The sequence below is a fragment of the Haliotis cracherodii genome, unplaced genomic scaffold (genome assembly GCF_022045235.1).
Source record: "Haliotis cracherodii isolate W230 unplaced genomic scaffold, xgHalCrac1.p SCAF_4, whole genome shotgun sequence".
Taxonomy (NCBI): Eukaryota; Metazoa; Mollusca; class Gastropoda; order Lepetellida; family Haliotidae; genus Haliotis; species Haliotis cracherodii.
This window is the reverse complement of record NW_027266297.1, coordinates 62888855-63033033: the sequence shown is the minus strand read 5'-3', so window position 1 is coordinate 63033033 and position 144179 is coordinate 62888855. Positions and strand designations below refer to the sequence as shown.

The following is a 144179-nucleotide window of genomic DNA, read 5'->3' as shown; positions in this document are numbered from 1 at the left end:
CGTCCACGCATTATTCACACAATACATGCAAACATTAACTTAACAATACATACACTCAGCGCGCAGTACATCCACGCATTATTCACACAATACATGCAAACATAAACTTAACAATACATACACTCAGCGCGCAGTACATCCACGCATTATTCATACAATACATGCAAACATTAACTTAACAATACATACACTCAGCGCGCAGTACATCCACGCATTATTCACACAATACATGCAAACAATAACTTAACAATACATACACTCAGAGCGCAGTACATCCACGCATTATTCACACAATACATGCAAACATTAACTTAACAATACATACACTCAGCGCACAGTACATCCACGCATTTTTCACATAATACATGCAAACAATAACTTAACAAAACATACACTCAGCGCGCAGTACGTCCTCGCATTATTCACACAATACATGCAAACATTAACTTAACAATACATGCACTCAGCGCGCAGTACATCCACGCATTATTCACACAATACATGCAAACATAAACTTAACAATACATGCACTCAGCGCGCAGTACATCCTCGCATTATTCATACAATACATGCAAACATTAACTTAACAATACATACACTCAGCGCGCAGTACATCCACGCATTATTCACACAATACATGCAAACAATAACTTAACAATACATACGCTCAGCGCGCAGTACATCCACACATTATTCACACAATACATGCAAACATTAACTCAACAATACATCCACGCACATACCACGCAATGTACCCACGCGTTCAACACAGCACATCCACTTACTGATAACACTGGCCCTCGCCGCACTCACAACACAATACGTCCATACTCTGACCACACAATATAACCACGCACCGTCCGCACAATTCACGCAAACACTGACACTTCAATCGTTGTTCACGATGATAGTGATTTTTAATATTCGTGGTTCACTTTGACTGTAAACACTTCAATCGTTGTTCATTGTGACAAAGGACACTTCAGCCGTCGTTTTGCGTCTGTGGACACTTGCGCCGTTGTCCACTGTGACAGTAAATGCTGTATTCAAGGTTCACTTTGAAGGCAAACACTTTAATCAGTGTTCATTGCTTCAGTGGACACTTCAATCGTTGTTCACTGAAACATTAAAATTATTACTTCAATCATTGTTCATCCTGGTAGTGGACACTTCAATCGTTGTTCACTGTGTCAGTGGACACTTCAATCGTTGTTCACTGAAACAGTAAATACTTCAATCATTGTTCATCCTGGTAGTGGACACTTCAATCGTTGTTCACTGAAACAGTAAATACTTCAATCATTGTTCATCCTGGTAGTGGACACTTCAATCGTTGTTCACTGAAACAGTACATACTTCAATCATTGTTCATCCTGGTAGTTGACACTTCAATCGTTGTTCACTGTGTCAGTGGACACGTCAGTCGTTGTTCACTGAGACAGTAAACACTTCAAACGTCGTTCATTGTGACGTCAGTCATTGTTCACTGGGAGAGCAAACATTTTAATTGTTTATTACTGCGATAATTCGCTTTTCAATCGATGTTCACTTTGACAGTAAATGCTTCAATCGTTGTTCACTGAGACAGTAAAATGCTTTAATCGTTGTTCACTGTGATAATGGACACGTCAGTCATTGTTCACTGAGAGAGCAAACATTTTGATCGTGTATCACTGCAATAATTGCATTTAAATGGTTGTTCGCTTTGACAGTAAATGCTTCAATCGTTGTTCACTGAGACAGTAAACTCTTCAGTCGTTGTTCACCGTTATTTTAAATCGTTTCAATCGACTTCATTGTGATAGTAGACACTTGACTTGTTGTTCGCTGTGACATTAAACACATTTTTCGTTGTTCACTGCCATAATTGACATTTCAATCGTTAGTCACGGTGGTAGTAAACACTTGAATTGTTCACTGTGACAGTGAACACTTTAATCGTTGTTCACTGTTATAGTGGACACTTGAGCCGTGGTTTACTGTGACAGTAAAAACTTCAATCGTAGTTCATTGCGCCAATTTACATTTCCATCTTTGTTCACTGTGATAGCAGACACTAGATATGTATTTACTATGGGGTAAATACGGTAACGAATGAAATTTGAAGATGAAACCTGTTCACGTGAAAGTGGTGGCGCCACGTGCTCAAGGTAGCAGCGGTAGGCATTACCCATGAGTGGAGTATGTTGCCATAGTAATTGTTTTATGTTCGTTTGAACATAGTGAATTAGAACATATTCCTAGTATACTGCGTCAGAGGACACGTCTGTCTTTTGAGTCTATGGAAGACGACGATGGCGTAAAATGGCAATTCATAACGCAATGAAAGCATTAACTAATATTTCTCAACTAAGTGAACACGTCAACGTTAACGTTGAGTCGAATCTGAAATTTCTTAACGCAATGAGGGGGCACGGGGGGCCCGGTCGTCTTAGGCGCCGCGATTCGCTGTGCAGAGTTGGGCACGCCAGAAACCTATGATTGTGGGTTCGAATCCCGGTTCGCTCTGATTATGTTTCTAGGTTTGTCTGCACCATACCCGTGCTCGTGGGTTTCACCGAAGTGGTAATCGTCTGAAACCTGCATCACTTCGGGCTTTCCTCCCACATTAAGCTGACACGCCGTGATGTAACTGGAATACTGTTAAAAGCGGCGTTAAACCCAACTCACTCACTCACTCACTCACTCACTTAACGCAATGAAAATGTCAAACAAAGCCTCGATACAATGAAAACGTCACCTAGTGTGCCGTTACACAAGGAACATATCATCTGATGCTTATTAACACAGTGAACGTCGTCTGTTGTTTCGTAACGAAGCGAACAAGTCGGCCGTTGTTCTTCAGCAGTGCAACCAGACCGCACCAACAGTAGGTCCGTCAGACTGTTACTCAACTCGCGTTGCGAAACATCAGCTGTTGAAATTAATTTTGCTCTCGACATGTCTCGTTTTTTAGTGTCGATAAGTCTCATATTTTCCTAATTATCTTGTGGACCTAAGTTATCAAATTTCATTCCAGCGTATCACCTGACCTCCGACCCAGGTTGAGGTTGAAATCTCAGTTCTTGAGTATAGATGGTAAATCGATGACGGCTAATAACGACTTGATTTTCTGGCCCAGTGAAGGAGGAGCGGACGCCGAATTGGATGTTTTCCTTTGGGAGAGACACGGGATGTATTTGGTGGGTTTGATGGGATTCTATGGCAGATGGGCTTGAATGATGGGGCCCATTATGCTTCTGTCTGCTGACCCGGGTGAAGGAGAGGCACAGCCAGGTTGACGGCAATGACGTGAAGATAGTTGGGGGGAGGTAGGAAGGGAGTGGATAAGGGTGGGAGGAGGGGTAAGGGTGACGGAATGCGAGTCGTGGTGCTTTGGGGAGAGTGCTGAGTAGAAGTGAGCAAGTGGGTAGGGGAAATCAGTGAGATGAGAATGAAAGGGTATGCTATGTATGGTTGGCATGGAATATGAAGGGACACGAGAATGGTATAGTTGGGTACAGGGAGGAACATGTGGTTTCGATTAATAGGAACTGGGGACTAAGGCGAAGGTTGGGATGGGGGTGGGGTTGCTGATGGGGTAGAGGGCGAAGGTTGGGATGGGGATGGGGTTGTTGATGGGGAGGAAGGCGAAGGTTGGGATGGGGGTGGGGTTGCTGATGGGGAGGAAGGCGAAGCTTGGGACGGGGGTGTGGTTGCTGATGGGTAGGAAGGCGAAGGTTGGGATGGGGGTGTGGTTGCAGATGGGGAGGAAGGCGAAGGTTGGGATGGGGTTGGGGTTGCTGATGGGGAGGAAGGCGAAGGTTGGGATGGGGTTGGGGTTGCTGATGGGGAGGAAGGCGAAGGTTGGGATGGGGTTGGGGTTGCTGATGGGGAGGAAGGCGAATGTTGGGATGGGGGTGGGGTTGCTGATGGGGAGGAAGGCGAAGGTTGGGATGGGGGTGGGGTTGCTGATGGGGAGGAAGGCGAATGTTGGAATGGGGATGGGGTTGCTGATGGGGAGGTGTGGGGTACATGTATGATGCAGTACACAGGTCAGTGAGCGGTGTGGGTGTAGAGGGGAGGTATTTCGTTGTGTGGGAGGGACGGGGGCCGTGGGAGGGTGACTGTCTGGAAAGTCTGGAGTTGTAACTGATGGAAATGCTGTGGAGGCAATGCAGTGATTCGAACCGTAAAGAACATGGAACAGTGAATCACTCGCGGATAGCGATGCAGATGAAAGTGCGATGAATGGGAGATAGATGGAGAGTGGATTGGGGGCTGCTAGATTGCCGGCAATGAGTGATATATGCATTCAACCTTTGTACTGGGACAGCAACCAATCGTCAGATGTGTTAAGAAGCTATTATCCGTCCTATCCATGTTAACAATGATTATTTTTGAAGACTTTGAAAAATTTGAAATCTGCCAAAAAAATAAATTGTGTCTTTTGCCCCGGGTTGGCATCTTCATTCCGAGGTAATCATTTTTCCGATCTGCTCGTCTCCATGGAGACGCGGCTCGCGGCCCTGTGTCACAGCCCATCAATAACACGTCCTGAAGAATGGGCGAGCTTCCCACTGGCCACAGTTGCAAATGAATGAGAACTTGGCGAACTTGTCTCACAGGCAAAATTCTACTGAAAAAAGATTGTTACAGCTTTTTTCCATCTACTCTCTGCTTCTCTGTGGAACTCTTCACAGAGGCCAACAATATGGTGTGGAGACAAGTGATGCTGATGAGGAGGAGCATCAGCTAGGCGTCTACATCTTTGTACCAAGTTTGTTTTACCTCAGGTTTTGTAGATTTACAAGACACGAGAAGAGTAGGTTGGGTATTGTGTGGCGAGAGGGCGGTCGAGATACCATGCATGCATTGCGCGGGAGGCTTGATTAACTACAAATAACTCGCAATATACACTCCCAAATACATGAAACCATTTCTACTTAGTGTTTCTATTACAGGTCCTCTCGCTTCCCCTATTCCTAGCCTCCAGCAAAGGTCACAAGAGGCTGAGTGTCGTCGCCTAGCGGCGGTCTTTACAAACTGTCGGAAGATGACGCGAAGGCACTACTCCAGATACAAATATGTCGCTTAATTCATCGCCGAGGGTAAATCGATCAGATTTTGAGATTGGCCCAAATAGCGCTGGACATTGTCATATTCGGTGTAATTGTTCTGCGAATATTTTCCAATTTACTTTTGGCGCTATTTTATTCCGGCGAGTCTGGACAAAATATAGCCGAGAATTGTCTAGCTAGTCGTACGTGGTCCGTGTTTCTAATTACTAAAGTGGACAGAACTCCGGCGGTGCGCCTGTCTGTACCGTCCCCAGGAGCGTCCGGGCACAGATCAATACGCCAAGCTTGCTTCAGTCGTACAGCATGACGACGTAGTCGCCCTCGAGGCGTTGAAACTCCGCCGTCAGTTCAGGCACATCCATAGCTGTGACCTTGAGGTGACTAACCCTGAGATGACCTGCCCTTTGACCTTTGGAGAAGTCATTTCATTGCTTGATTGAGAGAGCTGGCCTGTAAAGGTTAGATACACGGCCGTGCTGTTAAAGAAAGTCAGACTTAATTATCTGGCGACCTGGAGATAACAGCGACTTGGAATCGCGGTACGGCTGATGATGGATCCCATCTGCCGCGTACGTCCCCATCCTCTCTACAAACACTGATCCTCGCCGGTGCTCGTCTCTTACATCATTTTTTTTTGTTAAAAAAGCGTATGCTCCGGATGTTGAAACCAGGTACATAATCCACATGGGAGTGTAATAAGACTTTAAAAAATGGAATGATCTCGAACTTTGACTAAATAACCATCTTTTACAAAAAAATTAAAATGACAAAATATATTTGTTTTTTTTCTAACTACTATAACACTTTAATCAATCATATAATTTTATTGGGAAAAGCCACATTCATGTATGTGGAATCAAAGGAATGAAACCGAAAATAGATCTACTTTTAAAACTACTTAAGACAATATATTCAATCGATTAAATATATTGCTATAAAAAAGGATGAAGAAAATAGCTTTAACTTTAATTTGAGTCTTGCCGCTTGTTGATATATGGTATGTTTCAGACTGATTATATGTTGCAGGCTTTTCAGTTTAACATTTGAATTTGTTTGTTTCAAAACCTATAAATTTAAACAAGCGCATTGTGTCATAATATGCAATCCGAAATATATCTTGACGGAATACTGTTTTACTCTATAACTCTTGGAACAATGCAGATTTTATATAAAAAGGTCTGTATCCACTGTCTTGATTTGACAGCGTGTAGTGTTGATAGAGAAACCTTTGCCCCCATTGCCTGAGGTAATCGCTAGAGGGAAAGTCAATTGTATCGTTGATTGGCAGCAAGCAGTTGTCGGATAAAAACTGAATAGTGTGTTAACTGAACAGATATAATTGTCAGATGGAATCTATATCGCATCTTGGTTGGACAAAATGGAAATGTCAAATAAAGATTATTAAATTTCTTAACGTAACAGCGGGTAATTGTCAGAAGCACTTTGCAGTGCCTTGGATGATCAGATGTAATTGTGGGATAAACATCTCATCTCACTTTGACTTATCATGTAAAAAAGTAGATATTATTTGGCTGAACATAATGCAGTTGTCAAATAAACGTCATAGAGCATTCGGGTTTTTTGTTTGTTGTTTAACGCCGAACTCAGCAATATTCCAGCTATAGGACGGCAGTGTGTAAATAATCGAGACTGGACCAGACCATCCAGTGATCGACATCATGAGCATCGATCCACGCAATTGGGATCGATGGCATGAATCAACCAAGTCAGCGAGCCTGACCACCCGATCCCGTTAGTCCCCTCTCACGACAAGCATAGACTATATTTACTGATTAGCGGGTGCAGGTTGGTTGGTTGATTGGTTTGTTGTTTAACGCCGCACTCAGCAATATTCCAGCTATATGACGGCGGTCTGTAAATAATCGAGTCTGGACCAGACAATCCAGTGATTGATATCATGAGCATCTATCCACGCAATTGGGATCGATGGCATGAATCAACCAAGTCAGCGAACCGACCACCCGATCCCGTTAGTCGCCTCTTACGACAAGCATAGTCACCTTTTATGGCAATCATGGGTTGCTGAAGACCTTTTCTACCCCGGAATCTTCACGGGGGGTCAGTGGGTTCAGGCGTGTGGAGTCTGGGGCCCTGCAGCCCATGCTTGTCGTATGGGTGTCGTACACGGATCGAGTGGACAGGCTTCGTAACTTGGATGATTGCGTGTCACTGTATCCCATTTTCGTGGGTCGATACTCATGACGTCAACCACTGACAATCCAGAGATTGACATCATGAGCATCGATACACGCAATTGGGATACGATGACAAGCATCAACCAAGTCGTCAAGCCTGACCTCCCGATCCCGTTAGTCGCCTTTTACGGCGGGCATGGGTTGCTGACGACCTATTCTACCCCAGGTCTTCACGGGTCTGTCCCTTTATAAGGTGAAAGGTGAAAGAAGTAGCCCTGAAACATTATCCATACACGCTTCATTTGTTCATTAATAAAATGATTTATAATTTCAGGTTGTTCGTAGTTCTGCCTAGAAACAAATCGCGCCTAATCCCTGCTCACCCACTTTGAAAGTCACTGTGAACATTCTTGTCACTAATGATTCCTTATCTGAGAACATTATAAGTGATATGCACTCAGTAAACCAATAGACTCGCATGAAATGATTTGTTGTCAACAACCATTGACAACTACTTTACATCATCTCAAATACATCAGAAACTGTCAATAGGAATAGCCATGTCTATCAGTTAGACGTTAGGCTATCATTCAGACACTAACGTTGACGCCAATGGCCGTCTCCGCGTTCCCGACGGTGCCATTCCCAAAGACGTTTTCTCCCCGCTGGTGACAGGTCACTAACACTCAAATCATTAACTCAACTCTGGTTAAAAGCATGGACATATATATCTTGATGAGCCAGTGTTTATGCATACACGTGTCTAATATGCACAGAAGCACTTACCTGTTACATTTCAATTTTAATGTCATTGTCCCGTACGTGCATCAGTCCTATAACATCAATAACTTTAAACCGCTTATTCATTTCAATGTTGGCTGGGTCTTTGAATATATTTTTGTTGTTGTTTTTACGCCGCACTCAGCACTATTCCAGCTATATGGCGGATGTCTGTAAATAATCGAGTCTGGACCAGTCAATCCAGTGACTGATATCATGAGCATCGATCCATGCAATGGGCTATGATAACATGCATCAACCAAGTCAGCGATCCTAACCACCTGATCCCGTTAGTCGCCTCTTACGACAAGCATAGTCGCCTTTTACGGTAAGCATGGGATGTTGAAGACCTATTCTACTCCGGATCTTCATGGGTCAACAAAGCATGGTACAGTGTTGGTCCATTTGTATTTACACAGGCTTCCCGAAATTTGTCGTCCGAGGTTCTAAATTATCGGCATTTCATTAAATATAATATGATAAGTCATTGAATGAAAGGCTATTGATCCCAAAAGGTGATTGTAATGAAAAATGAACAGCTAAGAAATAATGTTGCTCTCCGTATTGATGAAATTAATGAAATGACAAATGGCAGCAGAGTATTGGAAATTTAAGAATTGGATCAACCACACATCGTCTTGTCAATGTGAGAATAACATTAGTGTTGTTGAGGATCATTTGTCTTGTTGAGACCTACTTCTGTGGTGTGGACATTCACTATTGATATGTCCCATCTGTCCATATAACCAGGACTGGCTGCGGCTTCGATGGCGTTTCCTGTTCGGATATATTAACTTATCAACAACATTAGCCGTCTGGGCTTAACCTGACTTACACTGTATAGCTTTTTGTCCAGCTCCATGACATCCAATACCGCTGTTTGGTCGATTGCGATCAATTTCCACCCTCGTTACGGAAGATAGTTGTCTGGAGGATGCGGTGACGTATATTTACCAGACGGATGGAAACGTCTTGTTTATTAAGCATGACGTGATATATAAATGTATAATATATTATGACGTTTAGACTAATGTGAGAAATGATTCATTCTTCTACTTGAAGGGTTTTGTTTGTTTGTTTGTTGTTTAACGCTGCACTCAGCATTATTCCAGCTATATGACGGCGGTCGGTAAATAATCGAGTCTGGACCAGACAGTCCAGTGACTGATATCATGAGCATCGATCCACACAATTCGGATACGATGACATCCATCAACCAAGTCAGCGAGCCTGACCAACCGATCCTGTTAGTCGCCTCTTACGACAAGCATAGTCGCCTTTTAGGGCAAGCATGGGTTGCTGAAGACCTATTCTCTACCCGGATCTTCACGGGTTTAGTTGATCTTAACACTTTATTGATTGCTAATGCTGATTGTACAAAAACTACCAATTCAGATATCTTTAAATCAGTACATTCATACACACCTCATTCCAAAAGGTGACGTGAGACTGTAAATCCCGCATATATATTAATCTTCTCACTACACCAAACAGCGGGGGCACAAGTGGCGTCAGTCATCTAAGGCGCCGCGATTCGCTGTGCAGAGTTGCGTCCCTTGAACTCTCCAGAAGCCTCTGATTGTGGGTTCGAATCCCGGTTCGCCCCGATTATGTTTCTAGGTTTGTCAGCACCATACCCGTGTTCGTTGGTTTCGCCGAAGTGGTAAACGTCTGAGACCTGCATCACTTCGGGCTTTCCTCCCACATTAAGCTGACACGCCGTGATAAAAGCGGTGTTAAACCCAACTCACTCACTCACTCACCAAACTGCTGTCCGTGACCACTTGCTTTTGATCACGTACTTAGTTTATCATATATTCTTTTGAGTAACGCCTTCATGAATATAACACACTTATGATACACGTCTCAAATACATCCCCATCGAATAATAATTTCTTGTTCATATTTAGCAACCATCAACATGGATGTATACCTTTTTTTGTCCGACAGTGTATCTTTCCACAAACCACCAGGAAATGGTATTCGTCTTGATTAAACAATTGAAGAAAAGTTGACTTCTATCTCACAATATTCAGACGATTCTTGATGCATCTCACTTGCGTCAGGCATGCCCTGGTTTGATGTTCACTATGCCCTGGAACACGTGCAGGTCATGTGTGGACGTGTTGCTAAAAGCAACGTACTAAACGTTGGTTGGTTGGTTGGTTGGTTGTTTTACGCCGCACTCAGCAATATTCAAGCTATATGACGGCGGTCTGTAAATAATCGAGTCTGGACCAGACAATCCAGTGATTAATATCATGAGCATCGATCCACCCAATTGGGAGCGATGACATGCATCAACCAAGTCAGCGAGCCTGACCACCCGATCCCGTTAGTCGCCTTTTACGACAAGCATGGGTTGCTGAAAAGTACTAAAAGTTGTGTCAATAGCCGGGTGCAGGGGATAATACGAGTTGACTTATCAGATAGACAAAGCCGATGAACGCCGAGCTCGCACAATCCTGTACACCTCGCTCCTGACACAAATGTGACGAACTGATCATTACAAGATTACAAGATTACTGTTAAATGTTTGTGTATGACAAGTATATGTATCGCGTTACCGCAGTCGTTCTCTCAATATAACTCAGGATGAAAACAAGGTCCATTGTGACGTCATAAGCATGTGACATCAGATCAAACTGTTCGTCGTGATATCCGCACGGGTTTGCCATTCGACTTGTAAGAAGATAACTAGATTATTTAACGAGTATTGAAAAATCATGTTGTCCCTTTGATGGACATGGTATGTGTCAGGATGTATTGACCTGCTGATGTATGATACTGATTGATACGGGTGGGCTAGTGACACCCCAAAAGAGTATGTGTGAGGATGTATTGACATGCTGATGTATGCCACTGATTGATACGGGTGGGCTAGTGACACCCCCAATGATCATGTGTGAGGATGTATTGACATGCTGATGTATGCCACTGATTGATACGGATAGGGCAAGTGACACCCCCAATGAGTATGTGTGAGGATGTATTGACATGCTGATGTATGATACTGATTGATACGGGTGAGCTAGTGACACCCCCATGAGTATGTGTGAGGATGTATTGACATGCTGATGTAAGCCACTGATTGATACGGGTGGGGCTAGTGAGACCCCCATGAGTATGTGTGAGGATGTATTGACATGCTGATGTAAGCCACTGATTGATACGCATAGGGCCAGTGAAACCCCCAATGAGTATGTGTGAGGATGTATTGACATGCTGATGTAAGCCACTGATTGATACGGATAGGGCCAGTGACACCCCCAATGAGTATGTGTGAGGATGTATTGACATGCTGATGTATGCCACTGATTAATACGGATAGGGCTAGTGACACCCCCAATGAGTATGTGTGAGGATGTATTGACATGCTGATGTATGCCACTGATTAATACGGGTGGGCTAGTGACACCCCCAATGAGGATGTGTGAGGATGTATTGACATGCTGATGTATGCCACTGATTAATACGGGTGGGCTAGTGACACCCCCAATGAGTATGTGTGAGGATGTATTGACATGCTGATGTATGCCACTGATTAATACGGGTGGGCTAGTGACACCCCCAATGAGGATGTGTGAGGATGTATTGACATGCTGACGTATGCCACTGATTAATACGGGTGGGGCTAAAATGTTTAGTGACACCCCCAATGAGTATGTGTGAGGCTGATTTGTTTGTTTGTTGTTTAACGCCGCACAATATTCAAGCTATATGAGGGCGGTCTGGACCAGACAACCCAATGATTGATATCATGAGCATCAATCCATGCAATTGGGATACGATGACATGCTTCAAACAAGTCAGCGAACCTGACTACCCGATCCCGTTAGTCTCCTCTTACGACAAGCATAGTCACCCTTTACGGCAAGCATGGGTTGCTGAAGACCTGTTCTACCCCGGTCTGTGAGGATGTATGTATTGCGCGAGGGTGTATTGCCATACCGATTTTTTTCACTGGTTGATACGAGTAGGCCAAGTGACACCTCCAGTCAGTAATTGCGATGATGTATTGCCGAACAGAAGTATGATGCTGGTTGATACGAGTTGGAACTATTAACATGCCCAGTGAATTTGTGTGAGGGTGCATTGCCGTATTGATGCATGTCGCTGGTAGATACGGGTGAGACTAGCGACACGCCCAGTGACGATGTGTGAGGATGTATTGACGTACTGATGTATGCTACTGATTCATGCGGGAAGGCCCAGTGATACGCCCAATCACCATTTGGGATGATGTATTGCCGTACTGATGCATGTCGCTGGTAGATACGGGTGGGACTAGCGACACGCCCAGTGACGATGTGTGAGGATGTATTGACGTACTGGTGTATGCTACTGATTCATGCGGGAAGGCCCAGTGATACGCCCAATCACGATTTGGGATGATGTATTGCCGTACTGATGCATGTCGCTGGTAGATACGGGTGGGACTAGCGACACGCCCAGTGACGATGTGTGACGATGTATTGACGTACTGATGTATGCCACTGATTCATGCGGGTAGGCCCAGTGATACGCCCAATCACGATTTGGGATGATGTATTGCCGTATTGATGTGTGCCGTTGGTTGATACTGTTGGGACTAGCGACACGCCAAGTGACGATGTGTGAGGATGTATTGACGTAATCATGTATGCCACTGATTCACACGAGTGTGGGGCGGTCGGGTTGTGTGGTTAAAGCGTTCGCTCGTCACACAGAAGACCCGGGTTCGATTTCCGACATTGGTACAATGTGTGAAGCCCATTTCTGGTGTCCCTCGTCGTGATATTGCTGAAATATTGCTAAAAGCGGCGTAAAACCATACTCACTTACTCACTCACACGTGTGGGGCCTGTGATACGCCCAGATGAGTAAGGATTTATTATCAAACTGATCTATAGACCGGCTCACTAAGAAAGTAGCCGCACTCTTTAATATTTATTTCAGAAATGTTCCAGTGGTAAATATTGATTATGAAAGTACGTACCTCTTTCCTAATGTACATAGATCTCCCTGTGGCACAATGAACGCTCACCCTGTATCTGCGAGAACATTATGTTATATCACACTGTCCTGGTTGAAGACTGAATTGTCAACTTGAATTACAATAACATTAGTTACACCTTCCTTGTCACCTAGGACATGGTATTATAACCTGGTCCTGGAGCCACCATATACCCACAATATAACTGACGTACATGACGTCATCCTAAAGATATATTGTATGCACATACAGTTATGGGTGACGTGTATTGAGGCGTCCGTATTCAGAAGACAAATACAGCCATGTTTTATCACCTACTAACACATAAACATACCAAAGGCGTACATGTGTTTTAGTATGCAGTTCCCCAGTATAGGATTTATGCAGTAGCATAGGATAAGATATGTGCAGAGCTTCATTGCAGGACGTTTGCAGTTCTTCATTTTTTAAAATATGCAGTTTGTCGGTGTGAGAAATATGCAGTTCTCCGGAACAAGATCTATGGACTTTGTCGAAAGTATATGCAGTACTCTAGGACAGCAATATGCATACACTTCTTTAGCCATCTGCAGTTCTCCCTCACAAACATCTGCGCTTTCAGTTTCTCTACTTTAACATAACTGCATTTTTTCACAACCTCCCACTGCAACATATCTGAACCTCTTTAGCGATCTGCAGTTGAGAATCTCAGAACTGTTCAATTACATGACACTTTCGACATTCTGTGGAATGTCTTCATACATTAAGCCAGTTCGGGTTTGATGGACACGAGTGTGGTCAGTTTTGTCACATCATGTGAGAAGTGTGCTCCTGTGTGTGAGACCGTACTCCTCTTCAGCCATGTCGGGTTTTTCTGTGAGAACTGTGCACCCTGAAAATGTATGCACCTTCCTGCTCTGCCCACCCTTACGACAATCGTGCTTTCTACTTGCTAGATGTGTACACCATTAAACTAGAGGGCTCCTGCCTGTGGGTCGTTGATGTGGCATCGTTGAGAAAACAGTCCTGTCACATTAAAGAAGCAAGGTTTAGAACGAGGAGAGAAAAAACATAAAAATAGCCGAGAGAAAATTAACGGTCGCTCTTTCAAGTTGTAAAGCCCTTCATCTGGGCGAGTAATAAAACGCTGCTAGTGTTATGAGGGCCTATTAGGACAAAAGCAATCGAGCTAAGGAAATCACTTTTGTCTTGACAAGCCGATTTACTACATTAAGTTGACGTCTGATTTTTGCATGCCGAAACTTCTGCTGAGAAGCGGGATGCTTGAGCTGGGAGGTAGGCCGTTCTAGGGGGAACCTTCGCGCGCAGGCTGACAGTTCACCGCCAGGATGAGGGCTGCTTTTATCTGGTGAAATGCGAAAACCACTTAGACAAGGCAGCAGAAAGATTCGCGACAGTAAATCGATCTGAGAAAATTAATCCGCGACCTCCCCAAGATGTGACCGGCATCTAATCGAGTTTGGGTTCTCGTAATTTCTTTTGATAGAAGATTTGAACGTGTTCACGACTTAGATAATTGTATGAAGCGCCTTTCTGGCCGTCAGCAGAGTGGCTTTAATGCCATCTCATCCACTGGGATGACAGAGGCCTACAATATAAGAAGTCTTCCCATCTATATGTCCCCTCGCGTATTCCGTGTATAGAGACGTAGAGTTCCATCTGTATGCCCCCTCATTTGCAGCATGTCTAGACACAAAGTGTTCCATCTGTATGTCGCCTCGTTAACATGGTTTATAGAGACGTGGTGATCCATCTGTATTTACCCTCTTTTACAGAGTGTTTAGAAAGGAAGTGTTCCATCTGTATGTCCCCCAATACACAGGGTGTATAGAGACGTGGTGTTCCAGCTGTATGTCCCCCCAATTACAGGATCTGTAGAGACGCGGTGTTCCGTCTGTAGGTCCCCTCATTCACAGGGTGAGTAGAGACGTGGCGATCCATCTGCAGGTCCCTCCAATTACAGATTCTGTAGAGACGCGGTGTTCCATCTGTATGTCCCCCTATTACAGATTGTATAGAGACGTGGAGTTCCATCTGTATGTCCCCCATTTACAGGGTGTTTCGAGACGCGGTGTTCCATCTGTATGTCCCCCATTTACAGAGTAAGTAGAGACGTGGAGTTCCATCTGTATGTCCCCCACTTACAGGGTATGTAGAGACGTGGAGCTCCATCTGTACGTTCCCCATTTACAGGGTGTGTAGAGACGCGGTGTTCCATCTGTATGCAGCGTTAGAAATTGGCACTAGTCCTATAGTCCTTACCAAACTGCCCAATGGTAAAGGTATCCTAAGGACTAGTAGAAATTGGCCCATTTTAAGGGTTTTGCTATATGTTATCATTATAAGGACTAGTGGACAAAAACTGTTAGTTTCTAACCCTGTGTATGTCCCCCATTTACATGATCTGTAGAGACGTGGAGTACCATCTGTATGTACCCCATTTACAGGGTGTGTAGAGACGTGGAGTTCCATCTGTATGTCCCCCACTTACAGGGTATGTAGAGACGTGGAGTTCCATCTGTACGTTCCCCATTTACATGGTGTATAGAGACATGGTGTTCCATCTGCATGTCCCCCACTTACAGGGTATGTAGAGGCGTGGAGTTCCATCTGTATGTCCCCCATTTACAGGGTGTTTCAAGAGGTGTTCCATCTGTATGTCCCCCATTTACAGAGTAAGTAGAGACGTGGAGTTCCATCTGTATGTCCCCCAGTTACATGGTATATAGAGACGCGTTGTTCCATCTGTATGTCCCCCATTTACAGGGTGTGTAGAGACGTGGAGTTCCATCTGTATGTCCCCCAGTTACATGGTATATATAGACGCAGTGTTCCATCTGTATGTCCCCCATTTACAGGGTGTATAGAGACGCAGTGTTCCATCTGTATGTCCCCAATTTACAAGGTATATAGAGACGTGCTGTCCCATCTGCATGTCCCCCATTTACAGGGTGTATATAGACGCAGTGTTCTATATGTATTTCACCTCATGTACAGGGTGTATAGAGACGCTGTGTTCCATCTGTATGTCCCGCCATTTACTGGGTGTATAAAGACGTGATATTCCATGCATATGTGCCCTCGTTTACAGGGTGTATAGAGACGCGGTGTTCCATCTGTATGTACCCTCATTTTTCAGAGTGTCTAGAAAGGTGTTCCATCTGTTTGTCCCCCAATTCACAGAGTGTATAAAGACGTGATATTCCATGTATATGTGCCCTCATTTACAGGGTGTATAGAGACGCGGTGTTCCATCTGTAGGACCCCTCATATAGATGGTATGTAGAGACGAGGTTTCCCATGTGTATGTACCCTCATTTACAGAGTGTCTAGAAAGAAAGTGTTCCATCTGTATGTCCCCCAATTCATAGAGTATATAAAGACGTGATATTCCATGTATATGTGCCCTCATTTACAGGTTGTATAGAGACGCGGTGTTCCATCTGTAGGACCCCTCATATAGATGGTATGTAGAGACGCGGTGTTCCATTTGCATGTACCCTTATTTACAGAGTGTCTAGAAAAAAAGTTTTCCATCTGTATGTCCCCCAATTCACAGGGTGTATAAAGACGTGATATTCTATGTATATGTGCCCTCATTTACAGGGTGTGTAGAGACGCGGTGTTCCATATGTATTTTCCCCAATTCACAGGGTCTTTAGAGACGCAGTGTTCCATCTGTATGTCCCGCCGTTCACAGGGTGTGTAGAGACGCGGTGTTCCATCCGTCGGACTCCTCATATAGATGGTATGTAGAGACGAGATTTTCCATTTGTATGTACCCTCATTTACAGGGTGTCTAGAAAGAAAGTGTTCCATCTGCATGTCCCCCAATTCAGAGGGTGTATAAAGACGTGATATTCCATGCATAACTGCCCCCACTTACAGGGTGTATATGAGCGTGGTGTTATATCTATATGAACCATCTTTTAAATCCTCATACAGTCAGTTATATGTTAAACTACAAGACTGTCAGAAGAATGTTCGAAGAGACAGTTACCATCCTTTGGCCAGACGAGGGGACGATGTTGCCCATCGCACTGTTGCCAATTACAATTTATGTACACCAAACTCTCAAAGAAAACTACTCCGGTTTTTAATAACGTCTACTTTCTGGTGTACGTAGGCTCCCAGTTCGACAATTTCAACTATTGATGTTCACTACGGTTGCCATGGCAACTTTGTGAGAATCCCCCACGGCTTGTGTGTAGCGATGTAGCGACTGAAGGAGTCTGCTGCCGCCGAAGCCGTCCCACACATTATCTCCATCACATTCCCACATCCTCGTCAACCTACATGCGGGCCTCAGCCCACTGATTCACAGCCTCCACATAGAGCAATCGCTGCTTCTTCACATACATGCTATATATAGTGATTATCTATGGTCCACATATAACGGACCATATAAATTTGGAGCAGAAGCTCGCCAGGAAATATCGCCCTTGTGGGTCTGTTGCCATCTTTATGTATTCAGTCTTGGTTTGTCCTAAGTGACCTTGAAAGGTCTATAATATTCATGGAACGCCAAAGACTGAGAGAACGCCGTTTTATTGTCAAACTGACACTTCCTGAGAACGCCGGAGAAGAAGTGTGTAAAATACAATTTTGGGGAAAAATGCTGCCCGTTTGCATGAGAATTATCAGTATTGTGTTCCTTGTGTCTTTGAGCATGACCTTCTCAAGGATTGAAGTGTGTTGGAAACAACATGCAATGTAATGGCGTAAATTAGGACAGCAAATGAAGGTTACTCATTTGTATGAGTGTCTGTGTTAGTATCTACAAACATGTTTACATAGGGTAGTCAGACATCAGACAGTGTTTGACTTGGGGGTAGAGCTAGTCAGTCAGTGTTAGGACGTGGGATAGAACATGTCTGTCATCAGACACAGTGGCGGGACGTTGGGTAGAGTTTGTCTGTCATCAGACACAGTGGCGGGACTTTGGGTAGAGCCTGTCTATCATCAGACACAGTGTTAGGACGCGGGGTAGAGCTTGTCTGTCATCAGACACAGTGGCGGGACTTTGGGTAGAGCCTGTCTATCATCAGACACAGTGTTAGGACGCGGGGTAGAGCTTGTCTGTCATCAGACACAGTGGCGGGACGTGGGGTAGAGCTGGTCTGTCATCAGACACAGTAGCAGGACGTTGGGTAGAGCCTGTCTATCACCAGACACAGTGTTAGGACGCGGGGTAGAGCTTGTCTGTCAATCAGACACAGTGGTGGGACGTTGGGTTGAGCTTGTCTATCATCAGCCACAGTGTTAGGACGCGGGGTAGAGCTTGTCTGTCATCAGACACAGTGGCGGGACGTTGGGTAGAGCCTGTCTATCATCAGCCACAGTGTTAGGACGCGGGGTAGAGCTTGTCTGTCATCAGACACAGTGGCGGGACGTGGGGTAGAGCTGGCCTGTCATCAGACACAGTAGCGGGACGTTGGGTAGAGCCTGTCTATCATCAGCCACAGTGTTAGGACGCGGGGTAGAGCTTGTCTGTCAATCAGACACAGTGGTGGGACGTTGGGTTGAGCTTGTGTATCATCAGCCACAGTGTTAGGAAGCGGGGTAGAGCTTGTCTGTCATCAGACACAGTGTTAGGGCGCGGGGTAGAGCTTGTCTATCATCAGACACAGTGTTAGGACGCGGGGTAGAGCTTGTCTGTCATCAGGCACGGTGGCGGGACGTTGGGTAGAGCCTGTCTATCATCAGACACAGTGTTAGGACGCGGGGTAGAGCTTGTCTGTCATCAGGCACGGTGGCGGGACGTTGGGTAGAGCCTGTCTATCATCAGACACAGTGTTAGGACGCGGGGTGGAGCTTGTCATCATCAGACACAGTGTTAGGGCGCGTGATACAGCTTTCTGTCATCAGACACAATGATAGAACGAAGGGTAGAGGCTGTCTGTCATCAGACACAGTGATGGAACGAAGGGTAGAGCTTCTGTCCTCGGACAGTGTTGGGAGGTGGGGTAGAGCCTGTCTGTCATCAGTCGCAGTGATGGAACGAAGGGAAAAGCTTGTCTGTCATCAGACACAGTGATGGAACGAAGTATAGGGCTTGTCTGTCATCAGACACAGTGATGGAACGAAGGGTAGAGCTTGTCTGTTATATGGTACAGTGTTTGGACGTGGGTTAGAGATTGTCTGTCATCAGACAGTGATGGAACGAAGGGTAGAGCTTGTCTGTCGTTAGACACAGTGTAATAACGTGGGACAGAGCTTGCCTGTCGCGTCAGACAAAGTGTTATAGCTTGGGGTAGAGCTTATCTGTCTTTAAGACACAGAGTAAGAACGTGGGATAGAACTTGTCTATCATCCGACATAGAGACGGGACGTAGGGTAGAGCTTGTCTGTCGTCGGACACAGTGTTGGAACTTGGGTCAGTATTTGTCAGACATAGACCAAACAAGTATTTTTGTTCTTTCGGTTGTTTTTGGCAATATGAGATAAGAGCATATTTTAATAAACCACAAAATTGTACGTTTAGAATACTAAAATGTCTTGTTTTTATAAACGTCTCTTACAAAACCTTAGCTACTGACTGTATGTACAACTGAACGTACATTAAGATATATTTTGTATTTGGTGATATGGGTTTTTTTCAATCAGAATGCTTTAAACATGCTGTAACATATGTAGTTAATTCAGTATTTTCATCTGTATCTTGTCCTTATAGCCAAACCCCAGCCATTTGTTGGGAACTTATCTAATCAGGAAGTGATGGAATTGTTCATTCTCCATCAAAATCTGGTTACGTTGACGTTGTTTTGACTTAAGCCAATGCAATTATGACACAGGTTGACTACTACGTTACATAGGAACTACACATGCCCTGTGTAATTATTAAATTCATGTTTAAACATGGTGCCTTTGTCATCACGAATTTACAAAGAATTAACATGCTCAACTATGGACATTACCATCAAGTAAGGAGAGATTTTACGACTCTTCAAAATGAATCCGCAGTTGTTTCAGTTTTTAAAATGCTCTCGCAAAGAAACCGCTGGTACAAGGGAGACAACTACATGAGGGTCTTAAAGAGTGCTCCTCTGTTCTGTCAAGTACTTAGTCTAGCATTTTACGGCGTTTTAGAGAAAAGTGTGGGATTAGCGATTGCCTTAATTTCTTAAACAACCTACATACCCCTGAAATAGTATCATGTTAATTTCAGGTCGATGCATCAATCGAATTTAGAATAAATAGTTCCGTACAACAGTGAGGCGATGGATATACATTCTTTTCCATTCTAAATTTCAAATATCGCCAAAGAAAATTTGTACTGGTAACCGACATATGACTCACCGCCGCGAATAGCTGGCAGAATGCTGATGCAATAATCACTCACCACAATGTACATGTATAGGTTCATTACGTACCAGTTGTAAGGACTATAGCAGAGTGGGTCACAGGGACTTGTAAATAGCAGCTACAATATATATATGGTCAAATACTAAGTATAGTTTACTGACACTAGGTATGACCATATATCTTGTAGGTCAGTGTTAGAAATTGGCACTAGTCCTATAGTCCTTGCCAAACTGCCCAATAGTTAAGGTATCATAAGGACTAGTAGAAATTTGCCATTTTACAGGTTTTGCTACATGTTATCGTTATAAGGACTAGTGGAGTAAAACTGTTAGTTTCTACCGCTGTAGGTGCTATTTGTGCGTTACAAGCCCCTGTGGAGTCGGCGACACAGCTGAATTTATATCCCATCCATAACAAGACGGGACCAAACTGTACGTTTATTAAAGGCTGTCAACACGCGGACAGAAAAAGTGAAAGGTAAATACCACAGATTAAGTATAAAACAATCTTTTGATCTCAACTGCAACATCGACACAACCAAATTTCAAGTATGTGACTCATACATAAATTAACTAAACCTATATCTACCAGATAACTAAAACACTGCCGGTAGCGCGGCAAAAACAGTCCCTTAAAATCAACTGTTTGACAACGGACATCACCGTTGGGTTTCAAAACGTTAATACTTTACCTTGTCCAAAACATGATATTTCATTGTCACCTGGTCAATCAGGTGCATACTTCGACATTACCATACTTATCCATATTCTTCGGCTAGGTTCTATGGAGACGAAATTATATAATTTCTTAAATTGAAACCAATTGTTTGCGTAGATGAGACTATTTTATTGTTTTTATTTAGGCAAAAACTGATATTGATAGGATATCGATGAGTAATCTGGGGGCACTGCGCGCACTTGGTCATATAACTTGTTAATATTTAAGGATATGTTTCTAGGTTTGTCAGCACCATACCCGTGCTCGTGGGTTTCACCGAAGTTGTAAACGTCTGAGACCTGCATCACTTCGGGCTTTCCTCCCACATTAAGCTGACACGCCGTGATGTAACTGGAATACTGTTAAAAGCGGCGTTACTCCAACTCACTCACTCACTAATATTTAAGGATCTTTCTAGACTTGACGACCGTTCTATTCGTACATGTGCAGATGAAGACAATACGTATAGTGTATGTAGCAAAACATAATCCATTTGGTATTCTATATTAAATAAGGGACCTATAATATTTAGGCCCGTGGTCAAACCGAGTACATTCTGCAACAACAATGTTCATGGCTTGATTCATGAATTCATTTGAGGGTCATGCATAGGTGAATACAGTTTGTGTTTGGACGGATGTCGTGTACTCCCTTGCAGCAATGAGGCAACTGATTTCACAGTCTCACACCAAACTCAAACCGTACACCGTACTGTTCTCAGGACAACTGTTACTTCGGTTTCCCGGTTGGTTGTTTGGTTGGTTGTTTAACGTCGCACTCAGCAATATCTCAGCTATGTGACGGCGGTCTGTAAATATTTCAGTTTGGACCAGACAATCCGCTGATGGTCATCATGAGCATAGATCCACACAATTGCGATACGATGACATGCATCAACCAAGTCACCGAGTCTGACCACCCGATCCCGTTAGTCGCCTCTTACAAGCATAGTCGCCTTTTAGGGCAAGCATGGGTTGCGCGTGATCAACTTGCGTCATATAACTTGAATATTGCCGAGAGCTTCATATATATATATATATATATATATAATGGGGTATCGCTGTGGTGAGCTTGTGCCTGCTGTGGGTGTTGGTCATGTGATAATAAAGTACCGATCAACACAGGGACAAGAAGGTAGATATGGCCTGGGTGTTATGTTATGCTCTTGCGTTTTGATGTTTTTTTATTGTCCATGAAAAGATGACGAAGACATTCTCGGGAGTCATTCAAGACCATTTACTAGCAGTTTCTTATTTAATTGTCATACTGGCAAAGGCAAGGCATACAAAAGTACGGATCGGGTGCATATAATTGTTGAGCCGGCAACGAAATTGCAGACAAACTAATTACACCCCATGACACGTACACAGAACCGGCAATGTGCGAATAGTCTTATTACTGAGGGCATTCATTCAATTACTATTCGACAGTCCAGGTATCGAAACATGTGTCATGATGTCGCGATACATGTTTACAAAGACAACGTAAGTAGTAAGGCAAATATGCTGCGGTTTGCGTCAGCAATATATAAACAGGAGGCTCAGCGTGTATGCTGTGCATAGTACGTTGTTCACTTCTCATACAAGTTAGATAAGTTTCATTTTTACAAGTGAATATTAAAATTATTTCGATTTGAAAGGACAACAGTGACGATTATGAAATCAACATGGAAGGAAACAGTCATCATTCGTCCAGTTATATAGTTTGAAAGGATTTATAAAGAATATGAAGATGTAATTACTGAACGTTGCAAGTAGTAAGTACAAATTGTGACACCAAAACATCTGTTTGTATTCAAGACTGTAGCTGTACAGAGCTAACGTTTAACGAACGATTTTACGTGTCCTTCGCCCGAAAGTTGTTGATTTTATCGAAATGATCCATGTGAGTATGGTGTGACCGCTTTTATCGATATTCCAGAAATAATCACGACGAGGGACACTAGAAATGGGCTTCACACATTGTACCCATTTGGGGAATCGAACCCGGCCTCTGGCGTGACGAGCGAACGCATTTGCCATGAGACTAACCCTACGCCCCTAAAAAGATCCAAATGATTAACATACTATACTGGTTAATGTAGTCCCAGGGGATCTTGTGAACGTGAGATTTTGAAAGAAAATGTCCTTCCAACGACCCTACCCTCTGTCCAAGCTCGTGGCGATGATCGGGTCTTCGAGCTATTAAACCAGGCCTTCCTATCTGTCGCAGTTGAAGGAAGAAAACATTAACTTTAATATCGTTTGAGAATTTCGCTGTGCGAAGTTCAAACGAAAACAAAAAGCCTTATTTCCTGCAAACAAAGCCATTTGTATTGAACGCGCGTACCTCTTCTCGCGAAAGCGAAAGCACCTGCAACACCTAATTAGTTTGTTTCCGTTAAAAAGCGCTTACAGTGGTGAACTATCACTTTTTCTTGAACGTAAAGCGAGCGAGAAAGTAGTGGACAGGCAAGATTTCAAATGCGTCATCAATAGAGTAACGAAATTTCGACTGACAGCTACAGTATTACATACTTTTCTTCACGGAAATGTTAACTTTGATGAATGTCATAAATGTTCATTGGCGTGCTTCTGTACACGGTATAGGTCTTGTGGCGAATTAACCGGGAGCCGCGATGGGTCCGGCAGTCAAAACACGTCTTGACTGTCGGATTACATCGTCATCTTCACTAGACAAGGGTATTAACTGACTATAGAAGTCCAGTTTCCATCATTGCCGAACTAGGCTAGAATTATGGAGCCATATTTTGATATTTTGGCTGGACTACCCAGTCTGTGTATAGCCCAAAAGAAATCCCTTAACGAACTCGATATTCGGTTCATAAACAACACGGCGCCGGTCGTGCATGTTTCGGTCAATTGCAGGATTTGCAAAGCATGTGTACCGTCAAATGGGCGTGGACAGATATTTTCTAAATCTTTTCATGATTTTTGTCACGGCGCTCAAGTGATGATTTCTTGCACTTCGCGCGGAAAGATCTTGAATATCGATCAGATCGCATTTTTAAACAAATGCAAGTGATATGAGAGGTGGAATCTGATTAGTCAATAGGAGGGACATAACTCGTTTGTATGTTTGTTTGTTGTTTAACGCCGCATAATATTCCAGTTATGAGACGGCAGTTTGTAAATAATCGATTCTGGGTAAGACAATCCAGTGATTGACATCATGAGCATCTAGATCTACTTATGCTATGTATCAGCCAAGTCATCGAGCCTGTCCACCTGATCCCGTTAGTCGCCTCTTGCAAGCTTGTTTGATTGTTATTTAACTCCGCACAATATTCCAGCTACGGCAGTCTGTAAATAATCGAGTCTGGACCAGACGATCCAGTGACTGATAACATGAGCATCGATCCACACAAATGGGATACGATGACATGCATCAACCAAGTCAGCGAGCCTGACCACCCGATCCCGTTAGTCGCCTCCTCTCACGACAAGCATAGCCGCCTTTTACAGCAAACATGGGTTGCTGAAGAACTATTCTACCCCGGATCTTCACGGGTCCTCTTGCAAGCATTGTCACCTGTTAGGACAAGCATGGGTTTCTTGACCTATGTCATAGGCTATGACCATCCGTTTTTGGCGAACCTGGCATGGGTGGCATATCCATGCCTTTCGCGCTTTCCACTCTGTCGGTGACCCTGGCGACTTCAAATCGTCCATAATTTCCACAATCCGTGCACCCGATCAACTTCTTTTACTTCTTTCCAACATTATTTTGCGGATAGCTGGCCTTCCTGTACGAGTCTGCACTAGGGACACTCAAAACTTTAAAATGCCGTAACTCGTCGTCTGCTCGCAATGCTTGAGTAGGAGGAAGTAGGTGGCGCTGGGGCAAGGGAAGTTACTCTTGGTTAAAACTGTTTTTTATGCAATTCATCTAAGGTGTAATACGATCGTGGTGGCGTAGATCAGTTGTTGTATTTCACATAGCGAGGAAAGCTGTGACGATCGTGTTTTAATGACCATAGCTCATCACAACTGGAAGAACTGCTGAATGGTCCGGCGAGTACACAGTGTCACTTACCTTGCCAAATCAGGAACAAGGGTGTTGAGGTGCATCTCGAAATTTGTTTCAAAGACAACTTGTAAAATTATTGGCGCCAGTACCAGACATTTCCGTAATTCTAACCTCTTATATAAGGTAAGTTTAGGTATATTATTTCTTATTTTTATGGCGTATTTAGATCTAGGGTCGAGACGATTTTTTTTTGATTTTTTTAATTTTTATTTTTACTTATAATCTCAGAATCTACAAATATTTTCTCATCATGACAGGCTGCACTGGTTTAAGTGGTTAGTGGGTTATGTAGTCGCTATATAAACAGAGGACGTCCGACTAGCTTCCCGTGTGCCAGATACGCTAAAGTCTTAGGCCCTATTATCAGCTGATTATTACACGCGGAAAGCGCACGTTAGATCTCCGATAAACGAACGAACGAATAGCTATATAGTCAATTAAGCGGGATACCAGTAGAATAGGACCAGCCGATTTCGCCACCACGGCAAATTTCTCACCCTCCGATCAAAACGGACCAGTGAAATGTAAGATTTATAAACTAGAAAAACAAGTTTCTTAGTTTATACTATCATCCTTGAGTTTTTATCACGTTGTTACAATCGAACTGAGGATGTATATCACTGGCAAAATAGATATTTATTGAAAAGCATACTTTGCATTTTTTTGTCATCACTGTAACTTTTTCTTTTTGTAAGAAATATTATTTTACAACAGCTTGACTTGTTTTCACTTAAAAGTATAAGCTCACATGTAGCTATCTTCATTACATTCCAGGCGGTCGGGTAGCCTAGTGGTTAAAGCATTAGCTCGTCACGCTGAAGACCCGACATGGGTACAATGTGTGAAGCCCATTTCTGTTGTCCCCCGTCGTGATGTTGCCGGAATATTGCTTATAGCGGCGTAAAACCATACTCACTCACTCATTACTTTCCGTTAGGCCTAATCATGGTAATCTTGTGATTCTATTTGCATGATTCCGATGGCGAGGGCTATAATTATGACAACCCATGCAATATGTTTGGGAGGTTCCCATTAGATTTTCAATGTAGCTGCTGCAGTAATGAGACATGAGAAAATGCTCTGCAGCCCTTACTCGACCACAATTGTTTAAAAAGTCATGAGACCCGTGAAGTTTACGGGGTGGAATAGGTCTTCAGCATCCCATGCTTGCCGTAAAAGGTGACTATGCTTGTCGTGAAAGGCGACTAACGAGATCGGGTGGTCAGGCTCGCTGACTTGGTTGATACGTGTCATCGATCCAAATTGTGCGGATCGATGCTCATGATGTCAATCACTAGTTGTCTGGTCCAGACTCGATTATTTACAGACTGCCGTCATATAGATTAAATATTGCTGAGTGTGGCGTTAAACAACAAACAAACAAAACAAAAAGATTGTTTGACAAAGATTAAACCATGCTGTCTATTCTCTTGAAATGCATCCCAGGCTTTTTAAGTGACTGACCATTTGATATCCTAGTGGCGGGGCTAGGATTTTGTATCAACAGTGATCAAGATAAGATATGTTTCAGCTACAGCTATAATACCCGATATTTTATTATCTAAAACTACAAACCTGATTTAAAAAAAACCCACCTTGCAACATGTGCCACAATGTATTTTTTGTGGCAGGCAGTTTCTTTCTTCTCTCAACAGCATAACTAATTTATTTTTTATGTAAATTCCCAAACCCCTCCTGAATATAACATGGTCGGCCCCTAACCCTCATCTCGTCAGAAACCACTTGCTGATGAAGATTAAACTTCAGCCATCACATATACATGTCTTCCACTTTTCCCCAAATAATTTGATTTATTACTATTCTCCAAAGTTCTCTCAAATGAATTCCATCATGTTAGAAATATCTTCCTCAGAAAGCACTGGACCATGTTTCAATTGTTCCCACTAATAAACATGATAAACACACCTATTAATATTTTTTATCATCCCAAACTGGCTCCTACAGGAGATATTGCTGCAATGAAATTACATCACAATGCTTTGCAGACGATTGTGACATCACTGGTTACCATGACGTCACAATCAAATGACATCACTAATGGCTCTGCTACTGAAGCTGTTAGCAGTACTTTTTACATTGAAGACACTGCTAATTACTGTCTACAAATTGAAAAAGTTGGAAGAATGATGTTGGATGATAAATAAAATCTCACCCTCGTGTCCTTTGATACCAAATATATCAACACTTGTCATAAAAGTGGCAAATATCCTCGGCAAGTCTCGTAATTTTTCCTCTTTTATCAACTCGTGTTGATATATTTGATATAAAAGACACTCGGGTGAGATTCTCTATTTAAGAAGTTTGAATCTGCTTTTCATGTGGCTGCTGTGGGCCTCTTAAAGTATAACAAGACCTATCATGTGTGTACTTAACACTCAACATGATGGGCAGTCGGGTAGCCTGGTAGTTAAAGTGTAAGTTCGCCGCGCCGAAGACCCGGGTTCGATTCCCGACATGGGTATAATGTGTTAAGTCCATTTCTGGTGTCCTCCGCCAAGATATTGCTAGAATATTGCTAAATTCGGCATAAAACCAAACTCACTCACTCAACATGATTGTGTGTTCTGGTTTTTTTTCACTTTTTAAGTTTTGACCTTGATAAGGCCTTTGTGGGTTTTTTCTGGGGATTAGGCCTTTGTGTTTTGTCCAAATACAATACATCATAACAGTATGAGTATTTCCTTTTTAATTATTTTATTACAATGTTTATGTATTATCTATACTGTATTTGTTCAATTTTCAATAACAATCGTTGACGCTACTTACTTTCGTTTGTCCAACAAACTCGTTAATCCGACATTAATCATTTATCATACCTCAATAAATGGTCAAACCATGATCAATTAATTTATTTTATTGTTTCACTGAATATAATAAATAATACATCAACTGCTTACTTGTTGTATTCGTGAATATATATTCGTATTCGTTACCCATTATTCGTGATATGTATCGTAATTGCCTCATATTGTATTCGTTGCAGCCCTAGTATGTGTATAAATTAACATTGATTCTGAGGTTTCTGCAGGTGCGTCTCATTATGGGTAGGGTCACATAGATGGTGATATGTAGTAAATGTGGTTGACCTATAAGGGGCGGCCGGGTAGCCTAGTGGTTAAAGCGTTCGCTCGTCACGCTGAAGACCCGGGTTCGATTCCCGACATGGGTACAATGTGTGAAGCCCATTTCTGGTGTCCCCCGCCGTGATATTGCTGGAATATTGCTAAAAGCGGCGTAAAACCATACTCACTCACTCACTATATCACTATAACTTTTTAAGCTGTCACATTGTGTTGGGAGTTTGACTTGTATTGCAGATGGCTGACACTTCACCTAACCCAGAGGGGACAGAGTCTTCCCACTACACTGTGCTGGATGTCAACGACTGGTCAGAGAAATACTGGAAAACGGGACAAATTGGTTTTCACAAGGACTATGTGCACCCGTAAGTTGTAATTACTTTTACTCTAGGGGAGTAGATATTGGCTTGGGCTGGTTGAAGAAAGCTGTGTATTAAGTCTGTGTATGTGTTCAGTAAGAACATTCTAAGTGTTAAACAGCTGTATTTTTCCAGAATATCTGATTATTGAAACCAAACTTCGCACTTTGCACTCAAATCGCGTGGAAACTTCGTAACGATAAACTTTTCCATGCAGATTCGAAAGGAACAGCTAGCTTTAGACACATGTTCGTAGTGGCTATTTTTAGAGCATCATCCCGAGGCAAGGGAGTTAACTGACTATATAAGTCTATATACTATAGACTATACTATAGACTATATACCAGCCTAGTTCGGCAAGGGTGGAAACTGGACTTTTATTGTCAGTTAACTCTCCAATCTCATTATAATCAGATCTTAGTTTTCGCTACCGCTAAACAAAGACCTGAGGACATCCCATTACGGGTCACGTCAGAACGACCTTTCACGAATTTTGACAGACCAATAAAATGACTGACAAGAAACCGACACTGGCCAGTCAGATGGCAGCTTTTTTTAGCTTTACGGCACTAGTTTCAAATTGGCGACTACACTTCGAAACATATTTTGATGTAACTGGAATGGCTTATAGATGGCCTAGATTGTATGGATATAATCATAAAACCCGTAACTGTCGTTCGGAATACCCCATGTTAAGTGTATCGTGGTTGCATGATTAGAAAACACACTGCGACTGTCACTTTCATGATCTGGTAAGCGACGCTTTGATTGGTTGGATGAAAGGTCGTTCTGACGTGACCGGTAATGGGATGTCCTCAGATCTTTGTTTAGCGGTAGCAAGAACTAAGATCTGATTTTAATGAGATTGGAGAGTTAACTGACAATAAAAGTCCAGTTTCCACCCTTGCCGAACTAGGCTGGTATATAGTCTATAGTATATAGACTTTTATAGTCAGTTAACACCCTTGCCTCGGGACGATGCTCTAAAAATAGCAGCCACAAACATGTGTCTAAAGCTAGCTGTTCCTTTCGAATCTGCTCGGAAAAGTTTATCGTTATGAAGTTTCCACGCGATTTGAGTGCAAAGTGTGAAGTTTGGTTTCAAAAATCAGATTTTCTGGAAAAATACAGCTGTTTAACACTTAGAATGTTCTTACTGAAACCATTGTGAGACCTATTACTAGAGTGCTACTGCATGGATTCTTTTCAAACTTAGGAAATAGTTGCCATACTAGTTATTAGTAATTGAAGAGGTGCAGTGCAAAGTTTAATTTTGATTTGTGTATTTTCTGAAAAAAAATGTGATTGTCCTCCACCTGCCCAAATGTCTGGCAGATAATTTTAAGGCTACTGGCATATTCTTTACTACTACTACTACTCATAGATTCTCAATTAGATTCTGCACTGTTTCAACTGAATCCGGGCAGGTAATCTTGAAGATGGGCAGGCAACATTTATGGGTCACCTGCCCAACTGTCTTGATGAGTTTTAAAATTATTCAAACACTGAATGTGTCAGGTTTCTGAGGAGAGAAAAGAAAGGAGGTTATCCACCCCTACATCCTCTCTGGATCCATTTGATCATTTCACATTTAATTCCAGCCTTCTACTGAAGTATGCTGACAAGCTGACCGGTGGAAAACCTGCCCAGAAGATTCTCGTACCTTTGTGCGGCAAAACTCTTGACTTAAAATGGTTTGTATTGCATGTTCACACACATCTTCCCGTGGCAAGAGTGTCCACTAGGCTATGTCAAAGTTTGCTTTTCACTCTTGACCATCCATGCCAACTTTTCTTGGCTCGATCGCCACTTAACCCCATGTAGAGCACTTCATAAATGTTTAAATTTCTTGTGTATTATATGAATAGGAAGCTGATGTTATTCTTGTCGCAATGATGCTATTGCCACTTAGATGACATGGACATTGTATTAATTATTAAACTTTTGGTTAATATAGCATTATTTTGTTTATTCGCTCTATGTTGATCACTCAAATTTTCCGTAATTTCTAAATATACATTTGAGATATACACACAAACAACTACAGGAAACAATCTAGTGGCGTCATGGCTTCCAGAATAACTTCATCCCTATATTTTCAATATTACCATTCAAGTTCGTGTTCAGGGTTGCAAGTTTTTCAGAAAAAGTAGGTTTTGTTTGGGGAAGGTGTTTTAGAGGGGGAGCACGGTGGACCTTAGTAGCCCATGGCCTCTAGGAAGTGCTGATTGTTCTGAAAGAAAGTCCCCGCAAGACTGAGTGTTTAATCCCAAGTGACTGTGAGACAGCATGCTGTAGAAGATTAATGTTGCAGGATTGCCGACCAGGGCCACACTGTCATCGGAGTGGAGGCAGTGGAGCAGGCAGTGGTCGAGTTCTTCACGGAGCAAAACATTGAGTACAGCAAGGAAACACTCACAGACATCGCAGGAGATTTGTACAAGGTAGGTTCCAGAGCCAGTAGAAGAGTCTGACATATGAGTAGTTATACGAGATTGTAGCAGACCGAGTAACAAAGTCCGACATACAAGTAGCGTTATACAAGGTAGTACCAGAGCCAGTAGGACAGTCTGACATATGAGTAGTTATACGAGATTGTAGCAGACCGAGTAACAAAGTCCGACATACAAGTAGCGTTATACAAGGTAGTACCAGAGCCAGTAGGACAGTCTGACATATGAGTAGTTATACGAGATTGTAGCAGACCGAGTAACAAAGTCCGACATACAAGTAGCGTTATACAAGGTAGTACCAGAGCCAGTAGGACAGTCTGACATATGAGTAGATATATGATGTTGTAGCAGACCGAGTAACACAGTCCCACATACAAGTAGAGTTATACAAGGTAGTACCAGAGCCAGAAGGACAGTCTGACATATGAGTAGTTATACGAGATTGTAGCAGACCGAGTAAAACAGTCTGACATGCAAGTAGAGCTATACAAGGTAGTACCAGAGCCAGTAGGAGAGTCTGACATATGAGTAGTTATACGAGATTGTAGCAGACCGAGTAACACAGTCCCACATACAAGTAGAGTTATACAAGGTAGTACCAGAGCCAGAAGGACAGTCTGACATATGAGTAGTAATACGAGATTGTAGCAGACCGAGTAACAAAGTCCGACATACAAGTAGAGTTATACAAGGTAGTACCAGAGCCAGTAGGACAGTCTGACATATGAGTAGTTATACGAGATTGTAGCAGACCGAGTAAAACAGTCCAACATACAAGTAGAGTTATACAAGGTAGTACCAGAGCCAGAAGGACAGTCTGACATATGAGTAGTAATACGAGATTGTAGCAGACCGAGTAAAACAGTCCGACATACAAGTAGAGTTATACAAGGTAGTACCAGAGCCAGTAGGACAGTCTGACATATGAGTAGTTATACGAGGTAGTAACCATCTTCCCAAGGCAAGGGAGTTGACTGTCTATAGAACTCCAGTTTCAAACCTTGCCGAACTAGGCTCGAATTCCGAAGATACATTTTCACTGGACTAACGAGTCTATGTATAATCCAATCAAAATCACAAAATGAATTAGACATCCGGTTCATAAACAACATGGATTTCAGCCTGCAGATTTCCGTCGACTGCAGGATTTGCAAGGTGTGTGTGCCATCAACTGGGCGTCGACAGATATTTTCCAAACCTTTTCATGTTTCTTATCAAGATGCTCAAGTAATTTGATGCACTTCATGATGTAAGACCCATTTTATGATAGAAGAGATTTTGACTGGATCAGTTTGTCCTGACTGGGTGTCGCCATTTTGTATGAAGCAAATGCAAGTGATATGAGAGGTGGAATCTGATTGGTCAATAGGAGAAATTAGAAGCGACATAACTCGTAATAGCCACCGCTACAATCAAGCCACCAAATTCAAGTCTAGTTCGGCAAGGGTGAAAACTAGACTTTTATTATCAGTTAACTCCCTTGCCTCGGGAAGATGGGTAGGTACCAGAGCCAGTAGCACAGTTAGACATACAAGTAGTTATATGAGTTAGGTATACATGCAGGTTTATTTTAACATATGCACAAGGCAGGTTATTGCAGTCTCCCACACAAACTTGTTTCAACTTCATGCCAGGAATAGAACACTGGAGTTACCCCCCTTGTACTTACTACCATGTAGTTACTTCCCTTTGTCTCTGCTTCATATAACATTCATGGTTGTCATAAGTTGCTGGCTTGTTTTGTATCGCATATTGTCGCCATTTCTTTATGTCTGGTAGTGGTCAAGTTACTGCATTTTATAGTGTTTACTGGGAGTGGTTGATATTTGTGTGGAGATATTTCTCAGATCACCTGATGATAATGCCACATCAGAAATTACTACAAATTCGTCTTTATTCATACTGGCTCGTAGTCGGAAAGCGCCCTCAATTACAAATATGGTCCTTGATTCTTGGGGTTAAAGATTACATGGCTCCACAGTAAGTGACTTCCTGTTTGTTTGGCTTTTCGAGGGGTCAATTTCCATAACTGTGTATTGGAATCAATTAAAGCATTATCAAAGAAGTATAAACTCACCATAAAAATAACATAAATAGTTATATACACGTATGTATTCATGGTAATTGTATTTATTTCATTTTGAGGGGGCCCAGTCATCTAAGGTGCCTCAATTGACTTTGCAGAGTTGCAGGGACCCTTGGGTACGCCAGAAACCTATGATCATGGGTTCAAATCCTGAATATGCTTATAGGTTTGTCAGCACCATAACCATGCACATGGGTTTTACCGAAGTGGTAAAGTCCGAGATCTGAATCAGTTTGGGCTTTCCTCCGATATCAAGCTGACACTCTGGGATATAACTGGAATACTGTTCAAAGTGGCATTAAACCCAACTCACTCACTCATTATTTCATTAATTTTTTTTTAAATAACCATGATAACAGTAATCTTGACCTAGAAAGGGGAAAATGTTACATAGAGGTCTTTTCATCTACTAACCGCAGAGCTTGTTTTCAATTATGTTATGGAACTCAGAGCTCCAGATAAGCTTTTGGTGTTGTGGGTATTTTACCCATGCATTTTAAAATCATTGGGTATCAGTAATTCTGTCTGCGTATTCAAATTTCTGTTACCCATTAGTTTTTACACATGTGGGTATTTAAGTTAAATATTTTAAAACACTATTCATCTAGTCCCTGCAAACTGGTGTCGTGTGGGTTCGAGAGCTTTATAGGACTCAAAAATACCACGATACTTCCACAAGAAAGTGTGATGGCAAATGATCATGATGTAACTGTCATCGTGGAGTTTGGCAAGGTTGAGGGAATGCCCGTTTTTTTCAAAATAGGTTGCTGATTTGCTAATCGAATACGCAGGGTTACTTCACAATATTTTGATGATACGCACAAGTTTTATTTTTGTAGCGTATCTGTAATGTTCGTTGCGTATTTGATACGCTTGGATTATATTTTACTGTGTATTTCTGCATTTATGATGCGTATTTTACGCAGTTACGCAGCTTATCTGGAGCTCTGTGGAACTTAAATCATTAAAATTCTTAAGGAATATAATAACGCTGATATTTTTTGGTACAGTGAGAAACCCACATCCAGGCTAGGTGTAGACATTGTATTTCCTGGCTTGTGAGAGATATGACATTGTCTGTGTAATTGTCCCATCAGACCAGTGGTTAGTCACGTGATAAACTGTTCAATGACATTAACAATAAAACTCAATGGTTACACTACAAGTATAGCCAATGTTCACATTTCTTTATCAAAATGCAGGCATTCGTTTATATGTTTGAGTAAGGATAAAGAGTCTATCAACTGCAGTGTATACATGACCAGATCATATTATATGTGTATCTAAATAGTTTTTGCCAGGGCTGTGGTAAAACAATTCCCATTTGGACATTTTGTACCCAACTCTTGAGACCTACAGCGGGTATCCGGGTAGGGCTGGGTAATAGGGTGTCGTGTACCCGGGTTGTAAATTTGGACTCGTCCCAGCCCTAGTCAGTTTTACAAGAGCACGAGATTGGATCAGGACGAGTTCCTCTTTGAGAGGAAGTTCATCTGTTCTTGCCATGTTTGTGACAGTTCCTCACACAATATATTGTATAGGTGAGGTGAGGTGAAATGGGGTTTAACGTCGCGTGCAAGATTATTGCACTTATATAGCGACGTGCATGCACGTGTGTGTGTGTGTTTGGCTGCTTGTACTAGTCCGGACTGATACCGATTTATAGTGCTAGCTCACTGAGATACCATGCCGAGGTTTAACATGAATACCCCACTCAGACACAGTATACTGACTCCGAGCTGACGAGTCCTTTTTTTAGCCCCTTAATGCCGAGCGCCAGACAGAGTAACAACGAGTACCATCTTTTAACGTCTTTTGGTATGACATGGCCGGGGATAGACTCAGGACCTTCCGTTCCCTGGGCGGACGCTCTACAACTAGACCATGGAGGTGGTCTTATATTGTATAGAGGATCGCATCCTTTATTAAATGTTTACAGAAAGTTTGTCCTGAAATTGATAGCACACAAATGATTCAATTTTACTTTCCATGGAATGAGCTCTCAGAGTGAGTTGTGTTTAATGCCGCTTTTAACAGTATTCCAGTTATATCATGGCGTGTCAGCTTAATGTGGGAGGAAAGCCCGAAGTGATGCAGGTCTCAGACGTTTATCACTTCGGTGAAACCCACGAGCACGGGTATGGTGCTCACAAACCTAGAAACATAATCGGGGTGAAACAGGATTCAAACCCACAATCATAGGTTTCTGGCGTGCCCAAGGGACGCAACTCTGCACAGCGAATCGCGGCAAAACCTTGGACGACTGGGCCACCCGTGCCCCATGAGCTCTCAGAATGGCTAGTGTACATGCCCCTTGTCCAGTGAAACTGTTACTGACCATGCACCCTGGCTATGCCTGTCACCTTTTTACTTTTTGTTTTCAGAGTAGTGATGGCCGAATCTCTTTGTACAAATGTGATGTGTTTGATTTCAACAGGTACGTAGCCATGATGTGTATCATTTCCTTGAGAGGCTTGGCATAGTATACTGGGCCCACTTGCACAAAACTTTCTTACTGCTAAGATGATCTTAACTCCCATACCTTAATATAGGCTTACGACAGTCATAGCGCTAAGATCGCTTTGTGCAAGTTGGCCCTGCTCCCTAAGTCTGTAGACTCTACAGGGATGTTGCACTTGAAGATGTTTGACAGGTGAAGCTGATATGATTTGGTATTAGTTGGGTTGGATGTGAACCCAGTACATTTATCACCTGTTTAACATCTTCTCCTGCCACACGAAACTGTCTTTCCACAATAAGCTGACACACAATCAGCCTTAGAAATTCAGGTTATTTTTTTTTCTAACATTAGGCCAGAAGACTAGTGTAAACCTTATTTTACTAGTTCTCGAAAAATATTAGGTCCTGTAGTTAAAGTAATTATCAAATCTTACAGTACACTACACCATTTCATTACTTTACAGGAGACCTGTGAAGATCCGGGGTAGAAAAGGTCTCAGCAACCCATGCTTCCCGTGAAAGGCGACTTTGCTTGTCGTAAGAGGCGACTAACGGGATCGGGTGGTCAGGCTTGCTGACCCCAATTGCGTAGATCGATGCTCATGATGTCAATCACTGGGTTGTCTGGTCAAGACTCGATTATTTACCGACAACTGTCATATAGCTGGAATATTTCTGAGTGCGGCATTAAACAACAAACCAACCAACCAACATTACAGGACCCTCATATTTGCTTCAAGAACACTTGAAATTAATTTTGGGTGTCCTGTGGATGTAGGCCGAGGTGAATGATATATCCCATTCAACTGTTTGCTCATTTGTTTTGTTACCATGTGATGCACTTAAGCGTGCCTTTCAAGAATCATTCTGCTCCCATTGCAGATCCTTCAAGGACAAGGTTGATGCTGTGTGGGACAGAGCCGCTCTGGTAGCCATCAACAGAGAGGACAGGGAGAGGTGAGTGACCAGCCAGCCAGACCATATAGGAGCCATCACTGGGTCTAATACAGCTAGTCACTAGTCACTAGATCCTGGTCTAATACATGGAGCTGTCACTAGACCCTGGTCTAATACAGCTGTCAGGAGACCCTGCTCTATTACATGAAGCTATCACTAGACCCTCGTCTAATATATGGAGCTGTCACTAGACCTTGATCTAATACATGGAGCTATCACTAGACCCTTATCTAATACATGGAGCTGTCACTAGACCTTGATCTAATATATGGAGCTGTCACTAGACCTTGATCTAATACATGGAGATGTCACTAGACCTTGATCTAATACATGGAGCTTACTCTAGACCCTGGTCTAATATATGGAGCTGTCACTAGACCTTGATCTAAGGCAATAAGTTATCACTAGACCCTGGTCTAATACATGGAGTTATCACTAGACCCTGGTCTAATGCAAGGAGCTGTCACTAAACTATGGTCAAATACATGGAGTTATCACTAGACCCCTGTCTAATACATGGAGCTATCACTAGATCCTGATCTAATACATGGAGCTATCACTAGACCCTGGTCTCATGCATCAAGTATTCACTAGACCCTGCTCTAATACTTGGAGCTGTCATTAGACCCTGGTCTAATGCATTGAGCTATCACTAGACCCTGGTCTAATACATGCAGCTGTCACTAAATCAGGGTCTAATAGTAATACATGAAGCTATCACTAGACCCTAGTCTAATACATGCAGCTGTCACTAGACACTGGTTTAATACATGCAGCTGTCACTAGACACTGGTTTAATACATGCAGCTGTCACTAGACACTGGTTTAATACATGCAGCTGTCACTAGACACTGGTTTAATACATGCAGCTGTCACTAGACACTGGTTTAATACATGCAGCTGTCACTAGACACTGGTTTAATACATGCAGCTGTCACTAGACACTGGTTTAATACATGCAGCTGTCACTAGACACTGGTTTAATACATGCAGCTGTCACTAGACACTGGGTTAATACATGCAGCTGTCACTAGACACTTGTTTAATACATGGAGCTATCACTAGACCCTAGTCTAATACATGGAGCTGTCACTAGACCTTGATCTAATATATGGAGCTGTCACTAGACCTTGATCTAATAAATGGAGATATCACTAGACACTGGTTTAATACATGCAGCTGTCACTAGACACTGGGTTAATACATGCAGCTGTCACTAGACACTGGTTTAATACATGGAGCTATCACTAGACCCTAGTCTAATACATGCAGCTGTCATTAGACACTGGGTTAATACATGCAGCTGTCACTAGACACTGGTTTAATACATGCAGCTGTCACTAGACACTGGTTTAATACATGCAGCTGTCACTAGACACTGGTTTAATACATGCAGCTGTCACTAGACACTGGTTTAATACATGCAGCTGTCACTAGACCCTGGTCTAATCAAAGACGTAAATAGAATATAAGTCCGTGGACTAATACATAGAGCTGTCACTAGACCAGGGTCCCTTCTATAGAGCTATCACTAGACCAGGGTGTAATGCATGGCACCATCACTGGACACTGAATAAGTACATTGTGTCACAAGACTCTTGTCTAATGGAAATAGGTCATGAACTAACTAACTATATTTACATTCAGATATGCCGATTTGATAAAGTCTGTGTCAGCGCCAGCTTCCAGGATGTTCGTCGTAACCTTGAACTATGACCCAACTCTATATGGAGGTTAGTACCTGTGTCAGTAGGTCAGTAGGTCATCAGGCACCAAGGTCAGTAGGTCATCAGGCACCAAGGTCAGTAGGTCAGCAATTACTCATGTCAGTATTTGCTATTGCATTGGTATTAATACTGCCATAGACTATAAACTTGTACTGGCCACAACATATCAGAAAAAGTTTTCGTCCACTAGACCTTATAATGATAAAAGGGGGCACGGGTGGCCCAGTCGTCTAAGGCTCTGCGATTCGCTGTGCAGAGTTGCGTCCCTTGGGCACTCCAGAAACCTATGATTGTGGTTTCGAATCACGGTTCGCTCCGATTATGTTTCTAGGTTTGTCAGCACCATACCCGTGCTCGTGGGTTTCACCGAAGTGGTAAACGTCTGAGACCTGCATCACTTCAGGCTTTCCTCCCACATTAAGCTGACACGCCGCGATATTACTGGAATACTGTTAAAAGCGGCGTTAAACCAAACTCACTCACTCACTCACTATAATGATAAAATATTTCAAAATCCTTAGGCTTAAAAAAAATAAAAGAATTGATTCTCAGGCAACGGTTTTAAGAAATTATAGTGCGGGCTGGCAGAGTCTTTTCTCTTCTTTTCCCCCTTTATATTTTTGTTCAAACTAGTATGCAACCAAATAAACAGTTGTGTAAACAAATAAACAGTTGTGTAAACAAATAAACAGTTGTGTACAATCAACCTGGGAAGGGCTCCCTACATAAATGTATTCCTTGATGAGTAAAATACTGGAATACAGTATTTGACTACCGTTGGACTTGGAATATTTAAGGATATTTTTGTTTTTTTTCAAAATGGAAATAAAAACAAAACATGCGGCGAACTTTATGATGATGCTGGCAGTGCCTGAGAACCAAGACAATTATTTTTTTAGCCTTATGATACCTTGACTATTGTGCAGTTAGGCAAGGACTATAGGACTAGTGCCAATCTCTAATGCTGACACATGCAATACTGTCATATTTGATACTGGCCTAATAGGTGTCCTCCGCCATGATATGGCAGGAATATTGCTAAAAGCAGCATAAGCTCACTCACTCACTCACTCAAGACAGATATGTAACTATATCTATGGTCACCACATTTTGTAACAAAGCCACATTGAAACTCTGTTCGACTGTCTCTGTGGTTTGGTGGTAGAGCGTCTGCCCGGAGAGTGGAAGGTCCAGGGTTCGATCCCCGGCTGCATCATACCAAAAGACATTAAAAGATGGTACTTGTTGTTACCCGTCTGGTGCTCGGCATTAAGGGGCTTAAACAAAGACTGGTCGGCTTGGAGTCAGTATACAGTCCGGACTAGTTCAAGCAGCCACACACGAACACACACATGTGTGCATGCACATCGCCATATAAGTGCAATAATCTTTGGCGCGACGTTACACCCCATTTCACTTTCACCTGAAACACTGTTCTCTCACTCACTCACTCCATTATCTGGTTCATTGTTTCAGGTCCACCACACTTTGTGGAAGATGAATTGATTCCAAAGTTATATGGTAAGTAGTCTGTTGTTGACTACAAGGTAATATAATTAAATTTTTGTTGTGTTCATTGAAATTCCTGTATTCTGATCAGCTGAATTGGCCACATGTAATTGCATTCATTTCCCAATGAATGTAAAAAATTAAGCCACGCCCACCGCGGCGCACTACTTTTATTACTTCGGGATGTCGGAGAATCCCAATATTACAGCCGAGGGAATTCCCTTTCTGCTCACGTGTATCGTCATGCACAGGACATTTAGCGACTTTCATGCATATTCTTTGTCCAAACTACCCTTTGAAACCAATGGCCGAGAATGAATGAAACAGCAAACGTGCAGGCTCGCTCGCCTGGTTTTTTTCTGCTCGCCTCGGTTCAACTTTCATGTCTTCGGCTTTCCTTTCTAACTAGCATTTTTCCAACTGTGTTTTACCATAATCAGGGAAGTAATGTTTGAATCTGGCAGTAACTGACCATGTAATTTGAAACAGCCACCTTCTCCCGGACATATTTCTTCCAGTTCGTTACACTCTGACTGTTGCAGTTCTTTTCGCCTCTTGTCTTAACTGACAGGTCCACTGAACATTGTTTTGATCCTGCTCTCCGTTGACTACTGACAGTGTAGGCGTGTCAATTTATGTGCATAAATTAAACAATCACCTGATTCATGTCACGCCAGAGTTTGTATTCCTACACCTGGAATGTTTATCAATCTCGTCATTTTTGTCTGTTTTGATATATACAGCTGTTTTTGGTTACTATTGTAGATAAAACATGTTTTATACTATCGAATTTGATTATAAGCATTGACTGTGTATTTTCTTCGGTTCATTGAGGTATGAATTGAAAAACCAATTTGCAAACTTTTGTAAGAATCCGCTACGCGACTATATGCTGGTGTATAGATAGAGTGATAGGTTGTTGGAGTATGCAGTATTGAGGGTGAAACGATACATTGGTGCACCAATGCATTGTGAGTTTTTATGCGACGATACGATCCACGATACCCTTTTATCTGTATCGATACAAGTCGATGCCCTTGCTAAAATAAATGACTTACAGGGTTAGAACTAAACTCAAAAGCTTCACTGGCCCCGGTAAAGATAAAATGACTTTGTAATGTTAAAACAATGGGGATAATTGGATATTTGTACTAGCCCGAATGAATTTGTACTAGCCTCGGGCTAGCGGGCTGGATCTTGTCTGTGTTACAGGTTGTCAGTTCAACGTGGAGATCTTGTCTGTGTTACAGATGGTCAGTACAATGTGGAGATCTTGTCTGTGTTACAGGTCGTCAGTTCAACGTGGAGATCTTGTCTGTGTTACAGATAGTCAGTACAATGTAGAGATCTTCTCTGTGTTACAGATAGTCAGTACAATGTGGAGATCTTGTCTGTGTTACAGATAGTCAGTACAATGTGGAGATCTTGTCTGTGTTACAGGTAGTCAATACAATGTGGAGATCTTGTCTGTGTTACAGGTAGTCTGTTCAATGTGGAGATCTTGTCTGTGTTACAGGTAGTCAATACAATGTGGAGATCTTGTCTGTGTTACAGGTAGTCAATACAATGTGGAGATCTTGTCTGTGTTACAGGTAGTCAATACAATGTGGAGATCTTGTCTGTGTTACAGGTAGTCTGTTCAATGTGGAGATCTTGTCTGTGTTACAGGTAGTCAATACAATGTGGAGATCTTGTCTGTGTTACAGGTAGTCAATACAATGTGGAGATCTTGTCTGTGTTACAGGTAGTCAGTTCAATGTGGAGATCTTGTCTGTGTTACAGGTAGTCAATACAATGTGGAGATCTTGTCTGTGTTACAGGTAGTCTGTTCAATGTGGAGATCTTGTCTGTGTTACAGGTAGTCAGTACAATGTGGAGATCTTGTCTGTGTTACAGGTAGTGGGTTCAACATGGAGATCTTCTCTGTGTTACAGGTAGTCAGTACAATGTGGAGATCTTGTCTGTGTTACAGGTAGTCACTACAATGTGGAGATCCTTGATCGCCTTGACAGCTTAGAGGACAAATGGAAGGAACGTGGACTGACCTACTTCGAAGAAGTTCTACACTTTCTCTCCTACAAAGCATAGCCAGACCATGGAATCCATGTAATAACCAGGAGTAGGTGAATAATCACCATAATGGGATTGTGATGCGGATGTCATCCTACTGAACTCATTTATTCAGCAGGCACTAGATTAGTTTACAGTAACCGGGCGCAGCACAGGTGCATCTGCAGCACCTTCATCACTTCATCACTTCACACGGAAACCTGGTACTGAATATGGTACACAAATATGTTCTAACATGAGAGTATAATACAGCTCGTTCTCAAAGGCATTACTGTAAAATGCGACTATGCTTGTCATAAGACGCGACTAACGGGATCGGGTGGTCAGGCTCGCTGACTTGGTTGATGCATGTCATCGATCCAAATTGCAAGGATCGATGCTCATTATGTCAATCCACTGGATTGTCTGGTCCAGGCTTGATTATTTACAGACCGCCGTTATATAGCTGGAATATTGCTGAGTGTGGCGTTAAACAACAAACTAACCAAACCAGTCAAAGGCATTATGAAGAACTGCATCACTCGAGATGTTTGAAAGGACTGTTCTTTAAACATATGAAGATCCTGTTCCTCAAACATGGTGTGAAGGTACATTCAGCTCCTTTCCAAAAATGAATAAAGTCATTCTTCACCAAAGATGGTCAGAACCAAAGTTATCAACCTCCTGTGGCATCACTCCATTGTTCTTGCAGGTCACTCTTTTCTCGTAATGTTCCTCCCTACTCAACCAGAATATTCTCGTAATGTTACTCCCAACCCAACCAGAATATTCTTAATAATGTTCCCCTGGAACGGGGCAAATTATCATAATAATGGCCCTTTGCCCCGGGAAATTATCATAATAATGCCCCTTTCCCCCGGGAAATTATCGTAATAATGGCCCTTTCCCCCAGGAAATTATCGTAATAATGGCCCTTTGCCGCAGGAAATTATCGTAATAATGCCCCTTCCCCCAGGAAATTATCGTAATAATGTCCCTTTGCCCCAGGAAATTATCGTTCTTATGTCCCTCTGCCCAGGGATCTGTAGTATGGTCGTCTGTCAACAAATATTCTGTACAATATTCCAAAATAGTTTTTTCACATGCCAGCTCTTCAGATTAGGAATATTTTACAGAATATCCTGTCGGACACATGAACATATTGAAGCCCTATTGAATGAAGAATATTCATGTTTTCAAAGTTTATTACTGGAGCAAATTTTGGATACATTTTTTTCTTGTGATGTACACTATTTTCATGTAATATTGAAATTGAACACGATCGGTTGATCTTTTGATGAAGTCACCTGGACATCCGAGGTTTTCATGTCCTTTGTGACCTTGTGCTTCTCTGCATATTGGCAGTCGATATAATATTTGAGTGAGTGAGTGAGTTGGGTTTAACACCGCTTTTAACAGTATTCCAGTTATATCACGGCGTGTCAGCTTGATGTGGGAGGAAAGCCCGAAGTGATGCAGGTCTCAGACGTTTACCACTTCGGTGAAAGCCACGAGCACGGGTATAGTACTGACAAACCTAGAAACATAATCAGAGCGAACCGTGATTCGAACCCACAATCATAGGTTTCTGGCGTGCCCAAGGGACGCAACTCTGCACAGCGAATCGCGAAGCCTTTGACGACTGGGCCACTAGTGCCCCCATATATTATTTGAAGCGACCTCACGTTGTTCGTCTGATGTCAGCTTGTAGCAACGTACCGCTTTACTTTGGTGGCTTAGAAGTAAATGGATATATAGTTTCAATTTGTGAAGATTCCTAAGAATGTACTCTTAAATTCAAGTTTTTTGTTATTTGTCATATTTCAAACTTTTTAAAATGTAGCCCTCATGGTAAAAGTAAGCAAATATAAATTCAAATTAAATATTGATGACAACACAATGTTTCTTTTGAGAAAATAAAAAAATGTCTTCAGCAATCCTGAGTAACAAACTATGAACAATTGGGAATGACTACATATTCTAGCTTTAATATAAATAGGGAAAATGCAAAAGTTACAATTTGATAATTTAACAGCGGAGTACAAAGCACTGACCAGTAGCACACAATATTACAGTTCGCATTGTTGTGTTCGACCCATGTGTTCCTAAATGGCTATTACTTATGTGATATATTTTTGGATATATTTTTTGCTTTTTTTGTTGGATTCTGAGTCCAATAAAACATGACCCGTGGGTATAATTGAAAAGGAAGCATATTTTTGGTGGGAAATGCCCATGGACCTTCGACCCTTGGGGGATATAGTGTAGCTAACAGCATGTCCGTCCGTCCGTCAGCCGTCCGTTTTCTGTTTGTGGACCAGATCTCCAAAACCATGAAATATTTCTTGTTGAAACTTTCTATATTAATCAGTCTAATGAACTAGTGCCTTTTGTTGATTTGAGATTTCCTTTTTTTTTTCTTCTTTTTTTTCATTTCCCAATTGCGTGGATCGGAGTTCATTTTGTCAATCACTGGATTGTCTGCCTGGTCCACTGTCATATATGGAATGTTGTGGGGTTAAACACACATATCAGGTAATAGCAAGGTTTGTTTTTCAAGCCCACTCCACCTGTGGAAGTCTGTGATACAAGTATGTCATCATGGTAATTGCCAGTCAATTCTCGAACCACTAGACGGATGATTACCATATTTTCTAGACAACTCTCAAACCATGAGCTTGATGTTCAAACAGCATTGTTGGTTTGTTTGTTTATTGTTTAATGGTGCACTCAGCAATATTACAATATTCCAGCCTTATGAAGGCGGTCTGAAAATAATTGAGTCTGGACCTGACAATCCAATGATTGACATCATGAGCATTGATCCACGCAATTTGGATACAAGTCACGAAGTCAGCGAGCCTGATCTTCCGATCCTGTAATCACCTTCTACAACAAGCATGGGTTGCTGAGGACCAATTCTAACCCGGATCTTCATGGGTATCTCTTAACAGCATGGAGCTGGTTTGTTATTTGTGTGATGACTTATTTGTATCAATCCAACCCTATTATAACTTGCTTTTGAAAGTTTGCAAGAGGACAAATGTGGCTATTTTTAAAGGCAAGCACTTAAGTTGTTTAAATGAATAGGAAGTGTGACCTTTTGTCTCTGCAGTTGCTACCAACTCCACCAGTGTGATAGTCCTAGGTCCTCTGATGAGACTTTCGGTATTTTGCTTTCACAATGTTGACAGCATGATAAACAACACTGGATGAAATATAAACTGTTAATGGCTTTGACATATCTGTTATGTTTCACTAGGGTCAAAGGTCAGTGTGTCTAAAGGGTAGATCATGAGTTATATTTAAAGCAAATCTCTCAGGAACTGTGAGTCAATTACCTACTTCATGTTTGATACACTTGTCTTCTCTGGGAAGTTGTGTGGCAATGTATTGCTCACCAATTGATGAAACAATCATAGGTGTTTTTATCATGTTTACTTTAATAAAACTTAGAGGATTTTTATGTATAACCTAAATGTGTGTTCTGTTTTGTATTCTAACCAAGTTCACCCGATGCCTCATTGCAATATAAGTTCTATCAGGATTACATGGGGGTTTTATGGTCCTGCGTTAGCTTTTATACCTCGAGCCGGAGCGCTATACAAGCTGGTGTACCCGGAGTGATCCTGCTGCAATAAATTTGTCTTACCAACATGTTTTAATGTGACATTGTGAAAGAATTAACACAAATTCAAAATTGATTGGAAACATCTGTTCGATTGAGCGGAGGTTACCTTGTGCTGTTTTTGCTTTGAAGCAGGGTGTAAAAGATTAATTCTGTCTCTCAGAAATCCAGGTGCAGCGTGTATTGCTCATGGCGGGGTATAAGAGATTTATTGCCCTGTTGAAAAATTTATTACCGTCCAAGGCAAGTTACACTGTTTCATCGAGATCACATGGACCAATCAGATCTCCTGATTCTGACATGGAGTTGTGATAAGACAGTTGGAATTTGAGGGATCACGGCAACCAGGATTGTGACAAGGACATCATCAATGTCACAAATCACTCCTGTCCTCAAGCATCTACACTGGCTTCCGGTAGAGTGAAGGATCATGTTCAAAATGCTGTCTTTGACTTACAAGTTAGTCAACAACCAGGCTCCAGCCTATCTCTCCACTCTGCTCCAGCTTCATGACCCACAAAGAACTCTTCGATCAGCTAATCAACACCTGCTATCTGTTCCTCAGTAGAGACTTTCCAGCTATGGACTAAAGATTTTGAGTGTGGCTGCCGCAAATTTATGGAATGATCTTCCACTTGAGATTAGACCTCAACATTTCAGACGTTCAAAGCAAAACTGAAGACACATTTGTTTAAACAAGCTTTCCAGAGTGACATTTTAATGTAGCGCCTTGAGCATGAACTGCACATGGAGGCTAGCACATGTTAAGTGGGCATTATAATTATTATGTCAGTGGGCTAGCACTATCCAACCGATATTAGTCTGGACAAGTACAAGCAGCCGCACATACACGTCCTTGCAAATGCAATAATCTGGAACGCCAAGTTAAAACACCATTTCACCTCACCTCAGGGAGTAGTCCGGCAGAAGGGAAATGTAAAGCCGCTTCATGGTATCTCGGTGGGCTAGCACGATAAAATGGGCATTAGTCCGGACTAGTACAAGCAGCCACACAAACACGTGCATGGACGTCGCTATGTGAGTGCAATGATCTTGTACGCGATGTTAGACCCCATTTCGACTCACCTGACCTAAAACTCACGTCATCGCTATTGTGCTATGTTCGAAGTGTATTGGTTGCTGGATCGACGAATAGAGCGAAGCTAAAAAGACGAGAAACGTTAAGCAATAGGCCGAGTTCTCGTCAAATATCCTCTAGACAACATCGAGAATTTCCTGTACCGATTTAGTTGAATATACGGGCTGGGGAGGATTTGGATTTGGGAGTCATGTTCAGCGGTAGATGAGAAACGCAACGATAAAAGCAAACGGCCTGATTTGAATATCTATATAGAAATAAGTTTATATATCTCTGGGCAGCACATGTCCTCTGTTCACACCAAGACCGTGGTGATTCCGGGATAGAATAGGTCTTCAGCAGCCCATGCTTGCCATAAAAGGTGATTATGCGTGTCGTAAGAGGCGGCTAACGGGATCGGGTGGTCAGGCACGCTGACTTGGTTGATGCATGTCATTGTATCCATTGCGTAGATCGACGTTCATGATGTCAATCACTGGATTTTGTGGTCCAGATTCGATTATTTACAGACCGCCATCATAAAGCTGGAATATTGATGTGTACGGCGTTAAACAACAAACAAACTTTTACGAAGGGACGGCGGGTAGCTTATTGGTTGAAGCGTTCGCTGGTCACCCACCAAGGCCAGGTTTCAATTCTCCACACTGGTAAAATGTGACTATTTCTAGTGTCGCCCGCCCTGATATTGCTGGAATATTGCGTAATGCGGCGTAAAACCATACTCACTCAATCACTCACTTGACGAGTAGTTTGTTAGTTTTGATTTTGTTTACTTATATATTTTTTTTCTTTTCATGAAATCGAACGTCGTTTCAGGAAGAAGACTAAATCTAACTTTTTTATATAAACTTCACGAGTCTTTGAACGATGATCAGCCCTCAGGGGATCAGGTGTTATATATTTCTGATTACACAGATCAAATAGTTTTTCAAGATGTGTCCAAAGAAGACCACATCTCTATCCGGAACTTGCATTGCATTCTCAAAAGCAGCAAAATATATTTTTGTTTTCTAGCGGGACACTCCCACATTAATCCCATAATTAATATATTAAACGAAAATGTGTTATGCCCGAGGGAAGTTATAAAACGGGCAGGACCAAATTGACGTCACCCTTCGAACATTAATTACCAGGATGCATGGTCGTGTCGCGATATATCTGGTGAAACATCTTTACGTGTATGTAGCTGTTGTTTATTTTGTTGTTTAATGCTGCATTCCGCAATATTCAAACTATATGACGAAATTAACTAGTCATAATCTAGTGATTGACATCATGAGCATCAATCTACGAAACTGAGATACGAAGACATGCATCACCCGATCCCGTTGGTCGCCACTTGCGACAAGCATGGGTCTCTAAAGTCTAGGGCGGTGAGGTAGGTGTTCGCTCACCCTGCCGAAGATCCGGGTTCGATTACCCACATGGGTACAATGTGTAAAGCCCATTTCTGGTGTGCCCCGACGTGATATTGCTGGAATATTAGTAAAAGCGGCGTAAAACAATACACACACACGCACACACACACACATACACACGCACACAGACCCGCGTAAGAATTAGTGATTGAATGTAGCAGTGTTCTGGCAATATCACGGCGGGGGATGTATATATTCATGTTGACCTCGGTCACCTATTTTGACGTGTGAGTGAGTCAGTGACTCGTGTGTTGAGTGAGTGAGTGAATATGGTTTAACGCCGTTTTTAGCAATATTCCATCAATATCACGGCGGGGGACACCAGAAATGGGCTTCACACACCGTACTCATGTACCCATCGAACCCGGGTCTTCGGCTTGACGATCGAACGCTTTAACCACTAGGCTACCCGACCGCCCCTCGTATGTTGAGCCACGGGGCACTGGGGTACAGATTTTCCCAGAAATCTCTTCTTTTATCTTCTTCTTCCTTTTTTTTGCGGAGGTGTGTGTGTGTGTGTGTGTGTGTGTGTGTAGGGGGGGGGGGGCAAAAAGGCCCGTGTACCCTCTCTTAGGAAGTACGTACATGTACTGTCGTAGTCGTAGTTGTAGCTGACACTCACTCTGTCCATGTGAACACACTGCTTAATACGTTGCACTTTCTAAACACCGGGTGTCAATAATGGTACACCGAACACGGACCTTCCATTAAACCCTTCCGTGAACTGCATGAATCCAAATGTCTTGAAGTCTGTTAAAAACAGCCTTAACCTATGTGATGGCTACCAATGTCACCCGTTAATATCAGAGATATGGCACTGGTCCACAAACCCCAGCTCGCCCTGATTATCTTCCTAGGTGTGGCATCACCATTCCCGTTGTTCGTGCTTGTGTTTCACCATAATGGTAAGTGTCTGAGACATACATCACTTTGGTTCTCCCACGTCAAGCTGACACGCCGTTATATAACGGAAATGATGTTCAAATCGGGTTGCACTGACCTTACTCATATTTGATATGAATTTCCTCTAAAACCATTGACGGTCGGGCCTAGTGGTTAAAACGTTCGCTCGTCACGCCGAAGACCCGGGTACAATGTGTGAAGCCCATTTCTGGTGTACCCCGCCGTGATATTGCTGGAATATTGCGTAAAACCATACACACTCACTCAATCGCTCACTCTTCTACCAACCCGTGAAGGTCCGGGGTAGAATAGGTCTTCAGCAACCCATGCTTGCCGTAAGCGGCGACTTACGGGATCGGGGGGTCAGACTCGCCGACTTGGTTGAAGCATGTCATGGATCCCAATTGCGTGGATCGATGCTCATGATAATAATCACTGGATTGTCTACAGACGCGATTATTTACAGACCGCCGTCATATAGCTGGAATATTGCTGAGGTAGGCGTAAAACAACAAACAAACAACAACCAACACTCTTGCACCATAAGGTACCGCATCGGTTGTCTGGTGGATGGACCGTCTACCCCGATAGCGGAACGTCGATAGTTCGATCCAGCGTCATACCAAAAGACGTTAAAGTGGGGTTAACCCTGACGCTCAACATTTCGGAGATCAACCAAGGACTGGTCGGCTAGGAGTATACTGCATCTGAATGAGGTATCCATGTTAACCTGCGGCATGGTATTTCAGTGGGCAAGCACTATAAGGTGCTACATAAGTGCAATAATGTCACGCCCCATTTCACACCATCTCACCCCTTATTCCATCACAATACGAGGAACCCTATTGGGACCCGAGTCAGAATATATGCAAATACGTCCCGTGAAGATTCGGGGTAGAATAGGTCTTCAGTAACCCATGCTTGCCGTAAACATCGACTACGCTTGTTGTAAGAGCTAACGGGATCGGGTGGTCAGGCTCGCTGACTTGATTGATTCATGTCATCGATCCCAACTGCGTAGATCGATGCTCATGATGTCAATCACTGGATTGTCTGGTCCAGACTCGATTAATTACAGACCGCCGTCATGTAGCTGGAATATTTCTGAGCGCGGCGTAAAATCACCCTCACTCACTCACGCCGTGTTTAAAGAGAACACCATTTAGCGCATTTGGACGTCAAATAAATGTTAGCTTTTGTCATGAATGATAACCCTCGATAAGTTGTGTCGAAACAAGTATACAACAGATTCTAAATTTTTGATTGAACACTTTTTATCTGATCTTATACTGGCTGGCTGGGTGATCGCCATAGCCGTACGGAGTTGCGTCCCTTAGATTCCAGGATTCGCTTGTCATAGATACAAGCATCAGATTCGCCCTAATTTCGCCATGGATGTTCTCGTGAACCCCACGAATCAACCATTCGCTTTGTCCGTGCAACTGTCAAGCCATAGCGGGGTATCTATGTACGCTAAACATTTGACTTCTTTTATGAGGTGGTCTGATTTCAAGACATAAGTAATTGTACTGTATCATTACTGAAGTCGCTGGAGGTTTGCCCAGTTGTCGGTGGCGCCACCCAGTGGTAAACGTCTACACCCGCATAACAGACCCGTGAACATCCGGGTTAGAATAGGTCTTCAGCAACCCATGCTTGCCTTAAAAGGCGAGTATGCTTGTCGTAAGACGCGACTAACGGGAACGGGTGGTCAGGTTCGCTGCATGTCATCGTATCCCAACTGCATGGATCGATGCCCATGATGACAATCACTGGATTGTCTGGTCCAGACTCGATTACTTACAGACCGCCGTCATATAGCTGGAATATGGAGTGCGGCGTTAAACAACAAACAAACATTACACCAGGCTTTCCATCACACAACAAGTGACACGCCGTGATATAACTTACACTGTTCAAAGCCCCATTAGACCAAACACATTAAGGACAGTGGGCGATCGGGTAGCCTAGTGGTTAAAGCGTTCGCTCGTCACGCCGTAGGCCCGGGATCGATTCCCGACATGGGTACAATGTGTGAAGCCCATTTCTGGTGTCCCCCGCCGTGATTATGCTGGAATGTTGCTAAAAGCGGCGTAAAACCATACTCACTCACTCACTCATTTAGGACAGTAAAGCAAGTCCTTGATTAAAGATGGCAAGACCAGTATGATTCCTTTCAATTCTTTTATATACAGAAAATATGTAATATACATGCAAGACGATATTGATCACAAAAAAACGATATTGGATGAATGTTAATGCATTTATAAATCTGTTTATCAATTCTTGCATTTATTCACCCTGAGTGGACACCAGCTCGTCGTCATATTTCTCAGCAGGTGCCCGACCTCACACTCGAGGAGTCCGGGAACTCCATGTAGGGTTGGCGAAAGTCATGGAAACCCACTGATAACACTGTAGATATTGCAGATGGGACTAGTGGTATATGTCTCGTAGGTCAATCCACAGGTCATGGAAAGATAGACCATGTATACTTATTGCACATTTAGTTGCTCTGAATCTGAATCGTCCTGATCCCCGTCCCATAAAGTGATCTTAGCGCTAAGATGATCGTAACTCCCATCCTTTAACATAGGCTTACGATAGTCGTAGCGCTAAGATCGCTTTGTTGAACGACGCCCTGGGCTCTACAGTTGCAGGTGCAACATAGGTAATGAGGTATTTGGGACTAGAATATACATCTGACAATGTATTGGAGTTGTTTTATCCAAGAATCCCCCATTCCCACGAAATACCACTCTACCGGATACCAACAATACCATTACATTTTATCGCCGAGGTCGTATATGAAATATTTACAATCAACAAAATGTACCGTATTTGATCAAATAACGCGGAAAACCCAAACCCGTCCGGAGCAATAACCTATTTATCGATATGAAAATCGATAAGAAATGGAATCAGGTACACAAGAAATGGAAACGGGTCACCTGTCTTCCAGAATATCGATGGGATTATCGTACCATCTGTCAATCTGTCAGTGATATATACAGACGAGGTTTGTCATATTATTTATCTATCTGGTACATTCATGGGCTGAATTTGTCATCCATCTGTCCGTCTGGAGAAGACATTCATGGATGGGGTTAGTCAGTCTCTGTCGGATACATTCCTGAACAGGAATCATCATACCATCTGCCAGAAACAATATCATGCCAATGTACGTTATGAGGTTCGATGAGAACCAGGCCAGGGACACGCGTACGCATACCACAGCGTATTGACAAAAAGTTCAAATATTAGTCTTGTTTTTGTTTTTTTGCAGCAGCAGCACATTATCGCAAGGTCTTGCGACACCAGACCACCGCGAGATGGGTTATCAATTGTAAACTTTGAATCTGAGACACCCTGTCGGTCCCGGGTCGCACACAAGTACGTGACGTTCTAGCTTGGGTTACGGTTTATGCTCATTGATAATCGTTGCTATGGAAACAAAGATAAAATATGCAAGATGTGTAATGAGAAGGATAAAGCCGTGGGCACATCCATGAGAGCTGGTGACAATGGGATCGATACAGATGGCGGACTCATCATTTTTGCTTAGTCAGCTGTGTCACTGCTGAAACTTGTGTACATGTGTGATGGTGCAAGCTTATGCCACAATAGCACATAAGTCCCCTGAAAACCATCTGCTTAGACACGACGTGATCAAATGTTTACACAATTGTGCATGCAACGATGCGATGCGTTTTCACTATTGCAGTCGCATGCAATACAGGCGTCCGTAACGAAGATGTAATATCATTGTCTACTACAGGCGTCCGTAACGTAGATGTAATATTGTCTACTACAGGCGTCCGTAACGTAGATGTAATGTTATTGTCTACAACAGGCGTCCGTAACGTAGATGTAATATTGTCTACTACAGGCATCCGTAACGTAGATGTAATGTTATTGTCTACAACAGGCGTCCGTAACGTAGATGTAATATTGTCTACTATAGTCGTCCTTAACGTAGATGTAATATTATTGTCTACAACAGGCGTCCGTAACGTAGATGTAATATTGTCTACTACAGGCGTCCGTAACGTAGATGTAATATTATTGTCTACTATAGGCGTCCGTGACGTGTATGTAATATTGTCTACTACAGGCGTCCGTAACGTAGATGTAATTTTATCGTCTACTACAGGCGTCCGTAACGTAGATGTAATGTCAGTGTCTACTACAGACGTCCGTAACGTGGATGGGCCTAAGTGACCTATATAATTGAATGTAAACAACCATCAACTTGGAAAGTCTGACCACGGACGAGTATTCCGACACTGGATATTTGATCCAGGTGAGCTAACACAACCGTTAACACAGAGTTTTGCGTTCGTGCACATTGTACAACGTTAACCTGCTAACCAACAAAGATAAAACATGTGCGCATCGAATGACCTAGAACCAATATACGATGGTGGTAAGGCAAGAAGTTGATAAATCTTTGGCGGGTATCCAGCACAACACGGTGACAGTTCACGTAAAAGTCAACGTAGATAGTATTTGTGTGTTCAGTGATTGCCTATGCGTCCTCCTTTGAATGAACACATATAGTTTGTGGTTGTGCCTCGACAGATAAACTGTCACAAACCGAGAATTTAAAAATACTACTACACCGTATTGTTTATTTAATCAGGAACACATTTTCGATGAAACAACAGCCACGTGTGTTTAGAAGAGGTACGGGACAATCTTTTGGGGCACCCTCTTGCAGTATTCCACCCAAAAGGTGCCGTACTTCTGACAACACTTGGCCTCATCTCGGTAGCTGCGATGTATCAGCAAGAAGGTGAGGAAGATGGTGTAGGAGAAGGGCATGATGTTGACGAAGAGGGCGGGCACTGACCAGAAGAAAGCAAGGAGGATCTCGGGGATGTAGTGAAAGTGCCTGGAGAAGCCCCACCAGCCGGATGCAAGGAGAATGCTCTCCCGTTCTTCTCCACTCTCAAGTTGATACTTTGCACGAATTACCTCGGCCTTGCGCCCCCAGATAACGCAGTTGCCGTCAGCGCCCCGTACTGCCTGTTTCTGGTTGTCGGCGTCGTAGTTTATGTAGATGGAGAGCATACCACATGTGAGGAAGAACGTTGTCAGCCAAGGTCCGAGAATGACGGGCTGGTTGACGAGGTAGAGGCTTACCGACGTGTAGAACCCTGGCACAAACACCAGGCAGCCCCAGCAGATGTAGTAGCCAGCTCGGTCAAGCATGATGTCAATGGTCCTCATGTATCCAGCCTCCCACCAGAAGAATTTGGCCAGGTAAACAAGTTGGAGTGTGCAGCACACAAACATACTGTCAACAAATCCGTGCAACTCGTAACTTTTAAGGGCAAATATCGACACCAAAAGAGCCCAGACCATCAAACCAAACCGACAGTTGGTAAAAACCTTAATATCATAGCCAAAGATTCTTGGGTACAATTCCGTTCCCCAATAATAGTCAAAAATGAAATTACCCGTTGCCCCACAGTCAGTCGAGGAGGGGGAAACTATGCCCTTTACGTATAGGAATAAACAAAATACAAGGCTGAAAATATTCAGGGTTGATAGTACCGTGTCAAACTGGTCGTATATTATTGTTGGGGTCATACCAAGTTGCTTCAGGAATGCTGTAATCGCAACAAATAGCACCATAGTGAGAATGAAAAACGTGAAGCCGTTATCCTTATACACGGGTACATTGCCCTTGGGGGTCAAGGGTCCATACACAGTCTTGCCTGGGAGGAGCTTCATCGTGACGAGAGCATATATGCTGTATACGACAAGTATTGCAGAAATCACAGTGCTGTGGGGTCGGACTTGACTCCACATGTACAGCAGACCTCCAAGGATGGATCTGCCCTGGAAGACGTTCGCCATCTTGCTGTAACTGCCATCGGAGTGCACAGCTGTATACCACAGGATGATGACGAAATTTGGGGTGGTGAGGGTTAGCAACAGGGGACAGATGGTTGTTTGCAGAACATGGCGGAGCTTCAGCATCCACTTATTCTGGGAGAGGGTTTCGTATCCCTCCTTGTAACCTTGGAAACCGTTCTGGAGCACGTCCTCCTTGCCCATTTGGCTTGACTTCCGGTGAGTGGCTTCTGTCTGGAAACAGAAATATATTCGTGGGATTTGTCTCAACTCTCTATGCTGTGAACTTTACTTGCAGTTATTATCAACCTGATTGTAGTGAGCTGGGTCCAACACGAATTTTAACACTATTCAAGTTTTATGTGGGAGAAAAGCGCGAAGGGATGCAGGTCTTAGACGTTTACCACTTCGGTAAAACCCACGAGAACGGGTATGGTGCTGACAAACCTAGAAACATAATCGAGGCGAACCGGGATTCGAACCCACAGCCATAGGTTTCTGGCGTGTCCAACTCTGCACAGCGAATTGCAGTTCCTTAGACGACATGGCCACCCATGCCCCCACTTGATTAGAACTAGAAACTGAATGAGATGAACACAATCAGTTACATGTGTTCTTTAATGTTTCACCAAGATCAACAAAAATATTCTCAACCGTACCATGTCAGTTACCGTCTAAAACAGTTGAAGTACAGATTTAGTTGGGCGTGGTTCAGAAGAACGGTCTCAGGGGTGCCTCCTGCAACATGAGATAAAAGTTGAGTTAATAGTTCAATAAATAAATATTTATATATAATATAGACACTTTGTCCTGTGATGTGATACAAAGTGAGTGAGTGGGTTTACGCCGCTTTTAGCAATATTCCAGCAATATCACTGCGGGGAACGGCAGAAATGGGCTTAATACATTGTACCCACGTCGGGAATCGAACCCGGGTCTTCGGCGTGACGAGCGAACACTTTAACCACTAGGCTACCCGACCGCCCCTGTGATACAAAGGTTTAGGGTAGCAGCATCCATATGGAATTGGTAAAGTGAGTGAGTGTGTATAGTTTTACGCCGCGTGTAACAATATTCCAGCAATATCACTGCGGGGAACGGCAGAAATGGGCTTAATACATTGTACCCATGTTGAGAATCGAACCCGGGTCTTCGGCGTAACGAGCGAACGCATTAACCACTAGGCTACCCCACCACCCCTAAAATTGATAAAAAAAAGTCACAATCCAGTACGAATGAAATCTGGAAAACAATCTTGTCTCAAGTAAGTACGGCTGTCGTGTTATCTTGGTGTGACTCCGCATGGTGGGACATTGTTATCAAACAATCATCATCAACCTACATATTGACAGAACTGAGTGAGAGGATGATTGTACACTGAAGTGTGTAACAAGAGGACGATTGTTCAAGAATACGTCCGGTGATAGGACGATTGTACACTAACGGGTATAGAGAGAAGGCAATTGTTCACTAGCGAGTGTAATGTGAGGACGATTGTACAGTGATATGAATGAGAAGACGCGTGTAAACAATGCGTTCTTTGTTTTTTACTCAGCAATATTCCAGCCATATGACGGCGGTCCGTCAAAAAGTCGAGTCTGGACCACACAATCCAGTTATTGACATCATGAGCATCGATTCACGCAACGGGGATACGATGCAATGCATCAACCAAGTCAGCAAGCCTGACCACCCGATCCCGTTATTCGACTCTTACGACAAGCATAGTCGCCTTTCATGGCAAGCATGGGTTCCTGAAGACCTTTTCTATGTGTCGTGAGAGGACGATTGTATACACAATACGTTGTAAACCGATCTCGAGGAGTATATGGTGTGATGTACCCTGTGTGTAAACCTATGTACCGCGAGTCGTCAGGCAAGGGGCACATAGGCCCACACACAGTGTCCATCACACTATATGCACGGAGGGATCGTTTGACAACGGAGCATCTCACCGACGTTCATTCATACAGACCCGGAATATATGTCCGAAGTTTCACTGAGTTTAGGCTTTGATTCAACAATTTTGACAGTTAGCAGACGACGCAAACGAACGAGTTCTCCCCTTTGCCCAATGCATTCGGATAGATATCGGTTCATTTCAGTTCAACGATACTTATGCGAGATAAGCAAGCTACCTAAGGTATGTTTCCATTGATTTCTCAGCGGTCGACATGGACAATAATTGCCCGCTCCTTAACCAATCACAAGCCGGTATTGTGTGGTGAGATAACAACGCGTATCATGAGAAGACGATTGTACACTAACACGTGTAGTGAGAAGACGATTGTACACTAACACGTGTAGTGAGTGAGTGAATATGGTTTTACGCCGCTTTTAGCAATATTCCAGCAATATCACTGCGGGGAACACCAGAAATGGGCTTCACACATTGTACCCATGTCGGGAATCGAACCCGGGTCTTCGGCGTGACGAGCGAGAGCTTTAACCACTAGGCTACCCGACCGCCCCCTAACACGTGTAGTGAGAAGAAGATTGTACACTTACACGTGTAGTGAGAAGACGATTGTACACTAACACATGTAGTGAGAAGACGATTGTACACTAACACGTGTAGTGAGAAGACGATTGTACACTAACACGTGTAGTGAGAAGACGATTGTACACTAACACGTGTAGTGAGAAGACGATTGTACACTAACACGTGCAGTGAGAAGACGATTGTACACTAACACGTGTAGTGAGAAGACGATTGTACACTAACACGTGTAGTGAGAAGACGATTGTACACTAACACGTGTAGTGAGAAGACGATTGTACACAACAATGTAATGAGACAACTATTGTACACTAACACGTGTAATGAGAAGACGATTGTACACTAACACGTGTAATGAGAAGACGAGTGTACACTAACACGTGTAATGAGAAGACGATTGTACACTAACACGTGTAATGAGAAGACGATTGTACACTAACACGTGTAATGAGAAGACGATTGTACACTAACACGTGTAGTGAGAAGACGATTGTACACTAACACGTGAAATGAGAAGACGATTGTACACTAACACGTGTAGTGAGAAGACGATTGTACACTAACATGGGTAATGAGAAGACGATTGTACACTAACATGGGTAATGAGAAGACGACTGTACACAACAATGTAATGAGACAACTATTGTACACTAACGATTTAGTTAAAGGACGACTGTACATTAATAAGTGTAATGGGAGGACGAGTGTAAACCACAAATAGAATAAAATCAAGTCTTCATCAAACAGACCGATTATTCATATTTTGTGCAACGTATTCTGCACGTAATGGCAAACAATACTGTGAGTGAGTTGGGTTTAACGCCGCTTTTAACAGTATTCCAGTTATATCACGGCGTGTCAGCTTAATGTGGGAGGAAAGCCCGAAGTGATGCAGGTCTCAGACGTTTACCACTTCGGTGAAACCCACGAGCACTGGTATAAACAATACTGTGCACGCAACAACAAAAGTAATCCGCAGTAAAGCCTCGATATTTTTTTGTATTTATTTTAATGGCATCAATGCACGTATATTACGAACATAATGACCATATTTGAAAATGAGATTTGTGACTTGCTTTTCTTAAGGCAAGGTTCAGGTTTGCGTAACATCCTCAAGTACATATCAACTACACAAGCCAGATACACACACGTGATGATGTAAAGCTCACCTGGATGCTGGGAAACAACTCAAAACAATTGTTTATACGTATCTTGACACATCCACACAGTTTACTGTTATAAATCACTCTCGCGGCTGTCGTGATATATCGGATTTCAATTTAGTAAGCACGTTTCTTGCCACTGCTGTTAGAATCAGCTTCTATCCTAAGCTCATAAACCTTGTGGTTCTAGAGGAGTTAGCTCCGTGGGGAGTGACGGGCGGAGAGGGTCCATGATTGCCTGAACGATGAGGTGAGGTTGCATGGGGTTTAACGTCGCGTCCAAGATTATTACACTTATATAGCGACGTGTGTGTGTGGCTGCTTGTACTTGTCAGGACTGATGCCGATTTATAGTGTTAGCACACTGATATACCATGTCGCAGTTTAACATGAACACCCCACTCAGACACAGTATACTGACTCCGAGCCTTGTTTTAGCCCCTTAATGCCGAGCGCCAGACAGGGTAACAACAAGTGCCATCTTTTAACGTCTATTGGTATGACGCGGCCGTGGATCGGACCTTCTGCTCTCCGGGCGGATGCTCTACCACTAAACCACGGAGGCGGTCCTCCTAAACAATGAATGAGTATTGGGTGAATAAACTAAGATCGGCTTATTGTGTCATCGTGCCCCGTTAGTTTTGATTCTGGCACCGGTTTGCATGTCCCAGATTCGATTATTTACAGGCCATAGTGATCTAACAGGAATAGTGCTGATTGTGGCATAAAACATAATTCACTCACGCTTTCAAGAACTGTCGGAAAAGAACCCATAGTTCTTGTAAACAAACACTTCATAACGTTTTTGTTACTCCTTCGACAGGGCTCTTTTAGACAAGTTAAGTACAAATCTCTAAAGCTATAATTATTAGTTTAAATCGTGATTTCTTGATTATATAAATAATAAGAACAAGGTGTCCCTATAAGAGACTAGAGTCCTTCCACTTATCTAGACTTGCTTATGATAAGGATAGAATTACCATACACCAATGGACTCACCCAAAGCAGCCTTGGAGCAAGGCTAGGGTTGTTGTCCATTAGTGGATACAGAAACACAATCATCATATTCTGGGCAAACATTTCTGATGACGGAAACTATTACAGGACACAACTGGCAGGGGGATTGTGAAAAGGTTTCGTAAACTTTTGCCCTGTTCAATCACCGGCAGAAATGTAGTCTATGTTCAAATAAAACACCAAACTATCACACACCGCGGAAATGTTTATCTGCCCATTAAATGTGAATGGAAACAGGCTGTAATTAAACCTTGCATACCAGGCTACATACACAACAGATGGCTAAACAAAACACACACACATTCTCCCGTTCAGCTAACATTTGAGAGATTGTTTTTTCCACGATACCCGACTTTTCCGTACTTTCTTGGCCTCGATCTGATAACACTTCCGATCAATGCCAGATGTGATAGCAGACGACATATATCTTCTTGAGTGAGCAGACGACACTGTCTATTCATTCCCTGCATCGACAAACAATTAATAGTTAACGTCTATGTAGCTATGAAAGTCGTATTTTTCTTGTCTATATTTTGTAATTCCAGACTGCAAGTATCCATTTAGTGTTAAGACACAGCTATTATTTCTCCTCCAAATGACATTGTGGACAAACTGTCAATTACATTATATCCATACACATGGGAAAGAAACTAGTTGCTAAAGGGTACTTGTCATTTCAAAACATCATTAAAACCTTTAAATATCCATACATTGGAGTTCTATATTTCTTAAATATTAATGATAAAATATATTTAGTTTACATATGGATAGATTAAAATATCAATTTTAGCACTGTCTTTGTTGTTTAACGCCGGACTCAGCAATATTCCAGCTATATGACGGCGACCTGTAAATAATCGAGTCTGGACCAGACAATCCAGTGATTAGTACTGGTACAACATTGCATTAAGGCTACTGTTTCGTTTGTCACGTTTCCCTGACAAATCTCACACGATGGAACGTTATATACATATTCTTGGGAAACTCACAAGTAGACACCTTTTAACAACCAAGGTCTCAGTCACGTGACCTCGTCTTGAGAAAACGTAGGCAATATTAAATTATGTTGACTTTCCTTAGAATTAATTCCGATAATTGACCCTGTATCAATCTCTACGGCCTGTAGAATAATTTGGTTAAGATACAAATGTCACTGCTCATTAAATAATCGTTAGTTTTATTACACGAAATCATTCAGAATGACCTGGGGTGACAGGTCTGTAATCAGGTCACATCTAATCCTGATTATCTGCTTAAATGGTCACATTAGAGAATAAAACAAGTGGGAAATTGTGATGGTCTCACTTAGAAAAAGATCAGGGCTCCGTTCCACAAAGCGATCTTAGCACTAAGGTGATCGTAAGTCCCCTACTTTAACATATGGTTACGATCATCGTAGCGCTAAGATCGCTTTGAGGAACGGGGCCCAGGGCTCCGTTCCACAAAGCGATCGTAGCGCTACGACTGTCGTTAATCTATGTTAAAGTAAAGGAGTTAAAGTATGGGAGTTACGATTGTCTTAGTGCTACGATCGCTTTGTGGAACGGGGCCCAGATTTGGAAACCAAACAAATGGCTACGTTTATATTTACCTCCTACTTTCGGACTGCAAATTCTCAATCATACCCCAATATCCAACAAAATGCAAGGTTGACACCATATAAACTTGAGATGGAAGGAAACAACATTAGGTCACTGGGAAAACACTACCGGAAGTTTTCGACTACCGGAAGTTTTATTTTTTTCTTTGACATGGCACTCATTTCTACTTTTATCAGGCTACAATACAACATGCTTTCTCAAAAGGGTGATTTGGATGGTAACTGTACACATGTGACCTGGAAATGGATTAATAATGCCACAAATAAAATGGTTTCAGATTTTAAGCCTTGAGCCAATGGGACTCAGAACGAGGCTGCAATTTCCTTCTATAATTTATCTCACAACCCTCAAAGCGTCAGCTGGTTCATTCCGGAAACTATGGGATTACAGAAACAGAAACGAGAGACACTACAATTAGCTAAAACAGGAATAATTTTACCCCAGATCATGTTGACTTGACCTTTCTGACACATTTATCATGTTTTATTTCTCATAATTATTTTTTATCTGGTTTTGATTTAAATTTGAATTAAAAAATGGAATTGAAATTATGATCAATCACTGCTAACACACAGGGGACCTTTTATCCACATGTATCGTGTTTTATATTCTCATAAAAATGTTTTTTATCTTGTTCTGATTTGACTTTGGATTAAAAAGTAGAATCGAAATTATGCCGTCTACTACTGCTGACACATGAGACTTCTCGTATACTTTCCAGAAGTGTTACGCTTCTCGAAATGGTCTGAGTGTCTCCCCCACCCCACCCCTGCAGACCCTCACCACGGGAGTGAGCCCTATATACAGACCCCCACGCCGCAGAGCGGGGATGCCAAATGATTCACATTCAAGATCCGCAAACTAAATAATCCGTTACAGAGCGCTATTCCTGAAATACCCATCAGTGCTAATGGGGTCCTGAAACAAGAGACGAGCGGAGAACTGTAAAGTGCCTGTCAAATCTTACTGACACAAGCAGCCTATGCAGCGACATGATGGTGGAAACGACGTGGACAGGGCGCAGAATCGAGGGTGTACAAAACGTGCGAATATAAGGACGTGTGTCATTGCCCTGTGGATGTGCCCATATTTTGGCTATATTTCCTGTGTGCCTAAGGTGTGCTTATGCACCCGGCTGTCGTCATACTCACAGGTGTGCTTTTCACCCGGCTGACGCCATACTCACAGGTGTGCTTATACACCCGGCTGTCGTTATACTCACAGGTGTGCTTATACACCCGGCTGACGTCATACTCACAGGTGTGCTTATACACCTGGCTGTCGTCATACTCACAGGTGTGCTTATACACCCGGCTGACGTCATACTCACAGGTGTGCTTATACACCCGGCTGACGTCATACACACAGGTGTGCTTATACACCGGGCTGTCGTCATACTCACAGGTGTGCTTATACACTCGGCTGTCGTCATACTCACAGGTGTGCTTATATACCGGGCTGACGTCATACCCACAGGTGTGCTTATATACCCGGCTGACGTCATACTCGCAGGTGTGCTTATACACTCGAAAGGTATCATACTCGCATACTGAGCTGTGATCATATCACATCGTTCTGGTCATACTAAAGTGCTGCCATGTCACATGTTTATGTGTGGTCATGCCACTTGTACATGTGTGGCCATGTCACATGCTCTTATGTGGCCATGTCACATGCTCTTATGTGGCCATGTCTCATGCTCTTATGTGACCATGTCACATGCTCTTATGTGGCCATGTCACATGTTCTTATGTGGCCATGTCACATGCTCTTATGTGGCCATGTCACATGCTCTTATGTGGTCATGTCTCCTGCTCTAATGTGACCATGTCACATGCTCTTATGTAGTCATGGTACATGCTCTTATGAGGTCATGTCACATGCTCTTATGTGTCCATGTCTCCTGCACTTATGTGGCCATGTCACATGTTTTTATGTGGCCATGTTATGTGTTCATGTGTGGTGATGTCACGTGCTCAGATGTGGTCATGGCACAAATTCATGTGCACCCATGTGACACGCCGTTATGTGGTCATATCACGTGTTCATGTGTGGCCATGTCACATATCCGCGTGTGATCATGTCGTGCTCATGTGCGGTCAAGCCATGTTCTTGTGAGGTCATGGCCTATGCTCATGGCGGTATCAGTGGTCGAGAGACGGAAAAAGCGGAGGTCTTACAACAGTCTGAATGAATACCCCTCGTACAATATCCTCACTTTAAAATACAGCAGTTTTCTTTCATGAAAAGGGACATTCGTATTTTTTTTCATGGCGCGAATGAGTGCATATAAATATAGAGACGCACACATATGACGGACGACCTAACACAGTAACTTGGTCGGCAACAAGATATATATATTTATACACCGCTCTATTAATCCAACGCTCGGCGCCTTAGATAAGGGTATATCATGAATTGGGCCAGGTTAATGACATACGTACAGGGCGTTCAGTACACGCCACCTCCGCCTTGGACATAATGCATTCTGCCACAGTCGGTAAGACTGGGTCCCATTCTGTCATTTACCGTAGCAATGTAACTATCGATTGTGTACAGTAAACTACGTTTATAACGAACACGTTTATAACGAACTGGCGTATATAACGAACTTATTTTTTCCCTGGCCATGTGTTGTATATATGCTGCAAATACGGTTATAACGAACAACGGTTATATCGAACTAAAATTAATGATCCCTCGGAGTTCGTTATAACCGTAGTGTACTGTACTCAGCAGTGACAACAAGAACCAGGGTCCTTGCCCGCCGCCCTCCGCCCTCAGCCCCACTTAAGCACCTATCCCCAAACTCGCATATCTACTCCTCGTATATAAACATCCTCTTACCACTATATTGTTTCTTATCATAAATTAAAAGTTCCGTATTTACTGTATTATTAGGTTTATGTGTTGAAATTCGCTGATGTCTACTACGACGAAATATGCTTTGTGCATCGAGTGATCCTGTTGATGTAACTATAGGGCTGACACACAGTAATGGGAATTTAACGCCGCTTTTAATGGCATTTCTTTAATGTCACGGTATGTCCGCTTGGTGTAAGGGCCTAATATAATGTGGTGCCGCTCTGAGACTAGACTAACATTAAGTCTATGAAAACATTTCTTTGAAAAAATTCTTCAATAGAACCTTTCCTCTTCTGCTATTAACACTTAGTCTATAAAACATTTCTTCAAAATAATTGTATTTTTTCTTCAATAGAACCTTTCCTCTTCTGCTATTAACACTTAGTCTGTGAAAACAGTTCTTAAAAATAATTGCATTTTATTTCTTCAATATAACCTTTCCTCTTCTGCTATTAACACTTAGCTTAGTCTATGAAATTAATTTCTTCAAAATAATTGTATTTATTTTCTTCAATAGAACCTTTCCTCTTCTGCTTTTAACACTCAAACTATGAAAACAGTTCTTAAAAATAACTGTATTTTTTTCTTCAATAGAACCTTCCCTCTTCTGCTATTAACACTTAGTCTATGGAATTAATTTCTTAAAAATAATTGTAATTTTTCTTCAATAGAACCTTTCCTCTCCTGCTATTAACACTTAGTCTATGAAAACAGTTCTCAAAAATATTTGTATATTTTTGTTCAATAGAACCTTTCCTCTTCTGCTATTAACACTTAGTCTATGAAATTAATTTCTTCAAAATAATTGTATTTATTTTCTTCAATAGAACCTTTCCTCTTCTGCTATTAACACTTAGTCTATGAGAACATTTCTTAAAAATAATTGTATTTATTTTCTTCGATAGAACCTTTCCTCTGCTGCTATTGACACTTAGTCTATGAGAACATTTCTTAAAAATAATTGTATTTATTTTCTTCGATAGAACCATTCCTCTTACGATATTTCCCTTCCACGCAGCCCTTAGTGTATAGCCCTAAATAAAGCAAGTCTAGATTTTCAACCGGTTCTGTATCTCCCACCTTACTGCAACACCTGTTTAACTCATACGTAGTTGCTTGTTTCTATGAAAATTATATACTTTCAGAGACGAAGTGTTAGTCTAGGGTATGGTGCTGACAAACCAAGAATTGTTTGTTTTGTTTGTTTGTTTGTTGTTTAACGCCACACTCAGCAATATTCCAGCTATATGGCGGCGGTCTGTAAATAATCGAGTCTGGACCAGACACTCCAGTGACTGATATCATGAGCATCGATCCACGCAATTGGGATACGATGATATGCATCAACCAAGTCAGCGAGCCTGACAACCCGATCCCGTTATATTGGTTATGTTTGTGAAAGTAATTCATTTATGGCAAGCATGGGTTGCTGAAGACCTATTCTACCCCGGGTCAGCCAAGAATGGTAAATCAGAACGAAGCTGGTTTCCAACCCACCACACAACATTCTGGCACGGGGGAAAATGGGGAGACTGCGAAATACGGCGCCTTATGATGGGACGACCAGTTCCCTGGGACATTTTATGATGCTCCATCACTCTTTTCATGGCGAGTTTAACGGTACTTTTATCTCACTTCTCGGATCAATACGTCTTCGGCTCACTGTTTAGATCTAATAAATAAAACCTATAAAAGTATTGATACCTGACACCACTATCCATACATCATAAATGTATTTGCGACATATATGGCCACGTTCTCCATTTCAAGCATCAGAAATTTTGTTAGCAATAAATCATGTATTTCCATCTCTTGGATGTCTGCTGAACTGGTTTAAGAGTCCTCTAGAGGGTTGCTGTGTGTTCTATTAGATACAGCGCCAAATGCATCTCCTTGGTAACAGGTTTGCGATGATAGCATGAAACGTTTACAATATACAGTAAACTACGTTTATAACGAACACGCTTATAAAGAACTGACTGATATAACGAACTTATTTTTTGGTCCCGGCCCAATAGTGTAGATATGCTGTGCATATGTTTATAAAACGAACTACGGTTATACGAACTATAAGTAATGGTCCCTTTTAGTTCGTGATAACCGTAGTTTACTGTATAGATAAAGGGTCCCTATGCCGCTTTACTCAAAATCGTGGCTAACCCAAAAGAGTTCGCGTTTAATTTTGTCATGGTAGAATGAAGATACATATAGATCTAAACACGCTGTGTTTTTTTAGTATAGAGCTAGGTTACCTGAAGATCTGACCTCGCTAAATTTCACATTTCACATCTCCCGCTGTGGGTTCGTTCCACGCACATTGAATTTAGCCCCGTTAAATCTACAGGTACCTACTTGAAAATTGAAAACAGCATGTTTATGTCCGATAACAGATTTAAATCTGAAGTTCGTAGACCTGTAAGAAAACATAAACTTCATGGATAACAACTTGTTTATTGCATTTAGTGACGTTTCGTGTGCTACTTGTTATCTGTTATCTGTTGTTGTTAATGTTGGCTGCTGCTTATCACAACATGTCGTGTATCTATACCTCTCATCACCTGGTTGTAGTCACTACAGCTTGATAACGGTGTAAGAATCTAAATGGGCATGTCTTTAAGACAATAAACAAGAAGCTGTTATTCATTAAGTTAACTTCTTTAAGTAGACTAACATCTAGTCTCTGAAATGAACGTATCGTACAGAAAAAACAGTTGTTCAGTTATCTTAATAAAAATATAATAAAAGGGAGCCCAGTGACTCTCTTCATTTTCAGATACTGCAGTAATCTAGACTTGCCAAACATTATAGACTTGCATGGGCTGTATTGATATATATTTGTATCTGGGTCTGTAAGACAGGCTATTCTTTAAGTGGCATTTAGAAGTTAGCATCATGAACAAGGGACAACAAAGAATTGATAATTTTAATGGCGTTAGTATCTACACCGAAACGTCGCAGTCATTGCACAAGGAAGTGAGTGAGTTGGGTTTAACGCCGCTTTTAACAGTATTCCAGTTATATCACGGCGTGTCGGATAAATGTGGGAGGAAAGCCCGAAGTGATGAAGGTCTCAGACGTTTACCACTTCGGTGAAACCCACGAGCACGGGTATGGTGCTGACAAACCTAGAAACATAATCGGGGCGAACCGGAATTCGAAATCAAAATCATAGGTTTCTGGCGTGCCCAAGGGACGCAACCCTGCATAGCGAATTGCGGCGCCTCAGACGACTTGGCCACACATGCCCCCTTGTACAAAGAAGATTAATACCCTTAGCACTGTATACCCTCTTGATCCATAAAGTTGTTGCTTTCGTATTTACTCACTAACTTCTAGAATGTCAATCAAACAGTTCGTAACTCGTGAAGCGGGGGCAAATTTGTTTGTTTGTTGTTTAACGCCGCACTCAGCAATATTCCAGCTATATGACGACGGTCTGTAAGTAATCAAGTTGAACCAGACAATCCATTGACTGAGCATCGATCCACGCAATTGGGATACGATGCCATGGCATTGCATCAACCTCGTCAGCAAGCCTGACCACCCGATCCCGCTAGTCACCTCTTACGACAAGCACAGTCGACTTTTACGACAAGCATGGGTTTCTGAAGACCTATTCTACCCCGGATCTTCACGGGCGTCCAATGTTAGAGTGGGTTGTCGATCTGTACTATTTAAGAAACACGCTGGTAATAACCAATTAGAATGTGTATTGTATACTGTAACCAGGTTCGTGTCAACTATTGTCTGTTACATGACGACGCTCCCTCGTCAATCAGCCCATTCTTACCCAACCTTACTTCATAGCTTAAGTCAATAGGACCCCTCCTTTGTGTTTGACGCCTAACACCCATCCACTTTCTTCTTAACCCGGACCTTTTAAATGAGTAATTGTAATATATATAGTCTAGGTTTGTGTAATGGATATATAGAAATGTCCACCGTCGTGTAGACAGGAATTCCGTCCGCTTATGCACGGTGACCGCGAGGGTGTGCCGCTCGGTGGAAACGCCCGGGGATTGGGCTGGAGCTCCGCTCACCTCGTGTGTAGCTGAGCTGGGACTACGCTCAACTTGTGTGTGTCTGAGCTGAAACTCTGCTAAACTGGTGTATGTCTGAGCTCAAGCTCCGCTCAACTGGTATATGTCTGAGCTGGAGCTCTGCTCAGCTCGTGTATGTCTGAGCTGGGACTCCGCTCATCTCGTCTATGACGGATCTGGTGCTCCGCAGAACTGGTCTGACCTGGAGATCCGCTCAACTGGTGTATGTCTGAGCTGGAACTCCGCTCAACTGGTGTATGTCTGAGCTGGATCATGGAGCTCTGCTCAGCTCGTGCATGTCTGAGCTGGAACTCCTCTCAACTGGTGTATGTCTGAGCTGGAGTTCCGCTCAACTGGTGAATGTCTGAGCTGGAACTCCGCTCAACTGGTGTATGTCTGAGCTGGAGTTCCGCTCAACTGGTGTATGTCTGAGCTGGAGCTGTGCTCAACTGGTGTATGTCTGAGCTGGAGCTCTGCTCAGCTCGTGTATGTGTGAGCTGGAGCTCTGCTCAACTGGTGTATGTCTGAGCTGGAGTTCCGCTCAACTGGTGTATGTCTGAGCTGGAGCTCTGCTCAACTGGTGTATGTCTGAGCTGGAGCTCCGCTCAACTGGTGTATGTCTGAGCTGGAGCTCCGCTCAACTGGTGTATGTCTGAGCTGGAGCTCCGCTCAACTGGTGTATGTCTGAGCTGGGACTTCAACCTCCTCCCCCACTCCCTTCCCGAGCTAATTCCCTCATGACAACACAGTGTTAAAGGTACGGCGCGGTATGTCAAACATCCTTGTGCTTTGCATCATCATACTTTAAGCCCGTATATGACACTGAAAGTGTGTAGCACGGTCACTCCGTTAACCCACATGAACTACGTACCCCTGAAGACAAAATAACCAAACCTTGCAAGGTTTCGTTCAACACGGTTCTCAGATGGCCCATGGTTAGACAAAACACATGGCGTCAAAGTCGGAGATAGAATAGTATCTGCTCCCTAGAAATACACTTTTAGTCAGTCTCTGGGTATTTTCCAACAATTTGTTGCCACACATACTTTGAATAACCGCACCTGTGCGTTTTGTAACCTATAACTGTACATAAAAATGTCTATCGACATTGATTGAAAAAGTACTTTAATAAACATTAGCTTCCGCGGTGGCGCCGTCAAATCAATTGAAACCCTTGATGAACCAATCGGAATGGAGGTGTTTTTTTGCTAATTTCATGGTGTTGCTTGATAGGTGAGATGAGGTGAAATTGGGTTTAACGTCGCGTCTAAGATTATTGCACGTATACAGCGACGTGCATGCACGTGTATGTGTGTGTGTGGCTGCTTGTACTAGTCTGGACTGATGCCGATTTATAGTGCTAGCACACTGAGATACCATGCCGCAGTTTAACATGAATACCCAACTCAGACACAGTATACTGACTCCGAGCTGACCAGTCCTTGTTTTAGCCCCTTAATGCCGAGCGCCAGACAAGGTAACAACAAGTACCATCTTTTAACGTCTTTTGGTATGACGCGGCTTGGGATCGAACCCCGGACCTTCCGCTCTCCGGGCGGACGCTCTACCATTAGACCACGGAGGCGGTCTTTGTCTGATAGAGTACGGAAGCTTTGACTTTCACGTTTAGTCCATGCTTTTCGGCACCGCTCCATGTCGGTGATAGACTAATTTAAAATATTTCGACAGTTCGAGTTGTACAGTTAGCCAGAACCAAATCAGCAGACTGAAATTCACATTAACATGGCATTCGTTATTACGCTATAGCAGCACTTATTTCCTCAATCGCAAAATGTTTGGAGTCAGCAAAGATTGTGCGTGAAACGGCACGGTTTGACTCCAATGGTTTGACTTCTAAACAAAGTATGACGCTGCACGTGCTTCATGATAATATTTTATACATCGTATGACTCCACACGCATATATGATGAGCATTAGAAGTGTATAGCACAGCCACTTCGTAAGCCATCACGAACTGGGCATCACTTAATAACAATTATCATTTCAAATTAATAGTGATACCTACAAATTAGATCCAGTAATATGAATATATCATCTACTATAACGAATAAATCATCATTAAGCAGAATATTCTCTTCGGTTAAATATTGCCACACAGAATTTGACTTTTAGATAAAGCTATTTTAGATAAAACTACAGTGAAATTATTTATTTCAGAGCCAAACTGAAATCGGCGAATCGTAACCGTTTACTACACGATCTACTGACTTTGTGAGATTATTTTTCAGTGAATACGTTTTTTTTCTGAAGCTCTGCGTTTAACAGTGGCAAAAACGCCGGATGGAATAAGTGAGTTATGGTCTCTGGTTCCTAAGTCATTTAACAGGGAAACCTATGAGAAAAAGCCTAATGGATAGGAATTGTTAGTTTGGTAAACAGACCCACAGAATAATCATAGAACTCTGCCCGATAAAATAGCAACACAAATAATGACTGAAATAATCCCAGTTATGTGTGATTAGTACTTACAAGACAAGTGACGGTGAGCGCTATTCCATGAAGAATGAGATGGTGAATACGGAGCGAGGTGTGAGTCACAACTGAGATACCGTGGCTCTCCAGTGGAATCCGACAAGGGTCGACGCTAGGCTGTAATAACAGAAACAGTTAGTGAGATGGGGTTCTGTCAGACTTCGCTAAACCCAACCCGGCCCGGCCCTGCCTTGCTGCAGAACACGCTTAACGATGTATTCCGCGTGAACGCTGGACAAGTGTTGGGAGAGCGCATTCCAAGGTCTGTTGGTGTGTGGAGATGTTATCGTATGGGCATAATATTTCTTTTTATACAGTCGCAAATGAGTTCCGATCGACAATGAGAAGCGAGATAGTGTTTTATTGCTTGGTAACGTGATACGGAACGATGGGACAATGTGATACTCTATCCAGATGTCGGTGTTGAGTCGCAGTGATAGTTATACAGAGGAGACTATCACACATGTACATACCATGACGGTCATCAGACATGTACACACAATGACGGTCATCAGACATGTACACACAATGACGTCATCACACATGTACACACAATGACGTCGTCGCACATGTACACACACTGACGGTCATCGAACATGTACACGCTATGACGATCATCACACATGTTCACACAATGACGGTTATCACACATGTACACACAATGACGGTTATCACACATGTTCACACAATGACGGTCATCACACATGTACACACAATGACGGTCATCACACATGTACACACATTGGCGGTCATCACACATGTACAGGCAATCACGGCCATCACACATGTTCACACAATGACGGCTACCACACATGTACACACAATGACGGTTATCACACATATACACACAATGACGGCTACCACACATGTGCACACAATGACGACCATCACACATATACACACAATGACGGCTACCACACATGTGCACACAATGACGGTCATAACATGTACACACAATGACGGTTATCACACATGTACACACAATGACGGTCATCACACATGTACACACAATGACGGTCGTCACACATGTACATACATTGACGGTCATCGAACATGTACACACAATAAAGGCTACCACACATGTGCACACAATGATGGCTACCCAAAATGTGCACACAATGACGGTCGTCGCACATGTACACACAATGACGGTCATCACACATGCACACACAATGACAGCCACCACACATGTACACATAATGACAACCACCACACATGTACACACAATGACAAATAACAATATTTACTTCCGTTTGACATCACTACCGGTGACCGACTTTTACAAAATGTTCACTGATAAAAGTACGCGGGATTTCCAGATGAGGATTTTCTTTCATTGAGGGATCGTAAATACATAAATGTGTCATGTAAGTAATCAGATACAGTCTGACAATCTGCGTACTGTTATTTGTTTATGGTTTCCCTCGTAACATTGAACATTAGTCAGGAAGGCAGATAACTGCCGTCGTCGTTGAGCGTGACTGTGCGTCAGTCATGGCGTGACTGTGCGTCAGTCATGGCGTCACACAGGACGCAAACCTTTTCGATTTCTGTTAAATGTATCTGATCATTGTAATGTGTAAAACGCGTGAGTCAATGTATGCTACACTTAGAAGAATGTATCTCTCAAAATAGGAGAAATTGCTACACAGTGTAAAATCTGAATTTTGCTTTGTTTACATTTCAACAAACACAGTTTTCCGAGCACAGTGTTCGTTTCCCCACATAATTTATTTCGCTTGATGTAATCGAGATAATTTGTATTGGTGACAAAGACCATTTGTCATTTGATTCTAAAATGTATGAGGAATTCAGGGATGCATGTATCGCAGCTGAGTTTGAAATATACGCGATCTAATAGGCGTCTCAAAATCGGGACACTTGAAACATAATTTTGTAAACACTATACAACATGGCGGAAATTACATTTCAGAACTATCATAGGTGGTTTGATGAAAAACAGATACCCGTCGGGCCATGATCGCTAATATGCTATCTTTGAAATTTAATCCTTTGACTAAATGTCCGATATTTAGATGTCTTAACACACAGCAAATAACGCTGTGAATGGTAATTTAGTAATGTATAAGTGAGTGAGTGAGTATGGCTGTACGTCGCTTTTAGCAATATTCCAGCAATATCACAGCGGGGGACACCAGAAATGGGCTTTACACAGTGTACCCTTGTGGGAATTCGAACCCGGGTCTTCGGCGTGACGAGCGAACGCTTTAACTACTAGGCTACCCGACCGCCCCTGTAATGTATAAAAAAATGGCGAGATTTACCAACACTTTCAGTCATTTTGATTTGCCTGAATTGACAGTGGATGATATCACAGAAGAGGGAATTCCCACAGAACTCAAAACTATTAGTATGTGTGATGTATCTTGAATTTTATTCGACTTCCAAGTGAGAGTTGAAGAAGAGGGATATATGAGTGATATCCAGGGGGTTAACATTCTAAAACCATAACGTTCAACACGGACGTAGGTCGACATTCGGCTGAAGTACCAGTAACTTATCAATGACTTTCGATCAGAAAAGCAGTCCGTCATAATCTGACCTCAGGTCATCACCTTAGATTAGCCAATCACTGGCCTGGAATTCGATCTCACACATATGTTTGATACCAGTTATCTCAAATGGGTTTCTCACCTACATGTGTGTAAGAAAGAGGGGTCCTTTCAAACATAAGTGTCAGGAAGAAGAGTCCTGTTAAGTAGAAGGGAGAGGATGAGTGGTCCTGTCAAACAGAAGTGAGAGAAATAGGGTCCTGTTAAACAGATGAGAGAGGAAGAGGATCCTGTTAAACAGAAGTGAGAGGAAGAGGGTCCCGTTAAACAGAAGTGAGAGGAAGAAGGTCCTGTTAAATAGAAGTGAGAGGAAGAGGGTCCTGTTAAACAGATGAGAGAGGAAGAGGATCCTGTTAAACATAATTGAAAGGAAGAAGAGTCCCTGTTAAACAGATAAGAGAGGAAGAAGGTCATGTTAAACAGAAGAGGAAGAGGACCCTGTTAAACAAAAGTGAGAGAAAGAAGGTCCTGTTTAACAGAAGTGAAGGGAAGAAACTCCTGTCAAACAGTGAGAGGAAGAGTGATCCTGTTAAACAGAAATGGGAGGAGGAGGGTCCTGTTAAACCGAAGTGAGAGGAAGAGGGTCCTGTTAAACAGAAGTGAGAGGAAGAATGGCCCTGTTTAAACAGAAGTGAGAGGAAGAGGGTCCTGTTAAACAGAAATGAAAGGAAGAGAGGCCTGTTAAACAGAAGTGAGAGGAAGAAGGTCCTGTTAAAACAGAAGTGAAGGGAAGAAGGTCCTGTTAAACAGAAGTGGGAGGAAGAAGGTCCTGTTAAACACAAATGAGAGGAAGATGGCCCTGTTAAACAGAAGTAAGAAGAAGAACGTGTAAATTAAACAGAAGTATGGGACGGTGGGCTTAATCAGGGCCTAGATTTTTGAAACGATCTTAGCCCTGAGATTATCGTAAAGTTATCGTTAGGAAATCGTAGGCTATCGTAGCATATTTTCGAAACTATCGTAGCCCTAAGATACCTAAAGATTGTCGTAAATCTAAGATAGCCCCTTACCTGTCGTAAGCTTATTTTATCTTCATCCAAGATGGCGGCATACTTTTCCATAGATATTTTGTCAAACGATTAGTCTGCTTTACGTTCAAACACTGACATTTCATTTTGAAAAACTGTGATTCAAACTGACACTTCGAAAACACGAAGAACGCATCAAGGATTTCACGTCAAAAATGTTCTCAATCGCGACAGCGATCCACATAACTGTGGAGTCGATAGCTTACAATATATTTCTATCCGAGTCCATGCTGAAGAAGTGTGAAACAACATACCTTTTCGATAATGTTGGAAGGATAAAAACGGAAGGTGTCGGCTGGCTACAGTTATGACCGTGACCTTATTGATAACTCAGGGGGGGGGGGGGGGGGTAATCTTAGTTGAAACTCTAGTTGAGAGTGGTTTCCCTTTGCATTCGCCCGGGACACCTTGCTCAATATTACAGTTTTCATAAAGCGGAGTTCCGCTGTTTTCTATTTTCTGGATCGCATTTGTGTCAAATCTTTTGTCTTTATTTTATAAAGCATTTTATAATATTATATCAATCTACATATGTAAAAAAACCCATAAAGGTTTCGCATAAGTTTTTACATCTAAAATCGTGTGGGACGGGTGGTTTTAATAATTGAATTTTAACTATACAGTGTAGTATATATTCACTTAACAAGGAGATACATGTGATCAAATATTTGAGTGTTTCCACGTATAATGTTGGTGTTTACACTAATATAAACTTCACTTTTGACATAAACACAAAAATATACAGTATACATCACTTAACATCTGACTTGAACACGCATGTTAAATGCTGAACGCGCTTGCTGTTCGATCAAAGGACTCGTCATTGTCATTTAGAATAACGTCCCTTACTTTCGTCCTTGACTTTGTTCGCTATGTGTTTATATCATAAAGTTCTGCGCGCTCACGAGAGGACCATTTGAAGAGAAAATAGTGAAGTATCTTTTGGCACATTATTTCAATTCTAATAGCTAAAGTGTGGTAACACTACACTTATTGATTATAGCATTTATTGGTTTTGAAAAATGCTATTGCATGGCACAAGAATGCTTTTTGTGTTCGGTTACTCATGACATCTTTTTTCATAAGAACAAAACGTCTACATGTAGGACATATGTAGGATTGTACAGAATTTCACTCAAATATGTACGTGTTAAACAATGTGACCTGACAACGTGATCATGAATTCCGTGTCACTTATCTATGTTGTTGTTATTGTCAGCAGCTGGGAAATCCCACTGACGTCAATGGGAAAACACCCCGATTTTTCAATCTCTAACACAAATGAGTTCTCTGTTAGAGTTACGATAGGTATCGTAACTCTGAACGATCTGCGACAGGTTTACGGTAGTTTCGAAAATCTATCTTATCTTAACCTTAAGATATCTTATCTTTGAAATTAAGTTGTTAAGATTTCGAAAATCTAGCCCCAGAGCTATAGGAGAGAGTCCATTGCATGACTGAAGTGAGAGGGTAAATGATCCCGTCGGAGAGCGCCAGACCCAAGACAAGTCACTGATTCGGTGCATCCAGACGAGTCATCACAGCGAACAAAGGACATCTCTCATCGATTTCCAAGCAGCATAATGGACGACATTGTGGGTCGGATGGCACCTCAAGATGGGAAGGGAATCGAATCCAATTAGCACGGAAACCACGAGAAACTATTTTGGCCTCAGCCCATCTGGTTGGAGTATGTTGACAAGAGAACGGCTTACATCAGTAACATGTTATACGAATGGGCGGATACAGTGTGTGTGTGTGTTTTATGGGGGGGGGGGGGGGGGGGGGGGAGGGGGAATCTTTATTTCTGTATAAATTACCACCAAAGACAATAAATAGATCTTAATTAAGCACACACACCACACCACACACCACCACCCCCCCCCCCCCCCCCCCCCTTTAAAAAAGCTGTATCCGCCCATGATATGTATGCTTTTCCCAAATAATAAATCTCTATCTCTATATTAATGTTAAATTTTATCCATGTGCATGCTGATATTATAACTGCTGAAAGGTCATTGTGTAGCTTCGTATCCCTGCTTCCTGCAGTGAATGCACTCGTATTACACCTCGCGGTTAAGATGGAATAATGAGTTTGGGTGTGTGAAATGCCTCGTATTGTAGATAAACACATTTCGAAACTGAAATTACAGCACGGGAGATAACAATCAACCCTGCACGCCTAAAGGTTGTATTTCACACCAATTCCGCGCAGTTTGTCAAATGTGTTGCCCTGGCAACGCGTTCCCTGCTACAAACAGTGTACCAGTTCCAACTTCTTGGGTGGATACGATTTGTGAGGAAAAGTGATTTACATGCATTGGTCGACTGTTATGTATGAAGGCGGAAACGACGCAACATGATATTGATGTTGTTAATAGTACAATGATATAGATAAGCTGAATAGCATGGTTGTGTGTTGTCTCGTCGTAGACACGCGATAGTAAATACTCAGCTTGGGTAATACATACACAAGAGAGAAAAGTACACGTTAGATTAAATATACATACCTAGGCTTATACCAAACATAGGTGTACAGACACACACTTGCATACCTACGCTCATGCCAAATATACTACTCAAAATTTGATAAGGATCACTTGGTGATATGTGTGTAAGTTACCACAAACATAACAAAAGACATGACTCTGACTCAGAAACGTGTTTAATCATGTTATGAATGAAAATTCATGAACGGCATGAACTTGTATCAATATGGAATGTTTGAAATCTGCAAACACCAAAAGGCATTTCATTAAAAAATGTTAACAGCAAACAAGAGAAAGAATTACACAGTTATGAGGGATAGTCCATCATTACACTTAGTCGATGAAGTGTCAATATCGAGTATGACCTCCCCTTGCATCAATGACGGCCTGACAACGTCGAGATATGCTGTCAATAAGCACCCGGATGTTCCCAATGGGAAGGTTGTTCCACTCGTCCACGAGGGCATGTCCGAGCTCTGCCAAAGTCGTGGGTTGTGCTCTACGGCGTGAAAGGGCAACCTGCAGCATGTTCCAGACATGCTCAATCGGGTTCAAGTCCGGCGAGCGCGCTGGCCAATCCATGCGGACAATTGTCTCCTGCTCAAGGTACTGCTCAACCACCCTGGCGCGATGAGGACGGGCGTTATCATCCATCAGGATGAACTCAGGGCCAACAGCACCAGCGTAGGGTCTGACGTACACATCGAGGATCTCATCCCGGTACCTCACCCCCGTCATTGTTCCTCTCTCCAGGACATGAAGATCTGTCCTTCCATCTCTGTTGATTCCACCCCAGACCATGATGGAACCACCACCATAACGGTCATGTTCACTGATGTTGGCATCATGGAAACGTTCACGTTGTCGTCGCCACACCCGCTGCCTCCTGTCTGTAAAGTCCAAACAATACCTGGACTCATCGGTGAACAGAACTGGAACCCAATCGTTCCGTGTCCAAGTGACATGATCTTCAGCCCATTCCAATCGCTCCTGCCGGTGTCGAACAGTCAGGGGGATTCGGACACATGCCCTTCTCGAGTAGAGACCTGCATTGTGAAGACGATTCCGTATCGTGAGTGGACACATTCACCCCCGAGGCGTTCAGGAGGTCGTTACGTAGGCTGGTTGCTGTCCAGAAGGGATGACGTCGTGCCTGAAGAGCCACAAAATAATCTTGGCGTTGGGTTGTCGACCTCTGACGACCACCCCCATGTCGGTGTGCTGCTGTACCAAAATTTTGCTGTCGGGACCAGGCCCTGCTTACAACGCTCTGGCTGACGTTTAGTGCATTGGCAACGCCACGTTGTGAATAGCCAGCATCAAGCATTCCAATACATCTGCCCAGTTGTTCTGTCGTCAGGCGACGCCTTACACGTTGAGGGGGCATTGCGTAGATAAACGTAGTGTAAACACTCAATTGAATTTAAAGTTTCAGAATGAATCAGACACCGTTGCCTGATTGGAAATCGTGCAATGGTAGCAAAAGCATTAACTGTGATGTGAAACGCATTTCCCATGGCATGAAATGCACGTGCAAGTGTGTTGGAGACGTTTTTTATTTCACTTGAACACAATATTGCCAGTTATGCAGTTATTTTGTTTTTTTATTAAGAAAAATATCTACGATCCTTATCAAATTTTGAGTAGTATATATAGGTGTACAGCCACACAAACACATACCTACGCTCATGCCAAACATATAGGTATACAGACACACAAACGCATACCTACGCTCATGCCAAATATATAGGTGTACAGACACACACACGCATACCTACGCTCATGCCAAACATATAGGTATACAGACACACACACACGCATACCTACGCTCATACCAAATATATAGGTGTACAGCAACACACACGCATACCTACGCTCATACCAAATATATAGGTGTACAGACACACAAACGCATACCTACGCTCATGCCAAATATATAGGTGTACAGACAAACACACGCATACCTACGCTCATACCAAACATATAGGTGTACCGACACACACACAGGCATACCTACGCTCATGCCAAATATATAGGTGTACAGACACACACACGCATACCTACGCTCATGCCAAACATAAAGGTGTACAGACACACACACATACCTACGCTCATACCAAACATATAGGTGTACCGACACACACACGCATACCTACGCTCATGGCAAACATATAGGTATACAGACACACACACACATACCTACGCTCATGCCAAATATATAGGTGTACAGACACACACATGCATACCTACGCTCATGCCAAATATATAGGTGTACAGACACACACACGCATACCTACACTCATACCAAACGCATAGGTGTACAGACACACGCACATACCGACGCTCATGGCAAACATATAGGTATACAGACACACACACGCATACCTACGCTCATACCAAATATATAGGTGTACAGACACACACGCATACCTATGCTCATACCAAACACATAGGTGTACAGACACACACACACGCATACCGACGCTCATGCCAAACATATAGGTGTACAGACACACACACGCATACCTACGCTGATATCAAACATAATACTTACGCTCATACCAAAGATATAGCAGTACAGACACACACATACACACATATCTACGCTTCCATCTTCTCCTATAGGTGTAAACACGCATATCTACGCTCATATCTACACATATAGGCCTACCCACGCACATGCACACATATCTACTCTCATATCTACACATATAGGTGTACCCAAGTACATACACACATATCTACATTTCTGTCTACACAAGTCATCGTATCCAAATTGCGTAGATCGCTGCTCATGTTGTCAATCACTGGATTGTCTGGTAGACTCGATTATTTACAGACCACTGTCATATAGCTGGAATATTGCTGTTTGCGGCGTTAAACAACAAACAAACAACACATATAGGTGTACCCACGAGCATACACATATATCTACACATATAGGTGTACACACAAACAAACACACACATACCTATACGCCTATCTACACTTCTATCTACACATAAAGGTATACACACGCATACACACACATATCTACGTTCCTATCTACACATATAGGTGTACACACACATATACACACATATCTACGCTCATATCTACACACATAGGTGTCCCAACGTACATACACACATATCTACGCTCATATCTACACACATAGGTGTCCCAACGTACATACACACATATCTACGCTCATATCTACACACATAGGTGTCCCAACGTACATACACACATATCTACGCTTGTATCTACACATATAGGTGTCCCAACGTACATACACACATATCTACGCTTGTATCTACACATATAGGTGTCCCAACGTACATACACACATATCTACGCTTGTATCTACACATATAGGTGTACCCACGTACATACACATATCTACGCTCATATCTACACACTAAGATGTACACACACATACACACACACATACGCACATACACATCATGACACATAGGTGTAAACAAATACCTATCGATTGAGACAGACACATACAATAAAACCTCAGCAAATACATATAACGGGATATGTCCATATATATAATACATATTCATGGCAGCATCCTCGTCTCGATGTCGTGTTGCCAAGACAATGTATCCACGCCCAGGATATCACCACGAAACAGCATAGCTTTATACAGGTATAGTATGCACCAACCGTCAACATCCACTCTCATATCAACTCCAATGTCATATACTAGGGATACTGTCAACAATCAGTATGTATATGTATTTGTTTATAATAATAAGATCTATTTAGCTAACCACATTTTGTATAACTGTAACTATCGTATTCTCTACTACCTGTCATACTTAATACAATGATAACTATCGTATTCTATAATACCTCTCATCCTTTGTATAACGATAAGTATCGTATTCTATAGGACCTGCCACTCTTTGTACAATGAAATCTATCCTATTCTATACTACCTGTGATACTTTGTACAAGGATAACTATCGTATTCTATAATACCTGCCACACTTTGTATAACGATAAGTATCGTATTCTATAGGACCTGCCACACTTTGTATAAAGATAAGTATCGTATTCTATAGGACCTGTCATACTTTGTACAATGATAACTATCGTATTCTATAATACCTGCCACACTTTGTACAATGAAATCTATCCTATTCTGTACTACCTGTGATACTTTGTACAATGATAACTATCGTATTCTATAATACCTCTCACCCTTTCTATAACGATAAGTATCTTATTCCATGGGACCTGTCACACTCAACATAACGATAACTACCGTATCACCGTGCATACGTGTATTAGCTAGGATGGCAACTATATGACGATGAAGCTCAAACCTAGTCACGTTGAGCATCAGTACTGATGTCACGTAGACTGTAGACAACGTATGACTATCAATAGTCCCAGCCACAGTTATATAGAACCTGTATATATAACCAGCAAACATAATACCAAAGGTATCATCTAGCATCCATTACCATCAACACGTATATCATTCTATATCACTGGCACCATCACTGTACACTGTCTATCATCGTCACTCCATCGACAAAATACTCCGTGTATATACAACCGAACACACCGTATATTATTTTCATGCAGTTGATAACAGGATATACCTTGTACCATTGTCAGAACCTAGACAGACATGTATACCACGTACCAGTGTACACCAGATACATTATGCATCCTTCTCATAGCCTACACAACCACATACAGCATGTACCATTGTCATACCCCACACAACCATATAAAGCATGTACCATTGCCATACCCTACACAACCATATACAGCATGTACCATTGTCATACCCCACACAACCATATACAGCATGTACCATTGCCATACCCCACACAACCATATACAATATGTACCGTTGTCATACCCCCACAATCATATACAGCATGTACCATTGTCATACCCTACACAACCATATACAGCATATACTGTTGTCATACCCCCCATAATAGTATACAGCATGTACCATTGTCATACCCCACACAACCATATACAGCATGTACTATTGTAATACCCCGCACAACCAGATACAGCATGTACCGTTGTAATACCCCGCACAACCAGATACAGCATGTACCATTGTCATACCCCACACAACCATATACAGCATGTACCGTTGTAATACCCCCACAACCACATACAGCATGTACCACTGTCATACCCCACACAACCATATACATCATGTACCATTGTCATACCCTACACAACCATATACAGCATATGCCACTGTCATACCCCACACAACCACATACAGCATGTACCGTTGTCATACCCCACACAACCATATACAACATGTACCAATGTCATACCCCACACAACCATATACATCATGTACCATTGTCATACCCTACACAACCATATACAGCATATGCCACTGTCATACCCCACACAACCACATACAGCATGTACCGTTGTCATACCCCACACAACCATATACAGCATGTACCAATGTCATACCCTACACAGCCATATACAACATGTACTGTTGTCATACCCCCCATAATAGTATACAGCATGTACCATTGTCATACCCCACACACCCATATACACAATGTGCCGTTGTCATACCCCACACAACCATATACAGCATGTACCATTGTCATACCTCACACAACCAGATACAGCATGTACCATTGTCATATCCTACACAACCATATGCAGCATGTACCATTGTCATACTCCACACAACCATATACACCATGTGCCATTGTCATACCCCACACAACCATATACAGCATATACCATTGTCATACCCCCACAACCATATATAGCATGTACCAATGTCATACCCCACACAACCATATACAGCATGTACCATTGTCATACCCCATACAACCATATACAGCATGTACCAATGTCATACCCCACACAACCATATATAGCATGTACCAATGTCATACCCCACACAACCATATACAGCATGTACCATTGTCATACCCCATACAACCATATACAGCATGTACCACTATCAAACCAACACAACCAGATACACCATGTACCACTATCAAACCAACACAACCAGATACACCATGTACCATTATCATACCCCCACAACCAGATACAGCATGTACCGCTATCATACCAACACAACCAGATACAGCAAGTACCACTATCATACCAACACAACCAGATACACCATGTACCATTATCATACCCCCACAACCAGATACAGCATGTACCACTATCAAACCAACACAACCAGATACAGCATGTACCGCTATCATACCAACACAACCAGATACACCAAGTACCATTGTCATACCTCCACAACCAGATACAGCATGTACCACTATCATACCAACACAACCAGATACAGCATGTACCACTATCAAACCAACACAACCAGATACAGCATGTACCGCTATCATACCAACACAACCAGATACAGCATGTACCGCTATCATACCAACACAACCAGATACAGCATGTACCACTATCATACCAACACAACCAGATACAGCATGTACCGCTATCATACCAACACAACCAGATACAGCATGTACCACTATCATACCAACACAACCAGATACAGCATGTACCACTATCATACCAACACAACCAGATACAGCATGTACCACTATCATACCAACACAACCAGATACAGCATGTACCACTATCATACCAACATAACCAGATACAGCATGTACCACTATCATACCAACACAACCAGATACAGCATGTACCACTATCATACCAACATAACCAGATACAGCATGTACCACTATCATACCAACACAACCAGATACAGCATGTACCACTATCATACCTACACAACCAGATACACAATGTACCACTATCATACCAACATAACCAGATACACAATGTACCATTGTCATACCCACACAAACAGATAACCATGTACCATCGCATACCAACACAACCAGATACAGCATGTACCACTATCATACCAACACAACCAGATACACCATGTACCACTATCAAACCAACACAACCACTGTCGTCCACTGCACCATCACGACACAGCGGGAGCAACAACCCCTACACTACGAGGAACACTGGGTATCTTCTAACAGTGTACCCAGCCGTAGTGTATCACAAACGTCGCATCTCTATAATTAGCTGTGTGTAAAGATGCTTATACACTACATAGCGTTGTGAATAATTATATCATTAATTGATCTCATGATGTTGGAATGTAAATTAATCGTATGACCTGAATATGACTGGAGGACTATTTATCGCTCACGGGTTGACTGTGTCTGATTTGATATTGCTGAAAGCATATATGCACGGCACATAACGTGATGTTTCTACTGTTCCTTATAGGAAAACCTACGGAAACAAATATATCAATGTTTGAATAAGCTATTGTTAACTTATTGTACTGAGCCATGCGGTAGAAATTAAGTGTACGATAAGCACTACCAGATGTCCTCTGTATAAAGTTGCAAATGTCGGCTGGTGTAACCTACTCACTTTTGAGAGTGTTTTAAGTACTTGTGATAAATACGTTCACATCAGTTGCAATATTTAATTTGTATAAGTGCTGGATCATGCACATACGCTGGAACATTGTACATATGTATTGTAAGGTATTGATCAGTACCAGCTGTGACATACATTATAATACGCTGCACTGACAGGTGCCATCGGGAATTGTACATTATGCAAGTGCAGCTGACCTCACCTATCTCGATTTACAATGTTCATTGACTCCACAAAAAATGTTTTTCTTAAACATTTTATTAGCTGTCAATATCCGTGACATTATCTTCATACTCGCACTAAATAGGATCATATAACGGTTGTTGTAGTTTCTTGATTTCACTGTTAATGTTTGCAAATAAAAACACAATTTAGACGTAAAGACACTCACTGATGATCACGGTAACAATTCTCAAAGCGCTGTCGTCTGCTTTCTGTCGTCTGCTTTCTGTATCGTCTGCTTTCTGTGTCGTCTGCTACTGGGCTGCCCTATAAACTCCGCCTCTCCTCTGTGAAGTATGGACAGCACGCGATATGATCCTATTATACCACTCTTGGCTGATCATACGATCTCACCTCAGCGAAGGTCAGCGCGCATGCTCAGTAATAGTTCAAGCAGACGAATCCCATCAGTTGTAGATTACACTTCTGAATTATTGTTGTTGGATCTGTTCCTAGACATTTCTTATTCAAATTTAGAAATTGCTCGTGGAATGTGGGCTTGTCTTTGCAGACGTAGGAACATCGATTTCGTGTGAAGCCGTTGCGCTAGGAGTTGACTGGCATCCGCGGTGGGTTATTTACCGAGACGGGGATTCCCAGGCTAAAGATTGACCTCTGGGAATGCTGCGCGTGCCCAGGTCAAGATGGCGAACGTTGAATGGATGAGCCCGAGGATATGCCTGTCAATTGAGGTCCAATGTTACCTCACACCACTACACCTTCCAATCAGGCCAAGTCAACAAGTACATAGGTACTGAAGGTTACGTAGATCTGTGTGAGTGAACGCGCCCCTACACAATCACCCTCTACCGATGTATCCACCGTCTTCACATACCAAGATGTTGCCCAGATGCCACAATAACCAGTAACAGAGTGAGGATATTATGAGTAACAATGAACACCTGATATGTACTTAAACCCAACTTTCCACTCCACATGCACACGATGCATTACTATGAACAATGTAGGAAAAATTACCGCGCCAGCTCGGAGCTATTATTAACAGATAACGTTCGGTTTAGACTTTCGCACCAAAACGAATCAGGCGATCTGTCGGACCACTGTTTACTTAACGCAAAAATTAATTTTCTCTTAAAACCAGGTTAAAACCAAAATTCAATTTTGCTTCGTTGAGTCATTGTTTAATTGTTGAATGTTATTGTTACTGCTGAAAGGATGCAGAGCAGGATTAGCATGGATGCATTAGCTCATTAGTGGAACTGAACACTTCAATTTCAACAAAGAGTATCTGCATTTTCTGAACCATCTCCGCTCTTGCGAATTATCGATTAATGAAAACAGTGCACGTCACAGATGTGGGATGCGGCAGTACTTAAGTGAAATTCGATATGTGTTTTAAATTAAAGATTTAAATCAATGAAAGAAAAGTGCCCCCAAACTCGATTTCAGTGACAACGTTTGACTTTGTCATCCCGTAAAGAATAAGATACTGTTGTGGACTTGATATGTCGGCGAATATGCATGTTTATGTGTCTCGTGGTTAGAATGTGGTGACCGAACAATACAAACACTGTGACTAGGGTTTCGCTGATAGTTCACTTTGCCTCGAATGTACATAAATCACATGGTCACGGATAAAAATGTCAATGGATATGTGGTTTGTGTTGATCGGTAGTGCAAATACCATAGCAACCGATGTTGGGCGGGGTTGTGCACACTAATTATTGACAAATCCATTATAGTTGAACTGATATCTGTACAGGGAATTAGGGGCATGTGACTAGCTTATCTACACACGTCAATATCAGATGATATAACTTTGCACAATTCCGTGAATTTATTTACATTTGTTCATTATGCGAAATTACTTTACAAGTCCTAGAAAGAGTTGTTCCAATAGTTATACGAGTGATAAGTTTTCAGTACTGATCACAGTCATTGTGTCGCTATAAATGTATTGTATTGCTATTTGTGTATAAACATGGCTGCCGCGTCAGCCATATTGAAAATGCCATTCAGTTTCTTTAATGACAGACACATTATAGATATATTTTGTGTTGAAAGCCTGTCGTGTGTATTTTGCAACCCATGGTTATGATATAATATACTGTTATTATCTTTGACCTCAATGTGATCCTGGATTTATAATTGTACTAAACATACAATATGTTTGTCTATTTTTATTAAAAAAAACTTTTGTTAAATTTGATTTGCATGTAGCATACAGGCGGAAGGGTACTGAATTTACATGTCTGTGCAGTAAACTACGGTTATAACGAACTCAAAGGGATCCCTTATTCTAGTTCGTTATAACCGTTGTCCGTTTTGAGTGAGTGAGTTGGGTTTAACGCCGCTTTTAACAATATTCCAGTTATATCGCGGCGTGTCTGCTTAACGTGGAGCAAAGCCCGAAGTGATGCAGGTCTCTGACGTTTACCACTTCGATGAAACCATCGAGCACGGCTATGGTGCTGACAAACCTAAATTATAATCGGGTCGATCCGGGATTCGAACCTACAATCATGGGTTTCTGGCTTGCCCAAGGGACGCAACTCTGCACAACGAAGCGCGGCGCCTTAGACGACTGGGCCACCCGTACTCCCTGTCCGTTATGAGCATGTATACAGAATAAGTACAGCAAATGGTTCGTATAAGCGCGTTCGTTATAAAGGCAGTTTATTGTATAACAAAGTGTCTGTGAGTGATGGGTAATATACATAAGTGTATGGCAGCTACGACGTCAATTGATAGTGTATTTTAAAGGCCGACTACGAGGCGTCATGGAAAAAACGTCTCAGGTTACCCTACTCTATATATAGTAGTATCTACTGACAGTTTATCAGTCATGATTTCTCCCTGCTTGTCCCACACACTGTCTCTTGGGATGCTGGGTTTGTCTGGCACTGAGATAAATGATTTGTGGTAGAAGTGGAGAAGTCGAATGGGGGGTTGGATGGCGGTTAATAACAGCGACAACTAAACACATCTTGCATCTTTTTTGTTCCTAAATAGTCATAATAGAACAGACAGTTATATCAATATGTATGAGAGAAACGTATGTACTTCATAAGTGACAATGTTTATTTTATATTGTCTATTAAATATGCTGTTAAGAATGCCGTATTTCATGTTTTGATTTCTTTGTTGTTTTATGACGGCGGTCTGTAAATAATCGAGTCTGGGCCAGACAGTCTAGTGATTGACATCATGAGCATCGCTCCAGGCAATTGGGATACGATGACATACATCAACCAAGTCAACGAGCCTGACCACCCGATCCGTTAAGTCGTCTCTTACGACAAGCATAGTCGCCTTTTATGACATGGGTTGCTGAAGACCTATTCTATCCCGGATCTTCACGGGTCTCATGTTTTGAAGTTGTAATTCACTCACAAACATGTGTTTATGGCAACATAATGAGATCAGGAGTTGACGCTATTTAGGGATTGACGTCCCTTGAGGGGACCGGGGTAATTGATACGTATTAACAAAAGGCATCCTCCTGATAAAACAGTTACTGATAACATCAGCTAGCTACAGATGTTCGGAAGTTAGACCGAGATCGTCCTTTAAGGATAGAAAATCTATAGTTTGGATGTCAAGTGCAAATAGCACATACAAGACGTTCAGGTGAGCTACAAAACCTCATGGCTTTTTGTAAGATTAAAGAACTCACTGAACCTGTGGTTGTTGCATATGTAACATTCATGCATTACTAGATTACGTTGATGTAGCATGCACTGCATTCAAACATTGCATTTGCAGTGATCTGTATGCACTGAGGGAACCCTGTTTGATAGACACAGAACAAGGAGGCATGATGTTTATCATTTGAACGCAAACCAATGACTAGTACATACACATTGGCCGCGACAGCTCTCGTACATCTCCAGGTACAGTGGTAATGTACTTGGCACACTGTACGGGTTCTAGATGTGGCTGTTCTGGGAAAGTTGAATAAAGTGCAGTGTACAAGGTATGTGTATGGTTGTTGCGTGTAATCGAGCGCTTGTCGAGCTGTGTGGCACGGAATGACCTTTCCTACAAGGCTGTGGTATTCGATGCCACATCCACGGGATTATGCGAAGTGGCACTGATATGTATTGACCTTCAACCTAACGTTTAAGACATGTTTCTCGTGATCTTTCAATCGCAACAGCCCACTCCTCACATACACGGGTGTTGAATATATATCCCTGGACAAATTAATGCGTCGCTGACCACTTTAGCGTTATCCTATTACTGTAATGAGGATTGTTCGAACAACGACCGGCCCCACGTCACTGCTGTGAATAGTTTTGTTTGTGCGTAAGTTTCTTGTTTAACTGCGCACTCAATACTATTCCAGATATATGAAAAATATCTGTAAAACATCGACCAGGCAATCCAGTGATTGACATCATGGGCATCGATGTACACGATTCGATGACATGATTGAACCAAGTCACGATCACGCGACCCGGTAGTCGCATCTTACGATCTTTCTGGTGCTTAATGCTGTAGGCCCGTGAACATCCGGGATAGAATAGGTCTTCAGCAACCCATGCTTGCCGTAAAAGGCGACTATGCTTGTCGTAAGAGGCGATTAAGGGGGTCGGGTGGTCAGGCTCGCTGATTTGGTTGATGCATGTCATTGATCCAAATTGCGTGGATCGATGCTCATAATAATCACTGGATTGTCTGGCCCAGACTCGATTATTAACAGACAGCCGTCATAAAGCTGGAACTTTGCTGAGTGCGGCGTTAAACAACAAATTAACCAACCAACCATCTTAATGACGTATGTTCATATGTGACCTCTGGTAACCTTGGCCGTTGACACAATGAAACACATCCCTGAAGATGACGGCTGCAGAACGGTGCATCCTCCCAGGTACCGACAGAGGATTACTCGAGAACAAGCGCGAGCTATAGTGTCATCAGCACCGAAATCCTGGCAAATTATTCCAGAAACCCTGTTAGCCGCATTCTGCCTTCGCTAACGAGATCTGCTGAATGCTTGTCGCTATCGACCTGCATATACTTTGTGACAAACATGCGAACGAATAACATCTCTTTATGTACGCTTGACCACGACGTCGTAGCTCTGAATAAACTTGTCTCTCTGTGTGTATAGGGGCGGTCGGGTAGCCTAGTGGTTAAAGCGTTCGCTCGTCACGTCGAAGACCCGGATTCGAAGCCCGACATGGGTACAATGTGTGAAGCCCATTTCTGGTGTCCCCCGCCGTGATATTACTGGAATATTTCTAAAAGCGACGTAAAACCAAACTCACTCACTCACTGTGTGTGTATAAACTGTGGGGCTAAAGAAAAAAAACCGAGTTTGTTTTTTATGTAATTTTAAATTGAAAGAACCGTTGTTGAATTTGATTATGTCTATTTAACCATCACTCATTCATGCAACAGCTCGTTAACAATAATCTGCGCCAGGGAAATTTTGTGTAAAATTAAATGAATTTGCAACCACTTGACCCCTACCATGTATGAAACGTTGGAAATTTGTGCCGATACAAAAAACAAATTTATTTATATTCATAGATCAGTTGTGCATTATGCGAACATAATGTTTCATATTTGTAAAGGGGGCACGGGTGGCCCAGTCGTCTGAGGCGCCGCGATTCGCTGTGCAGAGTTGCGTCCCTTGGGGACCCCAGAAACCTATGATTGTGGGTTCGAATCCCGGTTCGCCCCGATTATATTTCTAGGTTTGTCAGCATCGTACCCGTGCTCGTGGGTTTCACCGAAGTGGTTAACGTCTGAGACCTGCATCACTTCGGGCTTTCCTCCCACATTTAGCTGACACGTCGTGATATAACTGGAAAAATGTTAAAAGCGGCGTTAAACCCAACTCACTCACCCCACATATTTGTAAAAGTTGAAATCGAATATTAAAAAAAAGTTATTAAACTACGTAGAGGCATTCTTTGAGTGCTGAGTAACACCAATACAGTTATTTTTTATATAAATATATTTATCATAGCTAACCTAAGATATTTTCAACTGAAAATCAAACATCTCAGTATATATTCAATCAATTTAGTCAGGATTTAAATTTAGGGATTATACTGAATTTTACAATATTAAGATACATGAAAATAGTTATGTTTTCTGATGAATCAATATTTGGAAACAAGATCCTTATACCAAACAATAAAAAACCCTTGATGTTAAGTTGTGCCTCGAGGTGAACTCTACATGTAAACACGTAATCTGTGACTTGTTTTATGCGTGTCGTCGTACACCAGTGACATGAGGCAAATCTCCCACTTTCCGTTACCTGGCTCAGGCAGGATTATATACAGACCTCCGTGATCGGGCTGGAACAGCCGTCACTCTATCACCGTTCTGGCCCTTATGTCACCGCTTTATTTAGCTGACACATATTCTAACGCCACCACACTAGGAAGTACTATTCATAGCAGTGACGTACGGTAGGTAATAAATTTAACATCCCTTCGCAACTTTAGCCATATCACAAAGTCCTCATAGAGTTAAACCTTGTTAATCCGGACTATGTCACTTTTATGCAACTCGTCCAGGTTAGCAAATTAATTAATTTAAATAGTTTTACACGTGTCTAACAGACATCAAGGGTTTCGGAAAAACAGGGGTCTGTTGCAAATCAATACTCAGATCGCAAAGTCCATATAGAGTTGAACACTGTTAATCCAGACTATACCGCTCTCATTCAACTCGTCCAGGTTAACAAATTAATGTCAAGATTCACCCTTCACGAGTAATTTGAATAGTTTATACATGTGTCTAGCAGACATCAAGGGTTTCGGACGAACAGGGGTTCGCTGTAAATCAATCCTCTAGTCAGATCGCAAAGTCCACATAGAGTTCAGCCTTGTTAACCGGACTATACCGCTTTTATGCAACTCGTCCAGGTTAACAAATTAATGTCAAGATTCACCCTTCACGGAGTAATTTAAATAGTTTATACATGTGTCTAGCAGACATCAAGGGATTCAAACAAACAAGGGTTCGCTGTAAATTAATACTGTCGTCAGATCGCAAAGTCCACATAGAGTTCAACCCTGTTAATCCAGACTACACCGCTCTCGTTCAGCTCGTCCAGGTTAACAATTTAATGTCAAGATTCACTCTTCACAGAGTAATTTAAATAGTTTATACACGTGTCTAGCAGAATACAAGGGATTCGGACAAACGGGGGTTCGCTGTAAATTAATACTCAGGTCAGATGTTAAAGCCTGCATAGAGTTCAACCCCGTTAATCCGAACTATGTCGCTCTCATGCAACTCGTCCAGGTTAACAAATTAATGTCAAGATTCACTTTGTTACGGAGTTATTTAAATACTGTATTCATGTGTCCAGCAGAAAGCAAAGGTTTCGGACTAACAGGGTTTCGCTGTAAATTAATACGTAGAGGCACATTATAATGGAATTGATATTTTGTCGAAATCAATTTCCGTTCAAAATCTCAACGCATCTGTTTCGTGTGTACCTTTTGTCCGGAGGGTTTGTCACAGCTCCAGACGTCACTATATTTCATCAATTACCACACCTCAATGCATCCATAGCTCGGAACAATAGGTGCCAGCACTGAGCGGATACTGTTCTCGCTAGACCGACAGAAGTATTGTGCCCGGCTTCCAGATCACCCATCCTTGTTCAGTTTTGTCATGAACTTAATGAAGATCCTACTCTACAAAAAATGGTCGACCTCCAGATGAGCGCGTTTTAGTTAAACGAGCAAATACACACACACACACACACACACACACACACACACACACACACACACACACACACACACACACACACACACACACACACACACACACACACACACACACAGAGATATATTATGAAAGAGAGAGAGAGTGAAAGAGGGGGATAGAGAGTGAGTGATAAAGAGAGAGAAATAGAGAGAGAGAGATAGAAGTGAAAGGCAGAGAGAGCGAAAGAGAGAGATAGAGTGATTGATACAGATAGAGGGAAATACAGGGAGAGAGAGAGAGAGAGAGAGAGAGAGAGAGAGAGAGAGAGAGAAAGGGAGGAGATAGAAAGTGAGTGAAGAGAGAGAAATAGAGAGAGAGTGAGAGAGAGAGAGTGAAAGAGAGAAAAACAGAGAGTGATTGATAGAGAGAGAGAGATAGAAAATGAAAGAGAGAGTGATAGAGAGAGAGAGAGAAAGAGAGAGATAGAGAGTGAAAGAGAGAGATAGAGAGAGATATAGAGAGTGAGTGATAGAGAGAGAGGGAGAGAGAGAAAGCAAGGGAGAGAGAGAGAGAGATTCTACAGAAGAAAATAAGGGAACTAATTATATTTTACATCATGCATGAATATCACTTTATGTACGTACACACAGTAACCAAAGTGTCAATTTTCCTAGTCGCCTTAAACCGAGTGTGGTTAAGTTGTATGTTTGTATGTTAATATTCTACCAAGTGCATTGTAAGTCCTGTGGTATGTATGTCGTGCAAGTGCCAGTACATCTGTACAATTTCAATGTCTGTTATATCTTATCCATATTTTCTTATTGTATTCACTTGATTGAAACAGGTTTAAATTCTAAACATATTCAAATATGTTTCAGTTTGAAACATATTTTAACTTTAAACATGTTTGAAGTCGAAACATATTCAAACATGTAAAATCTAAACTAGTTTTAACGTGTTAAAATTCTGGACATGTTTAGATTATGAGGATGGTGTGTTTAGGTGGTGTTTAGGCTGTGAGACGATAGCTTATTTCATGTTTGTTAAATGCGTTTTGATAGAACACCCCAAGTGAGTATTCCGCACAGAGGAGACATTCCTAATCATGTTTAGATCTAAACATGTCTTGTCTGTGTTTACATTCTAAACCCATTTTTCACTGCGTACCGTTAAAAACCGACTCTCTTGCCTGTAAGCATGGCGTCCTGTAAAAGGTGCGACCCTATCAGCTTACCATAGGGGCAAAGGTTGGGATGGGCTCGGCAACACCAGGGATAGGCTGGTACAGTATGTTTATTGACGAATCAATGTTTTGTCCCCGATTCACTGATGGCAGAACACGTTGATGGAGACGTAGCGGTGGGCGGCATGTCAGGGCAACAATTATTTTCCATGATCGTAATGCTGCGACTTGTCGTCGTTCCATTCGATGGAATTGTCGGCTGACATTTTGAACTACAAGATGACAATACCAGACAACTTCGTGCCCAGGTCGTACCATAATATCTCCGACAATAAGGCATACGGACATTGGACTGGCCAGCTAAGTCCATTGACATGTCCCCAATAGAGCATCTGTGGGATGTCCTCGGTCGGAGAGTGTACGCCAGACACCCTGCAATTGGGATACGATGACATGCATGAAACAAGTCAGCAAGCTGACTACCCGATCCCGTTAGTCGCCTCTTACGACAAGCATAGTCGCCTTTTACAACAAGCATAGTCGCCTTTTACGACAAGCATGGATTGCTGAACACCTATTCCAACCCGCATCTTGTCATACATGGTTCGCCCAACATGGTGGGCGCACCAGATATTGACCTACACGCCCGAAATTATTTTGACAGACATATATCGTCATTACGTCTTCACTATATTTATTTTTTGCAGGTAGTATATAAAGTTCTAGCGAGATTAACGGTGAGGTGAGGTGATTATTGCACTTATATAGCGACGTGCATGTACGTGTGTGTGTTTGTGTTGCTGCTTGTACTAGTCCGTACTGATGCCGATTTATAGGGCTAGCTCACTGAGATACCATGCCGCAGTTTAACATGAATACCCCACTCAGACAAAGTATACTGACTCCGAGCCGACCAGTCCTTGTTTTAGCCCCTTAATGCCGAGCGCCAGACAGGGTAACAACAAGTACCATCTTTTAACGTCTTTTGGTATGACGCGGCTCCGGGCGGACGTCTCCCACTAGACCACGGAGGCGGTCGTTTGAGATTAAGGGAGCTGCAAGAACAAGCCCGTGCTGTGCATGTATATACACCTGGAAACACGTTAAGCACCACAACGCATGCACTTACGTGTACCGGACTGTCGATTGGCAATATATATACATTTGCCGTTGGCCTGATGTTCCGTAATGTCTACGATGTCCCCGAAACCCGATGAAAGGTGAATTGGTACACTCAAGACCAACGCGAGCAAGAAGTCATAACCATATGATACAAGAATCATCCGAAATAATTGAAAGAGTAGTCAAAGATCGGTTGCCAAGAATTTGTTACAAAACATCTTCACATTCCTGTGTCGCGGCGTGTCAGCTTAATATAAGAGGAAAGCCCGAAGTGATGCAGGTATCAGACGTTTACCTCTTCGGTGAAACCCACGAGCACGGGTATGGTGCTGACAAACCTAGAAACATAATCGGGGCGAACCGGGATCCTAACCCACAATCAAAGGGAGGCAACTCTGCACAGCGAATCGCGGCGTCTTAGACTACAGGGTCACCCGTGCCCTCTATTTTGTCAAAGACTTGATGCCATTGATTTACACTCAACATTCCGCAGACTGTAAAGTAAGCAAAGATATCGCCACAAAGTACTATTGAAACAAATTACTATTCCATATAGATGTATAGCAATACGTAATTGTTTACAAGGTGTTTAAATTCTTCCAACCCTCATGTCGTGTCCTGATCTCCCAGTACTAAACTGGAGTTTCCTGAACGCGGTGTCGACGTAGAAGTTTCGAAGCTTAAGCTAGTTTCATCAAGGTAGTTGTCAGATGTAGATCACATGTCAACAAGGTAATTGTATTTAGTCACTCCATGGTGTTTTCAATTTCCTTCCATGGCAAATGTTAACGCATTACCTTGTTTCTGTTTCAGAACTGAATGACTCTGGGGGATAGGAAACGTCTGGGGGAAGACTATCTGTGTTTACAGGGCGTGAAGTAGGCGACTCGCTGGGGGAGGTGAAATGCGTCTACTTGAAGAAATAACGTAATGCTTGAATGGTTGATATACACTAGAACATACAGACTGAAGGCATATCGGTGTGGTGGCATGCTTCACTGTGGGCTATGATATATTGTTCGTGTATGATGCAGTACTGTGTTGTAGGATGTGGTACTGTCTGGTAGGATGTGGTACTGTGTGGTAGATGTAGTACTGTGTGGTAGGATGTGGTACTGTGTGGTAGGATGTAGTACTGTGTGGTAGATGTAGTACTGTGTGGTAGGATGTGGTACTGTCTGGTAGGATTTAGTACTGTGTGGTAGATTTAGTACTGTCTGGTAGGATGTACTGTGTGGTAGGATGTAGTACTGTGTTGTAAGATGTAGTACTGTGTGTAGATTTAGTACTGTCTGGTAGGATGTAGTACTGTGTGTAGATTTAGTACTGTCTGGTAGGATGTGGTACTGTGTGTAGATTTAGTACTGTCTGGTAGGATGTACTGTGTGGTAGATGTAGTACTGTGTGTTAGGATGCGGTACTGTGTGTAGATTTAGTACTGTTTGGTAGGATGTACTGTGTGGTAGATGTAGTACTGTCTGGTAGGATGTAGTACTGTGTGGTTAGATGTAGTACTGTGTGTTAGGTTGCGGTACTGTGTGGTAGGATGTAGTACTGTGTGGTAGGATGTAGTACTGTGTGGTAGGATGTAGTACTGTCTGGTAGGATGCGGTACTGTGTGGTAGGATGTAGTACTGTGTGGTTAGATGTAGTACTGTCTGGTAGGATGTAGAACTGTGTGGTAGGATGTAGTACTGTCTTGTAGGATGTAGTACTGTGTGGTAGATGTAGTACTGTGTGGTAGGATGTGGTACTGTGTGGTAGGATGTAGTACTGCGTGTAGATTTAGTACTGTCTGGTAGGATGTAGTACTGTGTGGTTAGATGTAGTACTGTCTGGTAGGATGTACTGTCTGGTAGGATGTAGTACTGTCTGGTAGGATGTAGTACTGTGTGGTAGATGTAGTACTGTGTGGTAGGATGCGGTACTGTGTGGTAGATGTAGTACTGTGTGGTAGGATGCGGTACTGTGTTGTAGGATGTAGTACTGTGTGGTTAGATGTAGTACTGTCTGGTAGGATGTAGTACTGTGTGGTAGGATGTGGTACTGTGTTGTAAGATGTAGTACTGTGTGTAGATTTAGTACTGTCTGGTAGGATGTACTGTGTGGTAGATGTAGTACTGTCTGGTAGGATGTAGTACTGTGTGGTTAGATGTAGTACTGTGTGTTAGGATGCGGTACTGTGTGGTAGGATGTAGTACTGTGTGGTAGGATGTAGTACTGTCTGGTAGGATGCGGTACTGTGTGGTAGGATGTAGTACTGTGTGGTTAGATGTAGTACTGTCTGGTAGGATGTAGAACTGTGTGGTAGGATGTAGTACTGTCTGGTAGGATGTAGTACTGTGTGGTAGATGTAGTACTGTGTGGTAGGATGTGGCACTGTGTGGTAGGATGTAGTACTGTGTGTAGATTTAGTACTGTCTGGTAGGATGTAGTACTGTGTGGTTAGATGTAGTACTGTCTGGTAGGATGTACTGTGTGGTAGGATGTAGTACTGTCTGGTAGGATGTAGTACTGTCTGGTAGATGTAGTACTGTCTGGTAGGATGTAGTACTGTCTGGTAGATGTAGTACTGTCTGGTAGGATGCGGTACTGTGTGGTAGATGTAGTACTGTCTGGTAGGATGTAGTACTGTCTGGTAGATGTAGTACTGTGTGGTAGGATGCGGTACTGTGTGGTAGGATGTACTGTGTGGTAGATGTAGTACTGTGTGGTAGGATGCGGTACTGTGTTGTAGGATGTAGTACTGTGTGGTTAGATGTAGTACTGTCTGGTAGGATGTAGTACTGTGTGGTTGGATGTGGTACTGTGTGGTAGGATGTAGTACTGAGTGGTAGGATGTGGTACCGTCTGGTAGGATTTAGTACTGTCTGGTAGGATGTACTGTGTGGTAGGATGTAGTACTGTGTGGTAGATGTGGTACTGTCTGGTAGGATGTAGTACTGTGTGGCGGGATGTGTTACTGTGTGGTAGGATGTAGTACTGTGTGGTAGAATGTAGTACTGTGTGGTAGATGTAGTACTGTGTGGTAGATGTAGTACTGTGTGGTAGGATGTGGTGCTGTCTGGTAGGATGTGGTGCTGTCTGGTAGGATGTAGTACTGTGTGGTAGGATGTGGTGCTGTCTGGTAGGATGTGGTGCTGTGTGGTAGGATGTAGTACTGTGTGGTAGATGTAGTACTGTGTGGTAGGATGTAGTACTGTGTGGTAGATGTAGTACTGTGTGGTAGATGTAGTACTTTGTGGTAGGATGTGGTGCTGTCTGGTAGGATGTGGTGCTGTCTGGTAGGATGTAGTAGTGTGTGGTAGGATGTGGTGATGTCTGGTAGGATGTGGTGCTGTCTGGTAGGATGTAGTACTGTGTGGTAGGATGTGGTGCTGTCTGGTAGGATGTAGTACTGTGTGGTAGATGTAGTACTGTGTGGTAGGATGTAGTACTGTGTGGTAGATGTAGTACTGTGTGGTAGAATGTAGTACTGTCTGGTAGGATGTGGTACTGTGTGGTAGATATAGTACTGTGTGGTAGGATGTAGTACTGTGTGGTAGATGTAGTACTGTCTGGTAGGATGTGGTACTGTGTGGTAGGATGTGGTACTGTCTGGTAGGATGTAGGATGGTACGACACAATGCATTGTGAGATGACAAACTGCAAATGGACACACCAAGTCTTAACACGCTTCTGTAGCAAACAAACTGGAAAACATAAAACAAACGGAAGATCTTATTGCGTTGTCTTTATTTGATTGTCTCGATACTAGTATACAAGTGAAAATGAATAAGTAAACACATATTGGTATGATATCTTTTACATTTGGCCAACTGTTGTGAAAGAGGAACTGTACAAAGTTTCGTACAGACACGCCCACTCAATCACATAGTGACCACATGCTCTCTTTGCTAGTAATCTCCCACAATTTCACACCACAATGTCCGCCATGTAAGTCGATACCACTTGATGAGGCACCTGGACACGTTTCCATGGTAACCGTCCTGTTTTACTTTGTAATAGCTCTTTGGGCACTTGATTTGATATGTAACTCTCTATCGTATTGTACATCATAAACAGGTCTGCTACCTTCCACCCGTCAACTTCTTATATGTATTTCTCTTCACACATCGAACCTCCTCTAATCAAACCAGCCTAATGAACCCCTCCCGTATCTCACCAGAATATAAACTGCCGAAAAAAGTACAACCCCAATGTTTTCTATAGACAAACCTGTTCAGTGAAAGTACAGCCTCCATGCTCTCTCTGATAAAAGTACAACCCCAATGTTTTCTCCGAAAAAGTTTGCCCCAAATTGCCCAAAATACGATCCCCAATGCTTTCTCTAAACAAACCTGACCAATGAAAGTTCGATCCCCAATGCTCTCTCTCAACAAACCTGCCCAATGAAAGTACGACCCCCAATGCTCTCTCTAAACAAACCTGACCAATGAAAGTACGACCCCCAATGCTCTCTCCAAACAAACTTGCCCAATGAAAGTACGACCCCCAATGCTCTCTCCAAACAAACATGCCCAATGAAAGTACGATCTCCAATGCTCTCTCTGAACAAACTTGCCCAATGAAAGTACGATCTCCAATGCTCTCTCTAAACAAACCTGCCCAATGAAAGTACCATCTCCAATGCTCTCTCTAAACAAACCTGACCAATGAAAGTATGATCTCCAATGCTCTCTCTAAACAAACTTGCCCAATGAAAGTACGACCCCCAATGCTCTCTCTAAACAAACCTTACCAATGAAAGTACGATCTCCAATGCTCTCTCTGAACAAACTTGCCCAATGAAAGTACGATCTCCAATGCTCTCTCTAAACAAACTTGCCCAATGAAAGTACGACCCCCACTGCTCTCTCTGAACAAACCTGCCCAATGAAAGTACGATCTCCAATGCTCTCTCTAAACACACCTTACCAATGAAAGTACGACCCCCAATGCTCTCTCCAAACAAACCTGCCCAATGAAAGTACGATCCCCAATGCTCTCTCTAAACAAACTTGCCCAATGAAAGTACGACCCCCAATGCTCTCTCTAAACAAACTTGCCCAATGAAAGTACGATAACCAATGCTCTCTCTAAACAAACTTGCCCAATGAAAGTACGAGCCCCAATGCTCTCTCTAAACAAACCTGACCAATGAAAGTACTATCTCCAATGCTCTCTCTAAACAAACCTGCCCAATGAAAGTACGATCCCCAATGCTCTCTCTAAACAAACTTGCCCAATGGAAATACAACACCCCTTCTCCCGCATCTCTCAAAACACAGCTGTACAATGACAAAACAACATGCTATGCTCTCTCTAAACAAACCTGTACATTGAAATTATGACCTCAATCCTGTCTCCAAACAAACCCTCAACGCACGTAAAAAGAACGTGGTTGGCTCGGATATCTAAATTGTGAATACAAATGTAACATTTGTGACATTAAGAATAATTCAACGCACTTATCCATTTGCTCCAGGGGATAGTGAGAGCTAAAAATTACACCACACACACACATAAGCGGCTAGAACACAGATCACGGTGTCTAAATAAGCCTACTGACAGAATACGTTCGGGAACGTGTGTTTATCAGCTTAATCTCTGAACACCCCTGAAGGAATCTTGTTAGTTCTACTCATCAAGTAAGAAGGGACAGAGTTGTTAGAAGAAAAAGCCCCAGGAATATCAGGAAGAGTAGACGGTCGATGACAAGTGCGACCTCCCGCCATTCCGAGTCGTTGTGTCTGACAACCTGATCCGCAGAGTATCTTCCAACGAGCATGCGCAAATTGCGCGAGACCTCTTTCAGTTCGCTCTCGCCGTCCTTCAGGGGTGTGACATCGGAGTCGTGGTCGGGGTAGTCGGCCGAGGCCTTCATGGACACGAAGCTGGCAGTGTGGTCCACGTTGTTGTAGGGGTCCATACAGAGCCATCGACGGAGGCCGTATCGACCTAGCAGCATCTGAACACACACATCGTAATTAATCAGAATCGGCATGGGACTTGATATCATTAGCAGTATGGGGATGTTTGGATACTCGTTCTCCACTACGTTTTGTCCCACATTATCAATACATTGATCGTAGGGAACTTCGCAAGCTCATTAGGACCAGGATAGCACTTTCTACCAGGGGATTTATTCTTCAATACGCCATACTCAAAGTAAACTCCCTTTTTTTAAGTTTTCACTGTTTTACAACGGAACTACGTTTCTATATTCGCAGAGATGATTATTCTTTCTGAGACAGAAAACCGGTTTTAAAAATGTATTTTGGCATCAAGTTCAAATATCTCTAAAATTCATAAACAAATATTCAAATTTATTTCATTGAAAAGTGTTAGTTGTCAATTTCGTAATTAATTAAGATAAATATTCTTAATATAAATATTCTATATAGTAGATGCCTATTTATTTTCCGTAACAAATAGGACGAATCGAAAAATCTAATAGATGATACGTGAAAAACATAACTGTTCAAGTAAAGTCAATTCACAAAATACAATGTGTGAAACCCATTTCTGGTGTCCCCCGCCTTGATATTGCTGGAATATTGCTAAAAGCGGCGTAAAACCAAACTCACTCACTCACTCAATTCACAAAAACAACCCATGCTTGCCGTAAAAGGTTCTATACAAGTCTGTACAATTCGACATGCTTGTCGTAAGAGGCGGCTATGCTGGTTGTAAGAGGCGACAAACGGGATCGGGTGGTCAGGCTCGCTGACTTGGTTGATGCATGTCATCGTTTCCCAATTGCGGGGACCACTGCTCATGATGTCAATCACTGGATTATCTGGACCAGACACGATACTTTACACAGACCACTGTCATACAGCTGGAATACTGCTGAGTACGGCATTGAGCCACAAACAAACAAACAATTCACAAAAGAGGAATGGGTGGACATATTGGCTAAGGTCTAGTAAGCCTGTGCGTAATAATGTTTCCTTGAGCCGTGTCAGGATCCGCTGAATTGCTCTGATTATTATCCTTGATCTATCAACATCACATTCGTGCACAAGGGACTGAATAATAAGCAAGCGTTTTGGAAATATATAATTAAGCTGACACTCTGTGATATTACTGAATATTGTTCAAAGCGTGTTACGCTCTTAGCATGCACTTATTCGACTTATTCACTGAGTTCATCTTGGTAAAAAAGTCACAAATGTGTTGAATGTATCTGTGGTCCTGTTCCTTACTCACAAACTATCATGACAGCCTTTTTTTAATGTATCTAACACAATAAAAAATAGCATCATTCAAAACAGTGGTTTGCTTGCACTAAAAAAAAATGGCCGTTTCCTTCCCTTCCCCTGTTTTATTGTGCAGGTTCCGTTTTAAAGCTAATCGTCCATCATGAAATGACTCATCTCGTAAAAAGCACAATGTTAAGCCCACTTAACTGAAGTATTCTATTATTTATACACGCCATATAAATGAACATATTTCAGGTTAAAAAATGATATATTCGCTAAAGAAATCTGAAATGTCAAAAAGCCCGTCGTAATAAATACGTCATTATTAAATATCCACGATGAAACGTGAAAAAATACGCTGATTACCAGTATCTGATATTTTGAAAACCTATTCATCTCAAATACATCATATTCCGATAGTTTTCATGCCATTTTCCTAAATTTTCTAAAGGTGTCTGAATCTTTGCTTGACCGGAACTGATATTGTGAACAACCATGGTACATATAATTGTTTGAGTTGTGCCTCGTTCGTGGTGACGTCATATCAGTATCAGAATGACGTTCGTGGTGACGTCATTCTGGGCATGTTTATTTTGTCCAGTTGTTTGTTTGTTTCTTGTTTAACGCCGCACAATATTCCTGCTATATGACGGCGGTCTGTAAATAATCGAGTCTGGACCAGACAATCCCGTGATTGATATCATGAGCATCGATCCACGCAATTGGGATCGATGACATGCATTAAGCAAGTCAGCGAGCCTGACCACCCGATCCCGTTAGTCGCCTTTTACGACAAGCATAGTCGCCTTTTACGGCAAGCATGGGTTGCTGAAGACCTATTCTACCCCGGAAGCACAATCATACAAGACGTTTAGGTGAGCTACAAAACCTCGTGGCTTTTGTAACATTAAAGAACTCACTGAACCTGTGGTTGTTGCATTCATGCATTACTAGATTACGTTGATGTAGCATGCACTGCATTCAAACATTGCATTTGCAGTGATCTGTACCGAGGGAACCCTGTTTGATAGACACAGAACAAGGAGGCATGATGTTACATCGTACATCAACACGTAGATGATAAGATCAAATAAGTATGATTAGATAAAAGTATGAAAACAAATTATCTACATAGCCGTAAGTATGCCTTGAATGGTGATGACTTCGGTATTAATATCGCCGTGCTAGACACCATACACATTATAATGATATACGAGTTGTCTCCCTTTTCGTTTACTGACACAAGAATATAATATTTAGCAAGAAAGGGTACAGTCTTTCAAAGCATTATTTGTATCTAGGCTTTGAAATTGGGTTCTCCCCGCAGTATAGTAAAAGAAAACCAAAATGGCTCTAACTAAACTGGGCCCCGTCTCTTAAGTATCACAAGTTTACAAGACGCGCATAGAGAGTGCCTTGGATAAGCATCGAATAACATCTTGCCAACGTTTTGACCACACATTTTGTCAAAGTGAGTGAGTGAGTTGGGTTTAACGCCGCTTTTAACAGTATTCCAGTCGCGGCGTGTCAGATTAATGTGGGAGGAAAGCCCGAAGTGATGCAGGACACAGACGTTTACCACTTCGATGAAACACACGAGCACGGATATGGTGCTGACAAACCTAGAAACATAATCGGGGCGAACCGGGATTCGACCCCACAATCATAGGTTTCTGGCTTGCTCACGGGACACAATTCTGCACAGCGAATCGCGGGGCCTTAGCCGACTTGGCCCTATTTTCTCAAAGACTTGATGCCATTGATTTATACTTAGCATTTCGCAGACAGTGATTAAATATCTTCGAGGGTTATTTAAACAAATGCAAACAATAACATTCTTCAAATAACTCAAATAATATGTTTCCACCCTTTCCTCAGACCCTGAAACCAGGAAGTGTTCTTATAATTATTTTACGGCAGTATTTAGGTGCCAACGTTTGGACAGTTTCTTCTGACTATATAAATACAAGTAAAAAATATATATATGTTAGTAGTTATCCTAAATTGGCAACTTACCGCACTCAGGCAAGTGGGGACAGATTTCCCTGTGCTGCCTCTCCGTGACGTGGACGTCACCAGCGACGCCATGATGATGCTCACGCTGGACAGCGCCATTGTTACGACGTAGAACACCGCTGTCAAATACATTGGACTGTAAGTGATGTGGATGGATACTCTGCATATTTACACATTGACGTGTGTGCAAGCCGTAAATGTGTTAATACATGGTTTCAATTATTGCCTTTTGTAAAAAAAACAACGTCTTTCTTTCAACATTGGAATATGAAAAATGTTGCAATTTAATTATCTAATGATTCCAAAGCACATCGGAGTTTAAAACATGCGTAAGTTTCACAAATGTTCACATATCGTTGTGATTGTCATGCAGTTCCGGAGACATTAACCTCCGAGGATTTATATACAAACCTCTTTAAACCCTGCATATCAGATCATGGCGTATGCAACGGAAGGTGACAATCCTACAAGGTCGCATGTCTGTGTATGTTTATACATCAGCGGTGAAATTTTCTTCATTATATCTTGTGTGAGCTATCCCTGTAGCTATATCTCCCCACCTCCATTCCAGCACCATGTAAAGACGACAAGCCTCTTGACCGATCTAACTGTTTGATCACAGGACAACACATTCACCACATCCTGACCATGACGTCAGTGGAGTGTCAAACCCCCAGCTTCATCGGAAGTATGCTGGCGCTGGCTGTTCAAAGCTAGATAATATCCCCAAGATGTATCAGATTTAAACATATGACCGCCTCCGTAGTCTAGTGGTAGAGCGTCCGCCCGGAGAGCGGAAGGTCCGGGGTTCGAACCCCGGCCGCGTCATACCAAAAGACGTTAAAAGATGGTACTTTTTGTTACCCTGTCTGGCGCTTGGCATTAAGGGGCTAAAAACAAGGACTGGTCGGCTCGGAGTCAGTATTCTGTGTCTGAGTTGGGTATTCATGTTAAACTGCGGCATGGTATCTCAGTGAGCAAGCACTATAAATCGGCATCATTCCGGACTAAAACAAGCAGTCACACACACTCATACACGTACATGCACTTGCCATATAAGTGCAATACTCTTGGACGCGACGTTAAACCCCATTTCACCTCACCTGATTTAAACATATATTTATTCAATGAATCTGGATCGGTAAACAAGCCAAAATGCTTATGTTAATACTTCTCCAGTATAAGTTCTATTCATGAAGGCATTAAACAAAGATGTATCTCAGAAATGCCTTCAGAGATGTATTTAAGAAACGTCTAACTAGTTTAATGTGTAGAGGATGGAGATGAGATAAATACCTATGTTTGGAGTTTCGGACCTGTTGGGACCGAGGACGTCACAGAAATGTTTCAGCAACACGGTCAAGCAGATGAGGACACATGCACCTGTAACACAAATATGGACAAACTAGTTTTTGGTGAACAAAACTGAAATTAAACTGAATAGATTAAATATGTTAAATCTGATCTTAAAACACATCTCTTCGAGCACTATTCTCATTGACTCTGCAGTGCTGGTTTTAAGGGCTTTCGGAGCAAACCGCTATCACCAGTACGTCAACCGCCTCCGTGGTCTAGTGGTAGAGCGTCCGCACGGAGACGGTCCTGGGTTCCATCCGCGGCCGTTTCATACCAAAAGACGTTAAAGATGGTACTTTTTCATACTCTGTCTGGCGCTCGGCATCCAGAGGCTGAAATAAGGACTTGTCGTCTCGGAGTCAGTATCCTGTGTCTGAGTGGGGTATTCATGTTAAACTGCGGCTGGTATCTCAGTGGGCTAGCACTATAAATCGGCATCACTTCGGACTAGTACAAGAGCCACACACACGTCGCTATATAAATGCAATAATCTTGGATGCGACGTTAAACCCCATTTCACCTCACCTGTTCTGCCATCTGTGTGCATTTGAACATGCCCCTGTGTTGTGAGGTCGTATAACGCAGTATAAATGAGTGAGTGAGTGAGTGAGTGAGTTTGGTTTCACGCCGCTTTTTAACAATATTCCAGTTATATCACGGCGTGTCAGCTTAATTTGGGAGGAAAGTCCGAAGTGATGCAGGTCTCAGACGTTTACCAGTTTGGTGAAACCCACGAGCACGGGTATGGTGCTGACAAACCTAGAAACATAATCGGGGCGAACCGGGATTCGAACCCACGATCATAGGTTTCTGGCGTGCCCAAGGGACGCAACTCTGCACAGCGAATCGCGGCGCCTTAGATGACTGGGCCACCCGTGCCCCCCAGTATAAATGACCTGTTTATATTAATATGTAAAGTAGAAGTACCTAGAGTTGTCTTCCCTGTGGAGTCGACGTGAAGCAGGAAGATGACTGGAACCAGAAGAGCAATCAGCACGGCAGGCCCGACAACCACGCAGTGGTAAAACTGGGATTTCCGCGCTAGGCGAACGCTCACGCTGATGTAGTCCACGAGTTCTGGATCAAACATCTGACCAATGGTTCTCTTGACGGTGCTCGCTTTCGCCGTCCATTGACTGCCGACGTTGGCCTCTAGGTGAGCCTGGTCATCAGTGACGTCATGTCCGGGGTGCAGGAAATGGAGTCTGATGAGTTGGGATGAGTAGGAGGTGTCCAGCAACGTTATGTGGCACACGTGGGAGTCGTAGGGGAACTTGCCGATGTTGATGGGGCACCTGCTTCTGACTCGGTAGTGGGAGTATAGAGCTACATCGCCAGTGGATGCTATAGACGCTAGGTCGTGGGACAAGTGTTCAAAGGAGCCATACATCCTGCAACAAAAAGACTGGGGGCATCAGAGTACCATGTTTACAGTCAGCATCTCAAACCATTTTAAGAGGGAGTGAGTGAATATGGTTTAACGCCGCTTTTAGCAATATTCCAGCAATATCACGGCGTGGGACACCAGGAATGGGCTTCACACATTGTGCCCATGTGGGAATCGAACCCAGGTCTTCAGCGTGACGAGCGAACGCTTTAACCACTAGACTACTCCACCGCCCCTCATTTTAGAGAGGATGTGCTTTTATATCATTGTAAACAGCAACACCACTACGATGGATGTGTGTCTGGGTAGATAGATAGTATAGCTAGTCTGGATAGATAGTATTAGCATCAAAACGAATGTGATGAGTATCCATAGAGACAGTATTCATGCAAACCATGAACACCCACACTTTAAGAGAAACTTTTAAATTACATCTTCCCGAGGCAAGAGAGTTAACTGAGTGAAAAGTCCGGTTTCCACCCTTGTCGAACTAGGCTGGAATTTCTGGGCTCGATCGTAGCGCAACCAGTGGCTATTGCGAGTTATGTCCCTTCTGTGTCACTCCTATTGACCAATCAGATTCCACCACTCATATCACTTGCATTAGCTTCAAACGTAATAACGGCGTCCTGTCAAGACGATCTAATCGATAATAAAGTTTTATATTTTGATATATCGGTCTTACTTTGCAAAGTGCATCAAACCACGTCAGTACCTTGATTAAAAACATGAAATGATTTGGAAAATATCAGTTGACGCCGAGTTGGCGGTACACATGCTTTGCAAATCCTACAATCGACAGAAATCTGCACGGCAATTTATGAACCGGATGTCCATTTCGTTGCACGATTTTCATTGGACTGTGTGCATGAACTCATGGTGTTTGACCAGCCAAAAGATACCTCCATATTTCCAGCCTAATTCGGCAAGGGTGGAAACTGGACTTTTATAGACAGATAATTCCCTTGCCTAGGGAGTAGGGAAGATGTAAAATTATGACAATGGTAACGTTAACTACGTGGAACGGGGCTCAGACTTTAAGAGGTTATTGTGAGCTAATCGAGACATATTACCCTGAATGTTTTATCTGGGCATCCATTGCATGGAACTACGAGGTGTTGTAAAGACTTACGTGTGTAACATGCTGAAGTCGGGCTTCCAGATCTGCGAGGCAGGCACTGACAACGCGGACACACTACCATAGTGACTGGTGTTCCAGCTCAGACGGTAGTCTCGCCAAAACTAAAACAGTTGTGAAACTTGAATTTCATGTAAATAGACGCAGAGAGACGAAGTACGTAATTGTACCGCGATTGGCGACACTTTGTAGCTTTCATCTAAGACCTCTACTGGCACCCCGAGGTATGAACCTCAGTGAACCTCAGTGAACCTCAGTGAAGATACTACTTTCAGTTCATACTGTATAGAAGATCCGGGTTACAATCTTCAGCAACCCGTGCTTGTCTTTGGTCAGGCTTGGTTGATACATGTTATCGTTTCCCATTTGTGTGGATGGATGTTCATGATATCAATAACTGGACTGTCTGGCCCAGACTCGATTATTTACAGACCGCCTACATATAGCTGGAATAATACTGAGTGCGGCGTTAAACAACAAACAAACAAACAAACAAATCACACTGAGAACAACTAGTATACTGCTTGCTGTAACTGTTTATGAAGACTCTTGCCAGCATCGCATTGCTGTCAGTGCCATTGGCTTGACGGTGCTACATCGCGGCACAAGAAGACATTATTGATCTACGTCATTGAGCAATTAGGAATTTTTTTATACAAAGTCCTACAAAATACAGAGGGCAATATCAATGTCACTGTTACCGTGTACCTCAACATTTTATATCAAGGAGTTCATACAAATGTATGGCCGATGCAAAACAATCATATTCTTTAATGATACACGGCATACCCTTGTTGAGAAAACACAAGCACTCTAAACCATTTACATGAGTGACAGAATCGAACCTATACCGAGCTCTGTGACGTCATAATCACGTGGATTGAACCCCAATATGGATTCCCATACAGTTTGGCCGAGATTTGGAAGGGTCTGATATTCATTTGTATATTAGCCGTCATGACTTACCGTCTTTAATAATAATGATGCGGACAGCTCTTGTGAACTTTCATCCTGAAAGAAGACAAAGTATGTAATAATCAGTAAAAAGTGAACTCAAACTTCAGATTAGGTTAGCAAGTTCCCCAAAAACAATGAACCAATCACTGACCAGATCTGTGATGGCGGTGACCACGACGGCCAGTCTGATGGTGAGAGTCTCATTGATGCCGGCGGGTCGTAGGTGGCGGATGTAGTGGTGGTCGTCAAGGAGATGGGAGAACAGGTGGGACTCGTGGTCTAACTCCTCATGGACCTCCTCCTCGCTGGGGTGACCTGACGAACAACATATAGCTGAATAACACGCATATCACACCGTGATGCAACCATTACATGTAGCAATACAACACTACCCAGGGGGCCTGGGTGGCCCAGTCGTCTAAGGAGCCGCGATTCGCTCTGCAGAGTTGCGTGTCTTGGGCACGCAAGAAACCTATGATTGTGGGTTCAAATCCCGGTTCGCCCCAATTATGTTTCTAGGTTTGTCAGAACCATGCCCTTGCTCGTGGGTTTCACCGAATTGGTAAACGTCTGAGACCTGTATCACTTCGGGCTTTCCTCCCACATTAAGCTGACATGTCGTGATATAACTGGAATTATGTTAAGATTGGCGTTAAACCCAACTCACTCACCCAACATTACATCAACATCGTGTGTTATCGATACAACTGTTTGCCACAACTGATTACTGCTGCAAATATATTATTCCAATTTATTCCGAAAACTAATCATAATCCTAATTAGTTTACGATTCGACTTGAGATGCATCTCACTTCATATATATTGCTAACAGATACACAACCCAAATATATTGTTCCAATTTATTTCGAAAAGTAATCATTATCTAAATTAGTTTGATATTCGACTTTGATGAATCTCAGTTCATATATATTGCTAACAGATACACAACTCAAATATATTTGTCACTTGGAATTCTACTGTTGTGCTTTGGCACACTATGGAACCCGGGCATAGCAGTCATATAAATTTTCTTCAAAACTACACCTATGTCATGCTTTGATCAATATAGTCATTCGACCCACACGTATTTCACACCTACGAATGTCCCTGTAATACGGCTGCAAACAAAAGGTGAGTATCAGTATGATTCTAGTGTATATATACATAGTAATATACAAAAGGAATTGAAGAGAGGGAATTTTTTAAGTATTCATTTCATCAGTTAATCCATCTTGTATAAGTTAAACAAATCAGTTGAACATGAACTCTGAGACTTGTTGTCACTACGGCTGCTAGATACGGTATTATTATTAGTATTTTAAAATTCAGATCTCTCAACCTCTGTTACGCTGTCCCAGGTAGACAAAATATTAGTGATCTCACCATCCCCCCTTCTTGATGATCTCTTTCGTTATACATTGAATCAGAATTTCGGCTAGGATTGACAAAATCAAACCAAGGCAATTTGTTTAATTTTAGCTCCATTTTTCAATATCGATCAAATAGCCAATTCCCTTCCACAGATTGAAGCACCTGAACCAGACATAAAAGGGAAGAGAAAACCGCCTCATCTGTTTTATATTTAGATTTATGCGTAGAGATACGAAGAGGCAATAGAGTATCCACAAACCTATAGCAAGGGGGGTGAATTCAACTTTCTAATGGTTAAATTTCCGGTTACGTGTCGCAGTATTCCAGCAGGTCCAGTCTTTGGTTTTACATTTCACGACGATTGAGGTTCAATCGAGCATGTTCTATCGACGAAGATTGCAAAGCGAGTCATACGATTCTTGCTCAAAAGGTGTTTCATGATGGTTACGACAGTAAAATGCCGTAGTTAGGATTTCAAAAGGTTTTATGGGAAACATGTGTAGGACATTCCTAATTTGACGAATCAGTGCCAAGCATTATGTCCGATACAGTTCATTATTTTGACTTGTACCATATGTTCCCGTGTTTTGTGTCAGAGGGAACTCTTGTATTGCCTTTGCATGTGTTTGGGATGTTTCCACCGATGGGGCAGGATAGACTCCCCATTTTAAGAACACCTGGTAGCATCACTAATTTAGAGTAATCCATGAACACATGCCTCTGACGTGTTTGAAGTCGTACAAGGATTCTGCATTTAATAGCAGAGATTTCCTATGATAGTGGAAATAGTTCTTTGGTTCAAAGTCTTTAGACTTATAGTATGCTGCGGCAGATACATTCCTGTATTTGGTCAGTATAACTATAATGTTTTCATGTTTGTACAAGACAATGATGTATCCTACGTCCAAGTCTGTTTTCGTCTTGTATCAGTAAACTGTCAAATGAGCTTGTGTATGACAAGAGGGATGACTTCAACTTTCCAATAGTCAACTTTCCCTTTCCTGAGCAATATTCAAGCAGCTGCATCCTTTGGAGTCGACATTTTACAACTTTTGAGATACATCCCATCATGCCCTTTTTGCGAAAATTCAACAGAGCGTCATCCGACTCTTGCTAAAAGTTGTTTGATCATTGTGACAACATTCAAGGCTTCAGTAAAGATTTCAAAAAGTTTTATGGCAGACATGTGGAGGATATTTCCAAATTTGACGGATCAGTGACAAAATTATGTCCGATGGAATTCCCCATTTTGACTTGTACCACATGTTCCCGTGTTTTTTGTCAGGTGAACAATTGATGGGCCTTTGCGTGTATTTGTGGCGAACGCCACCGGTTGGGCAGGATACGTTCGCCTTTTTGACGAAAACCTGGTATCATCGCTACTTGATAATAATTCATAAAAATTACTTATTTCCTAGTTTTACAGTGATCCATGCATATAATGCTCACCGATATTTGGCTTTTACGCCCATTGGAGTCTGTTTTGAATCGAGACTGGTTATTTTCTAGCATTGACGATATACATTTATAAGAATCCATGTGTGGCTAGATGATGGTTTTGTTGAATTTTAGGATCAGTATCAATAATACAAGCACTGATCAACCGAAATGTTATCATGAGCCATTGCATTTAGGTATCCATCTACTTAACTCAGGTGAAAGTATATGCGTATTAACATAGCCAAATGGGTGATTAAAAATATGCTCTCAGTTGTTAAAAAACAACTGTGGTTGTATAATATCCAACTTTCATCAGAAAACACATATTGATCCACTAAACACACAGTTCACCTGAAAGGAGTATTTTCACATTTGAATATTCTAAAACAAGTAAAACTAACCATTCCCTGTATCACAGAAAACGAACAAATTCAGGTCAAATGGTTACAGGGGGCATGTCAAAACATTAAACATCAATATGTGAAAGAAAATGTAGCACACGTTCAGAAACGCTTCCAGTAACAAAAGTACCAGTCTCTGACAGAGTCATCTTACCCACATTGTTTGCATACTAAATCACAAAATCAACGTAGTGGTTAGGAATGTTTGAAATAACCCCTCACGTTCTGTGGCAAGTTCTCAGAGAGCATCATAAAAAATAGTTTGATTTGCTTAGTCCTTGCCTTTACATCGTGACGAGAAGATGACAAGAAATAAACCACTGACTTTCTTTTAAAATAAAAACACGAATACGAAATATCAATTACAAATTTTACGAGCAAACATGGATTGAGATGGATGGTATTTAAAATTGGCTATCGCCAGGGTCATCTATATTTCAGCATCAGAATTCTATGAACATGTCTTTAGGACTCTCGTGGGGTCACCGACAGACTAACTGTTTCAGGGACTCAAATATTGCCAGGTCACGTGAAACAAGGGACTAATTTATGAAAGGTCATATCCAATTCATTATATGCATATATAACGTGTCATGCATTCTTAACAATGCCCATATGTGAGAGCGTATGCATAAATATTGTTTGGGTCCGAATAACCTTGTATCCTCTATGATTCTAATCAGAGCTCTATTTTGCACTATCCTGCCAGAAACGTCTGAAATGAATAGTGTTAGCGTGAGCTTCGTAAATTACCGTATTCGACGTAATAAGCGCCCAGCTCTAATAAGCGCCCACGGCGATATTTGCTAATATATTGGCTAGTGAACAATCTCAATTGGCACCCCTTCCGATTGATCAATGTACACAAGACCTATTTTTTTCGCGTACAATACGCATTCGTGTGTTATATGAACCTTTAATTATGGGCAATTACATTCTGGAAAAATTTATCTGTCGTACATAAACACTCAGGCAGTTGGCATAAACCACGAAATTTATCTTTCAACTCTGTTTTTCTTTTCACCAAAATAATATTCTAATAAGAGCTCACTAGTTCTAATTTTGAGAGCGCCCAGGGCGCTTATTACGCCGAAAACGGTTAACAGATTAAAATGAAATGGTAAACGTAAAATGCTAACTCGTCAAAGGCTGAACATTTTATTGCAATAGTTGGGGTGGTTATATCAAACGGAATGTACTGCATGATGTTTAGTTTCATATACTGCTTTTAAGCTGACAGTGTAAACTTTTAGATGTGAAAGCTATATGTCCTCAATATATTGATGCCTAGTGTAGAACGAATATACTAACTGATCATAATAAAATGCCGAATCCATAAAGCGTAAAGTTGGCGGCTAACATGGAATCAAATCGCGACCAAAATTATCATTCCTCCAAAGACTATGTTCATACAGCTGTTCTATGCTACACAGAGCGAAACCAAACTAAATAAGCAAACCATATCGTCCATTGAAGGAGGCATCTACAATTACTGAGAGTATCAACAGCACAAGGCCTATGTGTTTTTCGCAATATATAAACCAATAGGATTATGAATGCAGAGTTTCATGCTTATATTATCATTTTATCATTCCTAATGTCATTTCTATTTCATTTAAACTGAATTTAGTTTCGTTATTCGCATCAAAATATCACACAGTGATATACATATATTTTGTTTCAATATGCCAGCAAAATTTGATTTTCGAAATTAGTATAAAAGAGTGCAAGAGAAAAACCGGTATTGATAATCCACCGAAACAGATTCCATTTGGCGTAAACTGTATTACAGCTGTGAAATCTATGAATGAACCACTTAAAATAAGCGATGACACCAGGTGTTCGCGAAAAGGGCACGCAAGTCCTACCAGTGAGTGAGTGAGTGAGTGAGAGGGTGGGTGGGTGAGTGAGTGAGTGAGTGAGTGGGTGGATGGGTGAGTGAGTGAGTGCGTGAGTGAGTGGGTGGGTGGGTGGGTGGGTGAGTGAGTGAGTGGTTTTACGCAGCTTTTTGTCCTACCAGTAGCGCGCGCCATTCACACAATTTGCATAAAAGGGCTTGCATAATGCCTGGCGCCACACAGCTGTACCCCTGCCATGCGACGGCGTCCTGAACACAAACCAGGCAACCGTTTAAACCAGAGACACGATAGAGCATTTACTGATTTTGTTGAAACGAAAAAAACGATGTGTTCATTTTGCTTTGTGCAAGTACAGAGATTCTGCTGCTGATGAGTAAAGAAAAACGATTAAGAAACTTATTCGTATTGCGACACAGTGGGAGACAGTTTTTATGTCTCTGTCCTAACATTTCTTTTGTAGTTGACCTAGCAAAGATAGAAATATAATCTCCAGAAACATTATGGCCGTGTAATGCTTTTTTAGCAAAACGTGAAAGAAGACAAGAACGAATAATAATGGTATGTTTTACATGTATATATGTGCTATTACATACACACATATATTTATATTTATATATACAGTTGAGATAGACATAAATAAATTGACAGACAATTTCCATAATCAGCAGAAATATCTACGATTGTACAATTTCCACTATATAAGAAAAATGTGTTGATGAATCACAATTGCATTGAGCGATGTCAATCCGAAACTGTATGTACATGTCCAAATATGAAACAGATGAGGTGGTGTCATCATTCTCTTTTTGTGTACAGTCTGCTAGATAGTGTTTTGTCACCCTATGACATACTTCAAAGGCTTCAGCAAATGTTATTTTCATTAACCGTTATTATAAGTATCTTTCCACCATATTTGTGTATGGAATTTGAATTTTGGAATTTTTCTGTGTACTATTGAAGAATAGGGACACTCTTGTAAACAAAGTGACAGTACTTTGATGTTGCACAGGAATTGAACAAATGCACCAGTGCACGAAAAAGTGCTTGACAAATACACGGCCGATGAAAAATACCAAAGGAAATTTAGAATGCGCCTTTGCAAATCGCAGACAAGGAAAACAAGCTAGAAGACGTTTACATTACAGGAGAACCTGCTCTGTATATTTGGAATTCCACAGTCTATCAAGATTAGATTATCACAGCTTAATTTGACCTTATCAAGTCTATTGTCAAAAACAAACTTTTATGTTCCTGTAATATAGTTTTAAATGAACCAATGACAAGAGGGTGTATTTGACAAATATTGATATGTAAATATTTGATCCTGTCAAATAAAATGTTTATCTCATTCCCCGCTCATTATGAAGGTATCTAACTTGAAATCACTATCCACGCACGACTAAGAGATGCAACCCTTCACAGCTAACAGAAGCGCCATTGACCACTTGCGTTCTTGGTTAAATGTGGTAATTCAACTACAGCTGTGCACGTGGTGATACAAAAATAGAGTATCTGTCCATGTGAAAAAGCTCGCTAATACAACAACAAAGCATGTGTTGACGTAAAAGAAGCTGATAGAAAAACTCTAAAATATTTGTCCATATGATAAAGGTTGGTAATACAAACAATTAAGTATTTGTCCATATGACAAAGGTTGGTACTGCAACTATAAAGTGTGTGTCCATGTGATAAAGGATGGTAATACAACAATAAAGAATTTGTCCCTTTTGTAAAGGTTGGTACTGCAACTATAAAGTGTGTGTCCATGTGATAAAGGATGGTAATACAACAATAAAGAATTTGTCCCTTTTGTAAAGGTTGGTACTGCAACTATAAAGTGTTTGTCCATGTGATACAGGCTGGTAATACAACAATAAAGAATTTGTCCCTTTTGTAAAGGTTGGTACTGCAACTATAAAGTGTTTGTCCATGTGATATAGGTTGGTAATACAAAAATAAAGAATTTGCTGCTTTTTTAAAGGTTGGTAATACAACTAAAGTGTTTGTCCGTGTGAAAAAGGTCGGTAATACAACAATAAAGTATTTGCCCATGTAAGAGAGGCTGGTAAAACAACTATAACGTGTCTGTCCATGTGATAAAGGTTGGTAATACAACTATAAAGTGTCTGTCCATGTGAAACATTTTGGCAACACAACAATAAAGTATTTGTCCCTTTTGTAAAGGTTGGTAATACAACTATAAGGTATTTGTCCATATGAAAAAGGTAGGTAAAATAACTATATAGTCTGTCCATGTGATAAAGGTTTGATAATACAACAATATTGTATTTGTCAATATCGTTAAGACCCGTGAAGATCCGGGGTAGAAAAGGTCCTCAGTAACTCATGCTTGCCGTAAAAGGCGACTATGCTTGTCGTAAGAGGCGACTAACGGGATCGGGTGGTCAGGCTCGCTGACTTGGTTGATGCATGTCATCGTATCCAAATTACGTGGATTGATGCTCATGATGTCAATCACTGGACTGTCTGATCCAGACTCGATTCTTTACACAGATCGTCGTCATATAGATGAAATATTGCTGAGTGCGGCGTTAAACAACAAACAAACAAACTAACAATGTGGTAAAGGTTGGTAATACAACTATAATGTTATTGTCCATGCGATGAAGGTTGGTAAAACAACTATTAAGCGTCTATCTACGTGGTAAAGGTTCATAATACAACAATATTGTATTTGTCCATTTAATAAAGGCTGGTAATTCAACATATACTACGAGTCTGTGGTTAACAGCCCTGGCTGCGTCGTACAGTACAAAATGAATCTAACAATGGTACTTGTTACCGTGTCTGGTACTCGACATGAAGGGGATAAACAACTTGAAGAATTGGCCAGTCCGAAGTCACTATACTATGTCTGAGTGGTTATCCATATCAAACTGCGGCATGGTATCTCAGTGGGCTGGCACTATAAAATCGGCATAAATCGGACACGTACATACACGTCGCTATACGATTAAAATACTATTAAATACGATGTTAACTATCACTAAACCTCGTCTCACTGTGTGATTAAGTTTGGTAATGCAGCAGTGCAGTTGATAAGATAACATTGATGTCAAACTTCTTTTACACAACGTTTAAGTGCTACTTCCGTCAGATAAGGATTGCGTTAATGTACATATGTAGAAAGGTAAAATGCAGACATTGTGCATATAGAACGATGGGCCCTTCTTACCTCCAGACGATAAGATGGTGCACAGAAGACACAAAACTTTGAGCAGTCCGCCCTTGTGTATATCCATGTTGAACGGGACGTTGTCATGTGATCAGAAAACGGTTCTGTAATAAGACGGATGTTTGAACTGGAAGCAAACATCCCTTCTCGCTGCAATGTTTGAAGCGTCTCGTCAACAAACAGTGGACATGTTGGCATGTGACCTGCGTTCGGGGAGACAGTGATGGCAGACGTTAACCAACTGCCTTAGTCTCAGAGTAGGAATTTAATGATAACCATTACGCATATATCAATAACACCTCTTGATGTGTGTGAAACCTGCAACAAGTGTTGGTACACAGTGTGGACTGTGATACCTGCAAAATGCATTTGATACCTGCAATATGTATTTGATACCTGCAAAATGCATTTGATACCTGCAATATGCATTTGACACCTGCAATATGCATTTGAAACCTGCAATATGCATGTGATACCTGCAATATGCATTTGATACCTGCAATATGCATTTGATACCTGCAATATGCATTTGATACCTGCACTATGCATTTGACACCTGCAATATGCATTGGTATAGGGAGCAGGACTATGATAACAATAATATTTTTATTCATATAGTTCCGCGAGGCACGGGCGGGAAGCCCAGTCGTCTGAGCTGCGTCCCTTAGGCGCGCCAGAAATCTGTGATAGGGGGTTCGAATCCCGGTTCGACCCACTTGTTTCTAGATTTGTCAGCACCATGTTCTTGGTTTTCACCAAAGTGGTAAACGTCTGAGACCCCCATTACTTGGGGCTTTCCTCCCACAGTAAGCTGACACGCCGTGATATAACTGGAATGGTTTTCAAAGCGGTGTTAAACCCATCTCTCACTCACTCACTCCCTCACTCGCATAGTTCGAACTGTGATACCTGTAATACGCGTTGATATATGCAGAGAATTGTTACAAGTGCAACGTGCGTTGGTGTACAGTGAGGACCCTGATACCTGCAGTATGACATATGCGTTGATAGAGGCCGTGGATTGTGGTATATCTTGATTTTATTAATGTCAGCAATAAGGTATATCTCCATCCCTAGAATGTCAACAATGAGGTGTATATCCATCTCATGAATGTCAACAATGAGGTATATCTCCATCTCATGAATATCAACATTGAGTCTTATCTTGATTTCATGAATGTCAACAATGAGGTATATCTTGATTTCATGAATGTCAACAATGAGATATATATCTCAATTTCATGATTGTCAACAATGAGATATATCTTGATTTCATGAATGTCAACAATGAGGTATATCTTGAGTTCATGAATGTCAGCAAAGAGGTATATCTCCATCTCATGAATATCAGCAAGTGGTATATCTGGACTTCATGAATGTCAACAATCAGGTATATCTGATTTCATGAATGTCAACAATATGATATATCTTCATTTCATGAATGTCAACAATGAGGTCTATCTTGATTTCATGAATGTCAACAATGAGATATATATCTCAATTTCATGATTGTCAACAATGAGATATATCTTGATTTCATGAATGTCAACAATGAGGTATATCTTGAGTTCATGAATGTCAGCAAAGAGGTATATCTCCATCTCATGAATATCAGCAAGTGGTATATCTTGATTTCATGAATGTCAACAATGAGGTATATCTGGATTTAATTAATGTCAACAATGAGGTGCATCTGGAATTCTTGAATGTCAACAATGAGTTATATCTTCATGACATGAATGTCAACAATGAGTTATATCTTCATCACATGAATGTCAACAATGAGTTATATCTTCATCACATGAATGTCAACAATGAGTTATATCTTCATCACATGAATGTCAACAATGAGTTATATCTTCATCACATGAATGTCAACAATGAGTTATATCTTCATCACATGAATGTCAACAATGAGTTATATCTTCATCACATGAATGTCAACAATGAGTTATATCTTCATCACATGAATGTCAACAATGAGATATATCTTGCTTTCTTTAATGTCAGCATTGAGGTCGATCTTGACTCCTTGAAAATTGATTTCAGAATGAAAAAAACCCATATGTCTAGAACTTGCAATTGACAGCCAACAGGAATATATATCTTGACATATGCCATAGCACTTGTCGTTGTTGATGGTAAAGGAATATTCCTGCAATATCTAACAGTTACCATCTGAGAGTAAAGTGCAACATATTCACGTCGTGTCCTTTAATGTGCTTATAGAGGTAACTGTGAGGATGGTTATAAAGCCATTAGCAGGTAATTGAGTTGATTCTTGCATGGATTGTGATTCTGAATTCCTTCAATGAAATCCTCGTTTCATGATGAGGAACGCCTACATTGTCTTCCCAAACCATGGTTACCCTGTCTTGGTACTTTAAACACATGCATCCTGCTGATGAGGTTTTACGTGAGAAAGTCGTTTCCACCCCACAGAGTTCATTTAGTTTCATTTCTTTTGTCACGCGTTTTGTTTTTAAAAAACATAATGTTCACCGCATCGCAAAACTTACGTTAGGGATGTTAGCGAATGATGAACAAACCTTAGCCTAGAATGAGTCATAGGAAACTATTATGGCAATGTATCGTCGACAGTTCTTGGGTCATGAACATTAACACATATCTTGCACTAGAATGACATTTCTTCAGGACGTTTACTTGATACATAACTGGACCTTTGGAATTACTTCTTAAGAATTTGTAATTGATTAAATTGATAGTAATACCCTGTTCATATATGTGCATATTCGTAACAGGTGAGGTGAGGTGAGGTGAGGTGAGGTGAGGTGAGGTGAAATGAGGTTAACGTCGCACTCAAGAATATTGCATTTAGACAGCGACGCGCTTATCAAATGGATTCTCTAGTCAGACACATCATACCGACTACTATTAACCGACCAGTCCTTGTTTTATCGCTTTAATGTCGAGCGCCAGGTAGGGTAACAAAAAATACCATTTATTTACGTCTGTTGGTTAGACGCGTAGGGTAACCACCGAACTACAAGCCTCTCCGAGAAGACGCTCTATCAACAAGACCACGGAGATGGTCAATATTCGGAATAAACCGTCACTTCATAAGTCCAATTACCATAAACAGTTTGACCAATATTAGAGTGAAAAGAAATCTTATTTATGTTCCTTTTTTGCGATGAACTATTAATGTGTAAGATCCTACAACAAGTACATGTACTGATACACACATCGTGTTATCGGCAGTCTGTATGGTACGTCGGGAAGACACCCCCCTTTGTTTCACAAAACTAGGAAAGTGTTGTATTTCAAAGAGGTCAAATGTACAATATACACTTTGTTCTCTACACGAGGGACGATTAGATTAATGCATTGTGTGGGATTGTCGGTGTGTACACAGGACTCCTATCGAAATCTCTATGGAATCCTTTCCCTTCAGCCTCAAAACTGCACCAAGTATCACTGTGTGTAAATCCGGACTCAAAACATACCTTTTAGAACGCTACAACTGAATGTGTATAATTTATTATCTTACTGTCCCTCTCTGTTGTATATATGTACATATGCTGTGTCTACACATTGAGCATGTCCCTCGGTGATGTGGAATTTTGCGCTATAGAAATAGCTTCTTCTTCTTCTCTTCTTCATCTTCTTCTCTTCTTCTTCGTCTTCTTCTTCTTCTTCTTATTATTATTATTATCATTTACAGATTAAAATACAAAATGCAGCAGAGAGGGTTTGGGTGATCCTGGCACAGTCAGGCTGGTTAGGCTCTTCATCGACTCAGGGCCCTTGCCCGCTCTACACGCTCTTCAGGGTCGTAATGCCACCCCATCATGTCGCTTAAGATACTATGTCTGTGCCAAAGCTGGGCATCCACTAACAATGTGTTGGAAAGTCTCATTAAATTAATTACATAATCTACATTTCATATTCACATTTTGATGCAAAATCACACATTGACGGTTTCGAGTTGGAAGTGACTGGTCCTGAGCAGCCTTCTGTTTCACTTTTCAGGCAGGATTGCTGATCCTCTCAACACACTGCACATAAACTCGATGCAGTGGTCGTTCAGATAGCCTCTCCTTGAAAAACTGAGTCTGGGCCGACTTGATATTTATTTATTTTTAGTAGTAGTAGTAGTAGTAGTAGTAGTAGTAGTAGTAGTAGTAGTAGTAGTATTTAAGGCGAGGCCGTACACAGTGAGTATGGGACCCTGTAATGTACGGCCTCTGTTTAAATGTGGATACAGGTGGTGTGTCGCTACTGATCACCTTAAGCTCGGCGGTCACTGACTAAGCACCATGCTACGCTGGGAGGTACCCCCCTATATGCATGTCCATATCTTTCAGTAGCGGTACGGCTCCGAAAAGACACATAAACCTCACACTGTACGAGGCAGATGCAAACAATTTTCAGCTTGAATGCCTCAAATTTACAAGTCCGACAAGCGTGTAGTTATTCCGTGATGAAACCCACAAATTTTCATCTTGTGTTATGGTAATGATACAACATACTAAAAGCCCTTAAGGCACTCGCCTGGAAGTAAGTAGATTAGCAGCTTCGAAAAGGATGTAAAACTAAAAACTGGAGTATTTGTTACAAGGTCAAACTGTTATGGTCAAGGTCAGCGTTAAAATGATTCGCCCACTGATTGATGAAATTTCAAGTCTTGTCAGCATGTGACGAATCCAGGGCCCAGATGCACAAAGCAATCTTAGTGCTCAGACTATCGTAATCCCGTATAATAGGGCACTAATCTCTGGCTTCTTCTCGGCTGTCTGACACTTAACCGTGATCTATAATGATTTCGACAAAGGGCGCATGTTAATTCATTTCTTCAGCCTAAACAAACAGACTAAAAGAACGGTGGAAGCTCATCGGATGTCATCATTTGGAAATACCCCTGATGGTTATAGTTTTGTAATAAAAAAAAGTATCCTTGCAGTGAAAGCATTTTTGGATTTCGGATTGCGTGGATAATAAGATTACTACTCCGTTGTTGTCATCCAAATTTTCTGGCATAATCCTGTCAAAAGTAAGTGTTTACGTGTCTAGATTTACTAAAGCAAAGGGAATACACCCATATCATGGCGTGAAGTGCCGATATAAAAACAACATACTTTGTTCAAACCGATAAAACGTTGATTGATTGCTCATTGTTATCTAACTCAATGGATTTTTCTTGAAGGGGCACTTATCTAAAGCAATTCCCCGTGACCGGTTGTTTCCTTTGTTATTGTTTTTTTTCCCGTGAGTACCCGTATTTATAGCAGAAATCTAGACTAGTGCGCGACCTGTGCTGCGCATTTCCTAAGCGCATTAGTCACTTTTTATGGAAAATAATAAGGGCGTATGGTCACCTTGATCAACAAATTAAATATAGTTTTCGAGATAATAAGGAAATGTAGGTATCTTTGAGGGTAGCATGGGCAATGGTGACGAAGTTTTGATAAGTCACTTGCTTGGAAATTGTGCGATTTTCGTTTACACTATTTTGACTTTTAACACAAAGTAAATATTTACACCTGAGCATTGCTCATTTTATCGTGTGTATATTTTTACAGTCAAAATGTGTAAGATTTTCAATTAGGAAATTTATCAAACGCTTAATATTCAGACAAATGCGATTCACATGGCGCAGCACAGGTCGCGAACTAGTCTAGATTTCTGCTATGTGATCCGGGTACTCACGGGGCAAAACAATAACAAAAGCAACAACCAGTCCCGGGGAATTGCTTTAGATTAATCCCCCTTTAAAGTATGGGAATTACGATCATCTTAGCGCTAAGCCCAGGTGTGCTTCGGGGCTCAACCGTGCGAACATGCGAGGGGTCATACTACAGCAAGGTGATCACGTTCCGTATCGGTAAGGACAACTTTGACAAAGCGATCGTGTGGTCTACGTTAAATTTAGGCATGAGTCTACAATGCAGTCATGGGTTCAGGTTGTTCTGTGCAAGAACACGGGTGGGGATGAAGCCATGAGTCAACAGACCCCCACAGTACACCAGGTGACAATGTACGGATAGCGAGTCCAGGTCGTGTTACAGTGAGAAGAAAGGTGTGTTGTACTTACTGCTCCCGCATAAGACACCTGGGTAATGTATACAGGTAATATGGACGTGCTTTTTGTGTAAACATGAGCTGGAAACTCGGGAACATGCATAATCATTTCTCTACACGTACTGATAGACGACCATCGTGCGATCGGGTCAAGATCCGCAACGACGCCCCTGAACAGTACGCTCTAGGAGCCCATGTTTCCTTCTCCGTCAATCATCAACTTTTAGCTTTCAAAACAGGAGATTGGGACTCACGGGATATTGTAACGTAAAATTTAACACGGGAATATGCATTAATCATTTCTCTACACATACTGATAGACGTTAATCGTGCAATCGAGTTAATATCTGCAACAAGCTTGCAGGCATCACAGTAGCTTACACTACCTAGTCATCTACAAGAGTCAACCGCCTCCGTGGTCTAGTTGACGAGCATCCGCCCGGAGAGCGAAAGGTCCGGGTTTCGATCCCCGGCCGAGTCATACCAAAATACGTTTAAAGATAGTACTTGTTGTTACCCTGTCAGGCTATAACAAGGGCTGGTCGTCTCGGAGTCAGTATACTGTGTCTGAGTGAGGTATTCATGTTAAACTGCGGCATGGTATCTCAGTGGGTTAGCACTTTGAATCGGCATCAGTCCGAACTCGTACAAGCAGCGACACACACACACGCGTGCCATCTTCCCGAGGCAAGAGAGTTAACTGACTATAAAAGTCCAGTTTCCACCCTTGCCGAACTAGGCTGGTATTATGGAGTTACATTTTGGCTGGACTAACGAGTCTGTGCATAGTCCAATCAAATTCGCGCACTGAAATCGAAATCCGGTTCGTAAACTGTCGAGCAGATTTCGGTCGATTGCAGGATTTGCAAAGCATGTGCACCGCCAACTCGATGTCAACAGATATTTTCCAAATGTTTTTAATCCAGGTGCTCACGTGATTTGATGCATTTCGCGATGTAAGATCTGTTTTATCACAATATAGATCTTGATTATCGATCAGATCGTTTTGACTGGGCGCCACCATTTCGTGTGAAGCAAACGCAAGTGATACGGGAGGTGGAATCTGATTGGTCAATAGGAAAGACTTAGAAGGGACATAACTGGTAATAGCCACTGGTGGCGCTACGATCGAGTCCAGTAATTCCAACAAAGTTCGGCAAGGGTGGAAACTGGACTTTTATAGTCAGTTAACTCATTTCTCTCGGGAAGATGCCCGTGTGCATGCACGTCGCTATAAAAGTGCAATAAACTTGGACGCGACGTTAACCCCATTTCACCTCACCCACAAGACCTTGTTGATGGACTCCGAGAAACACGTTTGTTGTTAACCTACGGCACTCGTGATACTTTCATTCCACACTGTAATTCTTAACTTTATGACTTCCCATTCTGAGTTTCCCCTTTCTCAGGGTGTTTAGTAGACAAGTTTGCTGCCGCAGCCTACTCCCCCGGTTATACTCTTAACGCTCAGTTGTCTAGCATTCAGCATCCTTGACCACTGTTACTGGGGATCAATTCACGGGTCCGGAATTTTGCATATAATATGGAATCGGTTATACTCTATTCTCATTTGCATATTTGTTCCTACAGAGTAAACGGCAGTGGAGCCATGTACTGGATAATTATGAAACGACAGGACCCGACTGCACCTGTGCGCTTTAAGTTTCTCGTGTTCTAACGTTATTGCGAACACAGGTCTCATTGTCGAAACACGCAATCAGCAATTTGATCAGTAATCCGGCTCCAGGGTATTTTTGGTTTGTTTGCTGTTTAATATTGTCCGCCAGCTATATCACGGCGCCATGTAAATAATCTGGCAACGAGCGTGCCACTTACACGTCGTCGGGATCTGTTGTAGCCCAGAATCACTTCGGGTCCCCTTCTAATTGAGTTAGGGAGTACTGTTTTACGCCGCTTTTGGAAATATTCCAGCAAAATCACGCCTTGGGGCACCAGAAATAGGCTTCGCACGTTGTACCCATTTAGGAATTTGAACCCAGGTCTTCTCCGTGACGAACAAACACTTTTACCACTAGGCTATCCCACCGCCCCTGTTGTGAGTGAAGGGGTCACGCATTGAGACAGAGCGAATGTTAGAGCTGTATCAGGCCTAATAATAATTGTCTGATTGACTGAATAATGTGGCTAGCCACTGAAAACTTGAACACCATGCTTGCCGTACAAGGCGACTATGCTTGTTGTGAGGGTGACTAACGGGATCGGGTGGTCAGACTCGCTGACTTGGTGGATGCATGTTTCGTGGATCAGTGCTCAGGATGTCAATCATTGGATTGTCTGGTCCAGACTCGATTATTTACAGACGTCATATAGCTGGAATACTGCTGAGTGCGGCGATAAACAACAAACAAACACAGTATTCTTCTTAGTGTACTTCACTAATCTCCTTTCATCGTCTAGTTATTCAAATATTCAGGTACTTGATAGTTCGACTCAGTTTGACAAATCTCAAAATGAAGGACTTGGCGTCGGAGACCATCCTATTCGCGAGCGATGGAAGGGGGGTAACTCTAATTTTCGTCAACAGCTTGATGAATTATTTGATGGCGAATGCCTAAAAGAAACAGTGAGTGTATTATACAATTACAGACAGCCAAAAACTAAAATATTTTTTAATACCTACGGTGGCCCATAAGGGACATGGAGTCTGTTTTTCAATATTTTGACGTTTAACTTACTGTTATCTTAACCTTTTGCAAATTAACACAATCTGCCATACAAATATGTGATAAATCATGTATAAAAACATCCGAAAACATAGAAAATGTACTTTTAAGTAGCTTTTGAGTCGCTGAAATGTGAAGTGAAAATGTCGAAAACTAAAATGGAAATGTCAAAAACCAAAGCGAAAAGGTCAAAAACTAAAATGAAAATGTCAAGTTTTTGTCAAAAACTAAAATGAATACACAGAAAAACGCGGTGATAATATTTACACCGAGGTGAAAACTATTTACACCGCGGTGATAATATTTAAACCGCGGTGGAAATAGTTTTCTGTATTTTCATTTTAGTTTTTGACATTTTCGTTGTGTGTTTTTGACATTTTCATTTTAGTTTTTGACATTTTCGTTGTGTGTTTTTGACATTTTCATTTTAGTTTTTGACATTTTCGTTTCGTTTTTCAGCGATTCAATATCTTCTTTACACATGATGTATCACATATTTGTAAGACAAATCGTGTTAATTTGCAAAAGGTTACGATAAATGTAAGTGAAATATTAAAATATGGAAAAACAGACTCCATGTCCCCTATGGGCCACCGTAAATACCAGTCCACTAACTGTGTACATAACAAACGGCGTGTCGAGATAGTCATGATGAAAGACGAATATACTCTTCAAACTGTCCCTTTCTTTTAAACCTAGTGTTATTATCAATATATTAATTTTGCTGCTAGAGAAAGATATTGTTATTACAATAAACAATGTAACAAGGATTTGATAATGAAATACATATATTGTATCATCGCTTCTATGTTTTATGATTCCATTACTATGCTCGTGTTTTGTGCTATTACGGACATGTATACTGTTTTGTCTTTCATTACCAAACATCATGTTATGTATGTTCAATGATGTCCGTATTTTGCCTCAGACCTATCCAGGCCAACACGCCTGATCTTGTCGTTTTTGATGAATCCAATGAAATCATATATATCATTGAATTTTCCGTCCCTTTTGGACCCGTGAAGTTCCGGGGTAGAATAGGACTTCAGCAACCCATGCTTGCCGTCAAAGGTGACTATGTTTGTCGTAAAAAGCTACTAACGGGATCGGGTGGTTATGCTCGCTGACTTGGTTGATGCATGTCATTGATCCCAATTGCGTGAATAGATGCTCATGATATTAAACACTGGATAGTCTGGTACAGACTTGATTATTTACAGACCGCCGTCATATAGCTTGAATATTGCTGAGTGCGGCGTTAAACAACAAACCAACCAACAACCAGCCGTCCCTTTTGACACTAATGACTGTGATTGACAAGATTGAGGACAAACATGGCAAATATGCGGACCTTGTTTTCGAAATGTCCCGCTTGCATCCGATGTATCAAGTTGTCCAACTCCCCATTAGGTCTGGTACCTCCCAATCTGTTGATTAACATGTGGAGAGTACCCTGGTTTGATGCCAGGAATATGTGCACAGCCCTTCTGACAATCTGGGTAATGCAGAAGGCTGCAGTGTTGGAGAGTCTTCACATTCTCCGAAAAGTTCTGGGTTTGAGTGACTGAGAGAGTGAGTGTGGTTTTACGCCGCTTTAAGCAATATTCCAGCAATACCACAGCGGGGGACACAAGAAATGGGCTTCACACATTGTACCCATGTCTGGAATCGAACCCGGGTCTTTGGCGTGACGAGTGAGCGCTTTAACCACTAGGCTACCCCACCGCCCACTAAACTAAAATATGTATACTTCTACGCACATCTACGAATTAGCCTTCTACCATAATTTCACTTATGTGGATTACTGTTAAGCTATTTTTAGTGGAGAAATCATAATTTCTTCTTGTTCTACCTAACTAAATATTAAAGATTTTATGGGAGTTCGCAAAAACTGATGTTAAAATACATACATGCTTAAATATGTCTGTGTAGTTTGACTACAAGCCGTCGATTAATTTCACAGCGTCAAATAGAAAAAAGAAGGGCAAGATCTAGAAGTACTGTGAAAATATTAAGTGGTATATAGATGGCTTAGCGACTTCATTATCTCCCTTGTTGTGTAAAGCTAAAATCTGTCGTATGTTTGTACAACTTTGTAGTATAATTAGCATAAGCATTTTGACATATAAAGACACTATGTTTAATTTTTCGGTGGTATTTCAATATAATTTCATTAAAATCAATTTTCAAATGTGTGGCAGAATAGCATTCAAGATGTAATGATGACACTATCATTTACTTCGTTTCGCAACCATACTCTTCCTTTTATAAATCAGTTAAACTGGTTCTCATGTTGTGAAGCGCATCCCAATGAAAATGTATGTTTACGTTCTTGTGTAGACAGGACCACAGTCTTTCAATCAGTCGGTCTTGCATCAGGCACATGTAGGTAAGCTTTGGTAAAATCTGTTAGAGGTTTGGTAGGATTGTTTCTTTGAAATTCCTAGGAGAAGTGTATGTGTTATATTCTATGTGTCTATCGGGAGAATCGCACAAATTGGATCGGTCAGTTAATTTGTGCTTCTTATGAAAATGTAGCTTTTAGTTTTAACCTCATTCCGTATTGTACTTTTTCATGTCGAATCACGGATCACACACTATGGATCGCAATTTATTCTTTAATCATATCCCGACCCTTTCCTACAACGTGTACAAGTGGAGTGAATATTCAGAAATAGCGATTAACATGATAACGGTATTTAACGAAATGAAAATGAAATTGAAGCTCAAATTGCCAACTCAAACTCAGCTATCTAGATCGAGTCTGGGCCAAATGTTTATTTGTGAAATCACCAATAAACGGACATTATTTGTTTAAATACTGAAAATACAGGTTTGTCAGGCACTCTCAATAGCTACATTGTTGAATGTATGTTTGTGATTCCTGCGTCAGAAATAGTTTAATTCAAACTCAAATGTCAAACCAATCTCGAGCCATTGCCCAATTCTGAACAGGTTGTCATCATGGTCATAGGAAATGTGTGATTCAACATCTGCTTTGTCTCCTAACTCCTCTTTTAGGATGTAAATCTATCAAACAGTTAATAGGTACCCTAAATAAGGACAGACAAGTTATGCAGATTGAAATTACGTCTGCACCTAGACTGGACTTCATATTGATTTTAAACTGGTTGACAGTATTTTATTTCACGGCATGGATATAAACATGATTTGAATATAGTTGATCATGTTTATTGTAATGACAGGAGAGTTTTGATACAGAGCTTTCCAAGATGTTTGGGTCTGTCCTTAATCATACTTACCGTATGCATACAAATCCAAATAATGTATTTATTCCACTCACATGACCATGTAACTACTACTAATAATAATAAACATGATACACAAACTCACAAAAAACTCGTAGACGAGACCTTTGGCCTTGTCTGCGGGTTTTGTTTGTTATCATTAGTAGCTACATGGTCCTGTGCTCCATTAGACACGGGAACACCAATACACGCGGGCCTGTTATTGATGCCAGGTCATATTCTCTGTCCAAAACTATAGAAGCAGGGCCTTTATTAGACGCTGGGTCTCTAATACTGTGATATGTTCTTGATTTATTTTGAGTGACCATTTCCTGCAAGTCTACCCCTTACACGAGTGTATAATTTGGGATTCAGTAAGGTAGTCACTTGACACTGTGTTGGTATTAGTCAGAATAGGCACCAGGTCTCTAATACACTCTGGCCTCTAATAGAAGCCTTGGCAAAAGTAACAGTCACCTGGGTGTCTAATTGAGGAAGTACGAAATATGGTAAATGAATGCAAGGGGCACGGGTGGCCCAGCCATCTAAGGCAAATCGCTGTGCAGAGTTGCGTCCCTTAGGCACGCCAGAAACCTATGATTGTGGAGTCAAATTCTGCTTTGCCCTGATTTTATTTCTAGGTTTGTCTGCACCATACCCGTGCTTGTGGGTTTCTCCAAAGTGGTCAAGTCTAAGACCTGCATCACTTCTGGCTTTCCTCCCACATCAAGCTGACATGCCATGATATAACTGGAATACTGTTAAAAGCAGCGTTTAACACAACTCACTCACTCACTCACATGAATGCAATTAAGGTGCCTGATGCATAAACACTGACGAATGATTACTGATAGATTCTTTTTCATATTATAGCTTAAAAAAATGTGTGTGTTTTGACTGCCTTGTACTAGCCTCATATGTTTATTCCAATGACAAGTTTTCTAAGGTAAATATCCTTGAATCTTGGTAACTATAAACATGATAAACCCATTGACATGTTGAATATTTACCATGTGTTTACTATTGTACAATTTAACATTTTCTTTCAGAGTTGGATAAACAGCCAAGATGGTACTGTCATGTCGATTTTACAAGAACAGATTTCCCGAAGTGGAGGATGTCGTTATGGTAAATGTGCGCTCCATCGCCGAGATGGGGGCTTATGTGCATCTGCTGGAGTACAACAACATCGAGGGCATGATTCTGCTCAGTGAGCTGTCCAGGAGACGTATCCGTTCCATCAACAAACTCATCCGCGTGGGGCGCAGTGAATGTGTCGTGGTTATCAGAGTTGACAAAGACAAAGGTTTGATTTCTCCCTCTTGTCAATATTTCATAATTCTATCAAAGAATTTGGATTGGAAGGTTATAAAAGAACACATTCAAATATACACATTCGAGAATCAAATTTAAAACAAGAACAATATTTCTATGCTTCAGTTGGATATAAAATAAGGTTAACTATACATCATGATACATGCTATAGGTATAGTAATTATGGTAGTTTGGTGCACATGCTAATATGGCTGAAGAAGTCATCTTGTTTGGATATGCACCAAGTTTTGCATTACTATTAATACTAAACATGCTAAACCCTGAGCCAAATAGTAACATTACCAATGTTCACACCAGGGAAAATATTTACCAGTTTCATAACAATTTTGCTGTAAAATCATCAAAATTCTGCAGATAAAATTACAAAACATAACTCATTTCCCATTAAAAATGTATACAAAGTCATTTTTTGAAAACTCTAATCCAAATCCGAAACGAAATAATTCCACAAACTGTCATTTTTAACGCTTATCATTTGATACGTCATAAAATTATGCAAAGAAATATGCATATTTATGTTGAGATGTAGTCATAGTACCACATTAGAGTTTAAAAGTGAGAATTATCTATTTCAAATTTCTTTTTATTGTAGAAATCATATCTTGTATGTTTCAATCACATGTTAAACAGCTGGTTAAATATTTTGGCATCATTTGAGTTCAAAATTCGATAGAAAAGCTTGAAAATTATGAAGATAAGTGTATTGGTTGATAAAAAAGTCAAACTGCACAATTTGTCTGCAATTCTGCGATAAGTTACATTTTATGCAAATCTTTCTGCAACCATGGCAACTGCAGAATCGCAGAATTCATATGGGACTGATTTGTTTGTTTGTTGTTTAACACCTTACTCAGCAATATTCCAGCTTTATAAAGACGGTCTGTAAATAATCGATTCTGGACCAGACAATCCAGTGATTGATATCATGTGCATCAATCTACACAATCGGGATTTGATGACATGCATCAATCAAGTCAGCAAGCCTTACCATCCAATCCCGTTACTCGCCTCTTACGACAGGCATGATACTTTAGAGACAATGGATCAAACGAGAAAAGAGTTCTGTTGATAATAACCACCTCACATAATGTTTTATGGTAAGATGGAGGCAATAACAGCTGTAAAACTAATAGTGAGTGAATAGTAGTGGTTTTACGCCGCTTTTAGCAATATTCCAGCAATATCACAGCGGGGGACATCAGAAATGGGCTTCACATATTGTACCCATGTTGGGAATAGAACCTGGGTCTTTGGCGTGACGAGTGAGCGCTTTAACCACTTGGCTACCCAACTGTCCCTTATACAAATAGGGATGGAGGCAAAGGCGTTAACTGACCATAAAAGTCCAGTTCCGACCCTTGATGAACTAGGCTGGTATTCCGGAGTTACATTTTGGTTGGACTAACAAGTCTTTGCATAGCCCAATCACAATCACCTTAAATGAATTGCAGAGTGCAGTTTTCGGTTGGCTGCAGGATTTGCAAAGCATGTTTGTTGCCAATTGGGCGTCAACAGATATTTTACAAATCTTTTTTATGTTTTTAATCAAGAAGCTCAAGTGATTTGATGCACTTCGCGACGTAAGACCGATAAAGATCGATCAGATCGTTTTGACTTGGTGCCACCATTTTGTTTGAAGCAAATGTCAGTAATATGAGTGATGGAATCTGATTGGTCAGTAGGAGGGACATAGAAGGGACATAACTCGTAATAGCTACTGGTGGCGCTACGATTGAGACTGGAAATTACAGCTAAGTAGGGCAAGGGTGGGAAGTGGACTTTTGTAGTGAGTTAACTCCCTTGCCTTGGGAAGATGGGATAGAGCAAGATGCTTTATTGCCTTACTCAGTTGACTGAAGCACCCCATAAATATCTTAGTTTGAAATGTGTCCAGAAGGTTGTTGGTTGGTTTGTTTGTTTTTTGACGCAGCACTCAGCAATATTCCAGCTATATGACAGCGGTCTGTAAATAATCGAGTCCGGAGTACTGTTTGATGTTCACATCTTCCTTCGGAGTAGGATAACATCTTATTTAATATTACAAATTGGCTGATCATTGTTGTGTGTTTTATGTTAAAACACTGGAGTCTAGATCTGTTAAGTATGGTTATGTTATACGTTACGATTCAATCCCATAACAAAAGGACCAGTCCCGTGAAGATTCCGGGGTAGAATAGGTCTTCAGCAACCCATGCTTGTCGTGACAGGCAACTAATGGGATCGAGTGGTCAGGCTCGCTGACTTGGTTGATGCATGGCATCGTGTCCCAATTGCGTGGATCGATGCTCGTGATGTCAATCACTGGATTGCCTGGCCAAACCTTGATAATTTACAGACCGCCGTTATATAGCTGGAATATTGCTGATTGTGGCGTTAAACAATAAACAAACAAACAATTGACCATGCTCTCCATCTCATCTCACAACCTGAATATTCATTTTATTTCTTGCAATATTGCCCATCTTCAACCAATATTCAAGTTACTTATGTTATCATGATGATTATTCTGAACGGTAATCATGATGACTTACAATGTTTTTGTACTTTTGTTGACTACAATTGTTACGTCACTATTATGATATAAAGTCATAAATTTGCATGTTTTTTTCTCTAAATATATTGATTAGGAATCATATGTGGACTTAAACCTTTTTTTGTCAACAGGGTATATCGATTTGTCCAAAAGACGAGTTTCCCCCGAGGAGGTGGTGAAGTGTGAGGAGAAGTTTGCCAAGGCCAAGGCTGTAAGTCTCTTCTCTTCTTCCAGCTGTAACACCTCTGTGAATTAATGCCTTAGACATAATCGCCCATTGAAGATACAGGGGTAGATGTAACAACAAATTTGTATCTATGTGACTGGCCTACAACTAAATGGTTGAGGCTGCGAAGTCACATAACCGCCTAGTAGGGCTCTGACAATGTTAGAAATCCTCACTCCTGAAACATTTTTTCCTGCACTCTGAGATTAAATCTAGGCTTACATTTGCCAAATTTCATGGTGATTTATGTACAAGTAAAGAAGTTGTTGTATACAACTTTACAAAATGGCAGCCGGTTGTCATTCTACAGGACCCGTGAAGATTCCGGGGTAGAATAGGTCTTCAGCAACCCATGCTTGGCGTAAAAGGTGACTATGCTTGTCGTAAAAGGCAACTAACGGGATCGGGTGGTCAGGCTCGCTGACTTGGTTGATGCATGTCATCGATCCCAATTGCGTGGATCGATGCTCATGATATTAATTACTGGATTGTCTGGTCCAGACTCGATTATTTACAGACCGCCGTCATATAGCTGAAATATTGCTGAGTGCGGCGTAAAACAACAAACCAACCAAATCATTCTACGGAAATGATCAAATTGAAAAACATTCATGGAGAAGGGGTGAAATTTTGACTATCCAGATTGGCCATCTACTTTACATTTCAGCAAGCCCTTTGTAATTGTAACTTGCCACGGGCCAACCAGCTAGCAGTTAAATCGACCCCTGAGATACCTCAGTGACTAATAAACATAGAACTGTAACACACACAGTGTAATAACATCACACGCAGACTCGACTATTTCGGGTGACCCGCAGGTCATTTAAGTGTTTGCATCAGTAGCACTTTGCAATAGATATCAACTTGGTCAATCGGAAATTTCAGTAGAATATCCCTCTAGCTGTAGTTCAATAGAATGTTGGGATGTCAAACGCTGTGACTTATCTGACTGCTTGTCATCGTGTCTTGATCACATGGATTGTTGCTCATACGGTCAGCCACATGTTTGTGGTCAAGACTTCAGTATTTAGAGGTCCTGGTGTTAGCAATACAGCTTGATGTGTTGTCAGTCTCATTATAATCGGATCTTAGGTCTTGCTATAAGGATCTAAGGACATCCCATTACAGGTCACCTGAGACCGATCTTTTATTAACTTTGACCAACCAATGGAATGACCAACAAGAAGTCAACATTAGCCAATCAGAAGGCAGTTTTTTGTGTGCTTTACAGCACAAAATTCTTGATTAAAAATTTGAAAACTGAACAGAAGAACATTCTGGAATGGCTAATAGATGGCCTAGATTGTATTGATTGTCACTGTTTGTAACTGTCGTTAAATATTTCGAGGTTGCATGATTAGAAAACACATTCTGTCTGTAACTTTCCTGATGTGGTAAGCGAAGCTCTGATCGGTCAGATGAAAGGGTATTATGATGTGGCCTGTAATGTGATGTCCTATGATCTTTATTTAGTGTTAGCGAGAACTTAGATCTGATTATAATGAGATTGGATATGTTGCTGTAAACATGTTTAAAGAGTATTCACTTACTCACCTACATTCCAGGCCAATGTGACCTAAATTTCAGTTTGTCAAAAGAGGGAGCCATATGACTACCTTGAAAAATATCTTGTGGCGACTAAATTCTATCTGTAGACACAAAAATAAATAACAGCTGATCTTGGAAAACATGTCTGCTAATAATTGTACTCGCAAATAATTCCTCCTAAAGTCGACATTGAACTGAAATACATAAATGTTAATCTAATCAGTACATTATTTAGTTGACAATGCTCACTGGATAAGCAAGGATATATCTATAAAATCTAGTAACATAAATTGTATCATTGTTCGAGTCACAAGTATCAAAACTCAACTACAGTTTTCACTAATATACAATTCCAAGACTAGTGCTATATGTACACATTATAATAGATATTTGATAAAAGATAATTTCAAATGCTTTTGGCAACCTACAATATTGGCTTGACTTCTTGATTTTACCACTGGCTACCTGGAAAAGAATACATGTAGCCATATGGCGACTTGGTAAAAAATTGAACTTTGAGGCCTACATTCTGGGTAAGCAGTGCTTGATTGCCTTTGTTGGCTGCTATAGGTAAACAGCATACTGCGACACGTGGCAGAGATACTTGGCTACACGACAGATGAACAGTTCGAGGATCTGTACACGAAAACTGCGTGGGCCTTCGACGACAAGTATAAGAAACCTGGTACTTCATATGAAATCTTCAAACATGCTGTTACGTAAGTTCTATGGTTTTATGTCAATTACCACCCAATACGTCTTTAAGACTTCGTGTTACAACTGCTGTAATGGATCATTTAGGACTAGTTTGCTTTGTCAATGTCGTCATAGTCTCATTGGCCTGTATAATGGATGTTCTGTAAACATTGGAAATCAGGTAATTGATGCCTCGCCAGATCAATGCATGTGGCAGCATCTTGTCTAAAATTCATCATCAGATTATGCCAGTAGCCCAAACTTTGAAATTTAAACATAGCAGCTCATAAATTAGCCCTGAAGATCCGGGGTAGAATAGGTCTTCAGCAACCCACGCTTGTCATAAGAGGCGACTAACTGGATCGGGTGGTCAGGCTCACTGATCTGGTTGATGCATGTCACTGTATCCCAATTGCGTGGATTGATGCTCATGATGTCAATCACTGAATTGTCTGGTCCAGACTCGATTATTTACAGACCGCCGTCATATAGCTGGAATATTGCTGAGTGTCTGCATTAAACAACAAACAAACAAACAACACCACAATGACTCTAAACTCAGAATATCATGATATGGTATGGGGTATTAGCAGTGCAGTTTGGTTCTCATACAAACTCAGCTTGTCCTGCTTGTCGTGTGATCTTTGTTTTGTGAGATCAGTTGGTGAGGTGAAACAGATTCTTGTCAATGTTTCTTGCATGTGCAGTATGACATGACACTCAATTCCAGTATGTCATTACATTCATGCTTTCATTTATTTTTATGGCGTACAGTATTTGGAATCGTTAACAAGTCATTTCTTTCACAAATGTGGACAAAACAGTCATGGTTGATCATAGAAAGAGAAGTAACTCTTTCGTTATTATTGACAAGACCCTCCCAAGGTGATAGATAATCTATAGGACCAGGGTGCAAGCTGATGAATCAGTCAATTACCCAATCAGACGTAATGTTGTTGTGGGGAACATATTGACAGAACATGATGCGTGTGGTTTCAGGAACCCAGAGGTGTTGGATGAGTGTAACATCGATGATGAGACGAAGGATGTGCTGCTCCAGAACATCAAGCGTCGACTGACACCACAGGCAGTGAAGATCAGGGCAGGTAACTAGCACACTTTCACATGTCCAAAATTCCCTGCCCTCTGTTATATTTCCCAGAATGATGGGATTTAAATGACTGCTCAGAAATTGGTGGTTTCCTTCTGTTGGATGACCAGTCAGGCGTATGTGGCAGCACACCCAGGTTTTGACAAGCCTCAGTAGACACATAACAAACTTTCCATGTTATTGTGTCTGTAAGTAATCTTGTGTGCTCCGTGCAATTATGCTGAACTTTTGGTTATCTGATGAATGTATCAATAGTAACCCTGCTGACGTCATGCGTTACACTTTGTTTTCAGATATTGAAGTTGCGTGTACAAATTATGAAGGCGTTGATGCCGTGAAACGGGCACTGAAGAAAGGATTGGAGTTGTCAACAGAGAATCTGCCAATCAAAGTAAAATATGCCTTTCTCCCTGTAGATCAGAACCTGCTCATTGTTATACCCCAGTAGATCAACCCATATACCATGCCCTCTGTTATATCCTATTTGATCAACCCATATACCTGCCCCTCTGTTATGTTCCATTAGATCAGCCCATATACCCTGCCCCTCTGTTATGTCCTGTAAGATCAGCCCATATACCCTGCCCTCTGTTATATCCTATTTGATCAACCCATATACCTGCCCCTCTGTTATGTTCCATTAGATCAGCCCATATACTCTGCCCTCTGTTATATCCTAGTAGATCTGTCTACATACCGTGCCACTGTTATATCCCAGTAGATCAACCATATACCATGCCTTCTGTTATGTTCTATTTGTTCATCCCAATTTCCTTGCCCTCTGTTATATCCCAGTAGATATGCCTATATACCCTGGCTTATGGTTATATCCTATTAGTTCTAAACCATATACCCTGCCCCTCTGTTATGTCCTGTAAGATCAGCCCATATACCCTGCCCTCTGTTATGTTCCTTTAGATCAGCCCATATCTGCCCCGTTATGTCCTATTACATCAGCCCATATACCCTGCCCTCTGTTATGTCCTGTAAGATCAGCCCATATACCCTGCCCTCTGTTATGTCCTGTAAGATCAGCCCATATACCCTGCCCCTCTGTTATGTCCTGTAAGATCAGCCCATATACCCTGCCCCTCTGTTATGTCCTGTAAGATCAGCCCATATACCCTGCCCTCTGTTATGTCCTGTAAGATCAGCCCATATACCCTGCCCCTCTGTTATGTCCTGTAAGATCAGCCCATATACCCTGCCCCTCTGTTATGTCCTGTAAGATCAGCCCATATACCCTGCCCCTCTGTTATGTCCTGTAAGATCAGCCCATATACCCTGCCCTCTGTTCTGTCCTATAAGATCAGCCCATATACCCTGCCCTCTGTTATGTTCCTTTAGATCAGCCCATATACCCTGCCCTCTGTTCTGTCCTATAAGATCAGCCCATTTCTGCCCCCTGTTATGTCCTATTAGATCTGCCCATATACTCTGCCCTGACAACATCCGTGGTCTGGTTGTAGAGGTTCGGAAAGTCCGGGGTTCGATCTCCACCCACGTCATACCAAAAGACGATTATAGATGGTAGTTGTCACCCTGCCCAGCCCTCGGCATTAAAGGGATAAAACAAGAAATGGTCAACTAGGAGTCAGTGTACTGTGTGTTAAACTGTGGCATGGTATATCAGTGGGCTAGCACTATAATATTGATAATAGTCCGGACAAGGACATGCACGCATGCTATTTATAAGTGAAATAATCTTGGACGTTGTTAAACTCCATTTCATCTCGCATATTCCCTACCTCCGGTTATATCCCATTAGATCAGCCCATATATCATGCCCTCTGTTATATTCTAGTCGATCAATCCATGTAGCCTGTCTGTTCTATCCTAGTCGACAAACCCATTGCCCGACCCTCTTTACATCCTAGTAAATCATCCACTATGGCCTTCCCAGGATCATATCCTCATGTTGGCTTCCTTCTCATAGTGATTATATTCTCAACCAAACGTTGCTAGTCGTGTTTCATCCTTATGAATCATCCAATATAGATAGCCTTCCCTGTATCATATCCTTAGGTTGGCTTCCTCCTCATAGTGTTTATATTCTCAACCAAACGTTGCTAGTCGTGTTGTATCCTTATGAATCATCCAATATAGACAGCCTTCCCTGTATCATATCCTCAGGTTGGCTTCCTTCTCATAGTGATTACATTCTCAACCAAACGTTGCTAGTCGTGTTTCATCCTTATAAATCATCCAATATAGATAGCCTTCCCTGTATCATATCCTTAGGTTGGCTTCCTCCTCATAGTGTTTACATTCTCAACCAAACATGGATCCCACCTGATGTCCTGTCCTCTGTTGCAGATCAACCTGATTGCCCCTCCACTGTATGTGATAACAACCCAGACCCTGGAGCGCACCGAGGGGCTGGCCAAGCTGAACCAGGCAGTAGCTATGATCAAGGAGAGCATAGAGGAGGCAGGAGGGGCCTTCAATATCCAGCAGCAGGTGCGTGGTGCCTCAGGTGTAGTCGGGTGCAATCAGCCTCCCGATAGCAGGATGGGTAGCCTGAATGGCTATGTGATTTATTTTGTTTGTTTGTTTGTTGTTAACGCTACACTCAGCAATATTCAAGCTATATGATGGCGGTCTGTAAATAATCGAGTCTGGACCAGACAATCCCCTGATTGACATCATGAGTATCGATCCACGCAATTGGGATATGATGACATGCATCAACCAAGTCAGCGAGCCTGACCCTGATCCCGTTAGGCGCCCAGTACGACAAGCATGGTTGCATTTTACTGCAAGTATGGGTTGCTGAAGACCTATTCTACCTCGGGGAATGGCTATGTAAGGGATATGCTGGAGAATTTGGCCATCATCATCATCTAACTTTTAAGAATTTTTAAGATTGAGTTGAAACGGTGTGTGTTCTTTAAAAGTTTGTTCAATAAAAGAAACACATTTACATCCTTGGCTGCTGAATGGCCATGTTCTAAGTGTCTCACAGTTAAATGAATAACATTTGTGAACTGACAGTTGATTGACTGATTTTTGTTGATTTATGTCCAACATCTCCACTATCAAAATATCAAATACAATGACCCTTGTTCCTATAAAGGGACATAACTCCATATCCACGATTTGTTAATGTTAATAATTACTGATACAAGCCAGGTGACTATGCTTGTTGTAAGAGGCAACTAACAGGATTGGATGGTCAAGCTCGCTGAATATTGCTGAGTGCATGTTAAACAACAAACAAACAATAATTTTAATAAATTTTCATCTGCTAATTTGTTTGTCTGGAAATTTCTCAGGGCTGTGTGGAAGAATAGCAGGATTTAACTGAGATATATGAGACTAGAAAGATTTTGATTCATCATCTGCATTTTTTGATTCAGGCCCGTGTGGTGTCCGACATTGATGAGATCGAGCTGGCCAAACAGCTGGAGCGCCTGGAGGAAGAGAACCGCGAGGTTGATGGTGATGCTGATGATGATGACGAGGAGGAGTATGGGATGGTGATGCCCGACGACAAACTCGAGGGTGTTGACATTGTTAAAGAAGACTAGAAGTGTGGAGGGGAGTGCCTGTATCATCAACTTTACTCTTGACAAATCAGTCTTCTACTCATTGTCCCAACAACAATTGTTGACATCACAACTGTCTGATGCAAACATATGTTTGTGCTTTCCCAAACACAGAATCATTATTTGTATCGATTAGGACTGCCCTGGCGCCGGATCTGTGACAGATGTCATCAACTTTGTGTACTGAGTTTTTCAGACCACCAGTAACCAGGCACAGATGCCTGATGTGGAGGAAATCATCATCTGCATACAGCAACATGTATATTGTATTCTACAAGAGGTCATTAAATTTCAATGTGTATAAACTAAGCTTTGTGTTCTTGTATATGTTGTCCTTGGTAAAGGTGACTGACTCTGTGGTCTAGTGGATAGAGGGTCTGCCTTGAATGCAGCTCTATACAGCTGGCATTAGTCCAGCTTCCCGAGGCAAGAGAGCTAACTGACTATAAAAGTCCACTTTCCACCCTTGCCAAAATAGGCTGGTATTATGGAGTTACATTTTGGCTGGACTAACGAGTCTTTGCATAGTCCAATCAAAATCACGCAAAATCGAAATCCGGTTCGTAAACTGTCATGCAGTTTTCGGTCGATTGCAGGATTTGCAAAGCAGGTGCACCTCCAACTCGTCAACAGATATTTTCCAAATCTTTTCATGTTTTTAATCAAGGTGCTCACGTGATTTGCAGTGTAAGACCCATTTTATCATAATATAGATCTTGATTATCGATCAGATCGTTTTGACTGGGTGCCACCATGTTGTTTGAAGCAAAAGCAAGTGATACGAGAGGTGGAATCTGATTGGTCTTTGCAGAAGAATGGGTCTTCAGCAACCCATGCTTGCTATAAAAGGCGATTGTGCTTGTAAGAGGCGACGGGATCGGGTGGTCAGGCTCTCTGACTTGGTTGCTGCATGTCATCGTATCCAAATTGCGTGGATCGATGCCCATGATGTCAGTCACTGGATTGTCTGGCCCAGACTCGATTACTTACAGACCGCCGTCATATTATTGCTGGAATATTGCTGAGCGCGGCGTGAAACAAAAACAAGCAAACAAACTATAGATCTTTAGGTGAAATATCATGGCAGATTGCTGATACGTTTGTGAAAGAGTAAGTTGTTAGATCACCAGGACAATAGCTCATTATTATGCAGGTCCATGAAATGGTACTTCATTTAGGTTTTGCTGGATTTTGACAGTCACTGCCGCCGCGGAGGTTATTTTTCTAATCACTACAACACACAGTGACATACGCTATTATTCTTTCATGGAATTCGTCCAAAGTAGCCTTTGGAATTCTTATGCACATGCCATGAGAAGGCTAAAGGCCATGGTAACACAATATCAACAGTTTTCGGTTCATGGTGTCAAAACGTTTTAGTGCATTTATCATTAAACCTATGGGATCTTTGTGTGGAAGCTAGTCTGTCTCATGGTCCCTGAACCATATTATTTTCACTTTCGACCAGCGATTATAGTAACGCTACAGCCCTATAACTGCCGAGTCTTTCCCAACCCATGCTTGTCGTAGGAGGCTATTAACGGGATCGGGTGGTCAGGCTCGCTGGCTCGCTTGATGCATGTAGTCGTACCCCAATTGCGTGGATTGATGCTTATGATGTCAATCACTGGATTGTGTTACGTGTGGATCCACTAATCAGTTTCCATACATAACAAGGAGAGATCACACAACAATTTAAAAAATGATTTAATACTGGCAGTCTAATCAAGCTTCATATTATTCACTAACAGCAAATGCAAGTATCAATCGCAATAAAACAGTCTTACTTCATGATGTAATATCCCATCATTTCCGAACAAGATCCAGTGAATGTTTCATGTAATCCATAATTCACCTTAGTTCACAAATTGCCGACATGGCATACACAATTAAAAGTTTCAAATGGCATGTCAGTTAACACCTAAACCCGACCTGGGAACTGACCACTTTGTCTACCTGTCGTGCAATAGCCAAGCCGCAATTGCATAACATCAGCCTTTACTTGGCTGTGAGCTTACCAGGGCTTACATATAGACAATGTGAAGTGAAGTGTGTAATTGGTCAGTGTTGATCACTGGCAATCTGTACACAAGCTACATAATATATAAAAAGGTATGAATATACATTTCATGAAAACAAAGTACATTTAATATATTCTTCATGAAAAGTAAATAATATATAATGGATTCTCATAACAATTAGGTTCAGACTCGACCGTCATATAGCTGGAATATTGCCGAGTGCGGCGTTAAACAACAAAAAAACAAAAACAAACATCACCGTAACAGTGTATAACTTTATTATCATTATATATTAGCTTAATTCATGGCGGTAATTTAAATCAAAAGTTTGGGGGCATTCGGGATAGGTGCTCTGCTATTTCGGTATAAGCACGAGCATGTTTCTCTCAAAATGTATCTTTTGTTAACGTCGAAAAACGACATGACAGATAAACTGCATTGAAATTTTCCAGAAGAATGATATGGTCACTGTGGATGGGTCGGACACAGGCCTGTTGAATTTGTTTCTGTAATTTCTCATGAATCACCCGAGGCCACCTTTGCAAATAAAAAAACACGGACATGACTTTGTTACAGCCAGGATTGACTGATGAGTCGCATAAACCACGTTGTGCTCATTAATGTCGGAAGACGAGGTCAAGGTAGGGGCGTTTCTCGCCATAGTGGGGACGTGTTGTTCCATGCAGTGTTGGTTTCATGGTATAAAAAGTACCAAAACCTCAGATGTTTCTTAATCAGATGAAAAATACCAAGAAGAAAACCGAAACCTTTATATGATGATTACCAACACTATCTGTCTCATACATGTCAGAGAAATAAACTATTATTTTGCATTTTTTGAAAAAAGGGTATGAATATCTTCAGAAGGAAGCTACAGTATGTCTCGATACTGATCATGAAACGGTCCAAAATCCATGTATGCACCATCGATTGCTCTTAACTTTGGACATTGCTTATAATATCGCAAAATATATATATATTTTTCATCTCAGAGATACATCCTTTTAGATATGGATGTTTGTTGAAATAGCATTGTTCATTACTGTACAAACGATTAATCATTAATGATCTCAAGCCTCAACCATACAAAAAACATTAAAAGATACTTATTGTTACCCTGCCTCGGGCTCGGCTATAAGGCGACTGATCGATTCGGGATCAGTATATTGTGTCTGAGTAGGGAGGCAGTGGGCTTGCACCATAAAACTAACATTAGTCCGTACTGGTACAAGCAGACCCCCCCACCACCCCACACATCCACACACCCCCACCCACACCCACACACAAACACACGTGCCTGCAAACACACGTGCCTGCACGTCGATGTACAAGTGCAATAATCTTGAACCCCATATTACCTCACCTCACGGCTCACTGGTCTTAGGCAACAGTTACTGTTTTATCCTGATAACTTCCCCTAAAGGTCGGGTTAGAATTGGTCTTCAGCAAATCATCTTGTTGTGAGAGTGGCGCTGGGGTAGCCTGGTGGTTAAAGCGTTCGCTCGTCACGCCGAAGGCCCGGGTTCGATTCCCCACATGGGTACAATGTGTGAATTTAAGCCTGTTTCAGGTGTCCCCCGCCGTGATATTGCTGGAATAATGCTACAGGCGGCATAAAACCATACTCACTCACGCACTTGTCGTAAGAGTGAGTGAGTTAAAATTTATAATCTAACGTCGCATCGTTATTATTTCAGTCATATAGCGACACTTGTAAAAGGCGACTAACGTACCCAAATTGCATGGAGCGATGCTCATGATGTCAATCACTGGATTGTCTTGTCTTGACTGGATTATTTACAGACCGCCGTCATATAGCTGAAATTATTCCTGAGTGCGGCCTTAAACAACAAACAAACAATTTTATTCAATCATTAATATAATGCAAAATAACTTGCGTCACAGGCGCTATCAAGGTAGGTCTTTGTGATTTGAACGTACACTGTATATTTGTCACTTTTGCAGGCACCGTTGAGAGTCCAAGGATTTGCAGCCATGTTAGTTCGTGATTTGCATGAATAACTGTTCTCAGGGACACAGGCGCGTCGTGTGCAGTCGTGTGATGGCAGTAAAAGTATGATTGATGGAAATGGATCGTGTGACATATGTTCAGCTGTGACGATCGAGGCCCATTGTGCGTCGTGTTGATCGTTATTTCACGACCTTTCGCTGACTGGTTTGTGCAGAGCACGAAGTAGATGGGATATCGATCCCTGGCAGAGAATAAAATGATACACAGGTCACTGCTGTGAAACATCATTTTTTATTATTTGTTTGTTGTTTAACGCCGCACTCAGCAATAGTCCAGCTATATATGACGGCGGTCAGTGAAATATCAAGTGTTATGTTAATATCACTTTTCTCAACTTCAGGAAATTAAGTGTGAAAGATGTAGAGGATATTTCATTTGTCTCGTGAAATATGTTTCTAGCTCTCTTTGAGCCACGAGTGAAAATATCTCCGTTTCCCCCCGTCACGAGATTTGAACAAAAGTATCAAAAAAATATTTTGGGTCACGAAAAGTCTTTGTCATGCATTTACATATGATTATATACAAAACCAACTTTAACAAAAAAATATTTTTGAAAACTAGGAGACCGCTGTTGAAAGCGAAAGAATACACGCTGGTCAAGTAACAAAAATGGCGCTTTGCGAAACGAACAGTCTCGATTGACGAATTAAATGGAAAATTTACAGTTTATAACGAAACATTTTCGAGAGAATAAAAAAACAGCATGAAGTGATATTAACTCCATAAATGACCATCTGTCATTATTTTGGCTTGTCAATGTGGAACTAACGTATAAAAAGGACGTCAACAGTTTGTGTACGGACAGGTAACTTACGGTAAAGG

At 41.8% G+C, this 144179-nt stretch overlaps 5 protein-coding genes across 6 annotated transcripts; 2 read left to right on the top strand and 3 right to left on the bottom strand.

The window, feature by feature from the left end:
• Positions 1-3523: 3523 nt before the first annotated feature.
• Positions 3524-5422, bottom strand: LOC139479587 (anti-sigma-I factor RsgI2-like). The gene is made up of 2 exons (XM_071262425.1): positions 5361-5422; positions 3524-3992 (listed from the first exon to the last, which is right to left on the bottom strand). The coding sequence occupies exons 1-2, from the start codon at positions 5420-5422 to the stop codon at positions 3524-3526; spliced, it is 531 nt and encodes a 176-aa protein (XP_071118526.1).
• A 19465-nt stretch (positions 5423-24887) lies between these two features.
• Positions 24888-43112, top strand: LOC139479673 (thiopurine S-methyltransferase-like). Its single transcript, XM_071262518.1, has 9 exons — positions 24888-25145; positions 28361-28488; positions 30084-30176; positions 30797-30926; positions 35406-35458; positions 36364-36438; positions 38086-38171; positions 39642-39686; positions 41647-43112. The coding sequence occupies exons 1-9, from the start codon at positions 24999-25001 to the stop codon at positions 41760-41762; spliced, it is 873 nt and encodes a 290-aa protein (XP_071118619.1). The 5' UTR covers positions 24888-24998; the 3' UTR covers positions 41763-43112.
• A 7837-nt stretch (positions 43113-50949) lies between these two features.
• LOC139478801 (uncharacterized) lies at positions 50950-84890 on the bottom strand. 2 transcript variants are annotated; one of them, XM_071261431.1, is made up of 4 exons: positions 84243-84890; positions 70310-70429; positions 55293-55371; positions 50950-54867 (listed from the first exon to the last, which is right to left on the bottom strand). In XM_071261431.1, the coding sequence occupies exons 3-4, from the start codon at positions 55293-55295 to the stop codon at positions 53449-53451; spliced, it is 1422 nt and encodes a 473-aa protein (XP_071117532.1). In that variant the 5' UTR covers positions 55296-55371; positions 70310-70429; positions 84243-84890; the 3' UTR covers positions 50950-53448. The 2 variants fall into 2 exon arrangements, with proteins under 2 accessions (XP_071117532.1, XP_071117533.1); XM_071261432.1 differs by lacking the exon at positions 70310-70429.
• Positions 84891-99576: 14686 nt separating this feature from the next.
• Positions 99577-116400, bottom strand: LOC139478255 (neuronal acetylcholine receptor subunit beta-4-like). Its single transcript, XM_071260671.1, has 8 exons — positions 116334-116400; positions 108218-108381; positions 108076-108120; positions 107104-107213; positions 105512-105975; positions 104525-104611; positions 103229-103347; positions 99577-99975 (listed from the first exon to the last, which is right to left on the bottom strand). Exons 1-8 carry the CDS (start codon positions 116398-116400, stop codon positions 99652-99654), a joined length of 1380 nt encoding a protein of 459 aa, XP_071116772.1. The 3' UTR covers positions 99577-99651.
• An 11055-nt stretch (positions 116401-127455) lies between these two features.
• LOC139478453 (eukaryotic translation initiation factor 2 subunit 1-like) lies at positions 127456-139613 on the top strand. The gene is made up of 8 exons (XM_071260916.1): positions 127456-127564; positions 129357-129613; positions 132307-132386; positions 134520-134668; positions 135645-135751; positions 136050-136147; positions 138073-138216; positions 139116-139613. The coding sequence occupies exons 2-8, from the start codon at positions 129376-129378 to the stop codon at positions 139284-139286; spliced, it is 987 nt and encodes a 328-aa protein (XP_071117017.1). The 5' UTR covers positions 127456-127564; positions 129357-129375; the 3' UTR covers positions 139287-139613.
• The last annotated feature ends 4566 nt before the right edge of the window (positions 139614-144179 follow it).

Coding starts and splice junctions, on each gene's coding strand:
- LOC139479587 (XM_071262425.1), bottom strand. CDS start 5,422: ATGGATGTGCCTGAACTGACGGCGGAGTTTCAACGCCTCGAGGGCGAC. Junction 3,993..5,360: donor GGCGACTACGTCGTCATGCT/GTACGACTGAAG, acceptor CCTCCCCATCAG/CAACCCCATCCCCATTCCAA.
- LOC139479673 (XM_071262518.1), top strand. CDS start 24,999: ATGGTCCGGCGAGTACACAGTGTCACTTACCTTGCCAAATCAGGAACA. Junction 36,439..38,085: donor AACAGAGAGGACAGGGAGAG/GTGAGTGACCAG, acceptor ATTTACATTCAG/ATATGCCGATTTGATAAAGT. Junction 39,687..41,646: donor ATTGATTCCAAAGTTATATG/GTAAGTAGTCTG, acceptor TCTGTGTTACAG/GTAGTCACTACAATGTGGAG.
- LOC139478255 (XM_071260671.1), bottom strand. CDS start 116,400: ATGGATATACACAAGGGCGGACTGCTCAAAGTTTTGTGTCTTCTGTGC. Junction 105,976..107,103: donor GACTTCAGCATGTTACACAC/GTAAGTCTTTAC, acceptor TTTTTGTTGCAG/GATGTATGGCTCCTTTGAAC. Junction 103,348..104,524: donor GTCCGAAACTCCAAACATAG/GTATTTATCTCA, acceptor TGTATTTGACAG/CGGTGTTCTACGTCGTAACA.
- LOC139478453 (XM_071260916.1), top strand. CDS start 129,376: ATGGTACTGTCATGTCGATTTTACAAGAACAGATTTCCCGAAGTGGAG. Junction 129,614..132,306: donor CAGAGTTGACAAAGACAAAG/GTTTGATTTCTC, acceptor TTTTGTCAACAG/GGTATATCGATTTGTCCAAA. Junction 132,387..134,519: donor AGTTTGCCAAGGCCAAGGCT/GTAAGTCTCTTC, acceptor TGGCTGCTATAG/GTAAACAGCATACTGCGACA.